The following is a 116,613-nucleotide window of genomic DNA, read 5'->3' as shown; positions in this document are numbered from 1 at the left end:
AACAAATCCAAGAAAGATGTGTAGTGTATATAATGAGTGTGCACACTTATCTAGTATCCTATCCATGTGAACCTGTTTTATTTGTGATTACCTGACATCCTCTAGGGGGGTCCGGGGGCATGCACCCCGAGAAGATTTTTGTCTTTAAATTGAAGTTGAATGCATCAATCTGGTGCACTTTGAGGGCAACATTAAGAGATTTATGGATACAGTTCTCAACACTCATATGAAACAGAACTGTATATATTTCAATAATCAAAAAGCCATTAGAATATGCTCACAACCAATAACAAATCATTTATAAACTCCTCTCTCCTATCTTTATCTTACCTTGTCTGCATTCTTTCTTTTTATTTATGCATATTTGACTAATCACTCCCCTTTCAAACTGTGTTTTTTATTTTTGTACTGACCTATAGTACACATTGGAAGGATTTCTTAACTTATTTTATATACAACTATATAGTACATAGATGGAAATATTTGTTTACATAGATGACCAAACCGTTTGAGACCCACTGAGATAACTAGACTAAAGTTTACAACCTAATCACTCAGAGAGTTCTTTACCTCCCTGAGCTGACGTTATCTCTCTCAGTCCGACAGGAGAGGACTCTCCCTCTCCTTATTGTTGAAACAGCTTCTAATCTCCGTTAGCTCCGAGCTAGCACCAGATGCTAACAACAACCCACGTAACTCTCTCAGTCTCTCTCTCTCTCTCTCTCTCTCTCTCTCTCTCTCTCTCTCTCTCTCTCTCTATCTCTCTCTCTCTCTCTCTCTCTCTCTGTCTCTCTCTCTCTGTCTCTCTCTCTGTCTCTCTCTCTCTATTTCTCTCTCTCTCTCTCAGTCTCTCAAAGTCCGACAGGAAAGAGCTCTCCCTCTCCTTATTGTTTTAAACAGCTACTAATCTCCATTAGCTCCGAGCTAGGACCAAATGCTAACAACAAGCCCCGTAACTCTCTATGTCTCTCTCTCTCTGTCTCTCTCTCTTTCTATCTCTCTCTCACAAGATGCGCTCGTGCCACACACACACACAGATGCTCCTCCGTGACGATGACCGCTTGCGTAAAAAAAAAATACACAAATAGGATTCTGAAAAGTGGGGGGGACATGTCCCCCCTGTCCCCAGTGGAAATTACGCCCATGCTTGAGCTGCACATAGCTCCAACGCTCCATCACAGTGTCCCCCACACACACACACACACACACACACACACACACACACACACACACACACACACACACACACACACACACACACACACACACACACACACACACACACACACACACACACACACAGTATTATTGTATGAGAGAGGTACCAGGTTGAATTGAGGCGAATATTTGTATTTGTATTTTGATTTGCCAAATCCTCAGAACTGTTACAGGATGTGTATTTTGTAAATTGTATAACTTTTTATTTTATTATATTTTTTTATCATATAACTTTTTTTTTACTTTAAATACTTTTTTTTGCATGTAACATAATATGTAACATTAAGCTGTCAGTGGCTCTTTTCTGCTGTAACAACGCACATGTCCCCTCTGTGGGACTAATAAAGGTTTTCTGATTCTGATCTGATTCTGATCTACGATGCTCAACAGCTCGCTTAACGGAACTTTGACGCTGGTATCAGTTTGGTTTCCCACCAATCACGGGAGTATTGTGTATAGAAAGTGTTGAGTTATATTTCTCGCGCTGCCTTATATCCATGAAGGCAACATGACAGAGGGAGGGCTGTCACTCAGGATGCAAAACTACTCTTTGGTAAGCCCCGCCCCTCCCCCCCCCACCAAGCAACATCAGGGCCAAAAGTTTGAGAGCGAAAAAAACGGTGAAACCTGAAAAAACAAGATTTGAAACTGAAAAAATAATTTTTTGGAATCTGAAAACGGAAAATCTGCAACTGAAAAAAAGAAGGATTCAAATATCAAAATATGTATAAAAGGAGTGGAGCTGTCTTTTTATGAAAAGTAATTAAGCTCGCTCCGACTTCTTTCTCTCTTTTTTTATCGAAAAAAGCGAACTATTCAGTCAGACAGCAATTTATTATAAAAGTAAAACAAGCACAATTTCAAGCAGTTTATCCAAAATCCAAGCACTTTATCCAAAATCCAAGCACTTTTCAAACCTTGAAAACACCACATGAAATTTCAAGCATTTTCAAGGATTTCCAGCACCCGTACGAACCCTGTTTTTAAGACCCCGCGGACACCCTGTTAAAACAACTTTAATTTAAATCTTCAGTGGATGCCTCCCTTTCAGTGGCAGGAGACACGTCTTAACCACAAATTAAAAAAGCCTAACAAAATATGGATTGAAGCAGAATACAAAATAAAAACATGTAAATTTTGGAAATGCTTATTTGTATAAAACTCCCCCATTACTTGGACTATTCCTCGCACCCCATAACATAGGGCCGAATGGTTTCAACCATGTTGCAGTACTAACGTGCACTTGTTGTAGTAGCAGGATCGCAGGACACTAGTAACATCGGACAATTGAGAGTGTTGTTAATTTTGTGTGTTGTGGACTTGCGTGTGCGTGCATGAAAATGTAAGTGCATATATTCTTGCCTAGTTCTGTTATTTGTGGGTTAATGTTCATAATACAGAGCTTACTCTGCAATAGAAGGCAGTTAGCAATAGCCGCTAACTTTGCCATGCTGACTATGGGACAGCACGAGGTGCTGCCGCACCAGGCACGCTCCCTCACACTGCATAATGAACAATGTAACGCCAAGTTGATGCAGGGGCCAATGTATGCAGTGTTCTTTATATTGTAGTCATTATAGAGACTTCATTGTGTGCATTCCTGTATGTTGTTCATGCGTGATTGTTTATAATAGTTAATTACTTTATGTAATAACCATAGACTGTATATATAAATGGACGTAGGGTCCGTGACGTCACCCATAGGATTCTGCAGAGTTGCCGAGAAGCCCTTAGTAGGCGGAGTCGGCCACTAACGGCTCGACAGTGACGTCTGAGTCTAACTCCCGCCTGCTCCAGCCTGCTCCAAATAAGGGCAAAGAGGCGGAGCCGAGGCGGGACCTGCTGCCTCCAGCTGGGAAGTAACAGAGCTAGCTCAAGCTAAGAAGCTAAGCTAACATGCTTCCCCATCAGCACACTGCCGTCACATTTTACGTTTCTAAGGTAAGCGGACATGAAACTATTCAGCAAAACTATAAATAATAATCTAAGTTATTGAGTTTTTAGCATAATACTTCAGAATCTTAAAATCCCTTAACAATGAAATCCCAGTATGCAATGTGCTAAATGCAACACTGGAATCAAGCAAATATTAATATGTTTGTATGACATTAGTTATTTATATTTTGCTATCACTTAATTATACGTTTAATACATTTAAGTTAAGCTAAGGTGCATGTGATGGTAGCTAGTTAGTGCTCTTACCTGTGAGGCCTCCTCCAAACCGCATTATAACCAGACTGTATCATTAAAACTATAAGTACCAGTTCTAGATCCTTGACTTTAGACAAACAATACAAAAGACAAAATGTATTTAAAGACCAATCTTTATTTGAAGGTGCCTCTTAACCTGAGATATTAGTTATACAGTAATAGTATTGACAATCTAAAAAAACTGAGCAACTCAACAGTCAACTTTATATTTCTTATTGTCTAAAGCATTTATTATTTTCATTTTTCCCCTCTCATATTCAGTGTGGACGGATTGAGACAGCGTGGTGTCCAGAGAGCTGCAGAGACTTCAGGGAGAAACCTCCGTGTGATGGACGTCCAGTCTGTTGGTTTGGAGAGGACTGAGGGGCTTTCCTCTGTGAGGAGGATCAGACCTGATGGAGGAGCCCATGCTGGGCATAGCTGATACCACCTGATCAGGCCTTGTCTGTCACTTTATTTGACTAAATGTGTTTACTTATAGATTTAATAGGTTTACACCTTCTGTCCATATGTGCTTTTTTATTTAAAACATGTTTGATTAACTTTTGGTTCAGGTTTCAATAAATTGAATTTGTATTTGCACTCCTTTTGTCCATTATTCTTACTGAAAATGTTAGATTACACATTCACATCTGACTGAAGATTGGCCCCATTTATTTGCGTTGCAAACTCTGCGGTACAAGGTACATGTTGTGAAGCTCATAAAGTGAGGCAAATAGAAATAATCAACTGATGGAGTGTAGATGTGGAAATAGGTGCATTCGATCAGCTGACTTCACAATAAAAGTAGTTTCTTAGTGAATGTCCTGTACTGGTCTTAAAATCTCATAACATCAGCTTTTAATTTTCCTCTTGGATGTTCTTCTTGACCCTCAGAGAAGGAGAAAATGTTGAGTCGTGTCTTTCAGGCATGTCCTTTCCTAACAAAAATTACAGGAAACATAAAACATATTATTGCAGAACAAGTGTGTTATTTATGAAAGAGGTGTGCTTGTGTTTAGGGGCTGTAGATATAATTATTTTGTAATTGTAATGTTTTATTTTATTTCAACAGTGAGCTACAAAGACAATCAGATTATGAATGAACAGTATGAAATTCATCAACATTGAAATATATTTTATTATCAAAATAATATTGAACTGTTATCAAAACTTAGTGCAACTGTAGAAGCTTGCTCTGTTCTCTCACTGAAATCATAACTTTTACCACGTTTTTTACAGACAATATTGAGAGATAAATAGCAGTTCTCACTAATAGCTTTGCCTTCAATACCTTAAATTAGAAAGCTGACTTGCTTGTTAACATTTAAATGTAACCCTTTGCATGGAAAAAACCCTCAACTTCACTGATGTGTAGGTGATCTAGTATTTAGTATTGTTTAATGGAATGTATATCAGTGTATTAAAGTCAATACTTCATTTATTTAAACCAATATCTTTCTTGATTCTTTGTACAGTATGAAAAAAGAGTATTTGTACCTGTGCTGAAGTTCACTGCTGTGAGGAGTCCAGTTCTGTCTCTCACTCTCTGGTCCATCCTGCCCGCATCACCTGTAAACTTTAAACAAACAGATATATATGTAAAGAACCATGTGTACAAACAATATAACTTATTCTCTTCTGTTGAACATGTTGGATTGTGTATTGTCCGAGTCAGGGTTCTTTTTATTTTACTGTAACTTTGGAAGTTGTGTTACCAATGCTGTTGTGTTACTGTTTATTTGATACCAATTTGGTAATGCAATTAATAAAAACAACAACGTTTGGGTTCGTTCTTCAGATGACTGTGACGTTAACGTGTAAGCTCAATAATGAACTCCAGCTCAACCAACCATATTGTAATATCTAAGTAATCATCTTGAAAATATGACATTAATAATTGTAATATACACACATCTTATTGTGAGGTTGATTTCACATACACTACTTCGACGTTAGCTTGTCTACATACTTGAGCATAGCTACCACTCGCTTACACGCAAACCCAAGCCTTAACATTCATTACGTATCATAAACACATAAATAAAGTACTCGAATTTCACTTACCGCAAAACGGCATTCATGCACCGTCTGTTTTAACCGCAGAGCGAGTCACAATAGTCCGATATATAAGCATGAAGAACAAACAAACACGGCCGGGATCAAGTTGTGTTCCCTGGATGAACTGGGCAGGCAGTGTCCCTGTAGCTTCACGGACGGAGCAGCTAGCAGAGAGACAAAAAGCTAACAGCAGCAGTCACCTGACAGAGCTGTCACTCAATGTGACCACGCCCTAATTTATGCAAAAACTTTAAGACCTAATATAAATAAAAGGGTCGCGTTAGAAAACAATTCACTCACAGATTCATAATCACGAAGGTGGAATCTAACTATATACATAATAAAATGTATGGAGCCAGGGCTAGAAACGTTTTTTTTCTGCTGTGAAAATGGGCATTTTAACATTGGGGTCTATGGAAATTGCTCCTTTCTGCAGTCATCGCCTATCGGCCAATATATGAACTGCAGTTTGTGGCACTTCCGTATTGGCGTCCCGGCTCTTCCCCAGAGTTTGCCGCTTGGTAATAACGTGTCACTTCTATTGCCATTCTGTTGCGGCCTTTGGCCAATAGAGGGCAGCATAGGCCAGCTAATTGTGCCATTTCTTTATCCACCTAATTTACTGTGTAACAATGTCACTGGTCATTATCCCTCTATAATACATGTTTATTCATACCTGTTTATCTTTATATTACAGATACCACACCCATCCAATTACTATTGCATGTACCATTTACTACCCTGGACAATTAATAAAGTACTTAAATTGGAACAGCCTGTGGAAAGCCGTTCTTCCTCGCACGTCTGTCGCCAACACCTTCTAACAGAGGACAGGAAAATCTAGCTGCAACACGACCCGTATATTTTGCACGCCGTGTTCTCAACAAATGGTCCTTCGAGCCGGATTGTGTTGACAGCTTTTCCTAATGACGACATCATGATGAGGAAGAGGAGCAAGGTGCTCGTCCTAGACGGACCCACAGGGTCCCAGGACATCTAGAGGACTATGTTCTGGCTCATCCACCCCGACGGCTTGTTCCCCCTACGTCAGAGTACATACAAAGCAGCTACTTTGACTATCAACCAGGGTTGAACTATCAAACATCCTCACCAGAACGTCGCTGGACTGAAATGAGAGAAGACCATGAAACGGACCGATTACGCAGAATGGAACAGTGTGTATGGGATGTACAGCAGCAGGTCAGGATGTTACAGAGCACACTACAGATGTCGATGGAGCCCGGTAGGGGTACGCCACATGCTCACCAGCTTACGCCTGGACGTGCTGTTGGTCCGCCTCTCCTCTATTCAGACATCAGACGACCTGCAATCATCACTGATGAAGGCCGTGTGGATATGCCTCCACCTACATCACCTACCTCGATGCAGTCATTACCTGCTGTGTTCCACACATTGCCTCCAAATGTACATTCCTTCTCTTTCCAGCCACCTCGTCAGCATCAAGCATCCCTCCTCAGTCCATCACAAGCTCCAGTCCAACTGCCTCCTGGGTTTGTTTCCCCAGGACATCAAGTCCCCTCTCCTCAAATGCCTGTCTCAGCTATGCATCCCCCTCTGGTGCCACGGCCTGGATCTGCTCCAGCTGGCCTACCATATCCACCTCTGCTACAGCAACAGCAGTACAGGGAGCAGCAGCCTCCAGCACATTCAACTGCATGCCCATCACCTCCGTCTCCTGTTGTTTGGCAACCTGCTCCTCCTCAGGCACATCCAAATCCTATACAGGACCCACGGCACGGGCCTGCTATGATTCCCAGCATAAACTCACTTCCTTTGGGGCAGCCTCCTGTTCTCCAATCACAGCATCCCAGTCAGGCGGCTGGCCAACAGTATGCGTTTTCGCACTCAGTTCTCCATACGCATCTGCCTGACTCTACTAGCTATCCAAACTCTTTTCTCCAGCCAGTTCATAATAATGTGCCTATGCACACTCAGTCCCAGCCAGCGGCACATATGCCAAACTTGATGGAGATGGCCATATCTTCCTCATATGGTATTCCGCGGCCCAAGCTAATCAGTTTCACGACTGGGAAAGAGAGTGATTTCCTGCTGCTGAAGAAAGGGCTAGATGGGGTATTAGGTCCACACTATCACCTGTCTGAAGACTATGAATTCCAAGTGCTGTTAGATCATCTCAAATTCCCCAGCACTTTCCAAATAGCCAAGAGGTATGTCCATGACCCCATGCCATACACCAAGGCCATGCAGGCGCTGCAGCAGCGCTATGGACAGCCCAGACAATTAGTGCAAGGTGAAATAAACACCATCCTTAATGCGCCTGCTGTGAAATATGGAGATGCAGGGAGCTTTGAGGACTTTGCTCTGTCAGTAAATAGCCTTGTTGGTCTGCTTAACAGTCTGGATGGAACAGCTAAAAGTGAACTCTTGTGCGGCTCTCATGTGGATAGACTGCTTGCTAAACTCCCATCCTCATACAGGGACAGCTTTGCAGAGTATTGTCTAACAAAAGGCATTCTGCAGAGTGGCACTACTAACACCTACACACTCCCTGATCTTGCTGTGTGGTTAGAGAGGAAATCACAAGCAATCCAGATATCCAGGCGAGCTACAGAGAGCTACACTGCGGACAAGCCACATTCAGAGCACAAGGAGCAGAAACCATTCAAGCCCTCAAAACCTCAATCTTCAGTTTATTATGGCACTGATCGAGTCCCAGATAAGCGCTTTACTGACTCTAACACCTCTTCTTCTGGGAAGAAAGAGACAACTAAAGACAAGAAAAGGGAAAGTTTCAAGCCCTTTTGTCCCTTCTGCAGTAGTACAGAGCACTATCTGAGCTCATGCCCGGACTTCAGCAAGCTGACAACCACACACATAACAGCATGGATAAAAGACAATAAAAGATGCTGGAAGTGTGGCAGGGGGCATCAACCTGACAACTGCACTCTGAAGAAACCTTGTGCCACCTGTGGTGATCAGCATCTGCAGATTCTGCACGAGTCTATATCCAGCACAAATAAAAGTGTCCTTGCAGTGAGTACAGTATCCAGCGCCATCTACTTGGATCAAGTCACACACTCTGGCCGAGTGATGTTAAAGGTGGTGCCAGTGAAACTCCACAGTAAAGGCAAAACACTATCCACACATGCTATCCTGGATGATGGGTCCGAAAGAACCATCATTCTCCAATCTGCAGTGCACTACCTGCAACTGGACGGGGCAGAGGAGTCCCTCAAACTTCGCACTATCAGGCAGGAAGTGTCTGAGCTGCAGGGAGCCTCTGTGTCATTTGATGTGTCAGCACCAGGATGCCCTCAGGTGAGACATTACATCAGCCATGCCTTCACTGCCAAAGAGCTAGACCTTGGTAAGCAATCCTGCCCAATGGATCTTCTACAGCAGAAGTATGCCCACCTTGGAAACATTCCAGTTAAAGCATTCAAAGGTGTACAACCTATGCTTCTGATAGGCTCAGACAACCCACAGCTTATCACTCCAACATCGCCTATCAGGATGGGGCCCCTAGGCAGCCCTGTCGCTGTAAAAACAAAGCTTGGTTGGGCTATACAGGGACCAGCTACGTTCCTCCATCAGCCCGCTGAAGCCACCTGTCTTCACACCTCATCATTCCCTCTTCCCTCTCAAGACCTGCGACACATCGTCGAAAGACTATGGCAGCTAGATGTACTGCCATTTCGGCCTGAAAGAGAAGTCACTCGATCTAAGCAAGACAAAGAGGCCTTGGAGACACTGGGGGAAAAGACACTCCTGGATCTCTCTGCACCGAGTCAGGGGAACCAAGGCCCTGACCTCCTCAAACAGGCACCAGAATGTTGGCCTATTCAGCCTTCACAGAGAACAAGTGAGGAAAGTGAGTTAAAGAAGTCTACATTCTGCGCTCACGTTGCCGTCAACATTTCCCCTCTGCCTATCACTGCACAACCCCAGACGTGGGCAGAATTGGTGCACACCACATACCAGTCTGAACACGGAGCCAACGGCCCATCCATGTCAGCCTCACAGCGCTTAGACACCGAAGTTCAACTCCTGAGACAAGCACAGCTTGACAGCTTTCCGGAAGAGGTACATTCTCTACAAACCGGGAAGGAGGTGAGGACAAGCAGCAAGCTGAGTAACCTGTCACCAGAATATGACGCCAGTCTGAGTCTCATCAGAGTAGGTGGACGTCTTCGCAGGGCAGAGAATCTAGCAGCTGACACTCTCCACCCCATCTTGCTGTCACCTGATCATCCTACCACCCAGCTCATCATAAAGGATTATGACCACCGCCTACTGCATCCGGGCCCAGAGCGCGTCTTTGCAGAGCTGCGACGGATGTACTGGATACTGAAAGGCAGACAAGCAGTTCGTAAACATCAACGTCAGTGCCTGGAATGCAGAAAATGGCGTGGAAACCCTGTCGTCCCTAAAATGGCTGACCTTCCAGCCGCCAGGCTGCGTCTGCACCAGCCGCCATTCTGGTCTACGGGTGTCGACTGTTTCGGGCCCTTTAGCATCAAAATAGGCAGACGACAGGAAAAACGCTGGGGCATTATCTTCAAATGCCTCACTACCAGATGTGTTCACCTGGACCTGCTGGCCAGCATGGACACAGACTCTTTCCTTATGGCCCTGCGTCGCTTCATTTCACGACGAGGAAAGCCCTTTGAAATAATAAGTGACCAAGGTACAAACTTCAGAGGTGGAAACCGGGAGCTGCAAGAGGCTTTTGCTGCTCTGGAACCGTCTCTGCAAGAACAACTGAGTGAACAAAGTATCACTTTCCGCTTCAATGCCCCACTATCTCCACACTTCGGTGGCACCTGGGAGCGTGAGATTCGATCCGTCAAAGCTGCACTCCAGGTGATCCTAAAGGGTCAGATCGTGTCAGAGGAAGTGCTCCTCACCGTCCTCATCGAGGTGGAGGGAATCCTTAATTCAAAGCCACTCGGCTACGTATCATCTGACATCGCAGACGAGGATCCCATTACTCCAAATCTGCTGCTCATGGGGCGGCGAGATGCCTCTCTCCCTCAGGCAACATATGGCCCAGGAGAGCTTCTCAGCCGACGTAAATGGAAACACAGCCAAGTCATCGCAGACCAGTTTTGGACTCAGTTCACACAACGTTACCTCCCAAGCCTGCAGCAGCGTCAGAAATGGCAGCAGTCCACTCCGGATTTAACTGTGGGGCAAGTGGTAATGGTTGTAGACGCACAACTTCCACGTGCTCTTTGGCCTGTAGGCAGGGTTAAACAGGTGATACCGAGCCCTGATGGAAGGATCAGGGTGGCAGACGTGTCTATAGGAAAGCACACCTATCGTCGTTCGGTCGCTAAGCTCATCATACTGCCGGAGATGCCTGCTGAGGATAATACATCATAGTCACAGGGATTTTTACTGGATCCTAATGTGCTGCACACATTAGGGGGCGGCTATATAAAACTCCCCCATTACTTGGACTATTCCTTGCACCCCCTAACATAGGCCCGAATGGTTTCAACCATGTTGCAGTACTAACGTGCACTTGTTGACGTAACAGGATCGCACGGACAATAGTAGCATCGGACAATTGAGAGTGTTGTTAACTTTGTGTGTTGTGGACATGCGTGTGCGTGCATGAAAATGTAAGTGCATATATTCTTGCCTAGTTCTGTTATTTGTGGGTTAATGTTCATAATACAGAGCTTACTCTGCAATAGAAGGCAGTTAGCAATAGCCGCTAACTTTGCCATGCTGACTATGGGACAGCACGAGGTGCGGCCGCACCAGGCACGCTCCCTCACACTGCATAATGAACAATGTAACGCCAAGTTGATGCAGAGGCCAATGTATGCAGTGTTCTTTATATTGTAGTCATTATAGAGACTTCATTGTGTGCATTCCTGTATGTTGTTCATGCGTGATTGTTTATAATAGTTAATTACTTTATGTAATAACGTGTCACTTCTATCGCCATTCTGTTGCGGCCTTTGGCCAATAGAGGGCAGCATAGGCCAGCTAATTGTGCCATTTCTTTATCCACCTAATTTACTGTGTAACAATGTCACTGGTCATTATCCCTCTATAATACATGTTTATTCATACCTGTTTATCTTTATATTACAGATACCACACCCATCCAATTACTATTGCATGTACCATTCACTACCCTGGACAATTAATAAAGTACTTAAATTGGAACAGCCTGTGGAAAGCCGTTCTTCCTCGCACGTCTGTCGCCAACACCTTCTAACAGAGGACAGGAAAATCTAGCTGCAGCACGACCCGTATACTTTTGCACGCCGTGTTCTCAACATTATTCCTATTTTTCCAATATTTTTGTTTTACTTTTGGTCTTAACGCCGTAGTTATTGGAAATCACACATTTGGTTCACACCCATCACTGGAAAGCCCCATGAATGATAACACAACCACACAAACACCTGAATAATAGGTCTTTTTTATTAACAGACATCATGAAAATGTCGACAGTAACAAAATTATTTTAGTCCATTAAAAAAAAAAGTGGGTTTGGATTGACAAGACTCCTCCCACAAAATAACTTAATTAGGGGGAGGGTAATAAGAAAGGGGGGGAGCGGTTGTGCTCCAACAGGTAAATGTATCTGATATCTCCTTTCCTTGTATTTTACTCATCTTAATGCGTTAGTAAAGACCGGCTTACAGCAGCTCAGTCCCATGTGACCCTCAGACCCAACCCTGTCGAGGAAAGGGGAATATCCGACAAATTTCACACAGTATTAAAATGGGGGCATGCCACTAAGCAGGACCAGAGTTCCTGAATGATCTGAAAAACACTTCAGAGATGAGAGAGAAAGAATATCTGACTGCACGGTTACGTTTGTCTTTGTTCACTACCACACAAGCCACACACACCTACGTTTCGTGTTTCACTGGCATCATTAAAAAGGGATGGTTTGTGTTTTAAAGTAGGGTTGTATAAAAGTGTATTACCTACAGTAGATGACGATGTTTTCTCTGCTTAACCTTGCCGTCAAACGAGGATCCAAAGCATTTTTTGATGCTCTCGCCAAAGCCAGACGCCATTGATAAAAGCAGTGATTTTATAAATCGCAGAACAAAAAGGCGTTGCTGTTCTACTTCTTCCTCTATCAGTTAGTTATTTTGTGTAAATCGTGTGACGTCAGTGAATCCAAACTAACTATTTTAAACACCAAAGTCACAAAATAGCACCAAAAAAAACGTACTAATTGAGGCAGCAGAAAGCGAGAAACTTCTGTGTTCAGCGATGTAAAATAACTGGTTTCTGACAATGGAGTTTGGTGGCTTTTAGAGAGCAGTTACTGTCGGTCATACCTGAACTATGGATATGCATACAACCCACACACAATCTGAACTATCCCTTTAAGTCAGCAGGCTAATTTATTGATCCATTTCATCGGACGACCCCCCCGAAAAACAGGCTGGTAGGCAACACAATAAGCAAATAGAGAAACAGAAGCAGACACGAAAAAGTGAAGCACCATCAGAAAACATGATAGTAGTGAATTAAGAGAGGGGGGGGGGGTTATATACAGAGGGAGGGGCTGTCAGCGTGTGCCTTTGTCAACAATACAGGTCACCATGATTACATTTTTGCAAATCCAGCTGCTTAAAGAACATTAAAGGTAAAAGGGGTTTCCCCAGGAGGAGTAGTGTGAGAGCAGGGGCTGCACCCAGACCCCCAGAGTGGATCTGAACACACAGAGCGAGAGGGAGGAGGATAGAAAACGTCAACTTGTCCTGCAGGCATGGCTGAACTTTGCTCCCGCTACCCCTCACTTCCTTTGAGATAGACACAGGTGACAAGGGTGGAGGGACATGGACAGTGTTACGAGACAGGAGCCTTATTGTAGACACTGTAGTGTGTATATATATATATATTATATATGTGTGTACTGTGTATGCAAGGTGTGTGAATGTGTCTCCTCATGTCATGTGTGTGTTACATGTGTCTCCCTTTGTGGCAGCAGTGTGTTTAGGCCTCGCTCTCCCCCGCTGACGAGGTGTTCTGCACCTCCTCCTCCAGGATGGGCACGATCAGGTTGTCCTTGGACATCAGGTTGTCATGACGAAGCGCGTGAACCGGTGTACCTGGTAAGCAGGTAAATCCCACCATTTTGAAATAAATGTGTTTTAAAGTCTGAAATTCGGTGTGTTACTTTAAAGGTCTCTTATTATACTATTTTTAGGCATATATTATAGGTCTCAGATATATGAAAAACATGTCTATGAAGTGGTCCTTAGCTTCAAGCATTCACACTTCAACATGAGGCATGTTGTGAGTTAAGATTAAGCAATAAGGTTGAGGGAATATGATACAACCTTGAGAACAAAATACTGTGGTCACTACCGAAACACTGGATGTTTTGTAAAAAATAAAGTATATTGACTTATCAAATAAAATGATATGATACTGATTGGTTTAATGTATGTTCAATTTCAACAATCATCAACTCTGGAATCAATATGATCAGTGTTATGCATTTTACAAAGAAAGTTTGCATTATGATTTTTATGAATTGTATGAACTTTGAAATTTGATTAAAAATTCACTTTTATTAATTTAATTGTGAAAACCCTCAAGAAATATTTGTTAAAATACTATTTAGAGAAGGGAAGGTAAAACAATCTTAACAGGTTAATATAATACTTGTTTACTACAGTGTATGTACTATGTTTCGGTAGTGACCATTTTTGGTAGAGGAAGAACATTCCAATACAGTCTGAAAATGCGATGTAAAAATGTACGGTTCTTTTACGAGATATGTGTAAGTTAGATATGGTACAAAATATAAATGGACAAAGTTTTGGGAAAAAAACCTACAACATTTCAAAACATTTCCAACCTGACTTTGGTCCAATTCGGTAGAAAGGCCCATATACAGTATTGATTGTCCTTCCTCCTTATCTTCCAACCATTTGGACGCAAACTTGCATTTCCCCATAACGATGTTGTTTAACAACCGGCGTAAACGGACCTTCGCGCTCTATCAAGCAGTGAGCGTGAGATGTCCTGTTCAGATGACGTCAAATCCAACGGGATGCCATAAATAAACTACACAGAATCACACTACACACCTACGCAATGATTACATTCAGGCACACTGTAGAATACAACCTCTTTGGACAATTCATATACTTATTGGAAACAGGCTACAACACTTAATACCTTGGAAAATGCAGTTTAATACTTTTTAATAGCCTTCATTTTCGCTAAATAGATTTATCAACTTTTAATACTTTTTACAGGGTTCTTACACCTTTTCCAAAGTCAAATTCAAGCACTTTTCAAGCATTTTCAAGGTGCATTTCAAGCTTATCAAGTATCTTACAGCTGTTGTAAATTACATATTTATATACACATACTTATCCTCAAATGATTATTTCCCTACCTCACATTAAATCAGATGTTCTTTATTCTATAAACAACCAGATGTGTGTTTCGTGATAGCATTCTACATGAGGATGATACATTAAAGAAAAATAAAACAAAGTGTAATATTTCAAAATGAGTGACCCCTCTGTAAGTAGACTGGGCATCCCATATAACCTGGCTGAGCCAATATACAACAATCCGCCATGTAACTTTTCAATAGATTCTTTATTAACATGTTTCTAGTCCTTAGGTTGGCAGTGAACATAAGGCTCTCCCAGGTTAGGCCAAAGGGTGCATTATATGCACACATATACTGTATCAACTCAAATGTGAATTTTCCTTCACATTGAATCAGCAATCAGAAATTATGCAAATCAAATCAACTTTCAATCAGTCTTTGAGCTCCTTGAGTTGAAAAAGCAAACAGAAAACCTGCACAGAACACTGCACTGAATCATTCAAGGTAAGGCTAAACAGCATACGGCCTATCAGGGAGTGTCTTTCAGTTCCTTGAGTTTGTCCGTTAGCTGTCTCTCCAAAGTCTCCAGATGTCTTTCCTTTTCCTTAGCAGCTCTTCCAAGGCCATTGGGCTTGGAGATGAAGCTTAGTTTTCTTTTTATGCAACCGTGTACTACTTCTACTCCACTACAGTTCAGAGGTACATGGTGTACTTTGACTCCACTACATGTATTTAATCCCTTTAGTTACTTCACAGATGTGGATGAATGATGTGAAATATAATCAAGTGTTAAATCAGACTTTAGTTCCACCTGGAGTAAATTCACAAGCTACCCTGCAGTATACAGTCATTCAAACTAGCTGCACCTTTACCAGCTTTGAGAACACTTTAATGATCAATCATTATAAAACATATCATATATATTATTCTGAAATGGAGCCTCAGTGACCTTTGAGATATCACCCTCTTTCAATCCCAAGAAAACATTCCTCCTCAAAGACACATTCACCTCTGACAGACTTTCACTTGTGGACTAGAGTTATCCTGTGGATGAACTCAAGAAACACTATCTCCACCTACAAGTCATCCCCTTCCCTCTTTTCCAAAGTGCAGCCTCTCCTACTAATAGGTGCAGATAACTTTCACCTCATTACCCCAACCAAAAGAGTCTCTTTGGGTCCACAGGGGGCACCAATAGCCCTCCAGCTAGGTTCAAATACAAGATCTCACTCCTCACCCATCAGTGCATCCACGGGAACGCTCCTTCATACCTCAAGGAACTACTCTCCTCACAAACCTCCACACGCAACCTCCATTCTACAACCAACCATCTGCTTCCCCCCCAGGACCAAACTCCGCACCATGGGGGGGCTTTCTGTTCACCTGTGGAATTCCCTCCCAGACAAACTGAGGACTCCACAGACCACTGACTCCTTTAAGAAGGGCCTAAAAACCTTTCTTCTTTTTTTAAAGCTTTTTATTAAACTTGTGTTTATTTAAAAAGAGAAAAGAAAGTATATTATGCCCCTTGTAGCACTTTGAGATTACTTTTAGCAATGAAAGGTGCTTTACAAATAAAATGCATTATTCTTATTCTTATCATTAGGTTGGACACTCCAAGGGCCCCCCTATTCAGGAGCCATCGGATGCCCCCCAGAGTCTCTTCACCCCAACTGGAACCCCCGATGCCGAACTCAGTCGTCAGGTGGAGAAACTATGGCAGATAGGTGTCCTCCCCTTTCAGGAAGAGCAAGGCATCACCAGATCCAAGCGCCCCTCCAGTCCAGTGGACCCCCTTTCAGCAGCTCATTGACCGGGTCCTGCGTCCCACTCTCAGTATGCAGATATCCGGATGACTTCATCGTTCAAAGTGAGATGTTGGGGCAGGTAAAGGCGGGGCTCCAAGCTAACCTGAAGAAGAGTGAGTTGGGGTATCTGGGGTCGATGGAGTCTCCTCTTTGGTGCCGGGATGGGTGGGAGGTGGTGGTAGGTAGCAGCAGGTGTATGTGCAACACATCTTTCTTCTTAAGAAAAGCTTTAAGTACAATTGATTGTTTTTGTTCATTTAATATTGAGGAGAGCCAACAGGAAGTCTCTCATCAGATGCAGCCTTCTTCTTTATTTTCCAAAATGCCTCCACGCTCCTCTTCACGTCTCAAACTCGCCCCGTGATGAATAAACTGAGAACAAATAAAACCTGAGCTTGCAGATTTGTCTGGAACACCAGAAAAACGTGTTGAAACCTCAATAAATAAACTTCACACGGTACGACCTCTCACCTTTCTGTGTGTCTTCACTTCCTGTCACCTGAGAGGAGAAGGAGAGAGAGAGAGAATAATGATGATAATAAAACTAAGAGAAACAGATAATGATGAAGAGAGAAAGAAGAGTGTTGTTTTCCTCTGAGGTCATGCTCCATTAAAGAGTTTCATATCTTGATGAATGGAGGATATGGTTTCAGTACTCACAGGTCTTCTGGATTGTAGCTCTGATCGTCTTCTCTCCTAGTCCATGTCCGATCCTGTAGAGACGAACACAATCCAACAGTTTGAGATCCAGTTTAAAATAAGTGTTAGTTCTTTGAGTCAGCTTCAGAGTCCTGATCTCATGCTTTACATCCCATCATATCTTCTCTGCAAACACTACGACTGCCTGCCACAGCTCTCGGCTGCATGACAGGAAGTAACCAGTCATTGGTCTAGAACAGAGGGGTCCAAACTTTTTTCACTGAGGGCCACATACAGAAAAATATATAAAGGTCTGGGCCGCTCTCTAGAGGTTTACTGCCTCATAAGTTCAGTTATAAGTCAGACAACTCAATCAAATGAAGGTAAAGGATGCTTGTTACTTGAAGATGCTTTAAGAAACAAAACAGCTCTCAGCTCTCCAGAGGGTTTACTTTATTCTGTCAGCAGCTCATTCCTTTAACCTGTTCCACTCTGAGCCTGTTTTTCAGGTCTCAGGCTCGAAAATGACATTCCCAGAACAAATGACCATATCTTCCCTTCTAAAAGGGTTAAATTAATAATCTTTGTTCTCAAAGTAATGATAAACCTGTGAGTTGGATGTAGAAGTTTCAGAATCAATATAAATGTTTTTTATTTTAAAGAAAATTCAGATTTTACATAGTAAAAAACTGTAAATTATAGTGTCCGTCCAAAAATTATTTTTTACAGATAGTGAAAACTACCCTTGGATGATGGGTTAGTAGACTAAAAGCTTTAGGAATCCAAAGTACAACATATAATAAGTACCCTGTATCAAGATTGATGCAAAACAAGTGAAATTTGACCTTTTTAGAGAGATTTAGCCAAAAACCCCCACTTCTGGGGTCATTTGGGTGGATTTGACCTATCTCTGGCCCCCCTTGGTCGATTTGGTTGGTTGACATACCCTTGTGACCGTTAGAGCCAATAGAATCGAAGGGGGAGGCTCACATACACACACGTTGTAAAGAAAAAATGTGGGCGCTTCGCGTGTGGGAAACGAAAGCAAAGTGGAGGAATGTCTCCTTCTGGAGTTTGGAAACTAAAACGCAGTTGTATTACTTATGGATTATCAGAAATAATTTCAAAGAAGGCACAGACACATAGGATGAACCTATGGATTAACTGCAGCATCGTTTTTTTATCGTTTTAATGCCATTGAAGACCACTTTTGACCAAGGTAAGCCATGTTTACGTGTTTAGCTTCTTAGCTCCACATGTGATGATGTACGCTTTCGTTTATAGCGTCGCGAATGTTTATCACTGAGTGTTGAGGAGGGCACCGTTAGATTCAGTGTCTCCAGGACACCAAAAAAGAGTGTTTGGTTGTGCATCTAGGATAAGTAATAAGGGAGTTCTGAGTGAGTTTAAGTGCCGCATTACGTTCCATGTTTTCGCTCGTGGCTAATTCAGAGGCTGAGTGTTAGCATTGTGGGGTTTTTTTTGAAAAAAAAAATTAAAAAGATCAGTTAGCTGAGTTTCTTCCCGTTACATGGATATAACACATTCATAGTTTTATTCAATATTAAGATTCCTTAGACGTTGTTTCCTGCAAATTACGCATTTATCCGCCCGGTACCGGGCGGAAGGTGCGTAACAGGTTAAACAGGAGCTTCAGATTGATTATAATTACAGGAAATATGAAGGGTTTATTTCACGCTTCTTATAACAATAAGTTATTGGGCTTTTTTCTTATCAAGTTAGATTAGTTAGAAAATGTTTTCAGCTTTAATTGACTGAATTTATTTTAAAGGTGGGCTCTTATTAACACATGAATACTACTGTGTAATATATGTGTACATATATATTTAAGAAGTACAATACAAGACAAGCAGAAGTTTCCTCTGAGGGCCATATTTCATTATACTTTCAGAATTAGCTGAGGGCCGATTCCGAGGGCCGCATTTGGCCCCCGGGCCGCAGTTTGGACACCCCTGGTCTAGAAACTAAAAACATCCCATAAGAACAGACTACCTTTCCCACTCTTCTGTAAAACCCCATATGTCTGTTAGAGAGTTGATTACTAAAGTGTGGCTTTGCATTTCCAGCTGGCCTTCTATAGTTGATGGAAGAATGAAAGAGCCTGCAGTCAGTGGGTAACATCACTGATCTGTTTCCCCAGTGAGAGAAACACCTCCCTGTGGTTCATACAATACTGCTGAACCAGCAGAGACCCCTTACTGACCAGAGAGTCTCCAGTCTGCAGTCTGGACTCTCCAGAAGATCTCTCAGCAGCTTCTCTGAATCCTTCAGCTTGTTGCCTCTCAGGTCCAGCTCTCTCAGATGGATGTTGGACTTCAGAGCTGAGGCCAGAGCAGAACAGCTGATCTCTGACAACCTGCAGTCCATCAGTCTGAATAAAGAAAACATGATGAGGATACAAATCAGTTTATAATCAGATGTGTTACTCAACATTGATGAACTTTATTCAGACGTTATCGTTTACTAAATATTAAAAACATAGATTTACTTTTAACAACTAACATCTATTACAGTTCCTTTAAGAATCAGTCAACATGTATCTCTGCAGTTCTTACTGTAGTACCTACAAATGAAAGTATGAATAAAAGAACATTTATAACTTTATAGATGTAAGTTAATTATGTAGAAGAATCAGGTTGAATAACTAATGAAACATGAGATCTCCAGCAGTAACAGAGAGTCAGTGAACTGACCTGAGAGTCTCCAGTCTGCAGTCTGGACTCTCCAGAAGATCTCTCAGCAGCTCCACTCCTGAATCCTTCAGAGCGTTGTGACTCAGGTCCAGATCTCTCAGATGGATGTTGGACTTCAGAGCTGAGGTCAGAGCAGAACAGCTGATCTCTGACAAACTGCAGCGACTCAGACTGAATAAAGAAAACATGATGTAACTTTAGAAAACAATGTTCCTGTTTGAAATAACTCCAGGTTTAATAATCTGTTCAGAGTTAAACAGGGTTTTAAAGGTCTCCTATCATGCTATCTTTAGGCATATATTATGGGTCTCAGATATATACAAATATATAAAAACATGTCTATGATGTGTTTTGCTCAAAATACCAAACAAATCATGCATTTTAGAAATCCCTCATATCCCTCTGTTCCAGCTGTTAGAGAAGAGCAGGTTCGGGTCCTTAGCTTGAAAAAAGAGGAGGGGGAGCTAATGCCTGATCAGAATTCTACCAGCAGAAACTCAGCTAAATGCTGCCGTGATTAAACTCCATATCATGTTCCAAACCACATCAAGGATTCTCTCTGAAACAGTATGGAGCTCAAACTCTTTCTCTCTCTCAGGTTTACCACAAGGTGAGTTCCTTTTTATTTCCTGCTTCTTCACACATGCTCTCTCCAGTACAGGTTAGCTCTGAGTGTTAGCATGCTAATGTAAACACAGACCATATTACTTCCAGAACACGTCTCATTGTTTCTGACAGCAACGTTTCTGATTGGCCCGTTGCTGTAAAGCCCGCCCACATTTTAGTAATGCCGTCATGACGCAGCAAATCTGGATCAGCTCCGTTGTTCCCCCGTTTTTAGAGATGTGGGTACGGAGGAAAAGAGAGAGGGGTTTGTTTCCTGACACTTTGTGAGTCTCCTGACACCGGGGACACATGGTGATGAAGAAAAGACATCAGAAAGTGACTTTTGCATGATAGGAGACCTTTAATCTCAGAGATGATGTAGAAACAATCCATTGATAATCTGGAACTTTAACTTTGATCAGATGTTTAACAACTCCTTCATCTCCCTCACAGCTCATCAGTACTGACAGCATCTCCACTGACTCATGGAGCACAGAGTGAGTCTGTGGAAGCTCAAACTCTCTCCCTCACACATTCACCTTCTCTTTGTTATTCTGATCAATATTCAGTCATTAGCAAAAATGGAAAAATAATTTGAATGTATTTTTTCAAATTCAGAAAATGATAAATACAAACAGATGAAGTTCAGTCAGTGAACTGACCTGAGAGCCTCCAGTCTGCAGTTTGGACTCTTTAGTCCAGAACTCAGCAGCTCCACTCCTGAATCCTTCAGAGTGCTGCCACTCAGGTCCAGATCTCTCAGATGGGAGGGGTCAGACTTCAGAGCTGAGGCCACGACTTCACAGTGAGTCTCTGAGAGTCCACAGCTAGTAAGTCTATAATAACACATATATTACAACATGTGTTCAAAAAGAGGAAACATAATGACCTCAAGCATTTGATGAAAAAAATATTTGACATATGTTCTGATTGAGATTTGCTGTTAGTCCATTTTATATATAATAATATATGATAATAGAGTGTAATGTGTTGTCAGTGTGATCTGATCACATGTGTGTGCTCCTGCTGTCACTGACTGTTACCAAAGAAACAGAAATTAAATAAATCACTTGACAATATTACAGATGTACATATTTAAATGTTAATTAATATTTAGATGTGAATGATGGATGTTTTGGCTTCTCTGAGCATCTGGAAATGTATTGTGCACACAAACACAGTTAACAAACCAATAAAGTTTCAATATTTTAAACTGAATACCATCAGATGTTCTCACTATATGAGTATTAAGACATAACTCTGGTATTGGTGGGATATGATATAGATCTTATTTTAAACTCTAACACATTGTGATAAAAACGTGTGTGTGTGTTTAATGATAAAGAAACTACTAGAAAGTAATAATAACTGATAACTGTAAGTCCTGCTGTGTGGTGTGATCACATGCTGAGAAACCTCTCAAGTCCTTCATGTGTTTGACATGTCGCCTCCATCACTCAATATGAAGAGAGAAACGCTTCAGTTTAACTATTATTATAAATAAATAGAAGAACAGTGTTGGTTTATTTTGCTCTCAGTATTTAAACAGCAGAAATGTTATAATGTTTGAATAATTAAACTTCTGATCCACATTAGTTTATAAAGTTAATCCCATCTGGACTTACTTGAACTTCCTGCAGTTCCTCACAGCTGGAATCAGTCTCAGTTTTCCCTCATCTGATGTTTTGTACTTGTTCAGGTCCAACTCATCCAGAACCTCCTCTGACATCTGCAGCATGTAGGCCAGAGCAGAGCAGTGGATCACAGAGAGTTTCTTCTTTGATCTGTTCTCTGACTTCAGGAACTCTGTGATCTCCTGATGAACTGAGTGGTCCTTCATCTCTGTCAGACAGTGGAAGATGTTGATCATCCTGTCAGGAGAGATTTCATCACTTCTCATCTTCTTCAGGTTGCTGATGAGTCTCTGGATGGTTTCTGGACTGTTGTCTGTGCGACCCAGCAGCCCTCCTAAGAGTCTCTGGATGAATGTCGGTCTGTTGTCTGTGCGACCCAGCTGGCCTCTGATGGCTCTCTGGATGATTTTTGGACTGTTGTCTGTGTGACCCAGCAGGCCTCCTAACAGTCTCTGGTTGGACTCCAGAGAGAGGCCGTGGAGAAAGCGGACAAACAGGTCCAGGTGGCCATTTTCACTTCTGAGGGATTTGGCCATGGCTCCCTTTAGGAAGACATCCAGGGATGGGTAATCCTGATCTCTGTTGTTACTGTTCTCATAGTCCCAGTCTCTCTGCAGGAAGTCCTTCAGTACCTCTGTGTCTCTGTTGGTGTAACAGTGGAACATGTAGACTGCAGCCAGAAACTCCTGAATGCTCAGATGAACAAAGCAGTAGACTGTTTCCTCGAAGATCACTCTCTCTCTTTTGAAGATCTCTGTGCAAACTCCTGAGTGCACCAAGGCCTCGGTGACACCAAGACCACAGCGCTGCAGGTCTTCTTGGTAGAACATGATGTTCCCTTTCTCCAGATGTTCAAACGCCAGCCTCCCCAGCTTCAGAAGAACCTCCCTGTCAGCCTCCGTCAGCTGCTGTGGACTCGTCTCATGTCCCTCTTCATACTTCTGCTTCTTCCTCTTGGTCTGGACCAGGAGGAAGTGTGAGTACATGTCAGTGAGGGTCTGGGGCAGCTCTCCTCTCTGGTCTGTAGTCAACATGTGGTCCAGAACTGCAGCAGTGATCCAGCAGAAGACTGGGATCAGACACATGATGTGGAGGCTCCTGGAGCTCTTGATGTGAGAGATGATTCTGCTGGACAGCTCTTCATCACTCGATCTCCTCCTGAAGTACTCCTCCTTCTGGGCGTCAGTGAAGCCTCGTACTTCTGTTACCCTGTCCACACACTCAGGAGGGATCTGATTGGCCGCTGCAGGTCTGGAAGTTATCCAGACGAGAGCCGAGGGAAGCAGCTTCCCCCTGATGAGGTTTGTCAGCAGCACGTTGACTGAGGACTGCTGTGAGACATCAGACACAACCTCATTGTTTCTGAAGTCCAGAGAAAGTCTGCTTTCATCCAGGCCGTCAAAGATGAGCAGCACTTTACAGACAGTCAGCTGCTCTGCTGTGACCTTCTGTAAGGTTGGATGGAAAACATGGAGCAGCCTGAGAAGACTGTACTGCTCACCTTTGATCAGGTTCAGCTCCCTGAAGGAGAGCGGGATCACCAGACTGACATCTTGGTTTCCCAAACCCTCGGCCCAGTCCAGAGTGAACTTCTGCACTGAGAAGGTTTTTCCAACTCCAGCGACTCCGTTGGTCAGGACCGCTCTGATGAGAGTCTGTTGGTCAGGTAAGGCTTTAAAGATGTCCTGGCACTTGATTGGAGTGTCATGGAGGGTCTCTTTCTTGGAAGCTGTCTCCAGCTGCCTCACCTCATGTTGGGTATTAACCTCTTCACTCTGGCCTTGTGTGATGTAGAGCTCAGTGAAGATCCTGTTGAGGAGGGTTTCACTTTGATCAGTTCCTTCAGTCACACGTTCAAATCTCCTCTTCAGACTGAGCCTATGTTCATCTAAAACCTCCTGCAGACCACTATCTGCTGAAAGAGAAGGAAACAGGAGAGAATAACGAAATGCTTTTGAGAATCTAACAATAAAACTAATAAAAACAGACTGAGTTTAAATGTTTTATAAACATTTTAATGTCTATGTTCTTCAACAGAATACCTAATAAAATAAACAAATGAACCAGGAAGAGGAATAAGACGCTGCATGAGTTCGGCCTCTTACCTCGTACAGAGCTGGTCTGACTGGCTGTCTGCAGGCCAGCTCTGGTTCTGGATCTTTCTCCACACTGGGGACAGGAGGGGTCTCCTGATGGAGGGCGCTGCTCCCAGTATGAGGTGATGCACTGTCTGCAGAACCAGTGTCCACAGCTGGTAGAGACTGGATCCTTCAGGACATCCTGACACAGAGCACAGCTGGACAGCTGCTCCTCCACAGTAACACCACTCTTCCTCCTCCTTCTGTGGAGAGGAACACATCCTTTATAGCACTTTACTTCAGAGGGGCTGATTCTCACCAAAGGTGCAACAAGGGGGCACATTCTAGTTTGATATTTAAAAAAAGGTCTATATAATATATACCCTTGTGATCAGGTAGATAGCTTACAATTCACATGATCATAAAACCAGAGAGCATCCTGTCTGGATTCATCTCCCAGAGGAGCACATGTTCCCTGTATCTACACACACAGCTGTATTAACCTGGTACACTATAAACCCAACTTGCATAGAATCTGCTGTGAATTCATAGAAATAAACATATGGAAAGGATGCCTAAGTAACAACAGAATGATACTGATTTGTAAAAAGCCTGAGTTAATGCTTTGTCAGGTCTGTCTCCAACACAACGAGCATAACATTTTTTTTAATGTTTTTTTCTGAAGAGATCGGTTTGATTAAAGCTAGGCTAACATTAGCTGCTCCATCAACACTCAGAGTAACTTCATGAAGTCCAGTGTTCGAAATGGGGGGGAGCCAGGGGGAGCTTGGCTCCCCCGAAGAGGGAGGGAGCTCCCCCGAAGGCCGACTTTGAGATAAATAGGGGGAGCCCCAAAAAATCGTGCATATTTGTGTCACACAGATTAGAAAGGTTGAGTTTCTGTAAATAAAAGTTCTTGAAATAAATTATAGTCATTGGTCATTACAGTTTCTGAATATTATATTGTGAATATTTCTGTGTGTTGCCATCTGTACGTGGCGGTGCTGCATTATTTACGCTACTTACGTTGCTATGGTTACGGCGGTTCATATTGATATTGTTTAACAACAACAAATTGGCTTTGTAATAAAGAAAATGGCGAAACGCAAACAGCCAAGCCTCGCAGCGTTTGGTTTCACAAGTAAAGAAGCAAAGGAGTCTAAAAATGAAAATGTCAACCAAACAACTTTTAGTTCGCCAGCTGTAAGCGGCGTTAGGGTCGATTGTGACAGCTCCACACCGAGGGAAAGGCCTGCCGATGCGGAGCCAGAAGAGGCTTCAGAAGAGGCTTCAACAACCGCGACAGCCGCCGGTTCGACCTGCACTAGCGAACATGACGCTGAAGATGCCCATGATGGCCTGCCTTTTAACTGGACACTGAAAAGATGGAGTGAGTGGAAAGAAAAGTATCCATGGCTTTTCATAAAAAATAAAAAATTTGGATGTGAGATTTGCAAAGAGGCAAAAACTATATTGATCTCCTTGCCGCTCGCAGAAAAATCCACAGGAGTGCACCTTTCACCAGAATGGATTCAGGGAAAAGTCAGCTGTGATCAACAAAATAACCTGCGAAAAAAGATCTATAAGCACCATAAGAGCCAGGCACACGAAAAAGCAATCGCAATTTCGGAGATGAGAAAGAAAGATGTCCTACCAAACAAGGTATTAGCAATCAATGCGGATCTAATGCAGGAAACATATACATTGTTCAGATCTGCCTATATGATTGCCAAAGAAGAAATGTCATACAGAAAGCTACCTGCTGTAATGTTCCTACAAAAACTCAATGGTGCTACCGTAGGGACTGTGCACAAATCGGACCATGCTTGTGCTGAAATAATCAGGCATATCGCCGAGGAAATGAGAGCTAAATTTGTTTCCAACGTAAAAGACATGGGCTCACTAATTAGCATCACAATAGATGAGAGCACAGTTCATGGGCGGGCCTACATGATTATTTACGTGCGATGTGACATGACAGGAAAAGGGGAAGTGGACAATGTTTTCTTGGATATTGTTGAGCTTTCAGAAGGTACGGATGCTAACTCGCTGTACAGAAGTTTGAGGAAAAGCTTAAAACAAGCTGGACTGGATGACGAGTTCTTGGGGAAAAATCTAATCTCAATAGCAACGGATGGAGCAGCAGTACTCACAGGCAGAGTTGGGGGACTTGTGACAAAACTCAAACAGGATTTCCCCAAAGTGCAGTCTATTCACTGTCTAGCCCACCGACTAGAATTGGCTGTCAAGGATTGCCTTAAAGAAGTAGCTGGGTGTAATCAGTTTGAGTTTTTTGTTGCAAAACTGTATGCTCTCTATCACCAGTCATCAAAAAATGCCCGTTTGCTCCAAGAAGCAGCAGCAGAATTAAACATGCAAATATTGAAAATAGGCCAAATCTTCACTATTCGTTGGGTGGCTAGTAGTTTTCAGACTGTGAAAGCTGTCTGGAAAGATTATCCCGCACTGGCACGCCAATTCAAAACAGCAACAGACGACACATCATCTCGCAGTGACACAGAGAGACAGAAATTCAGGGGACTGCACAAACTCCTCACGAGCACTGGATTTCTGGCTGATTTGGCAACAATGAAGGATGTTCTTCGAGAACTTAAAAGCCTGTCGCTAAAACTGCAACGCAGAGAAACATCTTTGGTAGATGCAAGTTGCTACATTCAGCAGACCATCGATGTGTTGACAGCTATGAAAATCAGTGGCGGAAAGTCCACACAAAAAGTGGAAGAAGGCATTGCTACTGGCATGTTCAAGGATGTTGAGCTCTCAGAGAGCAGGCCCAAGATAAACCGTCTGCAGTTTTACCAGTCTATAATAGACAGTTTGAAGAAGCGACTGCCTGAACCGGACCTGGTCCGCATGCTAAAACCACTGGACAAGCGCTTTTGGCCCGAACAACGGAGCGCCCTGATCCTCTATGGGGAGAATGAAGTACGCGCACTGGCAAAAGTACTGGGGGAACCGGCCCGAGAGGCCATTGAGGAGTTTCGGGACTACAAATTAGAGAATAAATCTCCAGGGAAAGCCCTGCAAAAACTGCAGACAGCGAGCAAGACCTTTCTGCCTACATCAGCTGAGTGTGAGAGGGGGTTTTCTGCCGTCAATTCGACCGACACCGACAAACGCAACAAGTTGCGGGAGAAGAGCCTCTTCTCACTTCTCTTCGTATACATCAATGGCCCCCCCCTGGAGCAATTCGACCCTCAGCCATTTGTACGGTCTTGGATCAAAGCTGGCCACAAACCCTCCACATCATGGGTTCCGGGACCGAAAGCGAAGAAGAAGCCGCCCAGGTCCCTGTGGTCGCTTTTACAGTAAGGTAAGAGAGTCAATTTGACTGTTTGAGCTTTGTGTTTGTTTGGACTGGCCCCAGTCCTACTGTTGATATCTTTTTTGGTCGTGTGATTTATTAGGTTTTTATCAGACTGATTGACTTGCGTAGTCTAATCAATCTATAGGCGTTGCTCTTTCAGCAGCGCAGCGCAGCACCACACACACACACACACACACACACACACACACACACACACACACACACACACACACACACACACACACACACACACACACACACACACACACACACACACACACACACACACACACACACACACACACTGGTTTCATAGCCTGCTTGCATGTCTGTAACTTCTCGTCCGTTTTCCCTCCATTGTAGCAATCCACCCACAGGGGAGTGACAGGGAAGAAGTGAAGGGACAGTCAAGAAGCGATAGGGACAAAGCTGTTGACTCTGAGTATAGGCCTATTCCAGGCTGGTCCTAAAGAAGCCCCTTCCTTCCCCTTCTGCTGAAAAAAAGAGGCTGTGACACACATGTCATGCACACATACAAAATTAAAATAAAATAAAGTTTTGAATTACGTGGAAGTTCGAATTCCATAGACTGTTGGATTAGGCCTACATGTGTGGTGTAGTGTAGTATTAACATTTCCATTCATTGTTGTTGCTCAATAATAAATCATTCGTTTTGGATAGCTAGTCTCATTATTTTCTTGGATTAATTTCAACTCATTTAAATTCTGAGGCCGCCGTGCCTATGTTATATAGCCTATACACATCTGAAAAACGTTGCCATGTGTCCCCAACAGCAGCTGATGTCGTTGCTTTGTTTTGTTTGTTGCAATTAAATAAATGTTGGCTAATGGCTATCAATTGGTTTTGAAACGGTAGCCTCATGTTGTTATTTATTCTTTCTGAAATGTTATTGTGCCTTGGCAGTAATATCGTCTGTAGTAGTAGCAGAGTGTTTTTATAGCAATTGATCGCATCCGCGCTGCTGCGCCAGTCAACAGAGCGTGCGTGTGACATATTTAGTAGCAGGATGTGCACTAAAAAATAGGGCTCCCCCGAAAGCAAATGGGTAATTCGAACACTGATGAAGTCATACAGCAGTCACTATATTGTTAGCACCACAGACAGTCTCTGGTTTATACAGGAACATGAATAACCCTGATTTAATATGAGCTGCTGTAGAGCTCTGTTCTCCTCTCTGATTCCCCTCAGACCGTCAGAGACCCCAGGAGCACAATCTCAACACTGACAGGTTTTTGTAACAGAGCGTCACAAACTTTACACTCAAGTTGAAATGTGTCACGCTGCACGAATACGCAGGTGACATGAATTTAACATCTTCACTTCCTTCGTGTTGCCAGGCACGGATCTGGGTCTTTGCATTGACTCTACATGTGATTTCACAAAACACTGTTTTATCCACACACACACACACACACACACACACACACACACACACACACACACACACACACACACACACACACACACACACACACACACACACACACACACACACACACACACACACACACACACACACACACACACACACACGTGATGGAATATTAGCCTTACTTATTTACAGTAAATTTACAGACAATTTCTGGGGGAAATAACAGGAACATCTTACTAGTAATTGCTCTCTGGCAATATTGTGTTGGTGTGTTCAAACATGGTGAGATACTACTTTGATTTTGATATGATAAAGTCTATTTGAGAAGCGTTTTGCTCTTGGGTTACAGGAAGCCCTAAGACAAAAGTGCGACATTTTAATTCTGCTGATCCATTTTCTTAGGTCTTTCTCTCCTGTGTTAACGACTTGTAAAAAATAAAAATCATACATAAAACATGTGAAAATGTTTGTTGATGTTATACTAATTCTAGCTACACAAGGCTGAACGTCCTACAAGACACTTTTTTAGATCAGATGTCAAAATGACATAAGAATATTTTAGTTCACATTTGTCTCTCAGGGCTTCTTTAAAAAACCCTGAAATCCTTCGTTACTCGTCCACATGATCATTTCCCTATTTTTCCTCTACCACACAATGTTTTTTTTTAATTATATTACTGTATAATGTATCCTATTATTTATGCATGGAGACCAAACATTTTACTTTTTCAAACATGTTTTTGTTTTTGTTTTATGAAGTGATTAAGAAAGATGTGTCCTCTCTTTGATGCAGTAAAAATATTTGTATCTTAAAGGGCCCATGTCATGCTTTTCCGGTTATTACCCGTCCCCTTGTGTGTTATGAAGGTTTTTATGCATGTAAACGGTGTGCAGAGTCAAAACCCTCAAAGTACACCCTGTAGCGAGTAAAACTCTAACACAGAAAATACCTCCCCAAAACGTCTCGTTGGAGATACGTCACTGCCCATTTGAGTCTTCCATTTAGTTCCGGGTACGGCATGATGTCATGCGGTACCCGGAACGAAATGGACCAATCCCGAAGAGCTATGGCCACACCCAGCGGCGCTGGCCGCACCCTCTGCCAGCCTAACATTTACTGTTGGAAGCTCTGGTTCAGTTCACAATCGATCCAGTCATGCCAATGCCAAGGACCTGTTTCCTGAAATGTGAGGAGAAATCTGAGCTGTTTGTCCTACCGACGGAAGAACCACAACGAAGTCAGTGGTTGACATTTCTTTTTAACACTGTTCCTTCAGAGGTTCGAAGAACGTTACTGTGTGCGCGGCATTTCACAGACGAAAGCTTCCAAAACATTGCCCAGTTTGAGGCCGGATATGCACAGCATTTGAAACTGAAGGACGATGCTATTCCTAGTTTGTTTGGACCGTTTGGAGCAGGGGAAGATTCGGGTACACAACCTGTAAGTTTGCATTGTTATTTGTGTATTTATCAAACAAGGTATCTACCACGACTGTTTAAATGTGTAAACGTTTGTCGGACTGCTAGCGTTTCCATATATCAACTCTAATATCAGCAGATGGCCTTACATACATGTATCTCATAGCAGGAGAATGTCTGCATTCACACACGAAATACTCATAGACAGTATACTCCGGGTGATTTACCGTACGGTCAGTCGCGAAACGTAATTACATTATAGCCAGGGTTCGAGTTATAAACTGAGCTCTATGGGGGTCTTTGAAACTAACGCGCACACACACTCAAACTCAAACACACACACACACACACACACACACACACACACACACACACACACACACACACACACACACACACACACACACACACCAATAATAAACATATGGACAGGGGTTGCTATTTAAAAAAAATTGCAAATGTATTTGGGAACCTATCCATGTGAACATATTTTGGGGGTGGACCTCAAATGCCCCCCCCTGGTAAGATATTTTTTTAATTTTGGAGTTAAATGCATCAATCTGGTGCATTTTGAGGGGAAAATAAAGAGACTAGATCTATGGAAACACCCATATGAAACAGATGCCACATCATGTAGACAGACAGTCACCCTGTGTGAGGCAAACCCGCATTTGCGCAGCGTTGCGTTCACAATAGCCTACATTAAGGCCATCGGGAAACCTCCCGGCCCTCCCGATGGCCAGTCTGGGCCTGCCAGCAGCCCTCTACTCGCTACAAACTTAAATATGAAAACATAGCCGTGGGAACATGTTTCAAATGGGGGGTGCTGTGGGGATGACACCAGGGCCGGTTCTGACCAATTTGCTGCCCTAAGCAAGATTTTTGCTGGTTCATTTATATCTTATTTTATCAGTTAACATTTATTTATTCATCCATATTTTTTAATCTCTCCAGTTTTAAAGGATATTGTTGGTTTACTGTCCTATATTATACATGTGCCAAGAGCAAGGACTGTCTTAGGTAAGACAGCTTTTATGTGCGCAGCTCCACTTGCTTGGAACAATCTTCAGCAAGAATTGAAACTGAGCAATCTCATTCCTCTGCATGTTTTTAAAGCTAGGCTAAATGAAATGCTCGTTGATACTATGGGTACTTGTAAATGTCTATAACTATGTAAATGTATCCTGTAAATAAAATGTATGATGTCCTTTATTGTTTTATGTTTCATGTGGAACCTATATGCTGCAGGTCTCCCTTGAAAAAGAGATCTATGATCTCAATGGGACCAATCTGGTTAAATAAAGGTTTGAAATGAAATGAAATGACATTGGAATGATTTCAAACCTGTTTTTATTGATCCTAATAATTATAAAGGTGTGCCTTGGAAATATTTGTTTACATAAATTGTGATAAAACCGTTTGAGACACACTGAGATAACTTAGACTAAAGTGAACTATCTAAACAGTCCTTTACCTCACTGAGCCTCTCAGGGCAAATGGAAAATGTAACCGGGGTGAAAAGGGTGTTATCTTTACTTAATTATGAATGTGAACAGTTGTATCAACAGCTTTTACAATGTGCTGCTGACTGCTGGAAAGTGGTTTTACTTTAATGTATTTGTTTCGTCCATTGTGCTAATGCAGGTGGGGCCGACCAGTTATACAAGAGGTAGATAATAGCTGTACTTTTTTTTAATGAGCCACATGCCATGATGCACCAACATAATTGTATTATTTAGACTGACATTAAGAAGTTGAATCAACTCATTACAGGGCGAGAGAGTGAGAGAGAGAGAGAGAGGAGAGAGAGAGAGAGATAGAGGAGAGAGAGAGAGAGAGAGAGAGAGAGAGAGAGAGAGAGAGAGAGAGAGAGAGAGAGAGAGGGAGAGAGAGAGATCAGACAAAGTGATATGAGTGATAGTGAAACGTTTTAACTTTCATTTAGCAAAACATAGCGTGAAACTTTACATGCAAGTTTCAAAGTAACTTCCTGAAATGTAATTGTCTGCGGTGAATCTACGGAGTCCCCAAAGGCCCAAAAGTGTGCACACAAAACATATTTTCGGCTGCCCGGGCATAAATCTCTGTTAGTTTAAACTCCCACTTCACTACTTTACATTCAAAACAAATAGCTTATAATATGTGGCACGGCATTATTGATAAAGCTACATATTAGTCTATAAAATAGTTACATCATACTTATCTTAACCAGCAACACCAATAAAATACTGCTTCACATAAATGCATCGCAAATAATCATCAGTTTGTATTCAATGCATATAGAGGCAACTGAACCACACATCAACATTTCATCCATGCATTTCTTCACTTGTCAGTTGTTGTTCAAGCTCTCAAACAAACAAGCGGGCAGTACATCACATTGGCTCTTTTTGCTGCTACTTTGACAACATGGTTGCAACCGGTTTTGTTTTCGTGCTGTTGATGCCAATTTTCATTTTTTTATATAGTGAGTTGATGATTTCATAAGCTAAGAGTGAGGTACATTTTCGCCTCGCAAATTTTCCATCCAAATGAAGCAACATTTCTAAATCATTTTCAGACAAATTTGACTACACATGTTAGTGTTGTTAGATCTTATTGTCTTATATTTGTGTACAGCACTTTGAATTGCTTTGTGTTGAAAGGTGCTATATAAATAAACTTGCCTCGCCTTGCCTATGATGACTCACAATCTACTAGGATTAATAAATGTCCAAGGTGTTTATTACGTTAGTAGGAAATCCGACCTAGAGCAACTGAGCATTGGAATAGAATATGTTGTTCCATACGGCCCAATGACAACAAACACGAGGCAGAATCTAAACAGGAAAGTGTAAAAACATGTTGAATCATTAAACATCTGATAGAACAAGAACAAGACACACCTAGTTTTTGTTTTTCTAAAAACAAAACAATGAGGTAGATACTAGCTGTCATTTTTTTTAAGGAGGGGCAGCTTGGGCGTATTGTTGTACATAGCCGCGGGAACATGTTTCGAATGGGGGGTGCTGTGGGGATGACACCAGGGCCGGTTCTGACCAATTTGCTGCCCTAGGCAAGATTTTTGCTGGTTCATTTATATCTTATTTTACCAGTTAACATTTATTTATTTATTTATCCATATTTTTTAATCTCTCCAGTTTTAAAGGATATTGTTGGTTTACTGTCCTATAGTATACATTGGAATGATTTCAAACCTGTTTTTATTTATCCTAATAATTATAAAGGTGTGCCTTGGAAATATTTGTTTACATAAATTGTGATAAAACCGTTTGAGACACACTGTGATAACTTAGACTAAAGTGAACTATCTAAACACTCAGAGTCCTTTACCTCACTGAGCCTCTCAGGGCACATGGAAAATGTAACCGGGGTGAAAAGGGTGTTATCTTTACTTAATTATGAATGTGAACATCAAAGCCGAAAACTTTTTTTTTTTGTATTATATTTGTATTATATTTCCATTTAATCTTGTGGACGTGCAGATTCTCTGTCCTCCATCAGGGGGTGCTGCAAGCACCCTCAGCACCCCTACTTACCACGGCCCTGTATGAAAAGGTTCAACTACCACACACACATGATCTCGGCTTGCACAGCACGCTCACAGGCATAGATTGTGCAAGAGGTGCAGTGCAGGCATATTGTTATTCAAGAGATGCGTTGTTCTTTTGGAAAACATGTTTTTCTTTTCAATAATACTCATTACATTGACACATGCATTATTTGTGATTAAAATAATGGTTGTTGGTAATGTATTAGCGACCCCCACAGATGTATGATTTCACTGCGTCCGTGGGAGCTCAGACCCCTCCTTATGGGAGCTCAGCTCCCATTGGGTCCCACATAACTCGAACCCTGATTATAGCTGACGTTCCTAGCGTGTATGCTACCGAGCTAACCAACGGAGCTAGACATGGGTTTGCTCGGGAAAACACTTGACACAGTGCTTACTGGGCTAACGACGTTGCTAGCGTTTAAATATATCAACTACAATGTCAGCAGATGGCCTTACATGTTTGTCATGGCAGGAGAATGTCTGCATTCACACACGAAATACTCATACAGTATACTCCGGGTGATTTACCGTACGGTCAGTACATTACAGTTGGCTAGCTAACGAAGCTAGCTATACATGCTAGCGGAAAACATCGTATTCATGCCAGTTACAATGAATGACTGAACGTAGCAGACTACCCGTATAAGATTGCAATTATAAACACGTTATTGCTAGCCTAATATGAACCACTAGCTTTTGTTCATAGTAGTTTTATTACACTACAATATAGTTGCCGTTCCTCCGAAGCTACCGTTCATATCGTGTTTGCTACCAAGGTAAACAAGAAAGCTAGGTTAGCATATTAGCTGGCAAGCTTACTGTGTTGATTAGATAGATGGATTAGATAGATCCACACTCCTACCACAACTACTACTAACAAATCTAAAACAACTAAGTTTCTCTAATATTTTGTGATTTGCATTTGATTTCGTCCAGCCAGATCAGGAAACTCCTGGCGTATCTGGCGGACAACACACACACGATATGACCCACTCTGATGCCTCGTCCTAAAAAGCCCCGGCAGCCGCTTACAAAGCTGCGATAGGCAAGATGCCGAAAACGCCTATACGGGGAGGAATGGATGATATACAGTGTATATATGTATATTTATGTTCATTTTGTACATTTCTAAAAATAAAGTTTGATGGAAATACTTAGTAGGCCTATCCTTTCTTCCCTGAATTATTTGCTCCTATAACTTATCATTCATATATAGCAAACCATGATTTGATTTCTCATCAAACAGTAGTTTACTTACTCTTCTATAACAACAGTTGTAGGTACAGTTCGGTTAGTTAGCGTATAAAATATACGGCTGTACCGACGCCATTATAAGACTGATGTTCCGAGAGCGAGCCGAAAAAAGCACTGTTACTGTATGGCGCAGTTCCACTGCAGCGCGGAGCTCGCTTTAAGCGTGCCGTGTCGTGCCGTCCGCTTTTTTGGTTGTGCTTCCACTAGGCCTTGTTCCGGCGCGGCACGGCGCGGGGCCACTTTTTCCCCTCTTTTCTGGCCCTAGAAAATTGTGGTTCTATCGGGGCCAACAAACAGGGCTGAGTCGGGCTGAGTATGATAAACTAGAGAGAGGAGCGCTGGCAAGAGGGCTCGAACTACAACAAGATGGACATATTTGACCGTGATTTAATTGTAATACACGTTTCAAAATGATGCCGAAGTAACAACATACTGATACCGGTTAGTAAAAACCATGAATTAATGCTTTGTCAAGTCTGCAGACAGACGGCAGGCGAAAAACCTTTTAAAATGCGTGTTTTTCTAGATGGAGATTGGCTAAGCTAACGCAGTATATGCTCTGACCGTCCACACTCATAACAACGGCCTATACAGACATAAATAAAGCAGCGACTGTATTCACCATGACACAGGCAGTCTGTGGTTTGTACTTGTTTAACTTTTGTCGAGTTTCTGGACATATATAAGGAGCTGTGAGCTCTGAGTGCTAACAGCTAACGGCTGTGTTGTGTTTCTGGAGTTCTCATTGAAGATGATGTCACGGCTCCGCCTACACTGCGTTACTATAGTAACTACCCCAGTTCCTAAACTGTAATGGAAGCGCAGCATGAAGTGAGTCGGCCCTGTTAAGGCCCAACGCGGCCAAGCCGTACCGAGCCGTACCGAGTGTGGCCGAGGCCGACCGTGTAGTGGAAATGCGCCATTAGACATGGGCAGAGCCTCTCTGGTGGTTGACTAATCAGAACAGAGTGGCCGAGCTGACCAATCGGAGCACACTAGGCTCACAGGGAGGGGGGGGCAAGAGCTCCAACGAGTCGTTTAGTGGAGAGAGTGAATACTGCTGAATACACATACTTTACAGAGATGCTGTATGCGAAACCAATGTGAGTTTGGAAAATTGCACAGTATAAATCTATTTTAGTTTACCTCAACAATGTAATTATGATCAGTGGAAATGGCCATGACATGGGCCCTTTAAAGGTCACCTACTGTATCATGCTATTTTTAGGCAATAGCATAGGTCTCAGATATATACAAATATATAAGAAACATGTGTATGAAGTGTTTTGCTCAAAATACCAAACAGATCACCCATTCTAGCCATGCCTCATATCCCTCTATTTCACTTCCTGTTACTAATGTCGCGTTTCCACTACACGGCCTCGCTCAGCCCCGCTCGGTATGGCTGGGCCTCGTTAGGACTGGCTCACTTTATGGCGCATTTCCATTACAGTTTAGGAACTGGGGCAGTATCTATAGTAACGCAGTGTAGGCGGAGCCGTGACGTGATCTTCAGAGGACCCCAGAAAAACAACACAGCCGTTAGCTGTTAGCACTCAGAGCTCACAGCTCCTCATATATGTTCAGAAACTAGACAAAAGTTAAACAAGTACAAACCACAGACTGCCTGTGTCATGGTGAATACAGTCGCTGCTTTATTTATGTCTGTATAGGCCGTTGTTGTGAGTGTGGACGGTCGGGGCATATACTGCGTTAGCTTAGCCAATCTCCATTTAGAAAACAAGCATTTTAAAAGGTTTTTTCCCCTGCCGTCTGTCTGCAGACTTGACAAAGCATTAATTCATGGTTTTTACTAACCGGTATCAGTATGTTGTTACTTCGGCATCATTTTGAAACGTGTATTATAATTAAATCACGGTCAAATATGTCCATCTTGTTGTAGTTGTTGCCCCCTTGCCAGCGACGCTCTCTCTAGTTTAGCATACTCAGCCCGACTCAGCCTCGTTGCCTCTGGCCCCTGGCCCCACGATTTTATGAGGCCAGAAAAACTGTGAATTAGGACCCGCCGGCCGGTACTAGGCCAAGTGGAAACGCAACCAAAGACGGGCCGCTGACGTCACAGCCCTCTACCATTGGCTGTAGTGGAAACGCGCCATAAAGTGCTGAAGTTGGTAAAATAAAAAAGGAGGGGGCTGAGCTCATGCGGACCCGGCAGCTACTGTACACACACACACACACACACACACACACACACACACACACACACACACACACACACACACCGAAATATCCTTAGATAATGTTAGCTTACTCTGCTGCGTTTTCCCTTTACAAACTGCTCACATGATTTCATTAAAGAACAGTTTAATATATTAGATTACATAAAAACTGGATCCTCTTCAGGTCAGTTTACAGGAGAAACTCTTACTTTGTGTCTGATGGTCCAGGTTCATTACTGAAGTCTGGAGGAAGCCACTGTTTAGACCGGTCACTCTTCAGAGACCACATGGAGACCGTAGACTCTGCTCTCTGTCTGTGGAAACAACACATGTTTTAAACATCATTAGTTTATTTAAAGAGCAGCTTTTGATCTATGACTGTTCACCTTATTAAAGATGTTTAGAGTTCTTGAGTCGTTATTGTGGGTTTCTGTTGTTAAAATGCATTCGAGTGTGAAACGTTTTACATATTTGCATTTTATTTGCTTAATTTAACACAAAGTCCAACATGTAGAGTGTGAGGATGATTTCACTAGTAGATTATTTACTATCTCTGATGATGACAAGAAGCAAGAGATCAATTCAGCTTTGTTAATGTACTATACTGGGTTTCATTAAACAGTTTAGATTATCAGATACCAACAAACTGGATCCTCTTCAGGTCAGTTTACAGGAGAAACTCTTACTTTGTGTCTGAGGGTCCAGGTTCATTACTGAAGTCTGGAGGAAGCCCCATAGACCGCTCACTCTTCAGAGACAGACCGCTGGAGACTGAAGATTTGTCCTCTTCCTCATCTTTTAAATCACTCATCTTCTCCAGTCTGAGAGATCACACACACACACACACACACACACAGACAACCACACACACACACACACACCACACACACACACACACACACACACACACACAACACACACACACACACACACACACACACACACACACACACACACCACACACACACACACACACACACACCTTAATAATATACTTGGTTAAATTACATGAAATCAGACTTCAGACAGGCCTTTCTCCATTTTGTCTGTGCTGGGCTGTCACATGTTATGTAACTCTGATGAATCAGTTAACAGGAAATAATAAAAGTGTACAACACTTGCAGAAGTCTCATTGGACTCTAGGACGCAGATTGTTAACCAAGAAGTTATTTTTTGACATCCAGTTTGACAGAGTAAATAATAAATGTGTTAGAAAGCAGATCCTGGTGTTAACACTCACCCTGTTGTTCTCCTCCTGTCGAGCTGTAAAATGGTGTCTGGCAGTTTGACTTCAAACTTTCACTTCCCTCCCTGTCTGCAGCTGCTCCCTCTGATTCATAACCAGCCTTATCAGCTGAACCAGTTCACACACAGGGACTTTAAAAAGACATGCAGCTAAAAACAAGCTCAACAAAGTTATCAAAAGGACACAACATCCACACATCAGCGTCCATAGGATATCATTAAATCTGCTTTATATAACAAACAATGAACAGCGACTTAAATAAAAACACAAGGCTAAATTTAACTAATTTACAAGATGTGCCAAAATCAGGGCTGAAATAGAGATTTCACCTCTAGCAAGTGTTTTAAATAGGAGGGACAGTGTTTTAAATAGGGGCAGAGAAAAAGGAGAGAATCAGGCTGCAGCACCTCACTGAAAAGTGTTTTAAATAGGAGGAAAGTGTGCAGGGATGCTCAAATACATGTTCATACAGCCCCTAAATAATGGTAATACTGATTAAAAATCATTTCTAGGGCAGAAAGTATTTTAAAAGTGAGAAAAACTATTTTAAATGGCTTAAAAAGCACCAAGTGATTTAAGTGCAGTTCCAAGTTTCCCCACAGGAGGGCTCCAGGGAGCGCATCACCCGACATGAGCACAGTGCATTAACAGTAGAAAATACGATAAGTAAAAAGGCAAATCAATTGATTTAAAGTGCAAGGAGGCTCTGCACCACACACAGGTACATTCCTACATCCCCACAATAGTGACACTGATGGTTTAAAGTCGTTTCTGCGGGGAAAAGAGTGCTAAAAGTCTGATAAAAGTCTGATAACAGTGTGGTAAAAGTATGATTGTTTCAGAGACCCATAGTAATGATACAATAAACCATTTACATCTAAAAGTATTGATTAAAATTCATTTTATGGGGAAAAGTGCAGATGAGGTATTTTGGGTATTTTGGGCAAAACACTTCACCCAACCCTGTATATGTATGTATGTATATATATATTTGTATATATATATTTGTATATATATATAAAGATATTTGTATATATATATTTGTATATATATATTTGTATATATATATATAAAGATATTTGCATATATATATTTGTATATATATACAAATATATATATATATATATATACAAATATATATATATACAAATATATATATATATACAAATACATATATATATATATATATACAAATACAAATATATATACAAATACAAATATATATATATTTATTTATATATATTTGTATATGTATATATATATATACAAATATACAAATTTAAAAAAGCCTAACAAATATGGATTGAAGCAGAATACAAATAAAAAACATGTCATTTTTGGAAATGCTTATTCCTATTTTTCCAAAATGTTTTGTTTTACTTTTGGTCTTAACGCTGCAGTTACTGGAAATCACACATTTGGTTCACACCCATCACTGGAAAGCCCCATGAATGATAACACAACCACACAAACACCTGAATAATAGGTATTTTTTATTAACAGACATCATGAAAATGTCGACAGTAACAAAATTGTTTTAGTCCATTAAAAAAAAAGTGGGTTTGGATTGACAAGACTCCTCCCACAAAATAACTTAATGAGGGGGAGGGTAAAAAGAAAGGGGGGGAGAGGTTGTGCTCCGACACGTAAATGACTGCACGGTTACGTTTGTCTTTGTTCACTACCACACAAGCCACACACACCTACGTTTCGTGTTTCACTGGCATCATTAAAAAGGGATGGTTTGTGTTTTAAAGTAGGGTTGTATTAAAGTGTATTACCTACAGTACATGACGATGTTTTCTCTGCTTAACCTTGCCGTCAAACGAGCATCCAAAGCATTTTTTGATGCTCTCGCCAAAGCCAGACGCCATTGATAAAAGCAGTGATTTTATAAATCGCAGAACAAAAAGGCGTTGCTGTTCTACTTCTTCCTCTATCAGTTAGTTATTTTGTGTAAATCGTGTGACGTCAGTGAATCCAAACTAACTATTTTAAACACCAAAGTCACAAAATAGCACCAAAAAAAACGTACTAATTGAGGCAACAGAAAGCGAGAAACTTCTGTGTTCAGCGATGTAAAATAACTGGTTTCTGACAATGGAGTTTGGTGGCTTTTAGAGAGCAGTTACTGTCGGTCATACCTGAACTATGGATATGCATACAACCCACACACAATCTGAACTATCCCTTTAAGTCAGCAGGCTAATTTATTGATCCATTTCATAGGACGACCCCCCCGAAAAACAGGCTGGTAGGCAACACAATAAGCAAATAGAGAAACAGAAGCAGACACGAAAAAGTGAAGCACCATCAGAAAACATGATAGTGAATTAAGAGAGGGGGGGAGGGGAGGGTTATATACAGAGGGAGGGGCTGTCAGCGTGTGCCTTTGTCAACAATACAGGTCACCATGATTACATTTTTGCAAATCCAGCTGCTTAAAGAACATTAAAGGTAAAAGGGGTTTCCCCAGGAGGAGTAGTGTGAGAGCAGGGGCTGCACCCAGACCCCCAGAGTGGATCTGAACACACAGAGCGAGAGGGAGGAGGATAGAAAACGTCAACTTGTCCTGCAGGCATGGCTGAACTCTGCTCCCGCTACCCCTCACTTCCTTTGAGATAGACACAGGTGACAAGGGTGGAGGGACATGGACAGTGTTACGAGACAGGAGCCTTATTGTAGACACTGTAGTGTGTATATATATATATATTATATATGTGTGTACTGTGTATGCAAGGTGTGTGAATGTGTCTCCTCATGTCATGTGTGTGTTACATGTGTCTCCCTTTGTGGCAGCAGTGTGTTTAGGCCTCGCTCTCCCCCGCTGACGAGGTGTTCTGCACCTCCTCCTCCAGGATGGGCACGATCAGGTTGTCCTTGGACATCAGGTTGTACTTCATGACGAAGCGCGTGAACCGGTGACACAGGAACGTCTCGTTCTGTAGGCAGAAAAACAGATCAAAACAAGGTCAATCTGGCGTTCTGATTTTTAACAAAGTCATTTATGGTGCTTTTCCCAAAGTGTATTATTATTATTATTATTAGTACCTAAAAACAATCCAGAATAGACACAGAAACAAAAGCATTCTAGGTGTGATTGGTTGATAAGATATTTCCAAGGAGACCCACCTCATACTTGTCGAATATCTGGCGATGATGGAAGTAGGCATGAGAGAATATCCTATAGATGCGACAACAGACGGAGCCCAGCTTGGCCACCGATGACTCCTTGATGCTCACCCTGCAAACACAAAGAGACCAATCAGACGGGGGTAGATCTATGAAATGATATCTCATGGATGGTGTGTGACTGACAAAGCGATTCAAAGACCAACTCAAAGACCAACTCGTAATAAAGGTGTCAGGATACTTTTTTTTTTAAAGTTCTTGTTGGTGCACTGTATAACATCTAAAACCCAAAATCAGAAGTTGGCAAGGCTTCGATCGACAATACATTTTGAAACTACTCGCAGCATTTGTCCATATGTAGGAAGATGACAAGGTTTGTAGTGATTTATCCTCTCTTAATATCTCTTATTTTACCACAACTAATTGTCACATTATCGTATAAACCCCCCTGTGCGTCACAATAAACACGTCCAAAAGAATGCCGTCAATCACCCCTCAATATGACAGCCATTTCCGGTGCATGTCCTTTTTCAAAGTTGTCACATTTAGTAATAAACCTACAGAGAATGAATGGATATTTAAAGTGATTCTCAGCTGTTTATTTGTGTTGCTTGTGTTGTGTTCACACTTTGTTTTCACTGCCCCTAAGTGACCAAAATAAAAAGCTGTATTTACAGGTTGTAGATGATGATGACTGACCTGCTGGGGAAGTATTTGTTGCTATTGAGAAGACAGGCAGCTCCGTCCAGCGTGTGCCTGGTGTAATCAATGGCAGGGCACTGTGGAGGAAGCACAAAACACACTTAGAAACGTCATTAGGCGCTTTCACGCCGTGAAGTTGTTTGCGGCCTGCCAGTAAACCCAAAGCAGAAGAAGAAGTGACGTCAGCGGCTTCCTTTGCGTAATCCTCCCTCAGGGACTTATTCCGGTGTGAACGCGATCGGCTCTTAGTTCCATGGGGGTACTAAGTGCTGGGAACTAAGTGCTGGGAACTAAGTGCTGGGTACTAAGTGCGGCAAAGTACTTGGTGTGAAAGCGGCTATTAAGAGCCTCAGACAAAGGCAGAGACAAATGAATAATTCGTAAGGACAACCATTAAACAGACATCTAAGTGCAATACTCAATATGAAAATACCATTCCAATTCTGCACTTTTATCTTGGGTAAGGGTGACTTTCATTTAGGGCGCTTTAACACATATTTATTCGGAGTTCTGATAACTGCTTGTAAGAAAACCATCACAAGGCCACTGGCTGCTTCCTGATTCCCCCACAATTGAAGAATGGATAGATATAGTTAATAACATATACCTAATGGGAATAATTACTTTTTCTCTTCGCCTACAGATGAATAGATTTACTGAGCTATGGTCGGATTGAGTTTCCTTTATTCACCAGTCCACATTTCATAGAATTAACAAACTACTGATGAGCTGATCACCTGTTCTATCACCAAAAGAAACAGGTTGCTTGGTCTAATTACCAAAATATTATAATGTATTGTTTGTTTGACTGTTATTACACCTGCAGGAATGTCCCTCACCATGTCAATGGAAACATCCCTTCTGTTATTGTATAAAGTTCATGAACATTGTATAAGATGCACATAAAACTAAATAAAGAATTGTAATAAAAGACACCCAAGTGAACATTGAGTAACCCGCGGTCTTGACTGACCTCTTTGGGTGTCTTGTGGGCAGCACATAAAAAGATCCACTGCTCTGTGGCTGTCATCTGGGTGCAGGTGTCTGGATGGCACTCGATCTGAAAAGCAAAATAAAGATTAAATGAACACACCTTAAAAACACTCCTTAAAACACTCCTTAAAACACTCCTTAAAACACTCCTTAAAACAAAGGTTAACCGGTTCTTTATACAGCTCTACCAAATAGTTCCTGATTAAGATCTTTGCTTTGATATGGACACATAAATGGGAAAAAACCTTCCATCAGAGATGTTTAAAAATTAATAAAAAGGTTGTATATCTTCCGAGTTGGATCACGTACCTGCAGTTTTACAGCTAGTCCGTTGAGCTCCAGACAGAACTGCCTACATGAAGGACAAAACACGAGCACAGTTAGAAGAAAAGACAAACACATGAGCATGAGTGATCCTACTAGGACTGCTGCTTCAATAACTTATTAATTTTCAAGCTTAAATTACTTTATCAACATACCTGAGGTGTTCATACTTCCACACGCCCTCGTCCTGACCCTCTGGAGGCTCAAGGATTTTGTCGATATTAGAGCAGTCTGATCTAATGTTCTGCTGGATGTACTGAAAAACAAAAGCAATCACACAACACATGTTAGTATCACATTTTGTATGGTCACAATACACTGGTAATTCTCAATGCCTAATATGTCAACTTTGATTATTCTACAATACTAAAACCCTATTTGGTGGCATGGACTAAGTGTAAGTGGCTGAACCTTCTTTCTAAATGCATTCATCACAAAACCATATGTACATAAAAAGAGCATTCTTACACAGCTTTAATCTGAAAGATGAGGGACTAAATCCAGTCATTGATATTTTTACTTTAGCTAAACCTACTGTGAGGCTTCAGCAGTCTGAGTTAGCCAAATTCAATCCAACTCTAATCCAACATTAGTTTACAGACCTAGGGTCCACAGACATTAGATCTACAGTTTGATCATTTTAAAATCAGTGGATGTCTTCCAAAATAACAGTGTGAAAATCCCTCTCCCTCCTTTCCTTGCTGAGCTACAGTTCAGTAAGAAAATGTCATTCATTACATGGGAATAACATAAGTTAGGGAAACTTCCTCTTTTGGACACAAATAACGTGGGACGCTTCGTGCCATTGGACAAACTTCCGCACAATGGAAATGTGATGTCCACTTAAAAGGAAAAGTGTTTTCAATGTGGGGATAGTGGCATTAACTAGTACCCAGTACTGGGAGAGAACCAGGCTGCAGCACCTCACTTTCTAAGGGAGTCAATGTGTTTTCAATGTGGGTTAAAGTGTTTTAAATGTCGGGGAAAGTGTCTTAAATAGGCACAGAGTGTACCCAGAGAACAGGCTCCAGCACCTCACTTTAGAAGCCAGGAACAGTGTTTAAAATGCGGGGAAAAGTGTTCCAAATGTCAGGGAAAGTGTTGGAAATAGGGAGAGAGTGTACCCAGAGAACAGACTCCTAATGACAAGTATGGACAGGAGAAATAATTACAGCAAACATTCCTCCATGTTAGGCATGTGAATATTGTGTTAGGCCATACCTTAAATAAAGGCCTTTGAGAAGTTCAATGTCTGAATGTGTTCGGCTGTTGCTGACTGAAATGAACATTAACTGTGTCTACAAACGTGGCCATTACATCACTGACATCTTGATTAGACTAAATGTGGTAAAATGTTTAGTAATATTGATGCGAATGCGAAGATTTTGTGTATCGTCTATAGCTATACGTTGCTATATGTGTTGCTATTAGTATGTTCAGTTGCTGTGTGTGTTACATGTGTTGCTGTGTATAAATATGTTGGACACCAGCTGTGAAGCAAATATCCCTCTAGGACAATAAATCTAAATGTAAGAAGTACTTAGATTTTTCTAATTGGATTTCGATGCAAAATTGTTGTACTTTTAATTCAATAAAAGGATTTTAACTTTTAACAAAAGGTTTTATTTCTACAATTTGGTACTTCTTCCATTCTACATATGGGGGGGGTCACACACACACACACACACACACACACACACACACACACACACACACACACACACACACACACACACACACACACACACACACACACACACACACACACACACACACACACCACACAGTCACACACACACACACACACACACACACACACACACACACACACACACACACACACACACACGCACACACACGCACACACACACACACACACACACACACACACACACACACACACACACACACACACACACAACAAGATCCCTCCATAGCAAGAGTTTAACCTATTTCTAAAAACTGGGTCAATATCAAGCCAATGACATCCTCTTTCTGTTTCCACTACTTGCTGTTAATCATCTGCCACCTGTAATAAATGTGTGTTACTATATGCAATGACACAACGTGACAATATAACCACTTGCACACTTTTTAAAGTGACTTCTTGTGTGTTTTATTCCAGGCGAGCCGGTGCCCAGATCTCTGGAGGGACTGTTTGTGTACGAAGAGAGGAGCACCTCTCCTCCCGCCAACGACACCATCGTGGTGGAGCAGTGGACCGTCATCGAGGTGTGTGTGTGTGTGTGTGTGTGTGTGTGTGTGTGTGTGTGTGTGTGTGTGTGTGTGTGTGTGTGTGTGTGTGTGTGTGTGTGTGTGTGTGTGTGTGTGTGTGTGTGTGTGTGTGTGTGTGTGTGTGTGTGTGTGTGTGTGCATCATAATGATTGTGCATGACCTCAATCTGACAGAAGTTACTTGATGTCAAAATGAAAGTGCAGTATCAGTCAGGAAACAGGATTTGTTTAAGGGTGAGAGGGCAGTACATCTTATTGTCTTGTTGATTGTTATTATGTAAGCTGTTGTTATTTGTTTTATATGTAGAGCCATTTCACTTTTCCTGATCCTTACATTGGGTTTGTCTTTTCTTGTTCGACTGATACTGATTTCTTTCCAAATGGAGTTGTCTTTTTGAGCCTTCGGTTTTGCTTTTCCTCACTTCCTTGTGTCATTTCTGGTCCCAAAAAAACAAGATGGCTACGATCAAAATGCCAAAATCAAATCTCAAAATCCTTGACTATAACCAACAGGTGACGTCACAGTAAATCCAGACTATTAGCTAGCTGTATCACTGAGCATGCTCCTTTTCATGCTCCAATCAATGAGAGGGCTGCCTATTTACACCCCGGGCTACCCTGGGAAAACCGTTCTTTTTAAACTAGTTCCCCCAAAAAACGAGACAAGGCTAGGCGAGTTAAATAATGTTGTAGCAAACACTGTGGTGGTGGCTTAAAGCCCACCTCCGCTATGCGCCGTCCTTTAGATGAGGTTATATTTAATAAAAGAAGGAGTTCAAACACCGGAATAAAGGTTATAACAATAATCTGATTTTACTGGTAAAAAACAAAACACTTATACAAGTTTACAGAGTACTCTGGACTTCGAGTTCTACTGCCGTGCGACACAGGCATCAGGACCGGCCAGTCAGCAAACAGGAAGCATTTTACATGAATAAACAACAGTATTCATAGACATTTTTGGGGCGGAGATGTGTTGACTCTTCCTTCCCATTTTACTCCGAAGCGAATCAGAGAGTCCGTGGGGAGGAGCTGTGTGAGCTGCTCACTCCCCCAGGTGTTTTTACTGGTTGGATTCACTTCTGGTCGGGTCCAATACAGCGAATTAGAGTTCTGGGAAAAAGTATGTTTTCTTCTGAGCAGAGCGTGAGACACAAGGACAGAGTCAATCTTTATCTCTGCACCTATATTCACTCCTTTACTTTCCCAAGGAATATTTCACACAAACTATCTGTCTTTCCCAGACAACCAAACATTGTACACAGATATATTGATGCCCAGAAAGGACCTTGGAAAGAATATGTGTGTGTGCTGGTGGGAGGAGGTGTATGTGTGTGTAACAGGATCTCTGGGTCAGTGAGTTGTAAGTGAGAATACAATATCTATGGGATTACTTAAAACAGTTCAAACAATACATGTTTACTTCAATACAGTTTAGAACCATATCTGTTTACTTTAATAACTGTAATTAGGTTCATCTAGCTTTATGACATGTTATAATGCAGACATGTTATCAAAGTCAACTTTATTGTCAATCTTTCAGTTTGTGTGTACAGAGAGATCGAATTACCGTTTCCCACAATCCTGAATACAAATTATAACCACGGACATACAATATATTCTCCTTCCTCAACACCCGACTGTTGTAAGATGCTCTTATATAAATGTATATATTGTGTTTTCTCTCAGGGCTCTAATGTGAAGACGGACTACGGACCCCTGCTTCACACGCTGGCTGAGTTTGGTTGGCTGCTCACCTGCGTGCTGCCCACTCCCATCATCCGCCACGACAGGTAGATCTAACACCAACTCAGTCTAATCTGCACCTTTTTAAAGCTGCTATAAGATTACAACAAGCTAGTGTGTGTGTGTGTGTGTGTGTGTGTGTGTGTGTGTGTGTGTGTGTGTGTGTGTGTGTGTGTGTGTGTGTGTGTGTGTGTGTGTGTGTGTGTGTGTGTGTGTGTGTGTGTGTGTGTGTGTGTGTGTAGTGATGGGAATCTGGCCACGAAGCAGGTTGTGTTTCTGCAGCGTCCGGTCAGAGGTCAGGCAGCGGGGCAACAGAGGATCCCGGTAATAGTATTTATTTACTCTTTATTTGAAACAACATTAAGAGAGAACACACAAAAATTACATGATATTAAACAACCAAATACAAAAAAGTATAGAGGCGTTTGTATGCATCAATATCTCAATATTTATGTATATAGTATAACGAAATAAATCCAACTTAACATCTGTCAGTGTGGAGCTGCAGGGAGGAGCTTTCTATGTGGCTACACTGCCCCCTGCTGAGCAAACTTGAAACTGCACTTCCGGCGTTCATTCTCCCCACTGCAGATTTTGAAAGCAGGACTTTTACTTGTTGCACTGTGTGTATTAGTGCTTTAATTGAGTAAAATATCTACTTGTTCTGTCAGTTCCTTTGAAGCTAGGACTCTAAGACAGGCAGTTTTTGTTACTAAAATCTAAAATCAGTTAAATATGAATAACTTTGCCCTCGTATATCTAACTCCTGTTCCCCCTGCAGACCCTCTCGGTGCACAGCGAGGTTTCCAATCGCTCCGTGAGTCGGTCGGTCAGCAGCCCCCTCTCCCCCCCCCGAGGATCCCTCTCCCACCGCGGGGGGCATCGGGGGCTTCCCAGTGTTCGGGGGTGGGGGGTATCCCAGCGCCCTGTCCCACCTGGAGGAGGGGGGCTTCGAGCAGGAGGAGGGGAAAGCTGAGGTCACCTGCATGTGAGACGGAGGATTACTGAAGGAAAATCCACGGACATTTTTTAATTTAACAGAGACTTTAACGTAGAAGAACTCGGCACTTTTATAAAAAAAAAATGTTTTTCATGAAGCCATAATGAGGATGAGGTATACTTTTAGATCTATGTCCAGACTTTAAGATATGTTAAGGGAAGAAACACATACACACTTTATGTTCTTCAAGTGCACATGGGAAATTGTCACATTAAAGCACAGATTTCTGCACATTTTTGGAAACACTGGTGGTGAAATGTGGTAAAATGGCGCCAGCTCACATCATCTTAAAAGTTGAATTCCTTCACAGTTAAACACATTTTATTTTCCCATTATTATATATGTGTGTACATGTTCTTCCACACCTTCACATGCGCTCCTTGTATTTCTAAATAAAAGCTCCTCTCCTATGAAAGGAAGGTTATTCAGGTCACTTTATTCCAGTGTACTTTGGTACTGACAGTAGTACATTTGTACACATAACAGTATTTCTCTGAGGAAAGTCTGAAGTATTTTCGAGTTCTGGTGCTATGAGGATTCATATCAGTGTTTTTAACCTCCCTCCTAATTCGTGCCATTTCATAATCATTCTGGAAATGGTTGTGTCTCATCATGCATACATTTTAAAGTATTATTTCATATCTCATCAGCCATGATATGCATTGTTTTCCTTTAGTGCAAAGTGCTGTTTTGCAGCTTGTATGGTACTGGAAATACACCTGCTACTTTTCTTATATTAATACAATAACATTATGTAATTCCTTAAAGGGTAACTCCGCCTATAGACATGTAAGTGTGACTACATGTCTCTGTAAAGTAGTTGTATAAAGCATCAGTTTGTTCTAAGGACTACAAGTGGTTCCGTTGCATTGTGGGTAATGTCGGCGACAGGTTTAGAATAGGAACACAATCATGAATTTTATACTTTTTTTTATAAAACGGTATGTGAACAGTGTTATAGGAGGGAATATGTTAAGTGGAGTCCTATAAGAGCAACGAAAGGGATTTTTTTAAGAGGACACAATGCTGTTGTATATATATTTAGATGTTAGTATCCTTTGTGCAGATTTGGGTTTCAGATACATTTGATGCATGTTATTTTGCTTTTTCGGGGAAAAGAGATTAAATGCAACTAGTTCAGGTATATCAGTGATGTACACACCACTCATTTATACATGTTTTAAATGTATTAAACTCTCAAATTCTGTGTCAGCATTTACTACATTTCAGTATTAAAATTCCAGCCTTTCATCTAATTTTGTTTTGCAGATTTGTACATTTTGCTTCCTCTTTTTATTGTATTAAACATTTATTTCCCATGGTTTGAGAGTCGTGTCATTAACAGCATCGTATACAGTGTTCATTATGACTTATTCCTGTTCCTAAATTAATACTGATTAATTAATCCTCTTGAGTTTCACAGGTTCAACAGTTCAAAGCTCGAAATTTCACCCTAAAAATCTGAATATATCCTACGAAAGAAATCTTAAATGTCAAGTTATTCATCAGGTTAAATTAGTTTTTATTACCAAATTAAAACTTTAATATAATTATTCAGTGAATGACTCCCTTTCAGTGGCAAGAGACACGTCTTAACCACAACAGGGAATATGCAGGAATCCTGAAGTCAATACCTTTTAAGACCTTTTTTAAGACCCTTTCCATACATTTTAAGACCTCATCGCCACTTTGAGTTTTAACCGGTTACCTTGGCGACACACTTTACCTCACATTGACTATATACAGTATTGATTGTCCTTCCTCCTTATCTTCCAACCATTTGGACGCAGACTTGCATTTCCCCATAACCATGTTGTTTAACAACCGGCGTAAACGGACCTTCGCGCGCTATCAAGCAGTGAGCGTGCGATGTCTTGTTCAGATGACGTCAAATCCAACGGGATGCCATAAATAAACTACACAGAATCACACTACACACCTACGCAATGATTACATTCAGGCACACTGTAGAATACAATAGCCCTCCAGCTAGGTTCAAATACAAGATCTCACTCCTCACCCATCAGTGCATCCACGGGAACGCTCCTTCATACCTCAAGGAACTACTCTCCTCACAAACCTCCACACGCAGCCTCCATTCTACAACCAACCATCTGCTTCCCCCCCCAGGACCAAACTCCGCACCATGGGGGGGCTTTCTGTTCACCTGTGGAATTCCCTCCCAGACAAACTGAGGACTCCACAGACCACTGACTCCTTTCAGAAGGGCCTAAAAACCTTTATTTTTTTTAAAACCTTTTATTAAACTTGTGTTTCTTTAAAAAAAAAGAAGTATATTATGCCCCTTGTAGCACTTTGAGATTACTTTTAGCAATGCAAGGTGCTTTAACATAAAATGCATTCTTATTATTCTTATTCTTATCATTAGGTTGGACACTCCAAGGGCCCCCCTATTCAGGAGCCATCGGATGCCCCCCAGAGTCTCTTCACCCCAACTGGAACCCCCGATGCCGAACTCAGTCGTCAGGTGGAAAAACTATGGCAGATAGGTGTCCTCCCCTTTCAGGAAGAGCAAGGCATCACCAGATCCAAGCGCCCCTCCAGTCCAGTGGACCCCCATCCAGCAGCTCATGGACCGGGTCCTGCGTCCCACTCTCAGTATGCAGATATCCGGATGACTACATCGTTCAAAGTGAGATGTTGGGGCAGGTAAAGGCGGGGCTCCAAGCTAACCTGAAGAAGAGTGAGTTGGGGTATCTGGGGTCGATGGAGTCTCCTCTTTGGTGCCGGGATGGGTGGGAGGTGGTGGTATAGCAACAGGTGTATGTGCAACACATCTTTCTTCTTAAGAAAAGCTTTAAGTACAATTGATTGTTTTTGTTCATTTAATATTGAGGAGAGCTAACAGGAAGTCTCTCATCAGCAAATAAAACCTGAGCTTGCAGATTTGTCTGGAACACCAGAAAAACGTGTTGAAACCTCAATAAATAAACTTCACACGGTACGACCTCTCACCTTTCTGTGTGTCTTCACTTCCTGTCACCTGAGAGGAGAAGGAGAGAGAGAGAGAATAATGATGATAATAAAACTAAGAGAAACAGCTAAAATGATGAAGAGAGAAAGAAGAGTGTTGTTTTCCTCTGAGGTCACGCTCCATTAAAGAGTTTCATATCTTGATGAATGGAGGATATGGTTTCAGTACTCACAGGTCTTCTGGATCGTGGCTCTGAACGTCTTCTCTCCTAGTCCATGTCCGATCCTGTAGAGACGAACACAATCCAACAGTTTTAGATCCAGTTTAAAATAAGTGTTTGTTCTTTGAGTCAGCTTCAGAGTCCTGATCTCATGCTTTACATCCCATCATATCTTCTCTGCAAACACTACGACTGCCTGCCACAGCTCTCAGCTGCATGACAGGAAGTAACCAGTCATTGGTCTAGAACAGGTGGGTCCAAACTTTTTTCACCGAGGGCCACATACAGATAAATATATAAAGGTCTGGGCTGCTCTCTAGAGGTTTACTGCCTCATAAGTTCAGTTATAAGTCAGGAAACTCAATCAAATGAAGGTAAAGGATGCTTGTTACTTGAAGATGCTTTAAGAAACAAAACAGCTCTCAGCTCTCCAGAGGGTTTACTTTATTCTGTTAGCAGCTCATTCCTTTAAACAGGAGCTTCAGATTGATTATAATTACAGGAAATATGAAGGGTTTATTTCACGCTTGTTATAACAATAAGTTATTGGGCTTTTTTCTTATCAAGTTAGATTTGTTAGAAAATGTTTTCAGCTTTAAAGGTGGGGTAGGTAATTTCGGAGAAACCAGCTCGAATGCGTAGAATTTGAAAATACACAACCGGAGAAAATCTGCCACTTCCTTATAGAGCCCCTCCTCCAACACACACGAACGCGCACATGACCAATGAGGGCACGAGATAAGTTTGTGCACAGATGGAAGGCTGACAGGCAGGTAGGCCATCCAGTTATTTTAGCCGGGCCGGCTAAAATGATTGGTCCTGCTTTTTACAGTATTACGGCTTCCACAGATGACATTTTTTTATGGATTTTTTGTCAAAGCACTTAAGATATTCATTGCTATCGGGATGTTAAGAGCATTCCATGGAATATAACAAAAAGTGTATCTCGAGCCGGTTTCTCAAACTTACCTACCCCACCTTTAACACATGAATACTACTGTGTAATATATGTGTACATATATATTTAAGAAGTACAATACAAGACAAGCAGAAGTTTCATCTGTGGGCCATGTTTCATTATACTTTCAGAATTTGCTAAGGGCCGATTCCGAGGGCCGCATTTGGCCCCCGGGCCACAGTTTGGACACTCCTGGGCTAGAAACTAAAAACATCCCATAAGAACAGACTACCTTTCCCACTCTTCTGTAAAGTCCCATATGTCTGTTAGAGAGTTGATTACTAAAGTGTAGCTTTGCATGTTCAGCTGGCCTTCTATAGTTGATGGAAGAATGAAAGAGCCTGCAGTCAGTGGGTAACATCACTGATCTGTTTCCCCAGTGAGAGAAACACCTCCCTGTGGTTCATACAATACTGCTGAACCAGCAGAGACCCCTTACTGACCAGAGGGTCTCCAGTCTGCAGTCTGGACTCTCCAGAAGATCTCTCAGCAGCTTCACATCTGAATCCTGCAGATCGTTGTTCCTCAGGTCCAGAACTCTCAGATGGATGTTGGACTTCAGAGCTGAGGCCAGAGCAGAACAGCTGATCTCTGACAAACTGCAGTCCCACAGACTGAATAAAGAAAACATGATGAGGATACAAATCAGTTTATAATCAGATGTGTTACTCAACATTGAAATGAATGGGAACAAAAACATATGTCTTCTTCAGAAAGTTAACTTTATCCTGTAAAACTAATATTACTTCAGATGAACTTTATTCAGACGTTATCGTTTACTAAATATTAAAAACATAGATTTACTTTGAACAACTAACATCTATTACAGTTCCTTTAAGAATCAGTCAACATTTATCTCTGCAGTTCTTACTTTAGTACCTACAAATGAAAGTATGAATAAAAGAACATTTATAACTTTATAGATGTAAGTTAATTACGTAGAAGAATCAGGTTGAATAACTAATGAAACATGAGATCTCCAGCAGTAACAGAGAGTCAGTGAACTGACCTGAGAGTCTCCAGTCTGCAGTCTGGGCTCTCCAGAAGATCTCTCAGCAGCTTCACCCCTGAATCCTTCAGATCGTTGAGACCCAGGTTCAGATCTCTCAGATGGATGTTGGACTTCAGAGCTGAGATCAGAGCAGAACAGCTGATCTCTGACAAACTGCAGTTCTTCAGTCTGAATAAAGAAAACATGATGTAACTTTAGAAAACAATGTTCCTGTTTGAAATAACTCCAGGTTTAATAATCTGATCAGAGTTAAACAGGGTTTTAAAGGTCTCCTATCATGCTATCTTTAGGCATATATTATGGGATATATACAAATATATAAAAACATGTCTATGATGTGTTTTGCTCAAAATACCAAACAGATCATGCATTTTAGAAATCCCTCATATCCCTCTGTTCCAGCTGTTAGAGAAGAGCAGGTTCGGGTCCTTAGCTTGAACAAAGAAAAAAGGAGGTGGAGCTAATGCCTGATCAGAATTCTACCAGCAGAAACTCAGCTAAATGCTGCCGTGATGAAACTCCATATCATGTTCCAAACCACATCAAGGATTATCTCTGAAACTGTATGGAGCTCAAACTCTTTCTCTCTCTCAGGTTTACCACAAGGTGAGTTCCTTCTTATTTCCTGCTTCTTCACACATGCTCTCTCCAGTACAGGTTAGCTCTGAGTGTTAGCATGCTAATGTATACACAGACCATATTACTTCCAGAACACGTCTCATTGTTTCTGACAGCAACGTTTCTGATTGGCCCATTGGTGTAAAGCCCGCCCACATTTTAGTAATGCCGTCATGACGCAGCAAATCTGGATCAGCTCCGTTGTTCCCCCGTTTTTAGAGATGTGGGTACGGAGGAAAAGAGAGAGGGGTTTGTTTCCTGACACTTTGTGAGTCTCCTGACACCGGGGACACATGGTGATGTAGAAAAGCCATCAGAAAGTGACTTTTGCATGATAGGAGACCTTTAATCTCAGAGATGATGTAGAAACAATCCATTGATAATCTGGAACTTTAACTTTGATCAGATGTTGAACAACTCCTTCATCTCCCTCACAGCTCATCAGTACTGACAGCATCTCCACTGACTCATGGAGCACAGAGTGAGTCTGTGGAAGCTCAAACTCTCTCCCTCACACATTCACCTTCTCTTTGTTATTCTGATCAATATTCAGTCATTAGCAAAAATGGAAAAATAATTTTAATGTATTTTTTTCAAATTCAGAAAATGATAAACACAAACAAATGAAGTTCAGTCAGTGAACTGACCTGAGAGCCTCCAGTCTGCAGTTTGGACTCTTTAGTCCAGAACTCAGCAGCTCCACTCCTGAATCCTTCAGAGCGTTGTGACTCAGGTCCAGATCTCTCAGATGGGAGGGGTCAGACTTCAGAGCTGAGGCCACGACTTCACAGTGAGTCTCTGAGAGTCTACAGCCAGCAAGTCTATAATAACACATATATTACAACATGTGTTAAAAAAGAGGAAACATAATGACCTCAAGCATTTGATGAAAAAAATTGTTGACATATGTTCTGATTGAGATTTGCTGTTAGTCCATTTTATATATAATAATATATGATAATAGAGTGTAGTGTGTTGTCAGTGTGATCTGATCACATGTCTGTGCTCCTGCTGTCACTGACTGTTACCAAAGAGACAGAAATTAAATAAATCACTTGACAATATTACAGATGTACATATTTAAATGTTAATTAATATTGAGATGTGAATGATGGATGTTTTGGCTTCTCTGAGCATCTGGAAATGTATTGTGCACACAAACACAGTTAACAAACCAATAAAGTTTCAATATTTTAAACTGAATACCATCAGATGTTCTCACTATATGAGTATTAAGACATAACTCTGGTATTGGTGGGATATGATATAGATCTGATTTTAAACTCTAACACATTGTGATAAAAACGTGTGTGTGTTTAATGATAAAGAAACTACTAGAAAGTAATAATAACAGATAACTGTAAGTCCTGCTGTGTGGTGTGATCACATGCTGAGAAACCTCTAAAGTCCTTCATTTGTTTGACATGTCGCCTCCATCACTCAATATGAAGAGAGAAACGCTTCAGTTTAACTATTATTATAAATAAATAGAAGAACAGTGTTGGTTTATTTTGCTCTCAGTATTTAAACAGCAGAAATGTTATAGTGTTTGTTAACCTGTTCCACTCTGAGCCTGTTTTTCAGGTCTCAGGCTCGAAAATGACATTCCCAGAACAAATGACCATATCTTCCCTTCTAAAAGGGTTAAATTAATAATCTTTGTTCTCAAAGTAATGATAAACCTGTGAGTTGGATGTAGAAGTGTCAGAATCAATATAAATGTTTTTTATTTTAAAGAAAATTCAGATTTTACATAGTAAAAAACTGTAAATTATAGTGTCCGTCCAAAAATTATTTTTTACAGATAGTGAAAACTACCCTTGGATGATGGGTTAGTAGACTAAAAGCTTTAGGAATCCAAAGTACAACATATAATAAGTACCCTGTATCAAGATTGATGCAAAACAAGTGAAACTTGACCTTTTTAGAGAGATTTAGCCAAAAACTGGGCCATCTGGGGTCATTTGGGTGGATTTGACCTATCTCTGGCCCCCCTTGCTCGATTTGGTTGGTTGACATACCCTTGTGACCGTTAGAGCCAATAGAATCAAAGGGGGAGGCTCCCACCCAGACAGGTTGTAAAGAAAAAATGTGGTTGCTTCGCGTGTGGAAAACGAAACCAAAGTAGAGGAATGTCTCCTTCTGGAGTTTGGAAACTAAAACGCAGTTGTATTGCTTATGGATTATCAGAAATAATTTCAAAGAAGGCACAGACACATAGGATGAACCTATGGATTAACTGCAGCATCGTTTTTTTATCGTTTTAATGCCATTGAAGACCACTTTTGACCAAGGTAAGCCATATTTACTGTTTAGCTTCTTAGCTCCACATGTGATGATGTACGCTTTCGTTTAGAGCGTCGCGAATGTTTATCACTGAGTGTTGAGGAGGGCACCGTTAGATTCAGTGTCTCCAGGACACCAAAAAAGAGTGTTTGGTTGTGCATCTAGGATAAGTAATAAGGGAGTTCTGAGTGAGTTTATGTGCCTTTGTAGGTTACGTTTTTTCGTCGAGGCTAATTCAGAGGCTGAGTGCTAGCATTGTGGGGTTTTTTTTGAAAAAAAAAATTAAAAAGATCAGTTAGCTGAGTTTCTTCCCGTTACATGGATATAACACATTCATAGTTTTATTCAATATTAAGATTCCTTAGACGTTGTTTCCTGCAAATGACGCGTTTATCCGCCCGGTACCGGGGGGAAGGTGTGAAACAGGTTAAGGAATAATTCTTCTAGATATCTAACCTTTTGCTCTGTGACGTTTTATGATCTACTTTGACGTCTGTTATCTCCTTTAACCTGTTAAGCCCCGAGCCTGTTTTTCAGGTTTCAGGCTCAAAAATGACATGCCCAAAACAAATGACTACAACTTCACTTCTAAAAGGGTTATATGAATAATTTCTTTTATCAAAGCAAGGTTACATCTGTGAGTTGGATGTAGAAGTGTCAGAATCAATATAGATTTTTCTCAGTCAGAGTAAATTCAGATGGAACATAGTAAAAAAAGGTAAATTCTTACCTCCGCCTAAAGAAAAAACATTACTTATAGTGAAAACCACCCTTGAATGATGGGATGGTAGACTAAAAGCTTTAGGAATCCAAACTATAACATATAATAAGTACCCTGTATCAAGATTGAGGCAAAACAAGTTCAATTTGACCTTTTTAGAGAGGTTTAGCAAAAGAAGTTCCAGGCGGAATAAGCTTTCGGCACATTTGGGTACATCTGGTTCCATCAGTGCCATTTGACCTTTTTCAGGTACCAGACTATAAAAATGATGTATTACATTAAATTATCACCATAGGTATTCATTCCATCCAAAGAAAAAAAAATTAAATAAAAAAAATTAATAAAAAAAAAAAAAATAATAATAATAATCACTAATTTGTGAGAAAAAAAAAAGACTCGCCGACGGGGGCTTTGGGGCTTAACAGGTTAAGGAAAGGCATTGGTGCCATATGTGTTGTTGTTACCAGTTTGTGACCGGTCACAAAGCATATCTGATTTCCTGCATAATATATATTTATCACAATGTTTTTTTGTAAGCTGCACACAGGTGATACTGAGTCTTCTCGATTAATAGATTATAAACTATACCATGCTTAAATAGACTCCTAAGTTATTATTTCATATGTAACATATGTAAGAAAAGGGAGGGAAGAGTCAATTATATTGAGTAATTTATTTTATATTGGGTAATTTATTTCTCAAACCTATGTTTTATGGAAGAGACAAAATATTTCTGATAAACTAATATTTTATCAAAAGGTAAATGGTGAATTAATATACATTTAGAATCATTGAGAAGGGGTTATATCCACAGGGACAAGCTCACCTTTAACTTACAATAACATTTCTCTGCTATGGACTGATGAGTATATGATTCTTGCATGTTAAATGACTAACACAAACCTTCAAAATGATAATGTGCATGTGTCAGGAAGGCTCCCAAATAATTCTGAGGGGCCTACTTTTGTGATTAAATGATAATGTGCTAATCCATTACTTTGAGTTGTCTTCACTCAGAAAAAACATCCCGATCAAGTGTTAACCCAATAACTAGGACAGCTCTCAAGGCCAAGGGTCAGAGAGAGAGGGTCACACTCTCCGGCTGCAGAGAGCACCCCCAGCCACGTGCAAGGAAGCACGAGGTCGTTCGAGATGGGATGCTTCTCTTCACCTTTCTGATAAGATGGGATGCTTCTCTTCACCTTTCTGATAAGAGGGGGTGCTTCTCTTCACCTTTCTGATAAGATGGGATGCTTCTCTTCACCTTTCTGATAAGATGGGATGCTTCTCTTCACCTTTCTGATAAGATGGGATGCTTCTCTTCATCTTTCTGCTCGGTGGGCTCTAGCAGACAACCCTGCAGGACGAGCGAGGGCTTCAGAGGTTTCTATAATACAAGGTTCCATGTTTCTTGGAGGAGTTTGATGTCTTCCTAACCTCTCCCATCACGGGGGGGACACCTGGATGCATCACTATTGGAATACGCAGTTGCACTGCTCTCAAGCAGATAGCAGAAGGAATACAGGCAGATGAGCCTCCGTCTCACTGGGGGATTAACTACAGTGCTCACTGAATGAGCCACACAATAGCAGAGCAATTGGGGGGGTTGAAATATGGCGCTCTGATGAAGAAGAGTTTGAGCCAATCAGCACCTCAGTGCTAATCTACAGTATCAGGATGCCTTTACACACCAGACACTCGGTGTCATAAAGGGAGGAGGAGAACGAGTCAGGAAGACTGACGGACATGTTCTTCCAGCTCTCGTACAAAGATGAACTTTGAATTGAATGACCAGATGTTTAAAGATGTACAATTAATGATTGTTTTTTATATTTCCAATTACCAGACATGTGTTAAATAGTGGTGATAAATATATTTGTGTCAGATCAGATTACACTTTCACACTAAACAAAATAAATAAATAAATATTTTCAGATTATAAGGTATTGAATAATAAGGTATTTCTACTATTATCACAGATAATGTTAATATCCTTAATCATCCAGCAATCAGGCTTAACAACACAACTCTTTAATGTATTGTCCATGAACAGACAGACCTAAAAAGATGTTTCAAGTACTGGATTAATTTCAGTTTTGGCCCAAAACAAATATTTATAATAATTCATATAACAATTATGTAGCATAGTTGATCCTCAAATTAGAGAAGTATAATTTAAAGAAATTGATATTCTATATTCAACATTAGATAAACACAAAAGAACCCTTTCCAAGTACCATAAGTAGATTTTCAGGTAAGTATGGCTAATAAGAATAATTGATAGACTTAATTTGGTACAGATCAGTTGTAGCATTTACAAATGTATGAATTAAAGTTTTAAGAATGTTTAATCTTTCCTTTCCAGGTTTTTACAAAAGTCTTTGAATATTTGCCTAACTTTTCCTTTTCAGATTTTGAACAATGTACTTGACTAAAATGAATGTATTGATTTTACTAAGACTAAGTGCCTTACTCTTGGCTAAAGCGTAATGAAGTAAACGTAAAGTAATCCTAAAATTGAGGACACTGCAATTTCGCAGATTACAGATTGATCAAATCATCACTGTGAATTGTATGCCTTAGCTCAGGGGTGGGCAATTATTTTTTCCATGGGGCCACATGAGAAACTGAAAATATTGTGGAGGGCCGGGCCAAAAGGCTGAATTTCTTTATTTCTTTATAAAAAGCAGTAAATAGCATTGTTTTGACAAGCTGGTAAGAGTATATGTTATAGTTAAGCAATGAAAAAGTGAGGTTGCCTTACAAAAAAATGTCATTTATTAAATCAAATTTCCCAAAACAATGGTAAACAAAATGAACGTTTTTCACCATTTGTGACTCATATTAGTGAACATTTTCAGTCACATTCACTCAAACACATTTTGAGTTTCATTTACTGTTGGAAAGAGGTTCTTAGCATTCTAAAGACATCACAATATTGTCTTTGTACTCCAAATATTAAGCAAGATACATCATATTGAACTGTCACTAAACATCACTGAACTGTGATTTAGAGAAAAAGGCTTTCAAAGAAAGTGTCCCAGTTCACTGCTAGTTGGTGCCTTTACATGCCAACATTTGTAGTCTAACCACCTCATTTGGTGTTTTTAAGTTCTCTTTTCTTGTTCAGTGAGAGAAATCTAGTCTCTGCTGGGCTTTAACAAGTGCATCAAAGTCAGGTTGAATGTCTGAGGTGGAGATGCGAAGCACAGCTGACAGATGATCATCAGTGAGAGAGGATCTATACCTGGATTTCGTAAACTTCATAATTGAAAATGTTTGTTCACATATGTATGCGTGTCCATGCACTCGTTTACCTCCGTGAACAGATCGCTCCCTGTCGTCGTCCCTTTCATCGACCGCATTGCTGCCAGCTCCTCCGTAATCTTGAAGTCCGGTGTTATCCCGCGGACGAATACGAGTAACTGGGCTGTGTCGCGGACATCACAGCTCTCGTCCAAAGCCAAGGAGAAAAAGTCGTAACTTGCCACTTCACGTTGCAGCTGAAGCTCCAGATTCCCCGCAATGTCCTCGATCCTTCTAGTCACGGTTCGCCTGGACAGCGGGACTTGCTCAAATGCGGCTTTTTTTTCAGGGCATATTAGTGCTGCAGAGTCCACCAAGCACTCTTTGACAAACTCCCCCTCCGAGAACGGCTTACTGTTTTTAGCAATTTTGTGGGATATCACAAAGCTGGTCATGGTTGCTGCATCACTGGATGTGTGAAGCTTGGTAAAAAAGCCTTGCTGCTTTTGCAGCTTAGCTAGCAAAGCTTCCGATGTCCGCGCCCTTTCAGCGTCAGTCAAGTTTTTATATTTCTCCGCGTGTTTCGTCTCGTAATGTCGACTCACATTGTACTCCTTAAACACGGCGATCTGCTCCCCGCAAACTAAACACACGGTTTTACCTCCGACTTCAGTAAATAAATACTTAGCAGTCCAATTTTTGTTGAAAACCCTGCATTCAGCATCTACCTTTCTTTTTTTATCGGACATTTTTTTGAGGGCTAAAGTCGTCTTGTGACAAGGATCCAATAATGTGCACGTCTTGATATACGTATTGCGTCATTATGCACGTGAATAAAAAACAACTTCAAAATAAAAGCAATGCAGCTTTAGTCCATGCATGAGGTAAAGTTAGAAAATATGTTTATTTTGTAATTTCCAATTAGCCTTACACGGGCCGGTCAGAGTCAACCAAAGGGCCGTATGTGGCCCGGGGGCCGTACGATGCTCAGGTCTGCCTTAGCTGGATCTCTTATGATCCTAAGTTTTAAATGCTTTTGACTAGTGATTGCCTTAAAGCAAATCTTTAAGCTGCAAGCTGGTTTTGATTTTATAGTTTGATAAATGACATTAACTAATGGTTTAAATGATAAAAGATATTAGTTTAAAACTAATATTTTGCTATTATGTATCTGTGTTTTATGTGTGTTCATTATTGTGCGTATTGACAAAAGATGCTCCAAACACTGATGAGAGATAATTTTTCCTATTATGATTGGCTGTATCAATCATTGTGATTGAATGTTTCAATCTTATTCTACTTTGTGATGTAATTGAATGTAAGGGGAGACCACACTCGAATCTGAAGACGCCTATTGATTTAAGTATTGACCAAAATTATTATTAGACTAATGTTTTAAGGTTATCAAAAATGATAAAAAGAGAGGAACTGTTAAGGAATAATTCTTCTAGATATCTAACCTTTTGCTCTGTGACGTTTTATGATCTACTCTGACGTCTGTTATCTCCTTTAAGGAAAGGCATTGGTGCCATATGTGTTGTTGTCACCAGTTTGTGACCGGTCAACTCTCGGGCACGAATGGTAATTGTTGTGAGAACGCTGAGGCATTTCTTTATCGGTGTTTGTGGACTCCAAGGTGTGAAATCTTTGAGGCCATAAGTGTCGGACGCAAGTGATTCAGTGTTCCCAGCTGTTTAGTCTACTCCTTCAGAGATGTTGATTTCTCTCTGTGAACCAGTTAAAAGGTCTAACATAGAGAGAGGCTCTTCAGAATTGACGTGGCAACTCTCCCGTGAAGTCAGACCCTCTGACTCGTGATTTGTGATGTGAATCCTCCGGCCGATACTCTGAATAAACCCATCAGTGTTTGACATCAAAAGCTCCAACTCTCACCGTGTCTCCTTCCTGAGTCGGTGACTCCCACTGCATTGCTACACAGAAGTTTCCCCCACAGTGTTTATTTGAATAATTAAACATCTGATCCACATTAGTTTATAACGTTAATCACATCTGGACTTACTTGGCCTTCCTGCAGTTCCTCACAGCTGGAATCAGTCTCAGTCGTCCCTCCCATGATGTGTTGTACTTCTTCAGGTCCAACTCATCCAGAACCTCCTCTGACATCTGCAGCATGTAGGCCAGAGCAGAGCAGTGGATCACAGAGAGTTCCTTCTCTGATCTGTTCCCTGACTTCAGGAACTCTGTGATCTCCTGATGTACTGAGTGGTCCTTCATCTCTGTCAGACAGTGGAAGATGTTGATCATCCTGTCAGGAGAGATTTTATAACTGTTCCTCTCCTTCAGGTTGTTGATGGCTCTCTGGATGGTTTCTGAACTGTTGTCTGTGCGACCCAGCTGGCCTCTGATGGCTCTCTGGATGGTTTCTGGACGGTTGTCTGTGCGACCCAGCAGGCCTCCTAACAGTCTCTGGTTGGACTCCAGAGAGAGGCCGTGGAGAAAGCGGACAAACAGGTCCAGGTGGCCATTTTCACTTCTGAGGGATTTCGCCATGGCTCCCTTTAGGAAGACATCCAGGGATGGGTAATCCTGATCACTGTTTTGACTGTTCTCATAGGGCCAGTCTCTCTGCAGGAAGTCCTTCAGTACCGCTGCGTCTCTGTTGGTGTAACAGTGCAACATGTAGACTGCAGCCAGAAACTCCTGAATGCTCAGATGAACAAAGCAGTAGACTGTTTTCTGGAAGATCACTCTCTCTCTTTTGAAGATCTCTGTACAAACTCCTGAGTGCACCAAGGCCTCGGTGACACCAAGACCACAGCGCTGCAGGTCTTCTTGGTAGAACATGATGTTTCCTTTCTCCAGATGTTCAAACGCCAGCCTCCCCAGCTTCAGAAGAACCTCCCTGTCAGCCTCCGTCAGCTGCTGTGGACTCGTCTCATGTCCCGCTTCATACTTCTGCTTCTTCCTCTTGGTCTGGACCAGCAGGAAGTGTGAGTACATGTCAGTGAGGGTCTGGGGCAGCTCTCCTCTCTGGTCTGTAGTCAACATGTGGTCCAGAACTGCAGCAGTGATCCAGCAGAAGACTGGGATCAGACACATGATGTGGAGGCTCCTGGAGCTCTTGATGTGAGAGATGATTCTGCTGGACAGGTCTTCATCACTCGATCTCCTCCTGAAGTACTCCTCCTTCTGGGCGTCAGTGAAGCCTCGTACTTCTGTTACCCTGTCCACACACTCAGGAGGGATCTGATTGGCCGCTGCAGGTCTGGAAGTTATCCAGACGAGAGCCGAGGGAAGCAGCTTCCCCCTGATGAGGTTTGTCAGCAGCACGTTGACTGAGGACTTCTGTGAGACATCAGACACAACCTCATTGTTTCTGAAGTCTAGAGAAAGTCTGCTTTCATCCAGGCCGTCAAAGATGAGCAGCACTTTACAGACAGCCAGCTGCTCTGCTGTGACCTTCTGTAAGGTGGGATGGAAAACATGGAGCAGCCTGAGAAGACTGTACTGCTCACCTTTGATCAGGTTCAGCTCCCTGAAGGAGAGCGGGATCACAAGACTGACATCTTGGTTTCCCAAACCCTCGGCCCAGTCCAGAGTGAACTTCTGCACTGAGAAGGTTTTTCCAACTCCAGCGACTCCGTTGGTCAGGACCGCTCTGATGAGAGTCTGTTGGTCAGGTAAGGCTTTAAAGATGTCCTGGCACTTGATTGGAGTGTCATGGAGGGTCTCTTTCTTGGAAGCTGTCTCCAGCTGCCTCACCTCATGTTGGGTATTAACCTCTTCACTCTGGCCTTGTGTGATGTAGAGCTCAGTGAAGATCCTGTTGAGGAGGGTTTCACTTTCATCAGTTCCTTCAGTCACACGTTCACATCTCCTCCTCAGACTGAGCCTATGTTCATCTAAAACCTCCTGCAGACCACTATCTGCTGGAAGAGAAGGAAACAGGAGAGAATCAGAAAATGCTTTTGAGAATATAACAATAAAACTAATAAAAACAGACTGAGTTTAAATGTTTTATAAACATTTTAATGTCTATGTTCTTCAACAGAATACCTAATAGAAAAAACAAATGAACCAGGAAGAGGAATAAGACGCTGCATGAGTTCGGCCTCTTACCTCGTACAGAGCTGGTCTGACTGGCTGTCTGCAGGCCAGCTCTGGTTCTGGGTCTTTCTCCACACTGGGGACAGGAGGGGTCTCCTGATGGAGGGCGCTGCTCCCAGTATGAGGTGATGCACTGTCTGCAGAACCAGTGTCCACAGCTGGTAGAGACTGGATCCTTCAGGACGTCCTGACACAGAGCACAGCTGGACAGCTGCTCCTCCACAGGAACACCACTCTTCCTCTTCCCTCTGTGGAGAGGAACACATCCTTTACAGCACTTTACTTCAGAGGGGCTGATTCTCACCAAAGGTACAACAAGGGGGCACATTCTAGTTTGATATTTAAAAAAAGGTCTATATAATATATACCCTTGTGATCAGGTAGATAGCTTACAATTCACATGATCATAAAACCAGAGAGCATCCTGTCTGGATTCATCCCCCAGAGGAGCACATGTTCCCTGTATCTACACACACAGCTGTATTAACCTTGTAGGTGCCATAATGCTACTTAGCCCAAGTTCATTATTTGTATTATTATTTGTTTACATCACTTTTATTTGTTTGTTGAGCACTTCCGGTAATTGTCACATGGGTGTGGTTTGTGTATTTAAGTCACCTGTTTCATGTCGAGTGCGGATGACAGAGGGTGAGCTTGTGCTGTCATTTTTTCTGTTGACCGTTTTGTCCATGTTATGATTTTGTTTATTAAATATCCCAAAAACTATCTTGCTTCACTATGGACTTTCTCTTCGAAAACGCGTCACAGTTTATAGCCAAGTTTAGCCTCTCGGCAACTCAAACGCAACTGGGGATTGAGCCGCCACATTAAGTCAACAGAAAAAACGGTGTTTCGCATCAGAGACTGAACTGGACGGACCGGCTGGCTTCCTAAGCTTACGGATCGCTTGGACGCTTCCGATAACGGACTTAACATTCTGTACCTTTGGAACCTTCGGACCGTTTTTCCCTAATCGATATGGATTGGAGTAGCCACGAGGACTCACTGATGGACACTCATTGACTGCAGCGCACAACAAGCTGAAAGCGGTAGGCACGATTATATCCTTTCTTGTGTATTTTGCTGGACACAGTTTGGGAAACGTGACCGTTTGTCCATTGGGGACTTTGGCTTTTGTTGTGCGCTTGTTATGCCGTGAGCGGCGGAAGTTTTTGAATTGTTTGTTTTGCTGTGGCGGGCGGGCCCCGCTGGTTTAAGTTTCATACCAGTGAACACTGTCGTGTTACTTTAAATGCTAAGGCACCACACATATTGCATCAAATATGAGTGACACAAACGATGGAATGGAAAAAAGGACTGTCAAGCTTACTAGTAAAGCCTTGGCTTGCAAAATCGAACAACTGCAAAAAGAATGTCAGTCAAACGTGCAGAAGATTAAAGGACGCACACAGGAAATTAAACATCTAATGAAAAATGATGAAAATGCAAAGGATGTTAAACTCAAACTGGACAAATTAATTCATCAATATGAAAATGCAAAAACAGCACATGAATCAGTTATTATGTTGCTTTCCGAAGACGACCTGGAAATACAAAATAACTGGTTTCAACAAATAACAAAACATAACAATGATGTTATGGAGGATGTACAACAATGGCTCTTGGAAACTGGGAGGAGGCCCTTTCTGCAAACAGGTCATGTGACTGCCAATGAACCAATCGCAGCAAACACAGATATTCCTCTCATTCTACCAGACGAGGCACCTGCCAATGTAAAGGAGCAATTTGAACACACTGAGGCTCAGCAGGACGTTCTCTTTCCCCCGTCAAACATGAAGGCTACATCATGCACGCAAGATGATATACAACCTGGTGACAGCATATCAAACATTGGTAGCAGAAAAATCAGGCAAAGCTCAAGATCAAGAGTTTCCAGCACCGCATCTGCACACATAAAAGCTGAGGCCGAAGTGGCAGCCATGAAAGTACTGCAAAAACTCCTAAAGGACAAACATGTCCTGGAAGCACAGGAGCAGGAATTGAGGAGGAAAAAGGAGCAAATGGAATTAGAAGGAAACATTGCTGCCACCATTGCAAAAATGAAAGTGTTAGCAGCCCCCAGGGGATCAGTTAATTGTTCTATATCATCCAATGGCATGCAGTCATATTTTGAAACGGGACAAAGGGAAATACAGTTTGTAACATTAAAACAACCAATCATAACCACCACAGACAGAGCTGTCACTAACATTGATACAGCTCCCCTAACACCCAATGCAGGCATCAGGAATCTAGATGAACATCTACGTGTAACATCTCCAGATCCAGTAACTGCCACAAGCAACAGTGACAAGTGCAATATATTTTCAGTCATGGAAAAACAAAATGAAATAACCGCTTTATTAATCCAGCAACAGTGTCTATCATCCATGCCCAAGAAAGACATTCCAGTGTTTAATGGTGACCCACTTCAGTACCACACATTTATGAGATCTTTCGAATTCAATATTGAAAGCAAAAACAATAACCCCAGAGACTGCCTCTACTACCTGGAGCAATATACAACAGGACTGCCCAGAGAACTTGTACGGAGTTGCCAACATATGGCCTCAGACAGTGGATTCAGCAAGGCCAAATGGTTACTACAACAAAACTTTGGCAATGAACATAAAATTGCTACAGCATACATGGAAAGAGCTCTTTCATGGCCATTAATAAGGGCTGAGGACACAAGGGCTCTACAGGCATACACGGTCTACCTTAGAGGATGTTGCAATGCGATGGAAGATATAAACTACATGTTTGAGCTCAACATTCCAGCAAACATGCTAGCCATTTTAAAGAAACTTCCATATAGGCTGAGGGATTTATGGAGAACTGTAGCATGTGACATCCAGGAAAAACACCACCAAAGAGCTGCCTTCAAGGATATTGTGGAATTCCTTGAAAGGCAAGTAAAAATTGCTACAGATCCCATATTTGGGGACATTAAAGACCCCCCTCCCGTAAGCAAAGACATGAGTAGGCCACAGCCTCATCCAAGTGGAAGCATCTTTGCAACCAACGTGAAGGTTACAGAAAATAAATATGACAGAAGCACTGTAGAAAACTGTTTGTATTGTGGATGTGAACATGCTCTGGAGATGTGTCCACAGTTAGGAAGGAGGACACATCATGAAAAAATCACATTTCTTAAAGAAAATGGTCTTTGTTTTGGCTGCCTGTGTAAAGGACACATAAGTAGAGACTGCAGGAAACGAATGAGGTGCAACATATGCAATCTAAATCATCCCAGAATGTTGCACATCTACCAACAAAGGAAGGAAATGGAAAACGAGCAAGAGGAAATGGAAGAAGCATCGGCAAACACTGCTGAAGCCTCAATTCAGACAGGTGGCCTTACTGGGGCCGGTGAAGATGGTTGCAAACTCTCCATAGTACCAGTCCAAGTTAAAGCCCAAAAGGGGAACACAACAGTGCATACCTATGCATTTCTTGACCCAGGCAGCACTGCTTCGTTTTGCACATTAGGCCTTATGAACAAACTTAACCTCCAAGGAAGAAGGTCAAACATTCTGCTGAGAACTATGGGTCAAAGGAAGGTCGTTGAAACCAGCATTGTGTCAGGCCTAGAGGTTGCTGGACTGCATAACAGCAACTTTTGTGATCTCCCCGGCATATACACTCAGAAGACTATGCCCGTGCACAAAGGAAACATTCCACGTCAAACCGACATCAATCAATGGTTGCATTTGAGGGATGTTTGTCTACCTGAAATTGACGCTGAAATTGAGTTGCTGATTGGTTCAGATGTTCCAAAAGCCCTTGAACCAATTGATGTAATCAGGAGTGTGGGGGATGGACCTTATGCCGTAAAAAACCATGCTCGGATGGACAGTTAGTGGACCATTAGGAGGATGTCCTGATGATACTCGGGACAAAACTTCATTAAGTGTAAACATGGCCGAAGCGCTGGTCTTATCTGCTTTCAGCGGAGAGGAGATGGACACTGAACAGGCAGAAAAGAAGGGTGATAGGAAAGAGAAAGGGGCCCAGAAGAGCAAGAGAATTATCCGTGCTCCCATTGACAGTGAAGACGGTGAGCCTGAGCAAGAGAAAGGTGGAGAAATAGAGGAGGAACAAAAGAATGAGGTGAGGAAGGAAGCTAAATCGATGAAGGAACATAAGAAGAGAAGGAAGAGGGAAGCTAAAGAGAGAGGGCAGCTTGAAAAACAAATTGCCAGTCAACAGCTGAAGGTACACGGATTAATGAGCCAAATGTCAAACCTGAAATGTGAACTTTCACAAGAAGAAGAAGCTTATAAGGCTCTTGAAATCCAGATTAACACTAAAAAAGCACCAGGAATGGAAGCAGAAAAACATGTTATCAAAGAGGAACTACAAGATATTAAATTGCAAGCGAAACCAACGAGGAAGAAGAATAAGACAGGTTTACACTTCCGGCTGCCATCTTAGTTTGGAACAAGTCAAATTTGAGAGACGTTTCAAACTCCTCCTTTTCTCTTTTTTCCAGCTTAATGAAATGTTGGTGCGAATATGGAAATAGTGTCAATATATAGAAGCCAACGATTAAAGAGTCTAAAAAGCCACAGAGGAAAAGAGGATTGAGATCCCTCGGATGGAGAACATGGTGGCAAACAAGAAGAAAAGGGACTCGTACGTATGCTTCGGATCAAGACCAAGACTGGTTTCTTGAGCAGACCAATTAACGAAGTTAGCCTTCTTCAGGAGGCAGAGGACTTTTTCCAAGTCTAAACGGACTATTTTTTGTCTTTTTTCTTTTATTTTTTGTCTCCTGCCCCCTGCCCCCTGCACACACACAAACCACACCAAGCATTTTTACTGATACTGATTAGTGAGTAAAGATCACTTTTCCAAAAAGACTGCAATTTATGAACTCTGAACAAAAAGAATTCAAGAAAGAGATATGGACGTATATTGTGTGTATTGTCATTTATTATAGTGTAATTATAATTTTGTGAAATGATAATTAGGGGCCGGTATTGTAGGTGCCATAATGCTACTTAGCCCAAGTTCATTATTTGTATTATTATTTGTTTACATCACTTTTATTTGTTTGTTGAGCACTTCCGGTAATCGTCACATGGGTGTGGTTTGTGTATTTAAGTCACCTGTTTCATGTCGAGTGCGGATGACAGAGGGTGAGCTTGTGCTGTCATTTTTTCTGTTGACCGTTTTGTCCATGTTATGATTTTGTTTATTAAATATCCCAAAAACTATATTGCTTCAGTATGGACTTTCTCTTCGAAAACGCATCACAGTTTATAGCCAAGTTTAGCCTCTCGGCGACTCAAACGCAACTGGGGATTGAGCCGCCACAAACCTGGTACACTATAAACCCAACTTGCATAGAATCTGCTGTGAATTCATAGAAGTAAACATATGGAAAGGATGCCTAAGTAACAACAGAATGATACTGATTTGTAAAAAGCCTGAGTTAATGCTTTGTCAGGTCTGTCTCCAACACAACGAGCATAACATTTTATAATGTTCCCCTCAGACCGTCAGAGACCACAGGAGCACAATCTCAACACTGACAGGTTTTTGTAACAGAGCGTCACAAACTTTACACTCAAGTTGAAATGTGTCACGCTGCACGAATACGCAGGTGACATGAATTTAACATCTTCACTTCCTTCGTGTTGCCAGGCACGGATCTGGGTCTTTGCATTGACTCTACATGTGATTTCACAAAACACTGTTTTATCTGCTAATGCTAAACACAACCAGCTCACCAGGTTATCACTATTATTAATAAACATCTTAAAAAGACATATCATAGATATGCCCAAGTAGTTTAATAATGTTTTGGACAATATATATAGTTTTTAAATCAGTATTTATCAACATTGTTGCTATTTAAAACCATTTTATACACAGATACAATGATAATATAATTGCATATTGAAATATCCTTAGATAATGTTAGCTTACTCTGCTGCGTTTTCCCTTTACAAACTGCTCACATGATTTCATTAAAGAACAGTTTAATATATTAGATTACATAAAAACTGGATCCTCTTCAGGTCAGTTTACAGGAGAGACTCTTACTTTGTGTCTGAGGGTCCAGGTTCATCACTGAAGTATAGAGGGTCCCCCATAGACTGGTCACTCTTCAGAGACCACATGGAGACCGTAGACTCTGCTCTCTGTCTGTGGAAACAACACATGTTTTAAACATCATTAGTTTATTTAAAGAGCAGCTTTTGATCTATGACTGTTCACCTTATTAAAGATGTTTAGAGTTGTTGAGTCGTGATTGTGGGTTTCTGTTGTTAAAATTCATTCGAGTGTGAAACGTTTTACATATTTGCATTTTATTTGCTTAATTTAACACAAAGTCCAACATGTAGAGCAGGGCTATTCAATTAGTTTGGAATGGGGGCCGGTTGATGAAAATGATCCAAAGCAAGGGGCCGGGAAAAAGATGGCTTGAAATATGAGCAATTATATTAAGAGCTTCAGATACAGTAAATACTACAACAGCATAGTGGAGTGCATATATTGTGTTTAATTCAATCAAACAACATAGCCCCAAGGCCTTTATAGATCTAAATGGCAAGTTCAGAACTCAGTAGGCCTACATGTTTCATTTGATTTCATTTAGGTGAAATGATCTAATCATTCACGCAGAGATGCAATCAATGACAGGAGTTGTCACTACAGTATAGTAGGTGGGTTCGAAACCCGAGCCCGTCGAAGTTTTCAGGCATTGTCTACCCCTCTATCTCTCAATGTAACACCCTCTCTGGAATAAAGGCACTATGGCACAAAAAAAAAAGAAAAAAAAAGAAAAAATCTTAAAAAAAAAAAATGTATGACTTTTTAACATTATACTCAAAGGGCCAGTAAATATCACCCCGGGGCCGGATTTGGCCCGCGGGCCGCCAATTGAATAGCCCTGATGTAGAGTGTGAGGATGATTTCACTAGTAGATCATTTACTATCTCTGATGATGACAAGAAGCAAGAGATCAATTCAACTTTGTTAATGTACTCTACTGGGTTTCATTAAACAGTTTAGATGATCAGATACCAACAAACTGGATCCTCTTCAGGTCAGTTTACAGGAGAAACTCTTACTTTGTGTCTGAGGGTCCAGGTTCATTACTGAAGGCTGGAGGATGACCCATAGACCGCTCACTCTTCAGAGACAGACAGCTGGAGACTGAAGATTTGTCCTCTTCCTCATCTTTAAAATCACTCATCTTGTTCAGTCTGAGAGAGAAACCAGTAACACACACACACACACACACACACACACACACACACACACACACACACACACACACACACACACACACACACACACACACCACACACACACCACACACACACACACACACACACACACACACACACACACACACACACACACACACACACACACACACACACACACACACACAAACTTATTAGTACAATGCATTAGTGATGGAATATCAGCCTTACTTATTTACAGTACATTTACAGACAATTTCTGGGGAAATAACAGGAACATCTTACTAGTAATTGCTCTCTGGCAATATTGTGTTGGTGTGTTCAAACATGGTGAGATACTACTTTGATTTTGATATGATAAAGTCTATTTGAGAAGCGTTTTGCTCTTGGGTTACAGGAAGCCCTAAGACAAAAGTGAGACATTTTAATTCTGCTGATCCATTTTCTTAGGTCTTTCTCTCCTGTGTTAACGACTTGTAAAAAATAAATCATTCATAAAACAGGTGACAATGTTTGTTGATGTTATACTAATTCTAGCTACACAAGGCTGAACGTCCTACAAGACACTTTTTTAGATCAGATGTCAAAATGACATAAGAATATTTTAGTTCACATTTGTCTCTCAGGGCTTCTTTAAAAACCCTGAAATCCTTCGTTACTCGTCCACATGATCATTTCCCTATTTTTCTCTGCCACACAATGTTGTTTTTTTATTATATTACTGTATAATGTATCCTATTATTTATGCATGGAGACCAAACATTTTACTTTTTCAAACATGTTTTTCTTTTTCTTTTATGAAGTGATTAAGAAAGATGTGTCCTCTCTTTGATGCAGTAAAGATATGTGTATCTTAAAGGTCACCTATCATGCTATTTTTAGGCAATAGCATAGGTCTCAGATATATACAAATATATAAGAAACATGTGTATGAAGTGTTTTGCTCAAAATACCAAACAGATCACCCATTCTAGCCATGCCTCATATCCCTCTATTTCACTTCCTGTTTCTAAAGTGCTGAAGTTGGTCAAATAAAAAAGGAGGGGGCTGAGCTCATGCGGACCAGCTACTGTCTAAACGCCCAGTAAGACACACACACACGCCCAGTAAGACACACACACACGCCCAGTAAGACACACACACACGCCCAGTAAGACACACACACACGCCCAGTAAGACACACACACGCCCAGTAAGACACACACACGCCCAGTAACACACACACACACACACACACACACACACACACACACACACACACACACACACACACACACACACACACACACACACACACACAACCATCTTAATAATATACTTGGTTAAAACACATTAAATCAGTCAGACTTCAGACAGGCCGTTCTCCATTTTGTCTGCGCTGGGCTGTCACATGTTATGTAACTCTGACTAATCAGAAAACAGGAAATAATAAAAGTGCAGCACTTGCAGAAGTCTCATTGGACTCTAGGACGCAGATTGTTAACCAAGAAGTTATGTTCTGACATCCAGTTTGACAGAGTAAATAATAAATGTGTTAGAAAGCAGATCCTGGTGTTAACACTCACCCTGTTGTTCTCCTCGTGTCGAGCTGTAAAATGGCGTCTGGCAGTTTGACTTCAAACTTTCACTTCCCTCTCTGTCTACAGCTCCTCCCTCTGATTCATAACCAGCCTTATCAGCTGAACCAGTTCACACACAGGGACTTTTTTCAGTGAGATAGAAAAAGACATGCAGCTAAAAACAAGCTCAACATAGTTAACAAAAGGACACAACATCCACACATCAGCGTCCAGGATATAATTAAAGCTGCTTTAGCCTATATAACAAACAATGAACAGCGACTTAAATAAAAACACAAAGCTAAATTTAACTAATTTACAAGATGTGCCAAAATCAAGGCTGAAATAGAGATTTCACCTCTAGCAAGTGTTTTAGGAGGAAAAGTGTTTTAAATAGGGGCAGAGAAACAGGAGAAGCAGGCTGCAGCACCTCACTGAAAAGTGTTTTAAATAGGAGGAAAGTGTGCAGGGATGCTCAAATTCGTGTTCATAAAGCCCCTAAATAATGGTAATACTGATTAAAAATCATTTCTAGGGCAGAAAGTATTTTAAAAGTGAGAAAGACTATTTTAAATGGCTTAAAAAGCACCAAGTGATTTAAGTGCAGTTCCAAGTTTTCCCACAGGAGGGCTCCAGGGAGCGCATCACCCGACATGAGCACAGTGCATTAACCTGTTCCACTCTGAGCCTGTTTTTCAGGTCTCAGGCTCGAAAATGACATTCCCAGAACAAATGACCATATCTTCCCTTCTAAAAGGGTTAAATTAATAATCTTTTCTCAAAGTAATGATAAACCTGTGAGTTGGATGTAGAAGTGTCAGAATCAATATAAATGTTTTTTATTTTAAAGAAAATTCAGATTTTACATAGTAAAAAACTGTAAATTATAGTGTCCGTCCAAAAATTATTTTTTACAGATAGTGAAAACTACCCTTGGATGATGGGTTAGTAGACTAAAAGCTTTAGGAATCCAAAGTACAACATATAATAAGTACCCTGTATCAAGATTGATGCAAAACAAGTGAAATTTGACCTTTTTAGAGAGATTTAGCCAAAAACTGGGCCATCTGGGGTCATTTGGGTGGATTTGACCTATCTCTGGCCCCCCTTGCTCGATCTGGTTGGTTGACATACCCTTGTGACCGTTAGAGCCAATAGAATCGAAGGAGGATACCTACATAGACACACATTGTAAAGAAAAAATGTTGCCGCTTCGCGTGTGGAAAGCGAAACTAAACTGGAGGAATGTCTGCTTCTGGAGTTTGGAAACTAAAACGCAGTTGTATTGCTTATGGATTATCAGAAATAATTTCAAAGAAGGCACAGACACATAGGATGAACCTATGGATTAACTGCAGCATCGTTTTTTTATCGTTTTAATGCCATTGAAGACCACTTTTGACCAAGGTAAGCCATATTTATATGTTTAGCTTCTTGGCTCCACATGTGATGATGTACGCTTTCGTTGATAGCGTCGCGAATGTTTATCACTGAGTGTTGAGGTGGGCACCGTTAGATTCAGTGTCTCCAGGACACCAAAAAATAGTGTTTGGTTGTGCATCTAGGATAAGTAATAAGGGAGTTCTGAGTGAGTTTATGTGTCTTTGTCGGTCCCGTTTTTTCGATCGAGGCTAATTCAGAGGCTGAGTGCTAGCATTGTGGGTTTTTTTTGAAAAAAAAAATTAAAAAGATCAGTTAGCTGAGTTTCTTCCCGTTACATGGATATAACACATTCATAGTTTTATTCAATATTAAGATTCCTTAGACGTTGTTTCCTGCAAATGACGCGTTTATCCGCCCGGTACCGGGGGGAAGGCGTGAAACAGGTTAACAGTAGAAAATAAGATAAATAAAAAGGCAAATCAATTGATTTAAAGTGCAGGGAGGCTCTGCACCAGACACAGGTACATTCCTACATCCCCACAATAGTGACACTGATGGTTTAAAGTCGTTTAAGCGGGGAAAAGAGTGCTAAAAGTCTGATAAAAGTCTGATAACGGTGTGGTAAAAGTGTGATTGTTTCAGAGACCCATAGTAATGATACAATAAACCAGGGCTTCTCAAACTCCGGACCAAGGTCCGGATCCGGACCGAACTGCAAATCAATCCGGACCGAACCCTGTCTCCCATTATAAAAAAGAAAAAAAAGAAAAGATTATTAAAAAAAAATAAAAAAAAAAAAAAAAATCTGATTCTGATAAATATATGTACATCATTGTGTACGCGCGTCTTGTGTCTGACGCGTGTCTGATTGTGCCTTTTTGCCGAGGTTCAAGGCATTGGCTACAGACAAACAGTGCCATTTCTCCCACTAGTTCAAGCCATCATACTGTATTTTTTAATATATTTTTCTAGTTATTGTGCTTTTTATCATGTTTTTAATTATTGTTTTATTATTGTACTCCCATTGTGTTATTTAATATGTATTGCCTGTACAGCACTTTGGTCAACTGAAGGTTGTTTTAAATGTGCTATATAAATAAATAAAGATTGAGATTGAGATTGATGTATGAATCATTGAATGTGTGTGTGTGTGTATATTACAGGGGCGCCGTTTGCCGACAGGCAAGGCAGGCAAGTGCTTGGACCAGAAGGGGGCCCCCAAAGAAAGTAGATTAAGAAGGTCCACAGCAACGACAACATGAAACACCCTTTAATTTACTGCAACGACATGTCGGGAAACCCCCTCAAGGGAAAGATGCGCCGGTGAAGATGGCCGCATCGTCTTTGTGCTCCCCTCCAACTTTGCCCATTTTCGTATTTTGTACATATTTTTTTCACTTTTGCCGTTTTACTTTTAACATGGTTCGCAACATGCTAGCCGATCGCACCTACTCTGCCATACAATACAGCAGAGAGGAACTTCTCCAATTGCGAAACTTCGTGGACAATAATAACCCTCCGACAAACAATGGAGATTCACCATGGCTACCTGTTGCTGTTCTACCTGAGAGACGCAAGAAGAGGACAAAGCGCGGATGCCGGGCCGGGTTGCTGGTCAGACTGAGGAAACGAGAGAATCGGCCCCCTCTTCCGAGTATTCTTCTGGCTAATGTTCAATCCATTGAAAATAAGCTAGATGAACTCAGAAGCCGGATTGCTTTTCAACGGGACATTAAGAACTGTAACGTATTAATTCTCACTGAGACTTGGCTCAACCCCGCTATCCCGGACTCCGCCATTGTCCCTGATGGATTCTCTATTTTCCGTCAGGACCGGACTGCAAACTCGGGGAAAAGTAAGGGAGGCGGTGTGTGTGTAATGACCAGTGGCGACTGGTCATTAGGGGCAGGTGGGGCACAGCCCCACCTAGTGTCAGCAGAAAGTATTACACATAATGAAAATAAAAAATGCAAAAAGATGTAAAAAAAGAAATAAAAAAAGATATAAAATATATTTTAAGGTCATGTTTAATCATCTGATTCGTCTGTACATTGCTGTTTTAGTCTGTGTTCTTCTAATTAGTGTCTACAGTGCCGTTTTGAGCCATGTGGGACAAAACCTGATTCTGCCCCTCCCTCTCACTGTTTAAGTGAACGGTGACTGTAAAAACTACACTGCGCATGCTCAGAGTATTTTTCAATGTAATGTGTGTGGCAAAAAAAAAAAGGTCAAAGGGGCACAGAGCTGCCATCCCCACCATACGTCAGCTCACATTATTCAGAACTGATTGGCTGTAAATATGTCACGTGTGCAGTGCTGCGAAACGTCACGTGTAGTGTGAAGAGAAGACGAGAGAGCAGCATATAGCTAACATCACCAGCGATTAAAAATAAGTAAAAAACGGAAAGAAAATGAATGAAGTTGACCATTTACTGGAGCACACATTTGAGACACTTAGTCTCGGAGAGAAACTGGAGGTAAAGCGCCTCGGTGCCCACCATCCACCGGATTTCCAAATGGTCCAGACTGCGGGCAAAGTGAACCGCGGGTTTAATGCTGAGTGGTTTGCTAAAAAGAAATGGCTAACGGCGAGCATCCAGAAGAATTCCCTCTTTTGCTTTCCTTGCCTGCTTTTTGGTGAAGATCAAGGTACTTGGTCGAGGACAGGTTACAAGGACTTAAAGCATCTTTCGGAGAGGACAATGAAGCATGAGAGCAGCAACAGTCACTTGGAAAATGCCGTAAAATTGGGATTACTGGGAAGGGTGAATGTTGCAGCTCAGATTGACAGCGCCTACAGACGCGGCATTGATGATCATAATAGAAAGGTGGAAGAAAACAGGTACGTGTTGGGTCGGATCATCACCTGTATTAAACTGTGTGGGAAATGTGAGACAGCACTGCGGGGCCACGACGAGTCGGCGGACTCTCTGAATCCAGGGATATTCAGGTCAATTTTCGAGACAATGTGTGAGGGCGATTCCAGGCTTCGACGGCACTACGAAGCTCAGCCCGTTTTCAAAGGGACATCAAGCACCATACAGAATGAACTCTTGGACTGCATGTATGATGTGTACAGGGAGGAAATATCCAAGCAAGTGGACAACACATCATTTGTTGCCGTTCAGGCGGACGAGACAACCGATGTCTCATGTAAATCGCAAATGGTGATTGTGCTGCGATACATTATGCCTGACCTCACAGTTACAGAGCGTTTTTTGGAGTTTGTGGAAGTAAAGGACAAAACTGGTGTAGGTCTCTCTAACAGCATCAAGGCTGTTCTTGAACCCCTGAAGCTGAAAGAAAAGCTAATCGCTCAGACCTATGACGGGGCGGCCGTCATGAGCGGTAACGTGCGCGGGGTACAGACGGTCATGAAGGAGACGTACCCAAACGCTCAGTTTGTTCACTGCTACGCCCACCAACTGAACCTGACCCTGCAGCAACTGTGTTCAGCAAGGATGAGCATCCTGAAGGTGTTTTTTGCAGATCTAACTGCTTTTTCCACTGTTTTCTCCGGTGCTCCAAAACGTGTTGCAGCTCTTGCAGAGGCAACACAGAGACGCATACCACGGCCACCGGCTGTGAGATGGAACTTTAAAAGCAGAACTGTGAACGCGGTTTGGGAGACCCGAGAAGCACTTCTTCAGTGTATGGACCATATACGCTCACAACCAGGATGGGATGCGGTCACCATAAGTGAGGCATACGGCCTGTCAAAGAAACTGCGGGACCGAGCATTTATGCAGCTCCTGGAGTTTTTTTCGTTGCTTATGCCAGAAGTGGATGTTTTATACAACACTCTGCAAAAACGAACCATCGATGCACCTGGGATCAACAGCGCGCTCTGCCGCTTCAAGGAAAATGTCCAGAAAATGAGGCAGCAAACTGATGCATTGGCCGCCACCACTCATGATGGAACAGACGAGCCAGGCCGACGAGTCAGCAGCACAGAGCCGGTAATGAAGGAGGCATGTGACACAGTCATCTCACAGGTGGAACAGAGGTTCTCACAGAGTGACCATTTGATCGCTGCAAAGCTCGTTGACAGCTCATTCTTCCCACAGCATGTCCTGTCATTTCCTACACCTGAGCTTGACTGCGCAGTGAAATTGTGGCCTGCTTTGGGAAACAAGGAGAAGTTGAAGTCTGAGCTGACCACGCTCTACCACCACAGTGAACTTCACACTGGAAACACTGCCCTGTCTCTGTTGAAATCCATTCACGAGAACAACTTGGAGGATACGTTTGCTGAGACTGTTATTTTGGTCAAAATAATAGTAACAACTCCGATGATGACATCCGAGTCAGAGAGGAACTTTTCCACCCTCAAAAGGATAAAGACTTTCACTCGCAACACCATGGGACAGCTGCGACTTAACGCATTGGCCATGCTTTCAATTGAAAGCCAGTTGATCCAGCAACTACAGGACTTCATCCCCAAAGTGATAGAAACATTCTGTCAGAGGAAGGACCGCCGTGCCGCTTTTCTTTTCAAGTGAGCCTTCAGCTTTGGTAAGTTCATTTATGTCATATATTTTGTTGATCTTCTGTGTTTTGCCTCTGCTGGATCGATTGATATTGTGACCTCGGTGATGAGTGTCTGTGTTTTCCTTATATTTACAGTCTATGGTGTTTTAATGCTAAAGCATTATGGTGGTTGTTGTTGTTGTTAAGAATTGCTTTGTGATGGTGCCCTTTACTTATGTATTAAGGTGCATTACAATATGACATCCCCACGCTGTGTACCGTACATTTACGTACACAGTGTACGTAAATGTATGCGCTGATAGTGTTGCTCCGTGTGGTCTTCAGTATGTAATTTGACACTCCCCCTCTCTCTCTCTCCCCCCCCTCTCTCTCTCTCTCCCCCCCAACTCTCTCTGTCCCCCCCTCTCTCTCTCTCTCCCCCCCCACCTCTCTCTGTCCCCCCCTCTTTCTCTCCCCCCTCTCTCTCTCTCTCTCTCCTCCCCCCTCTCTCTGTCCCCCCCCCTCTCTCTCTCTCCCCCCACCTCTCTCTCTCTCCCCCCACCTCTCTCTGCCCCCCCAGTTTTGTACACATAGAAACGCCACTGGTAATGACTAACAACAACTGGTGCTCAGATGTGAAGATTATTTCATCGGACTGTTCCCCGCACATCTCGAGCACCTCATGATCTCATGTCGGGCCTTCCATCTGCCGAGGGAATTCACATCTGTTGTGATAACAGCAGTGTATATCCCGCCGCAGCCACTCGCCGACAACAACACGGCACTCGATCAGCTGTTTGGGATTATTGATAAAACCGAGACTTCACGGCCAGATGCGGCGTTCGTTGTGGCCGGAGATTTCAACACCGCCAACATGAAGAAGGTTTTGCCAAAATATTACCAACACATCAGCTTCCCGACGCGCGGGGATAACATACTGGACCATGTTTATTCCCCTTTCCGGAATGGATATAAGGCTCTCCCTCGCCCTCCCTTCGGCAAATCAGACCATATCTCACTGCTGTTGTTGCCTGCTTACAAGCAGAAACTTAAAAGGGACAGACCGATTACAAGAACAGTACAACGATGGAGCGAGGAGTCAGATGAGGCACTGCAGGATTGCTTTGCATCTACGGATTGGAGTGTGTTTGAGGACAATAACATCAACACACACACGGACACTGTCATCTGCTACATTGGGAAATGCATCGATGACGTGGTACCGAAGGTTTCTGTACGGACATTCCCAAATCAAAAGCCATGGATAAACTCCGATGTGCGCTGCAAGCTGAGAGCGCGCACTATCGCGCACACAGCGGGAGATTTGGAGGAGTACAGGAAGTCTAGGTATGATCTCCGGAGAGCAATTAAAAATGCAAAGAGACAGTACAAAGAAAAGGTGGAATCTGACTTCAAAGGCTGTAACACTAGGAATATGTGGGCGGGACTAAGGACAATGACTGACTACAAAGGAGCAGCGGGGGGTGCTGCGGGAGTGTCTGCGTGCGCATCTTTCCCAGATGAGCTGAACAGTTTTTTTGCACGCTTTGAGAGCAGCCGGGCTGTGGAGGTACAGAGGGACCAGGAGCTACACTGCCCTTTTGTTTTAAACAGGGCAGATGTGTGTAAATCCTTTAAAAGGGTTAACCCACACAAGGCTCCTGGACCTGATGGCATCCCTGGCCGTGTTCTCAGGGTGTGTGCAGTTCAGCTGGCAGAGGTGTTCACAGACATCTTCAACAGGTCCCTGCTGCAGTCTGTAGTCCCCACATGTCTTAAACACTCCACCATCGTTCCTGTCCCCAAAAAGACAATCATCACCTGCCCCAACGACTACCGCCCAGTAGCACTCACCTCCACCATAATGAAGTGCTTTGAGCGGTTAGTCAAATCATTCATCACCTCCTCCCTCCCTGACTCTCTGGACCCCCTGCAGTTTGCCTACAGAGCAAACAGGTCCACTGACGACGCCATAGCCCTCACCCTCCACACTGCCCTCTCACACCTGGACCCGAAGAACAGGAACACATATGTGAGAATGCTGTTCATTGACTACAGTTCAGCATTCAATACCATTGTGCCCTCCAAGCTGGCCATCAAGCTCAGAGACCTCGGGCTCAACAGCGCCCTCTGTGACTGGATCTTGAACTTCCTGACGGGCAGACCCCAGGCAGTGCGGGTGGGAAACATCACATCCTCCACCCTGATTCTAAACACCGGTGCCCCTCAAGGCTGCGTGCTCAGCCCTCTCCTCTACTCCCTGTTCACCCACGACTGCGTGGCCACACACAGCTCCAACACCATCGTGAAGTTTGCTGATGACACGACCGTCATCGGCCAGATCACAGACGATGACGAGACGGCGTACAGAGAGGAGGTCGAAAACCTGACATCTTGGTGCCAGGATAACAACCTCCATCTCAACATCAGCAAAACAAAGGAGCTGATTGTGGATTACAGGAAGCAGCAGGGAGAGGGACACGCCCCCATCGCCATCAATGGGACTACGGTGGAGAGAGTCAAAAGCTTCAGGTTCCTTGGGGTCCACATCACTGAGGACCTGACATGGTCTCTTCACACCACCACCATCACCAAGAAAGCTCGACAGCGGCTCTTCTTCCTCCGCAGGTTGAGGAGGTTCAAAATGGATCCCAGGATACTCTGCAACTTCTACAGGTGCACGATAGAGAGTATCCTCACTGGCAGCATGACGGCCTGGTACGGCAGCTGCACCGACCTCGATCGTAAGGCTTTACAGAGGGTGGTGAAAACTGCACAGCACATCACCAGGACGGAGCTGCCATCCATGGAGGACCTTTACTCCCAGCGGCTCAGGAAGAAATCACTACGGATTATCAAAGACCCCCATCACCCCAGCCACAAACTGTTCTTTCTGTTGCCGTCTGGCAGACGTTACCGCAGCATCCTGGCAAGGACAAGAAGATTCGGAGACAGTTTCTTCCCGCGGGCAGTGAGACTGTTAAAAAATTGAACTGTTGAAACAACATCAAACATTCATCTGCTACTCAGTAGTATGTATCTAATACCTAATATATATATATATCATTCCAATAACTTGTATATAGACTCTATTGCACTATTCCACATCATAACTTTATTTCATTTTATAACTATTATTATTTTTGTATTGCTCATGCTCTTATTGTTATTATGTTATTATGTTGCATTGTTGGAGAAGCCTGTGACATAAGATTTTCAACTACATAATTACTCTGTAACTATGTCAGATTGACAATAAAGAACCTTGAACCTTGAACCTTGAACCATGCATAGAGCGCCATAAGAAACATTTTCTTAATTTCAGTTTCGTTGCTCCGCTCCGGGGGGGGGGGTGACTTTACTGGCATTGATCCGGACCAGTGACCTTGTATAAAGTTCACAAGTGGACCTTTAATAAAAAAGTTTGAGTACCCCTGCAATAAACCATTTACATCTAAAAGTATTGATTACAATTCATTTTAATGGGGAAAAGTGCAGATGAGGTATTTTTGGTATTTTGGGCAAAACACTTCACCCAACCCTGCATATATATATATATATATATATATATATATGCCGTTAAAAACTGCAATATATACCTGGCTGCTAAATCCTCAGAACTGTTACAGGATGTATATTTTGTAAATTGTATAACTTTTTATTTTATTATATTTTGTTATCATATAACTTTTTTTTTACTTTAAATACTTTTTTTTGCATGTAACATATGTAACATTAAGCTGTCAGTGGCTCTTTTCTGCTGTAACAACGTACATGTCCCCTCTGTGGGACTACACTGTAATAAAGGTTTTCTGATTCTGATCTGATTCTGAACTAGGATGCTCAACAGCTCGCTTAACGGAACTTTGATGCTGGTATCAGTTTGGTTTCCCACCAATCACGGGAGTATTGTGTATAGAAAGTGTTGAGTTATATTTCTCGCGCTACCTTACATCCATGAAGGCAACATGACAGAGGGAGGGCTGTCACTCAGGATGCAAAACTACTCTTTGGTAAGCCCCGCCCCCCCAAGCAACATCAGGGCCAAAAGTTTGAAAGCGAAAAAAACTGTGAAACTGCAATAAACACGTCCAAAAGAATGCCGTCAATCAACCCTCAATATGACAGCCATTTCCGGTGCATGTCCTTTTTCAAAGTTGTCACATTTAGTAATAAACCTACAGAGAATGAATGGATATTTAAAGTGATTTTCAGCTCTGTATTTGTGTTGCTTATGTTGTGTTCACACTTTGTTTTCACTGCCCCTAAGTGACCAAAATAAAAAGCTGTATTTACAGGTTGTAAATGATGATGACTGACCTGCTGGGGAAGTATTTGTTGCTATTGAGAAGACAGGCAGCTCCGTCCAGCGTGTGCCTGGTGTAATCAATGGCAGGGCACTGTGGAGAAAGCACAAAACACACTTAGAAACTTCATTAGGCGCTTTCACGCCGTGAAGTTGTTTGCGGCCTGCCAGTAAACCCAAAGCAGAAGAAGAAGTGACGTCAGCGGCTTCCTTTGCGTAATCCTCCCTCAGGGACTTATTCCGGTGTGAACGCGATCGGCTCTTAGTTCCATGGGGGTACTAAGTGCTGGGAACTAAGTGCTGGGAACTAAGTGCTGGGTACTAAGTGCGGCAAAGTACTTGGTGTGAAAGCGGCTATTAAGAGCCTCAGACAAAGGCAGAGACAAATGAATCATTCGTAAGGACAACCATTAAACAGACATCTAAGTGCAATACTCAATATGAAAATACCATTCCAATTCTGCACTTTTATCTTGGGTAAGGGTGACTTTCATTTAGGGCGCTTTAACACATATTTATTCGGAGTTCTGATAACTGCTTGTAAGAAAACCATCACAAGGCCACTGGCTGCTTCCTGATTCCCCCACAATTGAAGAATGGATAGATATAGTTAATAACATATACCTAATGGGAATAATTACTTTTTCTCTTCGCCTACAGATGAATAGATTTACTGAGCTATGGTCGGATTGAGTTTCCTTTATTCACCAGTCCACATTTCATAGAATTAACAAACTACTGATGAGCTGATCACCTGTTCTATCACCAAAAGAAACAGGTTGCTTGGTCTAATTACCAAAATATTATAATGTATTGTTTGTTTGACTGTTATTACACCTGCAGGAATGTCCCTCACCATGTCAATGGAAACATCCCTTCTGTTATTGTATAAAGTTCATGAACATTGTATAAGATGCACATAAAACTAAATAAAGAATTGTAATAAAAGACACCCAAGTGAACATTGAGTAACCCGCGGTCTTGACTGACCTCTTTGGGTGTCTTGTGGGCAGCACATAAAAAGATCCACTGCTCTGTGGCTGTCATCTGGGTGCAGGTGTCTGGATGGCACTCGATCTGAAAAGCAAAATAAAGATTAAATGAACACACCTTAAAAACACTCCTTAAAACACTCCTTAAAACACTCCTTAAAACACTCCTTAAAACAAAGGTTAACCGGTTCTTTATACAGCTCTACCAAATAGTTCCTGATTAAGATCTTTGCTTTGATATGGACACATAAATGGGAAAAAACCTTCCATCAGAGATGTTTAAAAATTAATAAAAAGGTTGTATATCTTCCGAGTTGGATCACGTACCTGCAGTTTTACAGCTAGTCCGTTGAGCTCCAGACAGAACTGCCTACATGAAGGACAAAACACGAGCACAGTTAGAAGAAAAGACAAACACATGAGCATGAGTGATCCTACTAGGACTGCTGCTTCAATAACTTATTAATTTTCAAGCTTAAATTACTTTATCAACATACCTGAGGTGTTCATACTTCCACACGCCCTCGTCCTGACCCTCTGGAGGCTCAAGGATTTTGTCGATATTAGAGCAGTCTGATCTAATGTTCTGCTGGATGTACTGAAAAACAAAAGCAATCACACAACACATGTTAGTATCACATTTTGTATGGTCACAATACACTGGTAATTCTCAATGCCTAATATGTCAACTTTGATTATTCTACAATACTAAAACCCTATTTGGTGGCATGGACTAAGTGTAAGTGGCTGAACCTTCTTTCTAAATGCATTCATCACAAAACCATATGTACATAAAAAGAGCATTCTTACACAGCTTTAATCTGAAAGATGAGGGACAAAATCCGGTCATTGATATTTTTACTTTAGCTAAACCTACTGTGAGGCTTCAGCAGTCTGAGTTAGCCAAATTCAATCCAACTCTAATCCAACATTAGTTTACAGACCTAGGGTCCACAGACATTAGATCTACAGTTTGATCATTTTAAAATCAGTGGATGTCTTCCAAAATAACAGTGTGAAAATCCCTCTCCCTCCTTTCCTTGCTGAGCTACAGTTCAGTAAGAAAATGTCATTCATTACATGGGAATAACATAAGTTAGGGAAACTTCCTCTTTTTGGACACAAATAACGTGGGACGCTTCGTGCCATTGGACAAACTTCCGCACAATGGAAATGTGATGTCCACTTAAAAGGAAAAGTGTTTTCAATGTGGGGATAGTGGCATTAACTAGTACCCAGTACTGGGAGAGAACCAGGCTGCAGCACCTCACTTTCTAAGGGAGTCAATGTGTTTTCAATGTGGGTTAAAGTGTTTTAAATGTCGGGGAAAGTGTCTTAAATAGGCACAGAGTGTACCCAGAGAACAGGCTCCAGCACCTCACTTTAGAAGCCAGGAACAGTGTTTAAAATGCGGGGAAAAGTGTTCCAAATGTCAGGGAAAGTGTTGGAAATAGGGAGAGAGTGTACCCAGAGAACAGACTCCTAATGACAAGTATGGACAGGAGAAATAATTACAGCAAACATTCCTCCATGTTAGGCATGTGAATATTGTGTTAGGCCATACCTTAAATAAAGGCCTTTGAGAAGTTCAATGTCTGAATGTGTTCGGCTGTTGCTGACTGAAATGAACATTAACTGTGTCTACAAACGTGGCCATTACATCACTGACATCTTGATTAGACTAAATGTGGTAAAATGTTTAGTAATATTGATGCGAATGCGAAGATTTTGTGTATCGTCTATAGCTATACGTTGCTATATGTGTTGCTATTAGTATGTTCAGTTGCTGTGTGTGTTACATGTGTTGCTGTGTATAAATATGTTGGACACCAGCTGTGAAGCAAATATCCCTCTAGGACAATAAATCTAAATGTAAGAAGTACTTAGATTTTTCTAATTGGATTTCGATGCAAAATTGTTGTACTTTTAATTCAATAAAAGGATTTTAACTTTTAACAAAAGGTTTTATTTCTACAATTTGGTACTTCTTCCATTCTACATATGGGGGGGTCACACACACACACACACACACACACACACACACACACACACACACACCACACACACACACACACACACACACACACACACACACACACACACACACACACACACACACACACACACACACACACCACACAGTCACACACACACACACACACACACACACACACACACACACACACACACACACGCACACACACGCACACACACACACACACACACACACACACACACACACACACACACACACACACACACACACACACAACAAGATCCCTCCATAGCAAGAGTTTAACCTATTTCTAAAAACTGGGTCAATATCAAGCCAATGACATCCTCTTTCTGTTTCCACTACTTGCTGTTAATCATCTGCCACCTGTAATAAATGTGTGTTACTATATGCAATGACACAACGTGACAATATAACCACTTGCACACTTTTTAAAGTGACTTCTTGTGTGTTTTATTCCAGGCGAGCCGGTGCCCAGATCTCTGGAGGGACTGTTTGTGTACGAAGAGAGGAGCACCTCTCCTCCCGCCAACGACACCATCGTGGTGGAGCAGTGGACCGTCATCGAGGTGTGTGTGTGTGTGTGTGTGTGTGTGTGTGTGTGTGTGTGTGTGTGTGTGTGTGTGTGTGTGTGTGTGTGTGTGTGTGTGTGTGTGTGTGTGTGTGTGTGTGTGTGTGTGTGTGTGTGCATCATAATGATTGTGCATGACCTCAATCTGACAGAAGTTACTTGATGTCAAAATGAAAGTGCAGTATCAGTCAGGAAACAGGATTTGTTTAAGGGTGAGAGGGCAGTACATCTTATTGTCTTGTTGATTGTTATTATGTAAGCTGTTGTTATTTGTTTTATATGTAGAGCCATTTCACTTTTCCTGATCCTTACATTGGGTTTGTCTTTTCTTGTTCGACTGATACTGATTTCTTTCCAAATGGAGTTGTCTTTTTGAGCCTTCGGTTTTGCTTTTCCTCACTTCCTTGTGTCATTTCTGGTCCCAAAAAAACAAGATGGCTACGATCAAAATGCCAAAATCAAATCTCAAAATCCTTGACTATAACCAACAGGTGACGTCACAGTAAATCCAGACTATTAGCTAGCTGTATCACTGAGCATGCTCCTTTTCATGCTCCAATCAATGAGAGGGCTGCCTATTTACACCCCGGGCTACCCTGGGAAAACCGTTCTTTTTAAACTAGTTCCCCCAAAAAACGAGACAAGGCTAGGCGAGTTAAATAATGTTGTAGCAAACACTGTGGTGGTGGCTTAAAGCCCACCTCCGCTATGCGCCGTCCTTTAGATGAGGTTATATTTAATAAAAGAAGGAGTTCAAACACCGGAATAAAGGTTATAACAATAATCTGATTTTACTGGTAAAAAACAAAACACTTATACAAGTTTACAGAGTACTCTGGACTTCGAGTTCTACTGCCGTGCGACACAGGCATCAGGACCGGCCAGTCAGCAAACAGGAAGCATTTTACATGAATAAACAACAGTATTCATAGACATTTTTGGGGCGGAGATGTGTTGACTCTTCCTTCCCATTTTACTCCGAAGCGAATCAGAGAGTCCGTGGGGAGGAGCTGTGTGAGCTGCTCACTCCCCCAGGTGTTTTTACTGGTTGGATTCACTTCTGGTCGGGTCCAATACAGCGAATTAGAGTTCTGGGAAAAAGTATGTTTTCTTCTGAGCAGAGCGTGAGACACAAGGACAGAGTCAATCTTTATCTCTGCACCTATATTCACTCCTTTACTTTCCCAAGGAATATTTCACACAAACTATCTGTCTTTCCCAGACAACCAAACATTGTACACAGATATATTGATGCCCAGAAAGGACCTTGGAAAGAATATGTGTGTGTGCTGGTGGGAGGAGGTGTATGTGTGTGTAACAGGATCTCTGGGTCAGTGAGTTGTAAGTGAGAATACAATATCTATGGGATTACTTAAAACAGTTCAAACAATACATGTTTACTTCAATACAGTTTAGAACCATATCTGTTTACTTTAATAACTGTAATTAGGTTCATCTAGCTTTATGACATGTTATAATGCAGACATGTTATCAAAGTCAACTTTATTGTCAATCTTTCAGTTTGTGTGTACAGAGAGATCGAATTACCGTTTCCCACAATCCTGAATACAAATTATAACCACGGACATACAATATATTCTCCTTCCTCAACACCCGACTGTTGTAAGATGCTCTTATATAAATGTATATATTGTGTTTTCTCTCAGGGCTCTAATGTGAAGACGGACTACGGACCCCTGCTTCACACGCTGGCTGAGTTTGGTTGGCTGCTCACCTGCGTGCTGCCCACTCCCATCATCCGCCACGACAGGTAGATCTAACACCAACTCAGTCTAATCTGCACCTTTTTAAAGCTGCTATAAGATTACAACAAGCTAGTGTGTGTGTGTGTGTGTGTGTGTGTGTGTGTGTGTGTGTGTGTGTGTGTGTGTGTGTGTGTGTGTGTGTGTGTGTGTGTGTGTGTGTGTGTGTGTGTAGTGATGGGAATCTGGCCACGAAGCAGGTTGTGTTTCTGCAGCGTCCGGTCAGAGGTCAGGCAGCGGGGCAACAGAGGATCCCGGTAATAGTATTTATTTACTCTTTATTTGAAACAACATTAAGAGAGAACACACAAAAATTACATGATATTAAACAACCAAATACAAAAAAGTATAGAGGCGTTTGTATGCATCAATATCTCAATATTTATGTATATAGTATAACGAAATAAATCCAACTTAACATCTGTCAGTGTGGAGCTGCAGGGAGGAGCTTTCTATGTGGCTACACTGCCCCCTGCTGAGCAAACTTGAAACTGCACTTCCGGCGTTCATTCTCCCCACTGCAGATTTTGAAAGCAGGACTTTTACTTGTTGCACTGTGTGTATTAGTGCTTTAATTTAGTAAAATATCTACTTGTTCTGTCAGTTCCTTTGAAGCTAGGACTCTAAGACAGGCAGTTTTTGTTACTAAAATCTAAAATCAGTTAAATATGAATAACTTTGCCCTCGTATATCTAACTCCTGTTCCCCCTGCAGACCCTCTCGGTGCACAGCGAGGTTTCCAATCGCTCCGTGAGTCGGTCGGTCAGCAGCCCCCTCTCCCCCCCCCGAGGATCCCTCTCCCACCGCGGGGGGCATCGGGGGCTTCCCAGTGTTCGGGGGTGGGGGGTATCCCAGCGCCCTGTCCCACCTGGAGGAGGGGGGCTTCGAGCAGGAGGAGGGGAAAGCTGAGGTCACCTGCATGTGAGACGGAGGATTACTGAAGGAAAATCCACGGACATTTTTTAATTTAACAGAGACTTTAACGTAGAAGAACTCGGCACTTTTATAAAAAAAAATGTTTTTCATGAAGCCATAATGAGGATGAGGTATACTTTTAGATCTATGTCCAGACTTTAAGATATGTTAAGGGAAGAAACACATACACACTTTATGTTCTTCAAGTGCACATGGGAAATTGTCACATTAAAGCACAGATTTCTGCACATTTTTGGAAACACTGGTGGTGAAATGTGGTAAAATGGCGCCAGCTCACATCATCTTAAAAGTTGAATTCCTTCACAGTTAAACACATTTTATTTTCCCATTATTATATATGTGTGTACATGTTCTTCCACACCTTCACATGCGCTCCTTGTATTTCTAAATAAAAGCTCCTCTCCTATGAAAGGAAGGTTATTCAGGTCACTTTATTCCCGTGTACTTTGGTACTGACAGTAGTACATTTGTACACATAACAGTATTTCTCTGAGGAAAGTCTGAAGTATTTTCGAGTTCTGCTGCTATGAGGATTCATATCAGTGTTTTTAACCTCCCTCCTAATTCGTGCCATTTCATAATCATTCTCGAAATGGTTGTGTCTCATCATGCATACATTTTAAAGTATTATTTCATATCTCATCAGCCATGATATGCATTGTTTTCCTTTAGTGCAAAGTGCTGTTTTGCAGCTTGTATGGTACTGGAAATACACCTGCGACTTTTCTTATATTAATACAATAACATATGTAATTCCTTAAAGGGTAACTCCGCCTATAGACATGTAAGTGTGACTACATGTCTCTGTAAAGTAGTTGTATAAAGCATCAGTTTGTTCTAAGGACTACAAGTTGTTCCGTTGCATTGTGGGTAATGTAGGCGACAGGTTTAGAATAGGAACACAATCATGAATTTTATACTTTTTTTTATAAAACGGTATGTGAACAGTGTTATAGGAGGGAATATGTTAAGTGGAGTCCTATAAGAGCAACGAAAGGGATTTTTTTAAGAGGACACAATGCTGTTGTGTATATATTTAGATGTTAGTATCCATTGTGCAGATTTGGGTTTCAGATAAATGTGATGCATGTTATTTTGCTTTTTCGGGGAAAAGAGATGAAATGCAACTAGTTCAGGTATATCAGTGATGTACACACCACTCATTTATACATGTTTTAAATGTATTAAACTCTCAAATTCTGTGTCAGTATTTACTAAATTTCAGTTTTAAAATTCCAGCCTTTCATCTAATTTTGTTTTGCAGATTTGTACATTTTGCTCCCTCTTTTTATTGTATTAAACATTTATTTCCCATGGTTTGAGAGTCGTGTCATTAACAGCATCGTAGTGTTCATTATGACTCGTTCCTGTCCTTATTAATCCTGTTGAGTTTCACAGGTTCAACCGTTCTAAGCTTTCGGTACCACTTTACAATAAGACTACCCTTATAAAGGATTCACAAAGGGTTTATAATAATAATAATATATTTTATTTATAAGCGCACTTTTCATTTGCGTAAGCAAAACTCAAAGTGCTAAATTATAATTAGGTTGTAAACACTTTATTAATCATTAAGGGACATTTATAAACCAGTTCTAACATAGTTTTCATACATCAACACAGGCTCACTATTTAATAATAATAATAATAATATTATTTGGCAAGATGGCTAAGCCTTATATTGGCTACTTAGCGAGAATCAACTCAGTGAACAACAGATACCAAGGATGCTGGCTGATGAAGAACACGAAGTAAGCTAGGTAGCCAATATAAGGCAGATGTGGAAGAATGATGTGAAATATAATCAAGTGATAAATCAGGCTTTAGTTCCACCTGGAGTAAATTCACAAGCTACCCTGCAGTATACAAAGTCATTCAAACTAGCTGCACCTTTACCAGCTTTGAGAACACTTTCATGATCAATCATTATAAAACATATCATATATATTATTCTGAAATGGAGCCTCAGTGACCTTTGAGATATCACCCTCTTTCAATCCCAAGAAAACATTCCTCCTCAAAGACACATTCACCTCCGACAGACTTTCACTTGTGGACTAGAGTGATCCTGTGGATGAACTCAAGAAACACTATCTCCGCCTACAAGGCCTTCCCCTTCCCTCTTTTCCAAAGTGCAGCCTCTCCTACTAATAGGTGCAGATAACGTTCACCTCATTACCCCAACCAAAAGAGTCTCTTTGGGTCCACAGGGGGCACCAATAGCCCTCCAGCTAGGTTCAAATACAAGATCTCACTCCTCACCCATCAGTGCATCCACGGGAATGCTCCTTCATACCTCAAGGAACTACTCTCCTCACAAACCTCCACACGCAGCCTCCATTCTACAACCAACCATCTGCTTCCCCCCCCAGGACCAAACTCCGCACCATGGGGGGGCTTTCTGTTCACCTGTGGAATTCCCTCCCAGACAAACTGAGGACTCTGACTCCTTTAAGAAGGGCCTAAAAACATTTCTTTTTTTTTAAAGCCTTTTATTAAACTTGTGTTTCTTTAAAAAAAAAGAAAAAAGTATATTATGCCCCTTGTAGCACTTTGAGATTACTTTTAGCAATGAAAGGTGCTTTACAAATAAAATGCATTATTATTATTATTATTATTATTATTATTATTATCATTAGGTTGGACACTCCAAGGACCCCCCCTATTCAGGAGCCATCGGATGCCCCCCAGATTCTCTTCACCCCAACTTGAACCCCCGATGCCGAACTCAGTCGTCAGGTGGAGAAACTATGGCAGATAGGTGTCCTCCCCTTTGTTGGGAGTCGGGAGAGCTGATAATTTATTCCGGCAAATTACTCAGACCTACTAATTGACCTAACAGAAGTTATTGAGTCTATGTACGTTTACTGCTTGGCTCAGATCCACCAACGTCAGCAAGATCTCACCTCTATTAACTCCTGAAGAACCAGGTTCAATTAACTGCTGTTTCAATTCAGACGACCCGCTAAATCTGTTTAAGCGATCCCGAAGGATTTTGGTATCAGTAGTGAGGTGTGGCCCTACCTAAGTGTGAGTGTGGCAGTGTGCAATCTTACCTTTCAAGCAGGAGAGGAGAGCGCAGATGTCTTTTAAGTTGTCCCAATTCAAAAGGTGGGATCAGTTTATTTGAAGAAAAATTGGTCCACACGTATACAGGGTTTTTACCTTCTCTCGTTACAACATTACAATCATACTAAACATATCATGCTGGGGTCATTTTCTAATCTGAAACCTTAATTCATAGTTTAAACATTTATTACACTAAATTGTAACTTCAACTGCCCAATTAGGTTGTGACATTTAAAAGTGTATTTCTCCTTAAGTCAGGAGGCCCCCTCCCTGTGTACTGCTGTGAGGGAAGAGGGAAGAAACTGTCTCTCCTCTCTTATCAGTGACACCCATAAACCATAATAGGCCTTACACACTCAATTTAACAAACCACTTGTGTTTTGTTTAAACTGTAAACATAGAAAATCATAAAATATGAAGCATTTTCATTGTGGGTTATACAAGAATATAATTGATTATATTTGATTATAATTAACTTTCGTTTTAATTATTCAACCTAATATGGAGATCTCAACACTACCCTGCACTATACAAAGTCATTCAAACTAGCTGCACCTTTACCAGCTTTGAGAACACTTTAATGATCAATCATTATAAAACATATCATATATATTATTCTGAAATGGAGCCTCAGTGACCTTTGAGATATCACCCTCTTTCAATCCCAAGAAAACATTCCTCCTCAAAGACACATTCACCTCTGACAGACTTTCACTTGTGGACTAGAGTTATCCTGTGGATGAACTCAAGAAACACTATCTCCGCCTACAAGGCCTTCCCCTTCCCTCTTTTCCAAAGTGCAGCCTCTCCTACTAATAGGTGCAGATAACGTTCACCTCATTACCCCAACCAAAAGAGTCTCTTTGGGTCCACAGGGGGCACCAATAGCCCTCCAGCTAGGTTCAAATACAAGATCTCACTCCTCACCCATCAGAGCATCCACGGGAACGCTGCTTCATACCTCAAGGAACTACTCTCCTCACAAACCTCCACACGCAACCTCCATTCTACAACCAACCATCTGCTTCCCCCCCCAGGACCAAACTCCGCACCATGGGGGGGCTTTCTGTTCACCTGTGGAATTCCCTCCCAGACAAACTGAGGACTCCACAGACCACTGACTCCTTTAAGAAGAGCCTAAAAACCTTTCTTTTTTTAAAGCCTTTTATTAAACTTGTGTTTCTTTAAAAAAAAAAAAGTATATTATGCCCCTTGTAGCACTTTGAGATTACTTTTAGCAATGAAAGGTGCTTTACAAATCAAATGCATTATTATTATTCTTATTATTATCATTAGGTTGGACACTCCAAGGGCCATCGGATGCCCCCCAGAGTCTCTTCATCCCAACTGGAACCCCCGATGCCGAACTCAGTCGTCAGGTGGAGAAACTATGGCAGATAGGTGTCCTCCCCTTTCAGGAAGAGCAAGGCATCACCAGATCCAAGCGCCCCTCCAGTCCAGTGGACCCCCTTCCAGCAGCTCATTGACCGGGTCCTGCGTCCCACTCTCAGTATGCAGATATCCGGATGACTACATCGTTCAAAGTGAGATGTTGGGGCAGGTAAAGGCGGGGCTCCAAGCTAACCTGAAGAAGAGTGAGTTGGGGTATCTGGGGTCGATGGAGTCTCCTCTTTGGTGCCGGGATGGGTGGGAGGTGGTGGTAGGCAGCAGCAGGTGTATGTGCAACACATCTTTCTTCTGAAGAAAAGCTTTAAGTACAATTGATTGTTTTTGTTCATTTGATATTGAGGAGAGCTAACAGGAAGTCTCTCATCAGCTGCAGCCTTCTTCTTTATTTTCCAAAATGCCTCCACGCTCCTCTTCACGTCTCAAACTCGCCCCGTGATGAATAAACTGAGAACACATAAAACCTGAGCTTGCAGATTTGTCTGGAACACCAGAAAAACGTGTTGAAACCTCAATAAATAAACTTCACACGGTACGACCTCTCACCTTTCTGTGTGTCTTCACTTCCTGTCACCTGAGAGGAGAAGGAGAGAGAGAGAAAATAATGATGATGATAAAACTAAGAGAAACAGCTAAAATGATGAAGAGAGAAAGAAGAGTGTTGTTTTCCTCTGAGGTCATGCTCCATTAAAGAGTTTCATATCTTGATGAATGGAGGATATGGTTTCAGTACTCACAGGTCTTCTGGATCTTGGCTCTGATCGTCTCATCAACCCATCTTCCGATCCTGTAGAGATGAACACAATCCAACAGTTTAAGATCCAGTTTAAAATAAGTGTTTGTTCTTTGAGTCAGCTTCAGAGTCCTGATCTCATGCTTTACATCCCATCATATCTTCTCTGCAAACACTACGACTGCCTGCCACAGCTCTCAGCTGCATTACAGGAAGTAACCAGTCATTGTTCTAGAACAGGGGGGTCCAAACCTTTTTCACCGAGGGCCACATACAGAAAAATATATAAAGGTCTGGGCCGCTCTCTAGAGGTTTACTGCCTCATAAGTTCAGTTATAAGTCAGGAAACTCAATCAAATGAAGGTAAAGGATGCTTGTTACTTGAAGATGCTTTAAGAAACAAAACAGCTCCCAGCTCTCCAGAGGGTTTACTTTATTCTGTCAGCAGCTCATTCCTTTAAACAGGAGCTTCAGATTGATTATAATTACAGGAAATATGAAGGGTTTATTTCACGCTTGTTATAACAATAAGTTATTGGGCTTTTTTCTTATCAAGTTAGATTTGTTAGAACATGTTTTCAGCTTTAATTGACTGCATTTATTTTAAAGGTGGGCTCTTATTAACACATGAATACTACTGTGTAATATACGTGTACATATATATTTAAGCAGTACAATACAAGACAAGACAAGCACAAGTTTCATTTGTGGGCCATATTTCATTATACTTTCAGAATTTGCTGAGGGCCGATTCCGAGAGCCTCATTTGGCCCCCGGGCCGCAGTTTGGACACCCCTGGTCTAGAAACTAAAAACATCCCATAAGAACAGACTACCTTTCCCACTCTTCTGTAAAACCCCATATGTCTGTTAGAGAGTTGATTACTAAAGTGTGGCTTTGCATGTTCAGCTGGCCTTCTATAGTTGATGGAAGAATGAAAGAGCCTGCAGTCAGTGGGTAACATCACTGATCTGTTTCCCCAGTGAGAGAAACACCTCCCTGTGGTTCATACAATACTGCTGAACCAGCAGAGACCCCTTACTGACCTGAGGGTCTCCAGACTGCAGTCTGGACTCTTCAGAAGATCTCTCAGCAGCTTCTCTGAACCCTTCAGCTTGTTGCCTCTCAGGTCTAGCTCTCTCAGATGGATGTTGGACTTCAGAGCTGAGGCCAGAGCAGAACAGCTGATCTCTGACAAACTGCAGCTCCTCAGTCTGAATAAAGAAAACATGATGAGGATACAAATCAGTTTATAATCAGATGTGTCACTCAACATTGAAATGAACGGGAACAAAAACATGTCTTCTTCAGAAAGTCAACTTTATCCTGTAAAACTAATATTACTTCAGATGAACTTTATTCAGACGTTATCGTTTACTAAATATTAAAAACATAGATTTGCTTTTAACAACTAACATCTATTACAGTTCCTTTAAGAATCAGTCAACATTTATCTCTGCAGTTCTTACTTTAGTACCTACAAATGAAAGTATGAATAAAAGAACATTTACAACTTTATAGATGTAAGTTAATTATGTAGAAGAATCAGGTTGAATAACTAATGAAACATGAGATCTCCAGCAGTAACAGAGAGTCAGTGAACTGACCTGAGAGTCTCCAGTCTGCAGTCTGGATACTCCAGAAGATCTCTCAGCAGCTCCACTCCTGAATCCTTCAGATAGTTGAGACTCAGGTCCAGATCTCTCAGATGAGAGGGGTTGGACTTCAGAGCTGAGGCCAGAGCAGAACAGCTGATCTCTGACAAACTGCAGTCCATCAGTCTGAATAAAGAAAACATGATGAGGATACAAATCAGTTTATAATCAGATGTGTTACTCAACATTGAAATGAATGGGAACAAAAACATATGTCTTCTTCAGAAAGTTAACTTTATCCTGTAAAACTAATATTACTTCAGATGAACTTTATTCAGACGTTATCGTTTACTAAATATTAAAAACATAGATTTACTTTTTACAACTAACATCTATTACAGTTCCTTTAAGAATCAGTCAACATTTATCTCTGCAGTTCTTACTTTAGTACCTACAAATGAAAGTATGAATAAAAGAACATTTACAACTTTATAGATGTAAGTTAATTATGTGAAGAATCAGGTTGAATAACTAATGAAACATGAGATCTCCAGCAGTAACAGAGAGTCAGTGAACTGACCTGAGAGTCTCCAGTCTGCAGTCTGGACTCTCCAGAAGATCTCTCAGCAGCTCCACTCCTGAATCCTTCAGAACGTTGTAACTCAGGTTCAGATATCTCAGATGAGAGGGGTTGGACTTCAGAGCTGAGATCAGAGCAGAACAGCTGATCTCTGACAAACTGCAGCTCCTCAGTCTGAATAAAGAAAACATGATGTAACTTTAGAAAACAATGTTCCTGTTTGAAATAACTCCAGGTTTAATAATCTGTTCAGAGTTAAACAGGGTTTTAAAGGTCTCCTATCAGGCTATCTTTAGGCATATATTATGGGTCTCAGATATATACAAATATATAAAAACATGTCTATGATGTGTTTTGCTCAAAATACCAAACAGATCATGCATTTTAGAAATCCCTCATATCCCTCTGTTCCAGCTGTTAGGGAAGAGCAGGTTCGGGTCCATAGCTTGAAAAAAAAAAAGGAGGTGGAGCTAATGCCTGCTCAGAATTCTACCAGCAGAAACTCAGCTAAATGCTGCCGTGATGAAACTCCATATCATGTTCCAAACAACATCAAGGATTATCTCTGAAACAGTATAGTATAGTTATAGTAGTAGAGTGGCGAAGTCCCTCCCCTTCCGGTGGACCTCCATGGGACCTTATTTCGGAAAAATTATGTATTGAAGTCAATGGAGAGAGAAAGATTATCTTTCGATCCCGTTTGAATTGTGCCACGAATTCCACATATGATGTTTGTCAATTTAAAAGATAATTTTGCAAGTCAAAAAAAAAAAATGTGTCGTAAAACTGTGAAGTAACACATTTGTTTGTGTGAAACGCTCAATGAACTACATCTCTGGTCTCACAGAACAACACACGTCACCAAGATGGCCGTCACTACTGTCTTGTCAACAAAACGATTGACTACCCTCACTATCACCACAATGAAACACGTCCTGAAGAAAGTCATGCAAAGCTGCCTGCCTTCCTTTGATTCTCTCTGAACTGCCTGGTCTTTGTAATGTTTAATGTCAACCATTTGTGCAGATAGCATGAAGTAGAGAAGATCGCTAGCGTTAGCGTTAGCATTTCTCCCCCGGGCTTAAATTGTGTATTATAGAATGATCACACCGGTGTGACAGTACTCTTCAAAGGGTTAACGAAATATGACTACTACTCTTACTGTTTAACATTTTGGGTTACTTAATGTTACTTCATGTTAAGGCTAATACAAATGACAAGGCTGTAATGCTAACTAACGTGCTAGCTACTAGCTAGCTTGATCCAGACACTCCTAGTACTTTCATCAGACGGGAAGCGAAAGAACGAGCAAGACCCATTGCTGGTATGATAACAACCTGGTACTAAGCACACAGTCATCTTGTTAAAGTTATCTTATCTTAGCCAGCGCCATATAGATAGATTCTATCTATATGGCGCTGATCTTAGCTATCTCTTAGTGGAGGAAAACAATTGTGACATCACTTACGCGACTCTGGGATTTGTAGTCTTTCTAGTTGCGTATTTTTCATAGTCTTATATTTCAACAGTTTTAGGACAAACTGTGACTTTTTTGACATGGAAATGATTTTTTAAGATTGACAAACATCATATGTGTAATTCGTGGCACAATTCAAACGGGATCGAAAGATACGTTTTCTCTCTCCATTGACTTCAACACATTATTTTTTCGAATTAAGGTCCCATGGGGCGGAAGTAGATGGGCGTGACTTCGCCACTCTATGGAGCTCAAACTCTTTCTCTCTCTCAGGTTTACCACAAGGTGAGTTCCTTTTTATTTCCTGCTTCTTTACATATGCTCTCTCCCAGAGGTGTGGACTCGAGTCACATGACTTGGACTCGAGTCAGACTCGAGTTACCAATTTGATGACTTTGGACTCGACTTGACAAAATCACAAAACACTTGCGACTCGACTTGGACTTGATCACCAATGACTCGGGACTTGACTTGGACTTGAGCCTTCTGACTTGAGGTGACTTGATAATTTAATTCAGGGGTCTCCAACACGCCGATCGCGAGATGCCGCTAGAAGAGCAGACTCCCGTCGGGGAAAGCAGAATCTTCAGCCGCTGCAACTCTTGCTGAGAATCCATGCAGGCAGGGGCGGGACTTTATTTTGCTGAGCCACCATGCGGCCAATCATATGCGAGGACACACTAGGATCATACCATTATGTGAAAGAAGGGTGGGGGGCAGACGCTCCAAAGACAGCAGGTGTAGTGGTACAGGCCAGCTACACAGAGCGACGGGGAGACGGGGAGCCGGATTTAAATGCAAGCGCGTCGGAAGAAGTCAAGAAATTTGCGAAAACCGAAAAAAGGAGCAGCATCTGGCTGCATTTCAATGATATTGGAGAAAGCAAAGCTGAGTGCAGGATTTGTAAAATGAAAATAACCTTCAGAGCAGGGTTTTTTATTTTGGTAACCACTCAGGATTTATTGCCAGAGGTGGGAGAAGTTCAGATCTTGTACTTGAGTAACAGTACCAGAGTGTAGGAATACTCGGTTACAATAAAAGATCCTGCATTCAAAATGTTACAAGTAAAAGTACAAAAGTATTAGCATCAAAATATAGTTAAAGTACCACCTGCAGAGGGATCTAGATTCAGGTGTTCTTTTCCCCATAGAGACGCCTCGCTGCACATTATCCCTTGCATAAAGATAGATTGTGGGTCCCTTATAACATGCTGTACACAGTGGAAATAAACATTCTGGTTACCTCAACATCAGGGATCTTATACATTAAACTCCTTCTGAATCAAACCTTCACGGTAGCATTACCTTACTGATCCCTCTTACAATAGAAGAAAAACACGTTACTTTACCAGCAGAAAGAAAATGGATTATTAAATTATTAATGTGACTAATAAAGAGCAGTTTGATTATTAAGTATTATTCTGTTGATCGATGTCATTACATTTGTTGAAAAGCACATAAGGACTTGTTTAAGACTCGTTTTGTCAAAGTTTAGGACTTGGACTTGACTTGAACTTTCCCATCCTGACTTGAGACTTGACTCGGACTTGAGCGCAAAGACTTGAGACTTGACTCGGACTTGCAAAACAATGACTTGGTCCCACCTCTGCTCTCTCCAGTACAGGTTAGCTCTGAGTGTTAGCCATGCTAATGTAAACACAGACCATATTACTTCCAGAACACGTCTCATTGTTTCTGACAGCAACGTTTCTGATTGGCCCGTTGGTGTAAAGCCCGCCCACAATTTAGTAATGCCGTCATGACGCAGCAAATCTGGATCAGCTCCGTTGTTCCCCCGTTTTTAGAGATGTGGGTACGGAGGAAAAGAGAGAGGGGTTTGTTTCCTGACACTTTGTGAGTCTCCTGACACCGGGGACACATGGTGATGTAGAGAAGACATCACAAAGTGACTTTTGCATGATAGGAGACCTTTAATCTCAGAGATGATGTAGAAACAATCCATTGATAATCTGGAACTTTAACTTTGATCAGATGTTGAACAACTCCTTCATCTCCCTCACAGCTCATCAGTACTGACAGCATCTCCACTGACTCATGGAGCACAGAGTGAGTCTGTGGAAGCTCAAACTCTCTCCCTCACACATTCACCTTCTCTTTGTTATTCTGATCAATATTCAGTCTTTAGCAAAAATGGAAAAATAATTGTAATGTATTTTTTTCAAATTCAGAAAATGATAAATACAAAGAGATGAAGTTCAGTCAGTGAACTGACCTGAGAGCCTCCAGCCTGCAGTTTGGACTCTTTAGTCCAGAACTCAGCAGCTCCACTCCTGAATGCTTCATAGGGTTGCCACTCAGGATCAGATCTCTCAGATGGGAGGGGTCAGACTTCAGTGCTGAGGCCACGACTTCACAGTGAGTCTCTGAGAGTCTACAGTCAGTAAGTCTATAATAACACATATATTACAACATGTGACCTCAAGCATTTGATGAAACAAATATTTGACATATGTTCTGATTGAGATTTGCTGTTAGTCCATTTTATATATAATAATATATGATAATAGAGTGTAATGTGTTGTCAGTGTGATCTGATCACATGTCTGTGCTCCTGCTGTCACTGACTGTTACCAAAGAAACAGAAATTAAATAAATCACGTGACAATATTAGAGATGTACATATTTAAATGTTAATTAATATTTAGATGTGAATGATGGATGTTTTGGCTTCTCTGAGCATCTGGAAATGTATTGTGCACACAAACACAGTTAACAAGCCAATAAAGTTTCAATATTTTAACCTGAATACCATCAGATGTTCTCACTATATGAGTATTAAGACATAACTCTGGTATTGGTGGGATATGATATAGATCTGATTTTAAACTCTAATACATTTTGATAAAAACGTGTGTGTGTTTAATGATAAAGAAACTACTAGAAAGTAATAATAACTGCTAACTGTAAGTCCTGCTGTGTGGTGTGATCACATGCTGAGAAACCTCTAGAGTCCTTCATGTGTTTGACATGTCGCCTCCATCACTCAATATGAAGAGAGAAACGGTTCAGTTAAACTATTATTATAAATAAATAGAAGAACAGTGTTGGTTTATTTTGCTCTCAGTATTTAAACAGCAGAAATGTTATAGTGTTTATTTGAATAATTCAACTTCTGATCCACATTAGTTTATAAAGTTAATCACATCTGGACTTACTTGGCCTTCCTGCAGTTCCTCACAGCTGGAATCAGTCTCTGTCGTCCCTCCTCTGATGTGTTGTACTTCTTCAGGTTCAACTCATCCAGAACCTCCTCTGACATCTGCAGCATGTAGGCCAGAGCAGAGCAGTGGATCTCAGAGAGTTTCTCTGATCTGTTCTCTGACTTCAGGAACTCTGTGATCTCCTGATGTACTGAGTGGTCCTTCATCTCTGTCAGACAGTGGAAGATGTTGATGGTCCTGTCAGGAGAGATATTATCACTGCTCATCTTCTTCAGGTTGTTGATGGCTCTCTGGATGGTTTCTGGTCTGTTGTCTGTGCGACCCAGCAGCCCTCCTAAGAGTCTCTGGATGAATGTTGGACTGTTGTCTGTGCGACCCAGCTGGCCTCTGATGGCTCTCTGGATGATTTCTGGACTGTTGTCTGTGCGACCCAGCAGGCCTCCTAAGAGTGTCTGGTTGGACTCCAGAGAGAGGCCGTGGAGAAAGCGGACAAACAGGTCCAGGTGGCCATTTCTACTTCTGAGGGATTTCGCCATGGCTCCCTTTAGGAAGACATCCAGGGATGGGTAATCCTGATCACTGTTTTTACTGTTCTCATAGGGCCAGTCTCCCTGCAGGAAGTCCTTCAGTACCTCTGTGTCTCTGTTGGTGTAACAGTGGAACATGTAGACTGCAGCCAGAAACTCCTGAATGCTCAGATGAACAAAGCAGTATACTGTTTTCTGGAAGATCACTCTCTCTCTTTTGAAGATCTCTGTACAAACTCCGGAGTGCACCAAGGCCTCGGTGACACCAAGGCCACAGCGCTGCAGGTCTTCTTGGTAGAACATGATGTTTCCTTTCTCCAGATGTTCAAACGCCAGCCTCCCCAGCTTCAGAAGAACCTCCCTGTCAGCCTCCGTCAGCTGCTGTGGACTCGTCTCATGTCCCTCTTCATACTTCTGCTTCTTCCTCTTGGTCTGGACCAGCAGGAAGTGTGAGTACATGTCAGTGAGGGTCTGGGGCAGCTCTCCTCTCTGGTCTGTAGTCAACATGTGGTCCAGAACTGCAGCAGTGATCCAGCAGAAGACTGGGATCAGACACATGATGTGGAGGCTCCTGGAGCTCTTGATGTGAGAGATGATTCTGCTGTACAGGTCTTCATCACTCGATCTCCTCCTGAAGTACTCCTCCTTCTGGGCGTCAGCGAAGCCTCGTACTTCTGTTACCCTGTCCACACACTCAGGAGGGATCTGATTGGCCGCTGCAGGTCTGGAAGTTATCCAGACGAGAGCCGAGGGAAGCAGCTTCCCCCTGATGAGGTTTGTCAGCAGCACGTTGACTGAGGACTTCTGTGAGACATCAGACACAACCTCATTGTTTCTGAAGTCCAGAGAAAGTCTGCTTTCATCCAGGCCGTCAAAGATGAGCAGCACTTTACAGACAGCCAGCTGCTCTGCTGTGACCTTCTGTAAGGTTGGATGGAAAACATGGAGCAGCCTGAGAAGACTGTACTGCTCACCTTTGATCAGGTTCAGCTCCCTGAAGGAGAGCAGGATCACCAGACTGACATCTTGGTTTTCCAAACCCTCGGCCCAGTCCAGAGTGAACTTCTGCACTGAGAAGGTTTTTCCAACTCCAGCGACTCCGTTGGTCAGGACCGCTCTGATGAGAGTCTGTTGGTCAGGTAAGGCTTTAAAGATGTCCTGGCACTTGATTGGAGTGTCATGGAGGGTCTCTTTCTTGGAAGCTGTCTCCAGCTGCCTCACCTCATGTTGGGTATTCACTTCTTCACTCTGGCCTTGTGTGATGTAGAGCTCAGTGAAGATCCTGTTGAGGAGGGTTTCACTTTGATCAGTTCCTTCAGTCACACGTTCACATCTCCTCCTCAGACTGAGCCTATGTTCCTCTAAAACCTCCTGCAGACCACTATCTGCTGAAAGAGAAGGAAACAGGAGAGAATAAGAAAATGCTTTTGAGAATATAACAATAAAACTAATAAAAACAGACTGAGTTTAAATGCTTTATAAACATATGTTTTTCAACAGAATACCTAATAAAAAAACAACCTGGTCTCACCAGAATGCGTGACTCCACCACGACTCCTTAACACCGCAGTGCGTGGTGGAGTCACGAACTTTGCTACATTTATGTGTCTGCACCACGCAAACAACCCCAATGTAAAGTGAATGAGGCTCCTTTGTCGTGGTGCACACACGCATTTCTACAACGTCCAGCAGTGAGCTTTTATTCTATAAAACGTTTTTAAAATCTACTTTATAGCTTGTAGTAACTCACGGGAGGCTTCTTTTAGTTTATTTGTATTCATAATCATTTTTATTTTTCGTCAGAATGTATTATGGTGCATTAGTTACGAATCTTTGATCTAAAAAAACAGTGCATTGTGTGTAATACAACTGTGATTTTTATTAAATTAGTTCGTTTTTAAGGAAGGCCAGAACTTCAGCTGTGTCAAATAGATTGTTCCCTTTAGTTAACGTTATTTAAAAGATAATTATATTCCTATTTGATCATGTCCCCTTTATTGTATTACGGACGCAGAGAGCAATGTGAGCGTCCATTCCCATTGGATAACGGAGGATTTTACACCCGGAAGTAAGTATTCTCCTTACTGTCGATTGATTTTACAGTGATATCTGCACTACTCATCAACTCAAAAACACCAGATTATCCTTGTTAATTAAACAACATTGATTGGTTTAAATTGTGTACAAGGCTTTTGTAATTTTCCCCTTCGATTCGGAGAAACAAATATGTGTTCAGAGTTTAGGATGGCCGAAGACACTACACTACCCAGAATCCTCAGCTATTGTTCCGCTTTGCCTCAAGCTCTGTGATTGGTTGACCTCCAACTGCATTCCATATGGAAAAAAAACGTTTTGTAAAAGATAAAATCATACTTTATTCAGCAGTGCTTGCTTTACTCTTTGAAAGTCATCACATGAATGCATTGTAATGAATGGTTTTTTACATCGCTTTTGTGTTACAAATATCAAAACAATAACAGAATATATCCGTCGTAAACTAAACCAGAAACAGCAGTATATTTTATTTTGTTAACACTGTAAATTTGACAGCTTTTTAACCCAAACCCCCTACTGGTTAAAGCACGTTATTACACGTTTAGAGTAATTGCAATGCAGGTAGATTGTGTTGCTTTTTAATGACTGTTTTAAAATGCCTTTTTCTTAATGTCTTTCATTTCTGTAAAGCACTTTTGAATGTGTTATATTTGATGAAAACATTTAAATATTAAGAGTACATACTCTTAATATAGTGGGAAAGTGGAAGGTCAATGATATAAATAATATAGAATAGAAGATATCAAGAAGATACTGTAAGTGATCTCTACAATAAAACAGTTTAGTGCCTGATAGGAGGATGTGCAAAACAGACAAACTAATAAGGCTTTATTTAAACATTAAAGAATACTTTAGGTTAAGGTCTTCTTTTAAATAAGAAAAAAGCTTTGGGGGTATCTACAGATATTAAGCCTGACAAAGTACTTAACGTCTAATATATTGCATGGTTTGTTTTGGAACTTGACAATCAACTTTCCTGCAATGTTAACTATGTTGAAGCACTTATTTTAACTGATATTATACATATTTATTATACTCTTATAAGATGTATGTAGATAGTATAAGAAAGGTGCAGAATATGTTTAATGGTGGAGGTACACAGATATCGATAGATGTCTTGTAATGCACTGTTGAGGAACCTGTGACCCAAGTTTTTCATTCATTGCATAACTACACCGTAGTTGTGTATATGATATGTCAATAAACCTTAGAAAATCTTGAAATCTTGAAAGGGATGTGCAAAATAGCCATTATATACAGTCTTTAATGAACGATTATAGAATAACGAGTAATGAATATACTTTATAGGGATCTGCAGATAAATATTTAATCTTCTCATGCACCCACTACCAAATATCTCGCTTGATTGTTGGCACTTGAGAATCACCTTCACTGAATTTTACTCAGGTGTAACTAAAGTCTGATTTAAGGGTTGTTTATATTTCACATCATTAATCCAAATCTGTAAAGTAACTAAAATCAATGTAGTGGAGTAAAAATACCAGGTTAACCTTAAAGAAAGCCCTCAGGATTATAAAAGACCCCCATCACCCCAGCCACAAACTGTTCTGTCTGCTGCCGTCTGGCAGGCGGTACCGCAGCATCCGGACTAAAACCACCAGACTCAGGGACAGTTATATCTCTCACAGGCTCCGCCCTCTACTGGACTCTATGGGTACTACCTTATCCCGCGTGCATTCTCCCACAGAGACTTCTATAGACGTAGCCAGCCCAGGGCGGGCCTACCTGAATGCGCGCGCATCACACCGTATAAAAGGAGGCCTCGCCTCCTGACGATCATCCTTTTTCTCTTCAGCAAGCGGAAGTGATTCCACGGAAGACTAAGACGTATCTGAAGTGAAAGTAAAAGAGAGAAAGTATGGAGCCAGTACTGGACCATAGGACCTGCCCGAATTGTCCGAACCTGATTTCGGGAGCCGATCCGCACCCCCTCTGCTTCACGTGTTTGGGGCCCGACCACGCGATGAACGGTATGGGCTCGACGCCGGCGTGCTCGGCCTGCCAGGCGATCCCGCGGCACACGAGGGAGCATCGTGAGCAGCACTTCCTGGAGAAGATTGCCCCGCAGGAGGAGTCGGAGGAGCTGGATCGCGACGTCGTGGACATGGGCGATTCGGGAAGCGAGGGGACATCGTTCCGGTTCTCCCTGCCGTGGAGCCAGACGGTCCCGGTTCCGATGGTTGACGACGAGGACGCCTCGCTATCCGGAGGTCCAACTCTCAGCTCTGCGCGGATGGATTTCCCGGCGGTGATGACTCTGGCGGCGGAGCATGTAGGTTTACCGCTCCCCCCACCGCTGCCACCGAGGCCTGTAAACCGCCTGAGATCGGGGGTTTATGGCCCGGTGCATCCGGCGCAGCCGACCTTCGTTTCGCCCCAGCTGCCAGAGGTATGGCGGTGTGTGGAGGCGACATGGCACCAGCCATTAAAAACGAAGGCCCCGGTAGCCGCCATGGCGGGTATCATTAAGGTGGTGGATCGCTCGGACACGGATGTGCCCCCCCTCGATGAGAGCCTGGCGGTCCATCTGCTCCCGCGGGCGGCTGGTTGGGCGGAGGGTAAACGCCCTCTGCCCCCGCTGCCCCGGGACCGAGACACCCTGGAATATCTGGACAAGATGTTCAAGCTCGGTACTCAGATGGCGGCTGCGGCCAATAATCGTGGCGTGTTGGGCGTCTCCCTGATTACGAAACCTCAGGCAGACGCCCCCGCCCTCTCGCCTCAGGACGAGAGTGGTTATCCGGACCGCGCTGTGGGTCAGATGAATAATCTGATTTGTGGCGTGGCCGCCACAGCAGCGCGGGTAATTTCCCTAGCCACAGTGGCGTCTCGTCACGTGTGGCTGGGACTCACCGCGCTGTCCAAAAAGCACAGAGAGGATCTCCTCGGAGCCCCCGTATCTTCGGAGGGGCTCTTTGGGTCGATCTCCTCGGTCACGCAGCGTTTCAGTCGCCTGGAGGAGGAGAGGGTCCAGCTTAGCCGCATGCTACCGCTGGCCCCTCCTCAGGCCCCGATACGCGCTCCTCCACGGGTTTCCACACAGGTGAGGGAGCGCAGTGTGGCAGTGAAACGGAGGGAGAGGCGCCGAGTGGCGGCGCCCTCCACTTCCACGGCCCGCCCCGTGGAACCGGCGTATCGCCGGTCACGGGGAAGGGCTGCCCAGCCGGGGGCTCCGCAGCAGCAGAGAGCGCCCGGGTGGGGTGCTCCATCTTCCCGGAGTTGACTAGCGGGAGAGGTAGCGCCTCGGTGGGGGGAGAGATTCCCTCTACCGGGGACGCGAGGGCGAATCCCGCCTCCTCCCTGTTTAATGCCCAGATCCCCGTTAAGACCTTTAAAAATAAAGATGGTGTTGATCTGTATCCAAGTCTGAGTGTCCTTTGTTTCCACAATACACTTGCACATGTTGATGACTGTACAAATTCCCCACTCGCCGCCCCAGCTATAGCTCCCGTCAGGGAGGAGGCTAGTGGGAGTGCGCAGATGAGAGTGATAAACAGCCGGCAGCACTGTTATAGTGCGGTGCGGGTACAGGGACATTATGGCCGACGTTTTTAAAAAAAAAAAATTCTATGCCTGAAGCTAAGACTCCAAATAATGCTGTTTACTATAGTGATAGGGGCTGCATTATAGCAACGCCGGCACTTGTAAAGGGGCGCGTGGCGGTGCGTTCAGGGGCCTTAGTAAAACACACTACGCCTGTAAAAACTCCGGTTAATGCTGTTTTCCATAGTGAGGACTGGAGAACAGAGGGGCCGACCTCATGTCCAGGGGCGGCCCCCTGCCAGGCGAGTGGGTGCTTCACCCGGAGGTGGTGAAGCAGGTCTGGGCCCAGTTCGGGAGAGCAGAAGTGGACCTGTTCGCCAGCCGGCGCAACAGCCACTGTGCCCTGTGGTTCTCCATGGCCCTGAGCGACGACCCGCCTTTGGGGGTGGACGCGTTTGCACACGAGCCATGGCCAAGGAAGCTGCTATACGCCTTTCCACCGCTGCGTCTCATTCTCCCTCTCCTGGGGAGAGTGAGGCGAGAACGTCTGGCAGTCATTCTGGTGGCACCAGATCGCGTCGGGGCACCGTGGTACTCGGAAATGACACAGATGAAGGTGAGCCAGCCCTGGGCGATGTCTCAAGAGGCAGGTGCAATCGGGGCGTTACCCACGCTCGGCCAACCTCTCCAGGCTTGGCTCCTGAGAGGGACAGGCTGAGACAGGGTGGATTGTCTGACAGTGTTATTCAGTCTATCCAGGCAGCTAGAGCTGGATCCACCACAGCCTGTTACAGGCCGAAGTGGCTGGGATTCCAGCGATGGTGTGAGGAGCAGAGAATAGAGCCCCTATCTTGTGAGCTAGGCTCTATTTTGTCCTTCTTACAGTTATTGGTGGACAGAGGGCTGGCGCATTCCACAGTGAGGGTGTATGCAGCAGCCATCTCGTCCTGTCATGAGGGATTTGGTGGCAGGTCAGCCTTTAGTCAACCACTGATGTTGCGGTTTTTACAGTTAGGAGACTGCGCCCTGTAGTGCACGTCTACACCCCGCAGTGGGACCTGCCCCTAGTGCTCGAGGCTCTGGCCTCGGGACCATTTGAGCCTCTTGAGCTCGCCTCTCTGAAAGCATTGTCGTGGAAAACAGCTTTGCTTCTTGCCTTAACGTCAGCCAAAAGAGTGTCCGAGTTAACTGCTCTGTCGGTGCACCCGAGTTGTTTACTAATTCGGGGTGACCAGAGCGGCGCGACACTTAGACCGAACCCCTCCTTTGTACCTAAAAACCTAAGGAGTGCGTTCAGGTCGAGGGCTATTCAGTTAGGGGGTTTTAGTCTCCCCCCCCATGGTGGGGCCAGGGAGGCTAAACTGCACCTCCTCTGCCCGGTGCGTGCGCTAGCATGTTATGTAGAGCGCACGGCTGCCCTTAGACGCACCGAACAGCTGTTTGTGTGCTTCGGGGGCGGGGTGATCGGGAAAGCTCTGTCCAAGAAACGCCTGGCAGGCTGGCTCTGAGAGTGCATTGCACATGCCTACGGACAGGCAGGGAGAGCCTGCCCCACGGGGTTTCGTGCGCACTCCACACGGGCTGTAGCTGTGTCAACAGCCTTATTCAACGGTGCAAGAAGTGCGCAAAATTTTTATATTTAATTGGTCCCGGAACTTTACGTTAAAAATGGCGTAGGCCACGCCCACTTCCGCTTATAACGTACAGCCGGCAACTTTAACTTTCACGTAAACGAACGAAACTCGCTACGCATATCTAGGGTGCGGAGACGAACAAAAAAGCCTTTTGGAGGGGTATAAAATAACGTACAGGAAGTCGGCCATTTTGAATTTGGCGTCGGGAAAACGCGCAAAATCTATCTTTTCCCAGGGACTATCCGTACGACTCGAAATTCGTCGGGTAGCATCTCGAGACATGGGCAATTCAAAGTTATCACGGAAGTTTTTTTCTTTCGCACGGCGCAGCCGTGATTTGGCGCCAAAGTTCGCGTTCGCTCGATGCTAGGCCCATCAAACGCCATGGAATACGATGATGTCATAACTCAAACTGACATGCTCACAACGCCACCAAACTTCACATGATGGTTAACACTGCGGCCCTGAACAGCTCTACGTCAAATGTTATGTTACTTAATATGGCGTTACCATGGCAACGGTCCATGCCCCAACAGCTCTACGTGAAATCTGAGATCTCACCGTATGCCGTTTCCATGGCAACGCATCCCTCGCCGTAAAACACAATGTTGTCTTAAGTCAATGGAAAATGGTCCAAACTGCACCAGACTTCAGATGATGGCTACTAGTCCGCCCCTCAACAGCTCTACGTGAAATCTGAGATCTCACCGTATGCCGTTTCCATGGCAACGAATCACTCACCGAAAAACACAAAGTTGTCTTAAGTCAATGGAAAAGGTTCCAAACTGCACCAGACTTCAGATGACAGTTAATGGTCCGGCCCTCAACTGCTCTACGCCAATTCTGGGATGTCATCATATACCGTTTCCATGGCAACGCATCCCTCGCCATTAAACACGGTGTCGCTGTAAATCCAATGGGCACAGTCCCATCGTCCCCCGATCTTCACTTTTATGTCACCGGTCCATGCCTCAACAGCTCTACGTGAAATCTGAGATCTCACCGTATGCCGTTTCCATGGCAACGCATCCCTCGCCGTAAAACACAATGTTGTCTTAAATCAATGGAAAATGGTCCAAACGGCACGAGACTGCAGATGACAGTTAATGGTCCGGCCCTCAACACCTCAATATGACAATAGTGAGTTTTCCTCAAAGGCTGTTGCCATGGCAACGCATCCCTCGCCATAAAACACGGTGTTGTCCTAACTCAATGGAAAAACTTCCAAACTGCACCAGACTTCAGATGACAGTTAATGGTCCGGCCCTCAACAGCTCTACGCCAATTCTGGGATGTCATCATATGCCGTTTCCATGGCAACGCATCCCTCGCCATTAAAACACAATGTTGCCTTAAGTCAATGGAAAAGGTTCCAAACTGCACCAGACTTCAGATGACGGTTAATGGTCCGGCCCTCAACAGCTCTACGCCAATTATGGGATGTCATCATATGTCGTTTCTATGGCAACGCATCCCTCGCCGTAAAACACAATGTTGGCTTAAGTCAATGGAAAATGGTCCAAACTGCACCGGACTTCAGATGACAGTTAATGGTCCGGCCCTCAACAGCTCTACGCCAATTCTGGGATGTCATCATATGCCGTTTCCATGGCAACGCATCCCTTGCCATTAAACACGGTGTCGCTGTAAATCCAATGGGCACAGTTCCATCGTCCCCCGATCTTCACTTTTATGTCACCGGTCCATGCCTCAACAGCTCTATGTGAGATCTGAGATCTCACCGTATGCCGTTTCCATGACAACACATCCCTCGCCAAAAAAAACGATGTTTCCGTTACTCCTATGAAAATCATCCAAATGGCACCAGACTTCAGATGATGGCTAATGGTCCGGCCCTCAACAGCACTATGCCAATTATGGGATGTCATCATATGCCGTTTCCATGGCAACGCATCCCTCGCCAAAAAACACAATGGTGTCTTAAGTCAATGGAAAATGGTCCAAACTGCACCACACTTCAGATGATGGCTACTCGGCCGGCCCTCAACAGCTCTACGTGAAATCTGAAATCTCACCGTATGCCGTTTCCATGGCAACGCATCCCTCGCCAAAAAACACAATGGTGTCTTAAGTCAATGGAAAAAGGTCCAAACTGCACCAGACTTCAGATCATGGCTACTAGTCCGGCCCTCAACAGCACTATGTCAATTATGGGGTGTCATCATATGCCGTTTCCATGGCAACGAATCACTCACCGTAAAACACAATGTTGTCTTAAGTCAATGGAAAATGGTCCAAACTGCACCAGACTTCAGATGACAGTTAATGGTCCGGCCCTGAACAGCTCTATGCCAATTATGGGGTGTCATCATATACCGTTGCCATGGCAACGCATCCCTCGCCAAAAAACACGAAGTTGCCGTTACTCCTATGAAAATGGTTCCAAACGGCACCAGACATCAGATGATGGCTAATGGTCCGGCCCTCAACAGCTCTAAGCCAATTATGGGGTGTCATCATATGCCGTTGCCATGGCGACAGATCCCTCGCCAAAAAACACGGTGTTGTCCTAACTCAATGGAAAATCGTTCAAACGGCACCAGATTTCAGATGACAGTTAATGGTCCGGCCCTCAACACCTCAATATGACAATAGTGAGTTTTCCTCAAAAGCTGTTGCCATGGCAACGCATCCCTCGCCGTTAAGCACGATATTGCTATAACTCCTGTGTAAATTGTAAAAAAGTGTTCAAACTTTACATGTGTGCTAACAGTACAGCCCTAAAGACATATATGTGTCAGTTTTGAGATTTCGTCAAATGCCGTTGCCATGGTAACAAAATGGTCGCTGTGAAACACGGTTTTCTCATATATCCAGTTAACATGCTCCAAACAGCCCAGAACTTCAGAGGTTTGATAACGATGCAGCCCTCAACACATCTCGGCGTATTATGGGGTGTCATCAAATGCCGTTGCCATGGCGACAGATCACTCGCCATCAAACACAATGTTTATGATACTGCTGTAACTCGTACGTATGTATGTACGTTGTCCGATCGGCCTGAAACTTCCCATGTTTGCCAACGGCCGAGTCCTCGAGACACCTACACACACACCTCGACGTGCGGACAACAGCCTGCAGAGCGTCGAAGACCCGCTCAACGCTGCTTGCAGCTTTAATTCTTTTTGTATTTACTTGCACTATTTTGTCTGTGTATCTGTTTTATTGTGTTGGTAGTGTAGTGTCTTCTGCCATCCAAAAACTCAGAAAAAATATTTGTTTCTCCGAATCGAAAGGGGAAAATACAAAAGCATTGTACACAATTTAAACCAATCAATGTTGTGTAATTAACAAGGATAATCTGGTGTTTTTGAGTTGATGAGTAGTGCAGATATCACTGTAAATAAAATCAATCGACAGTAAGGAGAATACTTACTTCCGGGTGTAAAATCCTCCGTTATCCAATGGGAATGGACGCTCAGCTCTTTGGGTCCGTAATACAATAAAGGGGACATGATCAAATAGGAATATAATTATCTTTTAAATAACGTTAACTAAAGGGAACAATCTATTTGACACAGCTGAAGCTCTGGCCTTCCTTAAAAACTAACTAATTTAATCAAAATCACAGTTGTATTACACACAATGCACTGTTTTTTGAGAACAAAAATTGGTAAATAATGCACCATAATACATTCTGACGAAAAATAAAAATTATTATGAATACAAATAAAATAAAAGAAGCCTCCCGTGAGTTACTACAAGCTATAAAGTAGATTTTAAAAACGTTTTATAGAATAAAAGCTCACTGCTGGACGTTGTAGAAATGCGTGTGTGCACCACGACAAAGGAGCCTCATTCACTTTACATTGGGGTTGTTTGCGTGGTGCAGACACGTAAATGTAGCAAAGTGTGTGACTCCACCACGCACTGCGGTGTTAAGGAGTCGTGGTGGAGTCACGCATTCTGGTGAGACCAGGTTGAGAAAAAAACAAATGAACCAGGAAGAGGAATAAGACGCTGCATGAGTTCGGCCTCTTACCTCGTACAGAGCTGGTCTGACTGGCTGTCTGCAGGCCAGCTCTGGTTCTGGGTCTTTCTCCACACTGGGGACAGGAGGGGTCTCCTGATGGAGGGCGCTGCTCCCAGTATGAGGTGATGCACTGTCTGCAGAACCAGTGTCCACAGCTGGTAGAGACTGGATCCTTCAGGACATCCTGACACAGAGCACAGCTGGACAACTGCTCCTCCACAGGAACACCACTCTTCCTCTTCCCTCTGTGGAGAGGAACACATCCTTTATAGCACTTTACTTCAGAGGGGCTGATTCTCACCAAAGGTACAACAAGGGGGCACATTCTAGTTTGATATTTAAAAAAAGGTCTATATAATATATACCCTTGTGATCAGGTAGATAGCTTACAATTCACATGATCATAAAACCAGAGAGCATCCTGTCTGGATTCATCACCCAGAGGAGCACATGTTCCCTGTATCTACACACACAGCTGTATTAACCTGGTACACTATAAACCCAACTTGCATAGAATCTGCTGTGAATTCATATAAATAAACATATCGAAAGGATGCCTAAATAACAACAGAATGATACTGATTTGTAAAAAGCCTTGAGTTAATGCTTTGTCAGGTCTGTCTCCAACACAACGAGCATAACATTTTTCTTTTCCTTTTTTTCTGAAAAGATGGGTTTGATGAAAGCTAGGCTAACATTAGCTGCTCCATCAGCACTCAGAGTAACTTCATGAAGTCATAAGTACAGCAGTCAGATAAGACAACAGATGCGCCGATGAAGATGGCCGCATCGTCTTTGTGCTCCCCTCCAACTTTGCCCATTTTCGTATTTTGTACATATTTTTTTTACTTTTGCCGTTTTACTTTTAACATGGTTCGCAACATGCTAGCCGACCGCACCTACTCTGCCATACAATACAGCAGAGAGGAACTTCTCCAATTGCGAAACTTCGTGGACAATAATAACCCTCCGACAAACAATGGAGATTCACCATGGCTACCTGTTGCTGTTCTACCTGAGAGACGCAAGAAGAGGACAAAGCGCGGATGCCGGGCCGGGTTGCTGGTCAGACTGAGGAAACGAGAGAATCGGCCCCCTCTTCCGAGTATTCTTCTGGCTAATGTTCAATCCATTGAAAATAAGCTAGATGAACTCAGAAGCCGGATTGCTTTTCAACGGGACATTAAGAACTGTAACGTGTTAATTCTCACTGAGACTTGGCTCAACCCCGCTATCCCGGACTCCGCCATTGTCCCTGATGGATTCTCTATTTTCCGTCAGGACCGGACTGCAAACTCGGGGAAAATTAAGGGAGGCGGTGTGTGTGTAATGACTAACAACAACTGGTGCTCAGATGTGAAGATTATTTCATCGGACTGTTCCGCACATCTCGAGCACCTCATGATCTCATGTCGGGCCTTCCATCTGCAGAGGGAATTCACATCTGTTGTGATAACAGCAGTGTATATCCCGCAGCAGCCACTCGCCGACAACAACACGGCACTCGATCAGCTGTTTGGGATTATTGATAAAACCGAGACTTCACGGCCAGGTTCGTTGTGGCCGGAGATTTCAACACCGCCAACATGAAGAAGGTTTTGCCAAAATATTACCAACACATCAGCTTCCCGACGCGCGGGGATAACATACAGGACCATGTTTATTCCCCTTTCCGGAATGGATATAAGGCTCTCCCTCGCCCTCCCTTCGGCAAATCAGACCATATCTCACTACTGTTGTTGCCTACAAGCAGAAACTTAAAAGGGACAGAACGATTACAAGAACAGTACAACGATGGAGCGAGGAGTCAGATGAGGCACTGCAGGATTGCTTTGCATCCACGGATTGGAGTGTGTTTGAGGACAATAACATCAACACACACACGGACACTGTCATCTGCTACATTGGGAAATGCATCGATGACGTGGTACCGAAGGTTTCTGTACGGACATTCCCAAATCAAAAGCCATGGATAAACTCCGATGTGCGCTGCAAGCTGAGAGTGCGCACTATCGCGCACACAGCGGGAGATTTGGAGGAGTACAGGAAGTCTAGGTATGATCTCCGGAGAGCAATTAAAAATGCAAAGAGACAGTACAAAGAAAAGGTGGAATCTGACTTCAAAGGCTGTAACACTAGGAATATGTGGGCGGGACTAAGGACAATGACTGACTACAAAGGAGCAGCGGGGGGTGCTGCGGGAGTGTCTGCGTGCGCATCTCTCCCAGATGAGCTGAACAGTTTTTTTTGCACGCTTTGAGAGCAGCCGGGCTGTGGAGGTACAGAGGGACCAGGAGCTACACTGCCCTTTTGTTTTAAATAGGGCAGATGTGTGTAAATCCTTTAAAAGGGTTAACCCACACAAGGCTCCTGGACCTGATGGCATCCCTGGCCGTGTTCTCAGGGTGTGTGCAGTTCAGCTGGCAGAGGTGTTCACAGACATCTTCAACAGGTCCCTGCTGCAGTCTGTAGTCCCCACATGTCTTAAACACTCCACCATCGTTCCTGTCCCCAAAAAGACAATCATCACCTGCCCCAACAACTACCGCCCAGTAGCACTCACCTCCACCATAATGAAGTGCTTTGAGCGGTTAGTCAAATCAATCATCACCTCCTCCCTCCCTGACTCTCTGGACCCCCTGCAGTTTGCCTACAGAGCAAACAGGTCCACTGACGACGCCATAGCCCTCACCCTCCACACTGCCCTCTCACACCTGGACCCGAAGAACAGGAACACATATGTGAGAATGCTGTTCATTGACTACAGTTCAGCATTCAATACCATTGTGCCCTCCAAGC

At 42.4% G+C, this 116,613-nt stretch overlaps 5 protein-coding genes and 2 long non-coding RNA genes across 8 annotated transcripts; 2 read left to right on the top strand and 5 right to left on the bottom strand.

Moving 5' to 3' along the window:
* The first annotated feature begins 6,349 nt into the window (after nucleotides 1-6,349).
* On the top strand, nucleotides 6,350-7,295 carry LOC117495291. The gene is made up of 2 exons (XM_034146471.1): nucleotides 6,350-6,453; nucleotides 6,670-7,295. The coding sequence occupies exons 1-2, from the start codon at nucleotides 6,407-6,409 to the stop codon at nucleotides 7,238-7,240; spliced, it is 618 nt and encodes a 205-aa protein (XP_034002362.1). The 5' UTR covers nucleotides 6,350-6,406; the 3' UTR covers nucleotides 7,241-7,295.
* An 8,360-nt stretch (nucleotides 7,296-15,655) lies between these two features.
* LOC117495534 (protein NLRC3-like) lies at nucleotides 15,656-73,746 on the bottom strand. Its single transcript, XM_034146809.1, has 12 exons — nucleotides 73,630-73,746; nucleotides 71,927-72,061; nucleotides 70,896-70,991; nucleotides 70,082-70,086; nucleotides 64,854-65,087; nucleotides 62,794-64,663; nucleotides 55,176-55,341; nucleotides 53,900-54,063; nucleotides 53,334-53,504; nucleotides 51,945-51,997; nucleotides 51,754-51,781; nucleotides 15,656-16,971 (listed from the first exon to the last, which is right to left on the bottom strand). Exons 2-11 carry the CDS (start codon nucleotides 72,049-72,051, stop codon nucleotides 51,768-51,770), a joined length of 2,898 nt encoding a protein of 965 aa, XP_034002700.1. The 5' UTR covers nucleotides 72,052-72,061; nucleotides 73,630-73,746; the 3' UTR covers nucleotides 15,656-16,971; nucleotides 51,754-51,767.
* LOC117495292 (MOB-like protein phocein) lies at nucleotides 40,495-44,098 on the bottom strand. The gene is made up of 6 exons (XM_034146472.1): nucleotides 43,953-44,098; nucleotides 43,783-43,825; nucleotides 43,454-43,540; nucleotides 42,478-42,557; nucleotides 41,779-41,890; nucleotides 40,495-41,588 (listed from the first exon to the last, which is right to left on the bottom strand). Exons 1-6 carry the CDS (start codon nucleotides 44,081-44,083, stop codon nucleotides 41,454-41,456), a joined length of 588 nt encoding a protein of 195 aa, XP_034002363.1. The 5' UTR covers nucleotides 44,084-44,098; the 3' UTR covers nucleotides 40,495-41,453.
* A 10,021-nt stretch (nucleotides 73,747-83,767) lies between the features above and the next one.
* Nucleotides 83,768-85,417, bottom strand: LOC117496157 (MOB-like protein phocein). Its single transcript, XM_034147865.1, has 4 exons — nucleotides 85,272-85,417; nucleotides 85,102-85,144; nucleotides 84,773-84,859; nucleotides 83,768-83,876 (listed from the first exon to the last, which is right to left on the bottom strand). Exons 1-4 carry the CDS (start codon nucleotides 85,400-85,402, stop codon nucleotides 83,769-83,771), a joined length of 369 nt encoding a protein of 122 aa, XP_034003756.1. The 5' UTR covers nucleotides 85,403-85,417; the 3' UTR covers nucleotide 83,768.
* A 1,831-nt stretch (nucleotides 85,418-87,248) lies between these two features.
* LOC117496081 lies at nucleotides 87,249-90,035 on the top strand. The gene is made up of 4 exons (XR_004557239.1): nucleotides 87,249-87,357; nucleotides 89,027-89,130; nucleotides 89,298-89,379; nucleotides 89,837-90,035. It is a non-coding gene; the product is annotated as an uncharacterized LOC117496081 (long non-coding RNA).
* Nucleotides 90,036-94,802: 4,767 nt separating this feature from the next.
* On the bottom strand, nucleotides 94,803-96,892 carry LOC117496080. 2 transcript variants are annotated; one of them, XR_004557238.1, is made up of 5 exons: nucleotides 96,875-96,892; nucleotides 96,314-96,481; nucleotides 95,272-95,321; nucleotides 95,081-95,108; nucleotides 94,803-94,981 (listed from the first exon to the last, which is right to left on the bottom strand). It is a non-coding gene; the product is annotated as an uncharacterized LOC117496080 (long non-coding RNA). The 2 variants fall into 2 exon arrangements; XR_004557237.1 differs by lacking the exons at nucleotides 96,314-96,481; nucleotides 96,875-96,892 and having other exon boundaries at nucleotides 95,272-95,398.
* Nucleotides 96,893-97,296: 404 nt separating this feature from the next.
* Nucleotides 97,297-107,157, bottom strand: LOC117495532 (protein NLRC3-like). Its single transcript, XM_034146808.1, has 6 exons — nucleotides 107,123-107,157; nucleotides 106,588-107,023; nucleotides 102,508-103,998; nucleotides 102,095-102,399; nucleotides 101,152-101,325; nucleotides 97,297-97,616 (listed from the first exon to the last, which is right to left on the bottom strand). The coding sequence occupies exons 1-6, from the start codon at nucleotides 107,155-107,157 to the stop codon at nucleotides 97,430-97,432; spliced, it is 2,628 nt and encodes an 875-aa protein (XP_034002699.1). The 3' UTR covers nucleotides 97,297-97,429.
* Between the last annotated feature and the right edge of the window lie 9,456 nt (nucleotides 107,158-116,613).

This window comes from Trematomus bernacchii, unplaced genomic scaffold, assembly GCF_902827165.1.
Source record: "Trematomus bernacchii unplaced genomic scaffold, fTreBer1.1, whole genome shotgun sequence".
NCBI lineage: Eukaryota > Metazoa > Chordata > Actinopteri > Perciformes > Nototheniidae > Trematomus > Trematomus bernacchii.
The sequence above is the reverse complement of the archived record's forward strand: the minus strand, read 5'-3'. Positions and strand labels throughout refer to the sequence as shown.

What these genes read in the sequence shown, in the direction of transcription:
- LOC117495291 (XM_034146471.1), top strand. Translation starts at nt 6,407, where the DNA reads ATGATGAGGAAGAGGAGCAAGGTGCTCGTCCTAGACGGACCCACAGG. An exon ending in GTCCTAGACGGACCCACAGG is followed by an intron (nt 6,454 to 6,669) that starts GTCCCAGGACAT and finishes GTACAGCAGCAG; the next exon opens with GTCAGGATGTTACAGAGCAC.
- LOC117495292 (XM_034146472.1), bottom strand. Translation starts at nt 44,083, where the DNA reads ATGTGTTGTGTGATTGCTTTTGTTTTTCAGTACATCCAGCAGAACATT. An exon ending in GACTAGCTGTAAAACTGCAG is followed by an intron (nt 43,541 to 43,782) that starts GTACGTGATCCA and finishes TTTGCTTTTCAG; the next exon opens with ATCGAGTGCCATCCAGACAC. An exon ending in AGATATTCGACAAGTATGAG is followed by an intron (nt 41,589 to 41,778) that starts GTGGGTCTCCTT and finishes TTCTGCCTACAG; the next exon opens with AACGAGACGTTCCTGTGTCA.
- LOC117495534 (XM_034146809.1), bottom strand. Translation starts at nt 72,051, where the DNA reads ATGAGTGATTTTAAAGATGAGGAAGAGGACAAATCTTCAGTCTCCAGC. An exon ending in AGGAACTGCAGGAAGGCCAA is followed by an intron (nt 55,342 to 62,793) that starts GTAAGTCCAGAT and finishes GTGTTATTATAG; the next exon opens with ACTTGCTGGCTGTAGACTCT. An exon ending in TGCAGACTGGAGACTCTCAG is followed by an intron (nt 53,505 to 53,899) that starts GTCAGTTCACTG and finishes TTCTTTATTCAG; the next exon opens with TCTGTGGGACTGCAGTTTGT.
- LOC117496157 (XM_034147865.1), bottom strand. Translation starts at nt 85,402, where the DNA reads ATGTGTTGTGTGATTGCTTTTGTTTTTCAGTACATCCAGCAGAACATT. An exon ending in GACTAGCTGTAAAACTGCAG is followed by an intron (nt 84,860 to 85,101) that starts GTACGTGATCCA and finishes TTTGCTTTTCAG; the next exon opens with ATCGAGTGCCATCCAGACAC. An exon ending in CCCACAAGACACCCAAAGAG is followed by an intron (nt 83,877 to 84,772) that starts GTCAGTCAAGAC and finishes CTTTCTCCACAG; the next exon opens with TGCCCTGCCATTGATTACAC.
- LOC117495532 (XM_034146808.1), bottom strand. Translation starts at nt 107,157, where the DNA reads ATGGCGGCTACCGGGGCCTTCGTTTTTAATGGCTG. An exon ending in GCACAGACAACAGTCCAGAA is followed by an intron (nt 102,400 to 102,507) that starts ATCATCCAGAGA and finishes AACAGACCAGAA; the next exon opens with ACCATCCAGAGAGCCATCAA. An exon ending in AGGAACTGCAGGAAGGCCAA is followed by an intron (nt 101,326 to 102,094) that starts GTAAGTCCAGAT and finishes GTGTTATTATAG; the next exon opens with ACTTACTGACTGTAGACTCT.